General features: G+C 39.4%; 1 protein-coding gene and 1 long non-coding RNA gene across 4 annotated transcripts; both read left to right on the top strand.

The window, feature by feature from the left end:
- Positions 1 to 29617: 29617 nt before the first annotated feature.
- On the top strand, positions 29618 to 32639 carry LOC115434433 (uncharacterized). Its single transcript, XR_003937529.1, has 3 exons — positions 29618 to 29674; positions 30358 to 30450; positions 32401 to 32639. It is a non-coding gene; the product is annotated as an uncharacterized LOC115434433 (long non-coding RNA).
- Positions 32640 to 49817: 17178 nt separating this feature from the next.
- Positions 49818 to 95012, top strand: LOC115434684 (NACHT, LRR and PYD domains-containing protein 3-like). 3 transcript variants are annotated; one of them, XM_030156762.1, is made up of 18 exons: positions 49818 to 49849; positions 49942 to 50158; positions 53952 to 54056; positions 54297 to 54401; positions 54642 to 54746; positions 54983 to 55087; positions 55315 to 55419; positions 55660 to 55764; positions 56004 to 56108; positions 59091 to 59314; positions 59749 to 60002; positions 76551 to 78166; positions 78246 to 78422; positions 83257 to 83430; positions 85251 to 85433; positions 89752 to 89928; positions 90515 to 90691; positions 91086 to 91575. In XM_030156762.1, the coding sequence occupies exons 2-18, from the start codon at positions 50052 to 50054 to the stop codon at positions 91273 to 91275; spliced, it is 4014 nt and encodes a 1337-aa protein (XP_030012622.1). In that variant the 5' UTR covers positions 49818 to 49849; positions 49942 to 50051; the 3' UTR covers positions 91276 to 91575. The 3 variants fall into 3 exon arrangements, with proteins under 3 accessions (XP_030012622.1, XP_030012623.1, XP_030012624.1); XM_030156763.1 differs by lacking the exon at positions 49818 to 49849 and adding an exon at positions 94962 to 95012 and having other exon boundaries at positions 49878 to 50158; positions 91086 to 91259; XM_030156764.1 differs by lacking the exons at positions 49818 to 49849; positions 49942 to 50158 and adding an exon at positions 50938 to 50969.
- The last annotated feature ends 49167 nt before the right edge of the window (positions 95013 to 144179 follow it).

Raw genomic sequence — 144179 nt, 5'->3', positions numbered from 1 at the left:
GAGACGTTAATAAGACGGACATTGTTTGGCCCCTAGGAACTACGGTAGTTCTAAAACACTTACACTAGCTCTGTCTGTCTGTCTGTCTGTCTATCACGCACGCTGTATAATAGAGGAATAAATAGAATGTTGAAAGTATGTAAAGTTTCACGACAGCGTTCGTTATGTTAGTTATGGACCGCACCCCCAGGTATAGATCTGCAAGCCCCCCCAACCCCCCAACTCCAAAAAAAAAAAAAATCCCCCGTGCACACAGGCACACACAAATACACAGTGTCCTAAACAGTTTGTTCCCTGTCCTAAAATAAATAATTTGGTTCATAGTGTTGTCAGTGTTTCTCTTCAGTTTGTTTCAACAGAATACCAGTTTACCCTCTTGTTAATGTTGCACTTCATGTGGAATTTTTTTGTTATTTTTATGCAGAATGTGAACTGACAGAACTGTGATTAGATTTTTCTTGTTTGTTCAAAACTACCTTTCAGGGAAAAGTGCAATACTAATGTTTAAAATATATTTAGCAATATTAATAATTTATTTTATTTTCTATTTGATTTGTGGCAGCAGAATTATATTATTCCTGTTTTTCTATATTCTATTGTCTCTAAAAATTGGGGGAAAAATGTTTAAAAAATTCATAAATGCATTAATAGACATTTTGAGAGGTTTTCTTTCTTCCCGTACCGAACCAAAAAAAAAAAAAACGAACCGTGGCTTTGAAAACCGAAAACGTACCGAACCAAAAATTTTGTGTACCGTTACAGGCCTAATCAACAGGTATTAAACATTTTAGATCAATAAATGCTTTTGGTTGCTGGTGGATGTTTGGGTCTTCATGGGTTAAACTACAGTTTGAATCACAGTAAATAGACAATATGTGAACATGGGCTAAAATTCTAATTTAACAGTAGAACAGCTTGAATTATAGCTAATAGAATATATAAAAAATATAATATGAAATGATCAATACGTTTCATCAAACTATGTGGTAAAAGAAGAGAAAGCAAGGTAATGTCGCGAGAGGATTTTATAGTTTTGCTGATATGCAGGGGCTCTAAGTGCTGTCTTCAACATCACCTATAGTACGTCAGGACCAGTAAACAGTAACCTGACACAACCTCCCACTTGCTTCACTTTCAATTCCTGCTGTAACCTGCCTCAAATTAACCTTTTACATTACATGTCAAACAAAGGGGTGACTAACAACGACGTTATTATTTACACCACTGTTATATCACTAATGCATTATTTCAGTATGTAAAACACCAGGGCCCAGTTACATGTTAACTTTCACTGACATTTTCGCTTTTAATGTTTGACAAATTAAAATGTCAACCACATGACAAGTTTATTACTACAAATATCCCACTCAGACTGTACAAATAGCAATGTTTGTCATCAGTAAGTTTGAGTCAACACTGCCTGACCTGCATCTGTAACCATGTAAACATTCAACATGTTTACAGCTGGCATTAACATACTTTTATAGGTGATTCAATTACACAAATACCGTATGTTAACCCTATAACACCAAACGTATCATATTTGATACATGAGTTTTGAAGCCCTCTATATGATCAGTGTGATATTGTTTTCTTGCAAAAAATTATGTATACAATTAGATACATGCAATACATGGATAATCCACCAGGGGGGAGGAATTCATTCACCAGAGGCGTTTCCAGTGACACTACAAGACTGTCATTAATGAGGAAGGAGACAGAAATTTGCCAATTATGAAAAGGACTTATCAATTTGTAAGACATGTTTGTGTTATATTATGCTTTTGTTTGTTCAAAACTAAAAATATTTGAGCAGTGAGACCCGATGTATCAAATATGATACAAAATTGAAACTCATACATGGAAATTGATATTTGAAAAAAAAAAAAAAAAGTTTTGGTTGTTCAGAAGGACCAATAAAAGCACCAGTTTCAAAGAAATTGAATTTTCTGTCAATGATTTAATGGTTCAGGCTTTACAGGGTTAATGCAACCAGATCGAAATGCACCCAAGACACATTGAGGACACTGTGAAATCTGATATTTCAGACACCACTAAAAATGTTATTCCACCACTATGGGCCTGGCATGCACACTATGGCATTTTCAGTCCTTTGAGCATTCCATAGTAAACAGGGATCATTTCCATTGTGTTGTTGCGTAAACCCAACAAAGCAAAGGAAAAACTTTTATGTTTTGAGATGTGAAACATGGTGAAACTTTGTCATGTAAATGTGGCCTCGGACCACATTCAGAAATAGTCTTAAACACATTCTATTGGTGTAATGACGAATGTATCACACTGAAGACTGACATCCTCAACTTCACTGGAAGTTGATGAATTGTGTACTTAAATTATATCACTGTTCAAACACTAATAAGTACATCCAAGATAAAATATATGAACATTTGTCGAACCCAGTGGATTGTAGACTCACCAATTGACTTGAGAAGACTCCCACCAGCTTTAACTCTCATTAAGAACATAAATTCTGTGATGTGTCCGTGTTCTACTTGACATTAATCAGCTTTGCAAAAGAAAAACTTCACCGGCTCAGCTTATTTCACAGCTGTGAGGGGTTTTGAAAGAAGTTGGCCAACTGGAATACAAATTTCCACATGGTTATTTGTAGATGGGCGGGAGTGCATGACTTCACATAAAAACTGGCACATCAATATCAAGTCTAAACTCGGCTGGATCTCACATAAGTGAGAAATGTTTTCGGGATCATTGGCATGCTTAGACACACTTCACAAACATGGGACTTGTGAAGAAAACCTTAAATGATTATTCACGGGTAAATCAGGGGACATTCATCTCCTCTGATTAAGTTGACTCAAGGAAAAAACAAAAAAAACAACACTACTTCATACTGTGTTCCATCTTCCTGAGTGACTTGTTTTGGTCCTGCTTCATTATCAGACAACAGACTTGTCAAGCACACTACATATACAATGTACCCACAATCCTTTAGCTCAGGGGTGTCTCATTTTAGTTCAGGGGCCATATTCAGCTAAATTTGGGCCGGACCAGAAAGATAACATAATAAGGTATAAATAATGACAACTCCAAATTTTTGTCTTTGTTTTAGTGTAAAAAAAAACAAAACAAAAAAAAAACATTAAATTATGAAAATACTTACATTTATAAACCATCCAAAAAAAAAAAAAATCTGAAAAAACTGAAATTTAAATTAAAAATACGTAAGAAAATGTAGTGCAATTTAACAATATTATTCCTCAACTTATCATTTCTACATGTGCATTATGGATCAGATCTACAAAGACACTAAACACTGAGGAACAGGCAGAAAAATAGTTCAAATTGTGCTTAATTTTCTGCAGACATTTCAGGTTGTTCATATTTGTTCAGGTTATTCACATTTTATTGATTTTTTTTTTGCTTAATTCAAGATTTTTTGCTAAATTTGAGATTTTTTTTGGCTTGACTGAAGTTTTTTTTTTTTACTTAACTGAAGATTTTTTTTTGGCTTCATTCTAGATATTTTCCTTAATTCAAGCTATTTTTTTTTTTTTTTTTTGCTTAATTCAGTTCAAAAGTGTGGAATTTTTGCACTTTGTAAATTCATCCCAGGGGCCAGATTGGAACCTTTGGCCCCTGGGCCGCATGTTTGACACCCCTGCTTTAGCTTTTCTACGTTGTCTATAGAAGCCACATAGATTGTAGAGTGATCACTGGGCATGGAAGCCAAAATATTTTAAGAAAAATAAAGATGCAACATTTCACTGTTAACTGTTTATAAAAAAGTAATGGCTAACCTGCAGCTAATTAATTACCTCCCACCATAGTGATGTGTATGACCACAAACCACCGGTATCAGGTCCCATATGTTCTTCTGATATTTACAACTGTCTTGTCGTTCAAAAAAGCAGGTTTCTTAAAGCGATCTTGAAGTGACGTATGGTTTTTTAAAAAATTAAGAAAGAAACACAATGTCATGTGTGTGGTCAGTGGTTTGGCTTCATGACAGTCTGTAGAGCGGCTGTAACTGGGCCTCACCTGTCGCAACACATCAAACTTGTCTCAATTTTTTTTTTCCAATTTATCATAATTCACAAGCCCATGGCCCAATCCCAATTCACCCTTTGGCCCTATCCCTTACCCCTACCCCTCCATTTTCCACGTTCACTTGAAGGGGTAGGGGTGTCCCGATTCTCAATGAATTGGACGGGGAGAACTGTTTGGCCCTTGAAATGGCGATTTATCAGGACCACACAACAAAAGGAGGGGTATTAGAAATATTTCTGTTCAAATCATTGGCAGGATGGAGGTAAACACAGCAACAAAGTGCAGCAGTGTGATGAACAAAAAACACAAATGTACATATTTTCTTTGGAAATAACTTAATCATTTGATCGACCGTTTAATGCTGTTCCGATGTGTTATAGATCGCATTTCTGTGGTTTGCGGTTGATAGCCGCAACAAGATGCCCAAAGCCCATGCAACAGAGACGGTTACAGCTGTTGACAGCATGGACAATTCTTTCGGAAACAAAGTTGTCACATCTGTTTATAGCGGCATAGATGACTGCTGATGACGTAACAGGTCTCGAAGGGTTATCTCATTTCATACGGGAATGTTTGCAACTCAGTTTCAAGGGGTAGTGCCGAGTGCAAGGGCCAAGGGTAAGGGGTGGGGGGATTGGGATTAGGCCTATACTTCCCATATTAATAATAATAATAATAACTTTATTTGTATAGCACCTTTAAAAACAAAGTTTACAAAGTGCTTTGACAGAGGGCACAACAGCAGGATACACGAAGCAAGTAAAAACACTAAAACAGAAGCAACACAATTAGAGAGATGTATGAACAAGTTAATAATCAAACAGGATCAAATTTAAAAATTAAAATTAAAAATTAAGGTTAAAAAGGGGACAGACATCACATAAAAGCAAGTCTATAAAAATGTGTTTTAAGAAGTGATTTAAAAGATGTTACTGATTCCGCAAGCCTTATCTCCTTGGGCAGGCCGTTCCAAAGTCGAGGGGCCCTGATGGAAAATGCCCGGTCCCCTTTTGATTTAAGCCTCGACTTTGGAACAGCAAGGAGCCCTCTGCCCGAGGATCTAAGGCTGCGTGCTGGCTCGTAGTCAACTAGCATTTCTTCTATATAACTTGGGACCAGGCCCATTCGAGCTTTAAAAGTGATCAGTAAAATCTTAAAATCAATTCTAAAACACACAGGGAGCCAGTGGAGGGATGCAAGGATAGGATTGATATGATGTTGTCTGCTAAAACCAGTGAGAAGCCTAGCTGCTGCGTTCTGGACCAGTTGGAGGCGAGACAGGGATTTTTGGCTGATGCCGGACAGAAGTGAATTACAGTAGCCAAGTCGGGTGAATATGAATGAGTGGATGATTGTTTCCAGGTCGTGGTGTGGGACTATTGGTTTGATTTTGGAAATAGTTCGTAGCTGGAGAAAACAGGATTGGATAACTTTATTTATGTGTACTTGGAAGGAGAGGTCTGAGTCAAATATTACCCCGAGATTTCTTGCGGTGGGAGTAATGTTTGAGGAGAGGGGACCAAGGCTATTTTTTATTGCAATGGTGGAATTTAGTGGACCGAACAGTATGACTTCTGATTTGGAGCTGTTTAGTTGAAGGAAGTTGTGGGCCATCCAACGGCTTACATCATTGAGGCAGAGAGACACAGCAGCTAGGCTTCTCGGGTCATCCGGTCTCGGGTCTACATTGTGTCCATCTGTCATGTGACACTAACTAATTTAACCTCCTAAGACCCAGCTATGGGTTTTCTGTCCACATTTGTGGGCAAGAGTTTCACAACTTTATACAAAAAAAAAAAGAAAAAGAAAACTGTCCACCACAAAGAACATTCCATATAAGTTTTAAAAACTGCATCTGAAAAAACTGTTGCATCATGATGTTTCCAATATAGGCACGTATTTAATAAAAAACAAAAAAAGACTGTACTTTGCTGACATTTCCTGGGTCTTAGGAGGTTAATTTAAAATTAAATTAGCTAAACTTTTTTAAATGATTTATTATTAGACTGAAGTTTTCATTTGAGCTGCATTGGCAATAAAACAACTTAGCTACTTAACTAAATTTCTTATTGATCTGACTTGAAATAACCAAAATAACAGATTTTGAAACGGAGAGTTGGATGAACAGACTGAACAACTGACCGGCTGACTGACCTACAGACATACCTCAGCATTCATGAAGATGTGCGGTTACATCTTAAAACATTGCATTTGGTCTTCAGCTAGAAATTCTGTGCATGTTTACTTGCATATAGAGTAGGGAAGTGAGAACTGGTCATAAGTGGGTTCTCCAAAGGCATTAAACTCATTCTAACACCAGGTGTGAACCAATGCACTTAGGTCTCCCCACTTACAACAGGATTACCTAATCAATCAATCAATCAAATGTTATTTATATGGTGTCACATCATAACAAAAGTTATCTCATGACACTTACAAGTAGAGCTGGTCTAAACCAGACTCTTAAGCCAATTTACAGAAACCCAACAGAATCCTCCAGGAGCAAACACTTGGTGACAGAGGTGAGGAATAACATCCTTTTAACAGGCAGCAACCTGGAGCAGACCCCGACTCCTGGAGGATGGTCGTCTGCCTTTACCTTCTCTCTTTAACCCTAACTGGTCAAGGCTCTCACAGAGTTGGGCGTGCTGTTTGCGTACTGTGAGCGGCATGGACTTTGCATGCACTGTCCGCAGATGTTTGAGGTTTCATAGTCGATTGTACAGTCAAGTCGTATCAGCTTGGTGTCGCATTTAAAACAGGTCAATGTGAAGACTTCCCACAGAGCAGTCTGTTGTGTGATACTGAGTACGCGTACGTGGAGTCTGTGCCATCGTAAAAATTGAGCTTTGCGCAGACATCCGCTTTGGGTCTGCATTGAGTCCGCCTTGAGTCCGCGGAGTCAAGTGTGTTATACCCCTGAAACAGGGGAGAAATAATCACACAGTGATTCAACAGTGTTTCCTCTTCAAGGGATTTTACTTGAATCAAGTGCACACTCAGAACATGTTTCATTTCAAACATCACATTAGCCTCAAAACTCACTTTCCCCTAATATTGAACATTCAATTAACACACACTATTAACATATGTGAAATCAGTTGTGAAATGGCTATGCTAGGGCAAGTGTAAAAGTTTGATTAAACTGATTGAAATATATTTCAAACATCACTTTTACCTCAAAACTTGTTTTTACCTCGTATTGAACATTCAGTTAACACACTAAATTAGCATACATGAAGTCACTTATGAAACGACTATGCTAGGGCAAGCGTAAAAGCTTGGTTACCGACTTAAATAGGACACCTTAACATGACACTTACTTATCATTTACACTGACTGTTACAATAAATATAACAATTCAGCAACAGTGTTAGATAGGAATGCTTCAGAAACGTATTCATACACATAAGCACTCACAAAATAGCCATACCCGCGTGAACTAAGCTGCGCAGCCCAACGTAACATTTCTAACGTTTCCTCTCGAACACAAGGTAGATCGCAAAACATACTCATGAAGTTACATACAAAGTGATCTGCAACACAGACTTACTCGTTACACTTGGCACATTCTATTGATAACTATTAGTGGCAAAGATGCACAGTATTTACCTGAAATGGGAGAAATAATCACAAAGTGATTCAACAGTGTTTCCTCTTAAAGGGATTTTACTTGAATGAGGAAAATGCTCGATCTCCCCTGAGTTAGTGGGCGGAGACTAACGCAATCACTCTTGACCTCACAGATCAAAAGTTTTCAAAGCGAATCAAATAAATCAATAATAACCTTATCAAAAATACATTATGAACTGAAACATTTTTATTTATAAGGCACCTTAATCACAAGTCATTTTAACATCAAAATGTATATCTTTTTATACAAATTTTTAAACATATCTAAAATCTTTCTGTGAACTTCTAGCTCTATGTATTTGTATCTTGTAACAAATGCACCTGACTCTGTGGGGGCCTTAAAGGAAGAGGAGAGAGAGAGAGAGAAGTGTTAATGCCAGATGTGAACAGAGCCGTAGACATACATTTATCTGGTAAATATCTGTGATTTAAACATTCATGGACACTGTTTGGATTAATAATATACAGTACATTCAACATCCTGTTTTTGTAGGCATTAGCAGTCCTTTAAACCGCAGCAGAATCAGCTGTACCCCATGCTGATCCGATCCTCGCTCTGCTCTTCAGCACCTGGGCTTGACTTGACTGCGGCAGCGCTGTGCAAAGACAGAGATGAAAGCATACGCCTGCACACCTGCCACATTTCCATTGTAAGAGGGTGGTAAATCAATGCAAGCAGACGGAGCTTATTGAATTTACATAGTGAGGTTGAACACAGAATATGGTTTGACTTGCAGAAAAATCTTTGTATGCGAGCGCGTACACGTGTTTGGGAGTATGATCTAACTGGGGAATACTGGCAGTTTGTATCGCGCTCATATCTTTCAGTCATTCCTTTATGAAGCAAAACTGATGCAACGATATACCGCCCTACAGCCGGGTATTGTTACCCCTGATCAAAAGCCTGCCTCTCTCTTTCTCTTAACTAGCTCTTTCTTTTTCCCTCCTTCTCATCTTCCTCTGTCTCTCTCCATTCACTTCCTCTCTTTCTGTTTCTCTCACATTGATTCAATTTATCCCTTTAACTTTTCGCTTTCCCACCCTCTCTTTTCTCAAACCCTCCCAGGCCACCCCCACCTCCCTCAGCGATGGTAATCTCCTGGCAGTATAGTATTGTCAGACTTTGATCAAAAGCCATCCTCTTTCATTCACTCTGCCTCTCTCAGACCTCTCCCCGCTTTTACTAATACTCTGTAGACCTAATGAGTACTAGGAGTCCTGTTTGATAGACTGCTGCACAGACACTTTACAGACATATACTACGCTCAAGAATTAATAAGCAACATGAGTCATCTGAGAGCCCCGAGTGTGCATGGACAGAGTGATGCAAGTTAAAATGCTGACTTTACGTTCAAAAGGAATGAGGCAACAATTAGGATACACTTGCAGTGATAATGAGAGGCGATGAACCAAGCATTGCCGCAGCCTCCTGTCCTCAAGAAACCTCATATACTTACAATGCTGTTTTAAGGTCTTAGGGGATATCTATCCTCAATTTTGAAAAAAAAAAAAAAAAAAAAATCAGGAGCCACTTTACTTGTTATAGAGAGTATCCACATATGTCACTTCCCCCCCAGGCCATGCCCCTGTATGTCAGACTGAGTGGCAAAAACCAACCTGCTCAACATGATGGAGTATAACAGTAAACACAGCGAGACTTGGAAAATGTGGAATATGAAATTAAATTAAGGACAGTTGGACTCGACATGGATCTGTACGAACAACCAAAAAAAAAGTGGTCCACCAACATTGACATGTGAACAGAAATCGCATATCCTGACATCCATTGTGTAGGAGATCATCGCTATTTTTACCTGAAAGAAATATACATGGTTTTATTATTACTGACAACCAGGGGCTAAAACTAGGAAGAGAACCAGCTGATCCAAAGTGCATTTACAGTAGACCATGTACTGAGCCCAGTGAATATATGCAGGATCTCCTGGTACTGAGGAGATTAGTTCAGATCAAGTACTTTATACAACACAGATACTACTGCTGTGGACCAGCAGGGGACGACTGTATTCTGGTAAATTATGATATTTTTCCCACCTGTTTTTAAATTATGATATTTTTCTTGAATATTATGGCTTCATTGTCGTAATATGACGACTTTAACCCTTTCATGCACGAATTATATGAGAACCTTAATCAAATTTTTTTTTCCTGAGTGTTTTTATTCCTCTTTACATATGAAAAAAACAATGAGATTGAAAATTTTTTTCTGAAAATAAATAAAAATAATAAAAATAAAATAAAAAATAATTCAAAAAAATTCAAAAATACATTAAAAAAAAACAATTATGAAAAACAAAAATTCTTATGAACCTATTTTTCATTAAGCTGCAAAAATGTCCACTCAGCTGGATACCACACGTTTAATTTTTAACGCACAGAAACATGAATTTAGTGATAAATTGTGTGAAAACTATGGGGAGGGCTTGTGATTCTGGCAGTTTATACTCAGGAGAGATCTACAAATTGTTACCAATTCATGTCAGAAAAGACATGTAGTGTCTTAAAACTTTAATAAAGATATGTGTAAAAAAAATAAATAAATAAATAAAAAAAAATAAAAAAAACAACGAAAAGAACAACAAAATCCATGAATATACAAGAGAACAGCTAAAGAATAACTGTCCACTGTAGTGACCAGTATGCATGAAAGGGTTAATCTCATAAACGACATTTTTCTGAGTTTTTTTTATAACTACGACTTTATTCTCATAACATTGTGATTCTTTTTGTATTCGATTTTATTGTCATAAAATTAGGACGACACGATGGTGCAGTGGTTAGCACTCGTGCCTTACAGCAAGAAGGTCCTGGGTTCGATTCCAACACCAGTCGACAGGGGGTGGGACCTTTCTGTGTGGAGTTTGCATGTTCTCCCCGTGTCTGCGTGGGTTCTCTCCGGGTACTCCGACTTCCTCCCACCATCCAAAGACATGCACTGATAGGTTAATTAGTTAATCTAAATTACCCATAGGTGTGAATGTGAGAGTGATTGTTTGTCTATATGTTCAGCCCTGCGATGAACTGGCGACTTGTCCAGGGTGTACCCCGCCTTCGCCCCTGTGTAGCTGGGATAGGCTCCAAGCGACCCCTGTGACCCTAGTGAGGATAAAGCGGGTTCAGAAAATGAATGAATGAATGAATGTCATAAAATTACGGGTTTTATATTGACATTTTATGACTTTATACTCGTAGTGACAAGTGTTTTTATTTTCTCATGTGGTCCTAATACTCCGTCGTAGCTTCATTCTCCAGTTCCCTGTATTTGAAAAACTGGGTTAGCCTCAGTTTAAGTTAGTTTACTAATCATGTAGGAGCACAAGGTTCAGAATCACAAAATGAAGACAAAAACCATGAAAGATCTGATCATGAAACCAAGAGCTTTACTAAGAAGTAACGTTAGCCAAAACAATACATAATTTAAGGTATGATTTTATCCATAAATACAGCATAAATTAATGTTAGCTGACACTAAACAGGATCCACAAATCTAGGTTTGGTTTCCTGGATTTGTGGATCCATCTACTTCTCTTTTCTTTGTCTTTCGGTGTCTGTAAAACGATAGCTCCGACTGCTTTTCAAACCTGTTCATACAATCAATCGCACAACAGCTCTTCCTCATTTTTATTAAATACTGTTCTTAAGTTTAGACGCTATTGAAGCCAACGCTGTCACTCATCTCCCTCTTTCTGCCACTCAGTGGACGTAACCGCAGTGACTTCCGCTAGCGGTGACGTCACATGCATACCCTCTAGTACTAGGTTATCATGTAATGGTACCTAAAATTTATCCGATCATAGATTCAGCAAGTGAAACACGAGAAATTACTAGTTGAGAGCCACTTTGCTAGCTCAGCTTATTCCACAGGTTTCCAAAGGTTTTAAAGAAACTGGTGCATTGCTATTTGTGCATATGTGGGACTGTATGAATTTGCATCCCAACTGGCATGTCAGTATCAAATACAAAACCTCATATATCACAAATAAATGTGAAATGTTTCAGGGATCGTTGGCATGCTCAAGTGCATTTCACAAACAGGAGACTTCTGACAAAAACATGAAATGATTACCCACAAGTAAATCAGGCGACATTCATCCTTTCTAATTAACTTCACTCTGATTGGAGGAAAAAATTAACTATATTCCTTGTCATGTTCTGCGGCGTCAGCCCAGTTTTCTTTGTTGCATTCTTCTTAGACGAAACTAAACTTCTTCTTATTCTTTTTGCGTCTTCTTCAAATTAGCATTCCTGAACCAATGTCTGCGAGACTCCAGATCAGTATTATACCTTAATCTGTCTTTCCTGAGTCTGTTGAAGCTTTAGTATCACTGGACTAAATAATATATTTATAAAGAATAAGTTTGATTCTCCAGGGGACCTTCAGATGAATCAGATAAATTATCTTTTCAGTCAGAAGAAAGAATATGTAGAAATTAAATGTAAGTGGATCTGCCAGTCTTGACTTGAAGGCTTTTCGTGATAAAAGCAGCAAATCCAGTTTTAAATGATTAATACAAGTAGGTATTCCTGCCTTTGAAGCGCAGAATGATAGAACTTCCAAGCCTTCAGTGTCAGTTAGTTGTAAACCACTGACAAATCTACTGGAACTATACATTTATTTGTTTTTCATAGTGTTCAACATTAAATCGTACGGTTCAAATTTTACCAATGAGCTTGTATCTGAATAGTATGAAACACAACTAAAAGTTTAGGTTATTTCTGCAACCCTGAACTGTATCGGATATTTACAAACCCATCCCAGGGGATGGGGGGTGGGGGTATGCGCCAAGGGTGCCAGTAGGTAAAAATCAGATATTGATATAAATCAGCCACTGGGACAATGTTCAGAGTGCAGAATTTGGAGCACAGCACTCAATACACCAATACACAACTGACACGGAACTGAAAAGTCACATGGCACACTGCCACGTCTAACATATAGCTCCGCCCACCTTCTCCAGCCTCAATCTAACTGACTGCACAGACCAAAGAACACCATAAAACAACAGCATATACAGCACAGGTGTCAAACATGCAGCCCAGGGGCCAAATCTGTCCCGCCAAAGGGTCCAGTCTGGCCCTTTGGATGAATTTGAGAAATGCAAAAATTACACTAAGATATTAACAATTATTGTAATTCAGGTTCCACATTCAGACCAATTCAATCTCAAGTGGGTCATAATAACCAATAAATACTCACAACTCCAAATGCTTCTCTTTGTAAATGTAAATATTTTCATGTATTTGCACTAAAACAAATTATAATATTGCAAAAATATCTGAATAACCTGAACAAATATGAACAATCTGAAATGTCTTAAGAGAAGTATGTGCAATTTTAATAATATTCCAGCTGTTACTAAATGTTTTGTGTATTTGCAGATCCACTGTGATCTGTAAGTTATAATGTACATGTGTAAATGAAAAACTGAAGCATAATATTCTTAAAATTACACTTTTTTTTTTTCAGTTTCTTCATATTATTCACATTGTTTGAAAGGATTGTTTGTAGATGCAGACATTTTCACAATGTAATTTTACTTTTTTCCATCTAAAACTTAGAGAAAAGTTTGGAGTTGACATTCTTTATATATTATTATATTATAATTTTACTGGTTCGGCCCACTTCAGATCAAATTTATCTGGATGTGGCCCCTGAACTAAAATGAGTTTGACACCCCTGATATACAGCATTTACAGCAATAATTTCAATTCTACACCATATACTATCACTAATTTGTCATTTCCTCTATTAATTACCACAGTACTGTAGCAAAATGGACAAAAGAATGCACTGAAGAGTACGCCATATATCACCACAGTACTGTGGAAGTAGCCATTACCAAAAAATAAATAGATCATATATAACATTTTTCAAACTAAAGTATTACAAACTAAAACAAACCAGTCCCTCTAGCATGAACTGTACTGGACATGTTCAGCAGTTCTTTTTCAGGAACACCAACATATCTACTTTTTCTGGCAAGGCCGAGCCCGCTCCACACTGACTTTTTTCTTTCTTTTCTTTTTTTTTTTTTTTTTATGCCACTTCTACGCCGATGTTGGCTGTAGGTGAGGAGCTGCTAGCTGCTGCAGGTGCAGTGACGGTGCCTGGTGTGGGAGTCATGGCCTGCGCTCATTTGGGGCTTTCGAATATTGTGCATTCCTCAGCCGTCAGGTGTATATTATGTTTGACTAAGTGTTTCCTCAGGTTTGAGGTGTTGCCGTAGCTGGTTTTACATTTAGCATTACAGATATTGCAGTGAACCTAGTCTGCATCAAGTTTAGCAAAGCGGAGCCACACCCTCCAATGCTTTCCATTTGCTACACTAGCTGTTATCATCAAGCGCCACTGACGTAATCACGCTCTTGTGCGTCTAATGCCGTCGTCACATCAGGCAGGCACTCCTCCACTCTCTCCCTGACGTACGCAACATAAGGATGCGTTCAAGTGCCGAAATATGGTACTGTTTGACTTTACGTGAGTCAATGCTCGGTAGTATTGATGGAATTTGGTCAGTACCAATAAAAGTACTGAATTCGGTACCCATCCCTAGCCTAAGTACACAGGCAAAGGTTCATGTCCTCTCAGACTATTTCAATTACGATAAAATGAAATGGAATTATGGATTTTTTTTATTTTTTTTTGCACAGGGACACTAGTATTTATTACATTGTTAAACAATAAATAACCATGATTAGATCTGTTAACCTAGCAAAATATACAAGGTGTTAAAAAAAATGTATACGCACTTTAAATAATTGTAAAGTAGGTGTTTATTAAAATTCATTTAATTTTCAAAATATAATAGAATTTACAAACATCATTTTATTATTTTGTCACCGCCTGTTCTCAAACTGACGTCCGTTCTGGTCCAGACACTGCTGACATCACACACATCACCATACAATTCCCTTGGTATTTGCGTGCATTCACGTTCAATGGCTGCTCTCAGTTCAGCGACTGTTGCAGGTCTCATAGTGTAGACTTTGTCTTTTAGGTATCCCCATAAAAAAAAGTCTAGTGGTGTGAGGTCTGGTGAACTTAGCAAACACGTGGGTTGGATGGAGGGGTTTCGTTGACTGCCCTCCATGTTCACTAGACCTCACACCACTAGCCTTTTTTTTTTTTTTTTGTTATGGGGATACCTAAAAGACAAAGTCTACGCTATGAGACCTGCAACAGTCAGTGAATTGAGAGCAGCCATTGAACGTGAAGTCCCGTAAATACCAAGGGAACTGTTTGGTGATGTGTGCGATTCCATTGCTTGGCGTTGTCAGCAGTGTCTGGACCAGAACAGACGTCAGTTTGAGAACAGGCGGTGACAAAACAAAATTATGTTTGTAAATTCTATTACATTTTGAAAATTAAATGAATTTTAATAAACACCTACTTTACAGTTATTTAAAGTGTGTATACATTGTTTTGGGACACCCTGTATATTTTGCCAGTTCAACAGATCTAATCGTGTTAATTCTGACCATACACTCTTTCCACACATCTTTCAGACTGAATTAAAAAAAAAAAAAAAAAAAAAAACTAAAATCTGGCCTTCCTCTTCAGTGTGAGAGGGTAATCAGGTATAATTAGCATGTGTTTGCAGGTCAAATCACTCCACAGTATTTATCAGCTTCTGCTCTGATCAGCAGGGATGGAAACACAACATCTGTGTGAACCTAGTATTTTCACTTCTCCCACCATGCAATGAGGCATGACGTTCAGGATATTGATACATAAATATTATGGCAAGGACATTATGTAGAGTTTTTTTTTTATAGTTGAGAACAGTGTGGTCTCTGTATTTCTCCACCCTGATCTACTGGAATGACCTTTAGGGAGACTTCCTACTGATGTGTCACTGTGGAATGGATAATTGTCTCACACTGAGACACTGCTACAGAGTAGTGGCGATTTCTCATAGACTGCAAGGGAGGTCCGGCTTCCCCTAAAATTACGAAAATGAAATGGTTAAATATATACGGTTGTGCTGACATTTTATTGACTACAAATGTGTTAGAACACGTTCATCTTAAAGATGAGTTCGTTCAAATCAGCTTTATCACAAATCAATGGACGCGATGTTGTTCACTTCTCATACATTCCCGTTGCACTGTTTTCTCATTCGATCTCTGCTCAGTGCATTTGTCCGTAGACTGCGGGCGTCTATGGGCTTCAATGGGACTGAGTGGAATAGTTTTTTTTCATTGCCTCAAAACTGGACGGTAATTGGATAAATGCCATGATGTTGTCCCGCCCCCGGACGCCGGGCGTCTCTGGGGGTGAATGGAGCTGTGGGCGGAGCTCGGCCGGGCTGGACGCCAGAATCCCACGTGCTGATTGGAGGATCAGTCGAAAGGCTGAATCCCATTTGATTGACAGCTAGTTTGAGCTCTGCTCCTTCACTGACACAGTTCAGTTTAATACCACCGCGCATTCTGCTGTGAAATCGAGAGAGAAACCACTACGAAATTACTCGTTCATTTCTTGCACTGTAAATAAAACACACTCATTGTACTTCCTTGTTTCAATTTAACATAATTTCACTGTTTTCTTGTTTCAGTTACATAATTTAATCATTTCTTGTTCGAGTTTAATATTGTTTTGTAGATAGTTAAATCAATCAAACTGTCGGCTAGGTCGGAGTGAAAGGAGCATCTCTGGTTTAAAAAGGCTGAAGTCTTACACCCACAACACAATGGGCCAAAGCAATCTAAGCAGAGAGGACACTGGTCCAGTCCCTGGAAAAGACGCCTACTTGGTACGATAAGGTCACTGAGCATTTTCTTAAAAAGGAACAGAGGGCTGAATGTATGTTTAAATAACTTGACTTTTTTTTTTTTGTTTTTGTTTTGATGTAAGCCGACAATGAGCTTCCCCTGTCTGAAAGGTGAGCAGCTGCCACTGCTACAGAGTAAACTCCTTTATCCCTCGAGGACCCCTAACGGTGGTCCACCCTACCTGGTGCTCGGGTAACTTCAGTGCAGTCTTGGGCACGTACTTTCCTGTCCAGTAAATTCACACTCCCTGCTTTGGTCATCTTGCCTTGGTTTTTACCCAAAACTATTATTTTCCATTAATCCATTGCCATTGTGTATTGATTTGACCCTTTGAGCTCATTGTGAGACTCACTCCCATAATATACTCCATTTCCAGCTGTGAATGGCACAGGAGCGGAGACCACCAACCCTCTTTTTCCTTTCAGGCTTCTCTAATAAATTGAGTTTCTTTCTTTCTTTGTTTCCTCCCTCATTTTCCCTTATTCCTCTATTTTTTTGTGTCTCTTTACAGAAAGAGAAGTCAATTGCAGCTGACACACAGAGAATCACAATCCTGAACTTATGTTTGCTTTCTCTAGTTGGGTTCCACCTTTCTCGTGGGGTTTATTTTTGCACCACTCTTTTAGCGGCCGCAGAGATGCTCTCCACTATCTGCCCCCTAGAGAATGACTCACATTATCAGGCAGGTGTGTGTGGTTAATGTGTGTCAGCGCCAGGGGGCATAAAGTGTGTTTGGCATAGAAATGACACCAACGGCTGCAAATTATATTAACCATTCTCTCTTTTTCTTTTCCATCGCCTTTCATCAAAAGAAAATCATCCAAAAAGAAGTAAAGTGGCTCAATAAAATATTCCACGCTTTTATCTTACCTCTTGCTATGAAAAGACTCACACCATCTCAAACCACAGAGCCAAATAACAAACCTCTTTTTGACAGTTCAAGTGTATTTAAAAATGTGGTTGTAATTTACTCCAAGCATCAGTTCGACTTTATCTGTGTGCGCATGCATTATCAGTTTCCTTCACACACATCTTAATGTCATCCCCCAGATAGCTGCACTGCAGCACCAGCAAACAAGGTTGTTTCTTTAACAACCGCATGAATCAGGTCAGTATTTCACCCAAAATATTGGCTTTTCAGACAGAATGACATGCTCTTGCATTACTTGAAGTTTGCGAATGAAGTTCAGCATCGGCTCAAAATAAGGTGCATAGGGATGCGTAAGCAAGATGCGTTTAAACACTTTTATTGCTGCTGTCTGCCTTTTTAATGAAATGCAGACTCATTCGGTCTTTCATAATGTAGTGCCATAAACCAACATCAACATCAAGTATTTTCAGGCCATGTCATAAAAGAAAAAAATTACAGAAAAGAAAATACTTACGGGTTTCAAACTAACTGATGTAAATCACACTTACTTATTTTGCAAATGAAAAAAAAAAATCTTCAAAAACACTCTTTGGTGCTACTGCTTGATCTATTTATTTCTTTTTTTTACTCAGCTAACCTTAAACCATCCCAGTGCTTAGTTCAAACCAAACATTAATGATATAAGTTGTTATACTTGGTTTTCTGCCTCATCCTGAAAACCTACTAGTTCACATCAAAGTGAGAAGACCAGAGTTCAGAAAGGAGTCCAGTATGAAGAGTAAAAGAGAGGCGAAGTCCTGCTTCTTCAATAAAATATATACAGGGGTCAGTAATTACAGTTGGGAGTTTGGGAAGAACTACTGTCCTCTGCAGTGCTAGTCCTCAGATTCTGATTCGTCCTTTCAGCTGTGATTGGGCTGAAATGCCTTAAATAACTCTGAGCCCATCAGTGTGTGATTCAGAATGATCCGGATCGCTAAAATCATCTGAGTTCTTCATCACTATTCTGAACGGATTGTTGGAGAGAGACCATTATGATTTCACTTTCAGTTGTCTAGTCTTTCTGATGATGTATTTTTAGAGTCTGATATTTCAACAGTTTTATAAAAACCTGTGACTTTCTTGATTTATAGAGGCCCTCTTGAAGCTGGAGCAAAATTAACATTACAAATGCTTCAAATCACTTAAACTGTAATTTTTAAAATTATCATACACTAATAAAATTAATTCACTTCCACCTCACTAATGTGACCACTTTTGGAACCAAAACAAAGAATTTGCTTTAATAAGGTTGGCCTCAGTTCCAATGTATTCCAAATAATTTAAAATTAGGAACAACAGGATACAGTAGAGGTAATGCATTACCATGTATAATAACTACAATTATTATAATATAATATGTATTTCTTATCATTAAAAATATTTAATAACACACTTTTACACACTTTTGAACATTACCATTGCCATTTAACAAATACTAAGGATATTTTATGTTATACAGTGTATTTGTTTTTATCTGCCACTACGTATGTCTGATTTTAAAGAGAAAACAATATTACATTTTATTGTGTTTCTGTTTTCACTGGTACCTCCATGTCCTCGGTTTGTATGCCATTAGCCAGTAGCCTTGGCTTATTTAAGTACTGAACTGACGTCTTGCCATTTCCTTCTGTGTGTTGATGAAGTTGAAACAAAACAGCTGTAGCATGTACTATAACACTGAACTAGATATGTTCACTGGCAAATTCACTCTTTTTGGAGACTATTCATTAACCTACAACTAAAACAAATAACTATCCCTGAGGTTTAAATCTAGCAGTAGCAGAAGTGTTTTCTACTTCATACTACATGTATGTACTACATACAGGAAAATGTGTGTGTGCATGTAGAGTACTTGATGATCTGTCAAGCAAAACACTGTAACAATTCACAAGATGCTGACACAGGTCCAGCAGTCAGAAAATGCAGTTAAATGTATCCACACACACCAGTTACATATAGGTGTTTTAACAACTTTGTGTGATTCATTCAATCACTGGCTGAGTTCTGCAGCCACTCAAAGATATTTCATATTCAGTCAGTTGTGAAGTTCTATAGTTCCAACTGTATACGAATACATTCAATACTTTCTGTGGCTGCCCATTTGGTTTTCCTCAGTGATGTGACGTTCACAAACGAATCAAATCTTTTGAACAGCTCTTTGAAATGAACGATGGGAACCGAGTCATTCTTTTTTTTTTTTTTTTTTTTTTTTTAAAGGTACCATATTATGCAAATCTCACTTTGTGAAAGTTTTCTTATAGTAGTGTGTGTTGCAGTAGCCTCATTATGAGGTTGGAATTTGAAAACTGTCTGTTTCCTCCCTGCCTTGCTACACCACATTTAGTGAAAATGCCTGCTCAAACGGCCGAGTTTGAGTTGGGTCCGCTTATGACGACATAAGCGGATTTAACTCCTCCCCCTGACTGTGCCCCCACCCTGGCAAAGTGAGCCCCGCCCTGGCAAAGTACCTCTTGGACAACAAACATGGCGAAGGCGAGACGCGCAAGTTGTGGTGTTGTTGGCTGCACACACCAACACGATAGTTTATTTTTGCTCCCCACTTCCGAGCCTCTCCGAAAAAAGTGGCTGGATTCTATCTTTGATGGTCATGTACCAAACAACATTCCCAAATGCTTGTATGTGTGTGCCTGGCATTTCACGGACGAGTGTTTTTCGAACATGGGCCCATACAGCTGCGGCTTAGCACAAAGACTCCGAATCAAGAAGGACGCAGTACCAACGCTTCATGACCCAAGTACAAGTGTGGGAGATGTAAGTTCTTCTCATTTTTTTGCATCTTTACTGCATAACCCTACATTACGGATAAGCTGGTGGTTGTTGATGTGTATGTCTAACGTTAGCATGGCAGCTAACAGCTCGGTTACTGCTGCTAACGTTTGCGTCCCCGTTAACATGCAAGAGCTGATAATATCGAGAGACATTCAACATAACTACTTTGAACACGGGCCTTTTGTGGTTGGCATCAGCATAGTTAGCATCAGGCTTGTTAGTAGCTGCCTGCATTAGTGGCGGCAGGCGTCTTTCCGTGTCAGGTCCACGAACCCGACACAACACCGCCGTTTTCCGTCGGGGCTCAATCACGCCTCAAGGCAAAGAAAGCCAGTGTTTGGAAAGACGTTCTGTCTGAGACATGTGTATTGTAGACGAGAGAGCCATGGCTTCACAGTCAACATTAGCACGTAGTACCGCTAGCGGAAGCCGCGTCCTCTCCCAGAGAGGGGAGGGGGAGTGGGCGTGGACAGATGCGTTCATTCGCATACCCGGAAGCAGGCCCAGAAACAGCCTGTTCTGAGGAGGGCTGGTGAGAGTGACTTTTTCGACCGCTGAAACTCCGAAAAAAGGATCATTTTGGGGCGAACAAACTTAAATACTATGTTTTTGGGCTTCTGAGACCTATATGACGTGACTGAAAAATAGCATAATATGGGACCTTTAAGGAAAGAGTGTCCAATTGCCTGTCAATTTAGTGTCACTGGGGAGGCATTGGGCAGGAGGAGAATGTTCGAGCAGAAAAAAAAGAGTGCTCGTGCACTGCGTGTGTCTCATGGCAAGAAATTAGCAAAAAACAACAGTTTGAAGTGTGAGGTGAGCATACTGGAGGAGGCGGAGCTGGAAGACTGGCCGAAACCGTAGAAAAGTTTAAGAGTCAGTGAGTGACCACCTGTGAGTAATGAGCCAAAGAAAAATGTTATTTCATAAGAAAATGTTTTATTTTCTTCTTCATTTTTAGGCTACAGACTAGTCCACATAATGTACCGTGATGGTTTTTGTCAAATTCCAGCATTTGCCTAATGTCACCTCTCATGTCATGTATTTAGCCCACACATTTTAACTAACCATTCTTTTTTACAGTAAGATATTTACTGCAGCGCCAATTAAAGACCTTTAAAATGTAATGTCAATCATCACATGTAGCCTATTTAGTCATTAAAACACTGGTGTTTCAAAATAATGCAAAAAACATAACAGAGCCAGTCTGTTGAACGGCTCTTTTCAGTGAACGGCTCCTGATTGAACGGCTCCCTTCAAAGAGCCAAAAGTCCCATCACTAGTTTTTTCCTGCATGCAGACCCAAATGCTGCTGGAATAGACAGTTGTCTCTTCATGATTAGACTTTAGTCTAGTTTAGATTTAACGTTAACGTTAGTGAATAACAGTATTAATATCAAGACATTTGGAAGTTAGAACTGGGAAATAGAACTTCCGATTGGCTAAAAGTGTATGTTGCTCCAATGTGGTTATCAAACAAATGTTGCTTAACAGTGTATAACAGTAGATAATGACTGGGTAACCTGGGTAGGTAACCAGTCTTCCGGTTAAGGTCATGGTCCTTGCAGTGTTGGGGGAGGGCACAAAAGCCTTATAAAAATAGAAGTGAGAAGTACTGAGGACATATACATACATATGCAAATCTAAATAGTGTAGCGACCCTGCAGTAATGTGTGGTGGTGTTGCTGTTTCAGTGCTCTGTAATTGCCGACTGTCTGTGGTGCACTGAGTGTGTGTGAGTGACAGGTGATTGGATGACAGGGGTATGAGGGCGGGGCCAGTGAACCGGTGTGTGTGCGTGGTGAAGTATGAGGAGAAAAAGAGAGAGCAGATGAGTGAACTGAGCCGACAGTTAAGTTTTTACATTCATTCTGTTGTTCACGTGGTTACAGCCGACAGGAACCATTTTGTTTTCTATTATTAAAATGACCAGTGCAGAATAACTCACATCCATCCTTTAGACCAGTGGTATCAACTGGTCTGGCTTCCAGACCCACTATCGCCCCTCAATGACAAGGCACGACCCATACTGATAATACTTAAACTTCTGAAATGTAATTAATAAAAAGTTGGTGTGTTTTGAACCTGATATAATATAGAATATGACAGTATGAAAACACCGAAGACAAGTTTAATGATAAACCAAACTGACCAGCAGGTGGTGATGATAAATATTAGGGATGCACCGATTCTGATACGAGTATCAGGTATCGGCTCCGATACTCAGTGTGTGTACTCGTATTCGTACTTGTAAAAGTAATCCGATACAAATGCACTGATACCACTTACGGCCATTTGACATCCCCAGTTCAGTGCAGCAGGTACGTGGCAATGGAATTATGTGTGTGGAGTGTGAAGAGTGTGGAGATTTTTCAAAATAAATGACGGTGATAAAAGTAACGCTGACTGCAAGTAACGTTAAAGACACAGACAGATACGGATGCAGCGTTCTGTCAGTTCTCTGCGTACATTCCATCTGTTTTCCAGGTGCTGGCGAATGCATACACAGACAGAGAGGGGTATGGAGTGGACCGCCGCCAGCGGAAGTGAAAACAAAACTTATCACTCATTTCTCTTTTCTCTACCTGCTGAAGCTTCGCTTTTAAACCTTACCAGTGAAAACGCTGCAATATTAGTGTCACATTAGCGTTGCCTCTGTCATCTCCATGTTTGTTATTACTGACTTTCTTTTTCTTCTCAAAAAACTTTACTCTTCTTCATGGTATTTGTTCAGTATTGTTAATTCTGAACGATGCCCCCTGGTGGATTAATTGAGAAACGCTCATTCCGACACATTAAATGTCAGTAGCAGCACTTTGTTTTCAGTCAGACTAATGACAACGACAATAAAGCACATTTACAAAAGGAACTAAGAACTGGAATGGGATTATTAAGTACTCGTATCAGTACTTGGCATCGGCATCGGCAAGTACTCAAATGTAAGTACTTGTACTCGGTCTGGAAAAAAGTGGTATCCCTAAAAAATATGGAAATATTCCCTTTAACACTAAAGTGGGTACATTTTCACCAAAATGAAAAATGTGCACTCAGTTTAAAATTAAAAGTGCATTGAGTCACTTATTCAAGAATTAAACACACTGAGGTTTTTATCCTCAATGTTGGTAAAACCATGTCTGATGTAGTCGTTGTCATACCTGAGTTTCACCATGATATGGATATGGAGTAGCTGGGTGGGGGTGTATAGGAGGTATGAGCTCAGGAACACTTCTGTCCTCAGGGTTTTTTTTTTATGTTTTTAGGTGATAGGTAGAAAACAAATTTTGTCTTTTAATTCTACTTTCATTTGAATCTAACTTTTTCTTAGCTACTTATACTCTGCATTTATTAATTTATTGATTGTTGATGTGGTATGACTGGTTTTGTGGAGCGGTAACTGCATTTTGTATTTAGAATTTCCCTTTGGTGAATAATAAAGTAAATCTGTCTATCTATCTAATCTATCTATATGAATAAAAACTTCTGGGTCTTCTTTTATGCTGTATAAATGTCTGGTTTTAATCAGTATTACAGTGCATTACTGCCATCTACTGTTGGGGAGTGTGAATGGGCAGCGTTCAGCTCCATAAAAAACACAAGATTAACTTATTTTTTGCCCAGATAAAGGCCCCCAACCCACTGAAAACAGGTTTGTGATCTGCTTTTTAGTTGAGAATCACTGCTTTAGACATCCAGCCGAACACTACAATCTGTAGATTTTCAAACCTGGAGGGTGCCTGTAGGTAAAGCCACCGTTAGTTTACAGTAACTGCTGGACTTACAACCTTTTTTGTAGCTCAGTATCATTTTAAAATATGAGCTGATAGTTATGAGTTACATAGACCTGATAATTCAGAGACAAAAAATAACAGGACAGTACAGACCAACAGAGGTACAGCATAGCATGACTGCCATATTTACCCAAGGTTTAATACGTTATACCACTGTGTGATAGTTTTATTATACAGTATGTGAATGATTTTATCAGGATAAAGTTTGAATGACCGGGGTGAGGGTTCACTCTGTCGCTCTTAACCAAGGACAGTTTGAGAGGACAAACCAAACCCAGTGACAGCATTTTGCGTCTTGTTTGTCATTGTGGAGACACTTCTACGACTCCTTCTCAGGTACAAGATGCTATCTGATAATACTCTGTTATCTACTGTAGCCCACTGAAACTGCAGTCTGGCACAGTTTGATCTGTTTGAGTCATCATCTGACCTCAAAATGAAAATTACCTCAATACACGCAATTCTCTTCAAAAATTTGATTGCACAACACGGTCAGTTTTACTGGAGATAACAGAGATAAAAACAGCTTTATTGTTGGCTGCTGTAGTTGAGAAAATATACAACAGAGAAAGAGGTGAAATGATATTATGTACTGTAGTCAGTTACAAATACTGTTCCTTTTTTTTTTTTTTTTTTTCCATTGCTGGCCTTTTAATTCTGTTTAAAGCAGTAACAAACAGCATTTCCTATCTGACCATGAATGTTAAAACTATATCTGAATAGAGCAGCAGATCTTAGTTGAATGTAAAATCATCGTTACATTAACACAAAATCCTCCTCTACATGTCATTTAATAATACAAATGTTATCTAATATATTTGTCTCTATGTTCATGGGATGGATTCCACAGTGCCTGTGTTACATTTTAACACAGCAGACAGTCGTCAGCCCTTGATAGTGGATGAAGGTTATACAAAAACACTCCCGCCGGACTCTGTTACTTATAACTAGAGTGGGAGGACGGGGAGGTTATGGTGATAGGGGCTATAGAGGAGAAAAGGCATGTGATACTGATGTGACTTTGACAGTGATGGTGAATGACAAGTTTGGAGGACACGTGGCAAACTGAGATGGAGGAGACACCCAGGGATGCAATGACAGCTGCATGACTCAAGATAATCATCTTTCCCGTGTGAAGAAATGTCCTCACTTCTCAGACCGCTGTTCATTTCCTGTTCCATACTGATAGTTGTGCAGTTAGGGATGGTGTTGTGTCTTTTATCATGACTGTTTCATAACCACAACTTTAATAATCTAACGAAGGCCTGCAAATTTTGACTCCGCTTCAACCACAAAGAAGTTTTGTTCGCAAGTACAAAGTTTGCATGTTGGTTATCGCCATCTAGACTTTTTTAACCAAAGCAGGGAAGAACTGGGGTGGATTAAAGAGTAGAACTATCCACGCAAGTGTTAGTGATGTCTTAAGGCGGCCATACACTGTGCGATTATTGCGATCGTTGCACGCAGCTCCATCTCAAACTGTGCGAATCAGTCGTACAGTCAGGCTCACGATTCATGTTCTCACACTGCACGGACCGACGCTCGTATGCGACCTGACTGCTCACACTGTAGGACCATACACCACAGGATGCACGACACGTTTGAGTGTTGTATCCGGAAATACAACGTTAAAATACCAAGGAATCCGTAAAAGTGCATAGACGATTGTGCATTGGCGTGAGTCATGAAATGGTAATGCTAAACAAAAACCAACGAGCTGCTTTGGTAATATGTGCCATTATCTGTGAGGAATCAAAAAAGAAGAAAAGACAACGATGTGTTTGGTGCAGGCATTGGTTGGCCAGACGTGGACAGTATGGGCTGTCATCCTACTGCAGGAACTAGAGGTAAGTTGCAAAAGCTAAACTGCACTAGGACAATAGCCAGCTACTGTTAGCTTGTACGCTACTGTACGTGTCTGTGTTCGCGCATGCACAGTGTGAGAATTTGAGGCACATGGGTTCGTGGCACTGCTTTGACAGTACGATACACTCACGAGGAGCGAGCAGGATTTCAAACAGCTCCGTTTTCCTTGCGAACACACGATTGCTGGTCATGAGGTGGTCGTGAGGTGCTAATCACTTCTCTTTACTCCATGCACACTGCACAAAGCACGACACACGATTAGAGGCACATCTGGCCCGATCCCAGAAAGAGTCGCACGAGTGAGAAATCGTCTCTAAACTCGCACAATGTAAAGCCGCCTTTACTGAAGTGACCTACTAAAACTGTCATGTTAACCATCACATAGTAAACAAGTGGTGCCAGGCACAACAAACCCCGCCCCTTTCACGTATTGTAGCTTGTTTTGGCATCAATCCAGCTGATGTTATCATGTCTGTGCGTGTGCTGATGGAGGCATAGACATGAGCAGCACAGACAAATATGGGTCATTATAAGTAAATCCTACTATATAATACACGTTCTATGTCGGATCGTTCGATGTTGCAGCACAGGAGAGCGTTCGTATGGATTTTCCTCAGCCTTCACAGGCCCGATCGCCACCAATCTTGCCAAATGAATAGAAACATTACCTGACTATCTACTAGGCACAATTTTATGTCCGTATTCAAATGTTGTGAGGTATGCTGGGCGATTTTAGCCTCTCTATACTTTGAATTCTTCATCCCTGCCGCCATAGTCCATTTTCGGAAGTGGTTATGCTGCCGTTCATAAAATTTCTACTGCTAGCAGACGATGCTACAATGAGAAGGCTGCATTTACAATAATGTATAGGCACTTTTCACACACAATGGCACCACGGGTACCATGCCGCTAGTGGGAAAGAAAAAAAGATTTTAAAAATTCATAAAAATTTTGTACTTTGACCTACTTTTCCCAAAATGTCATGACATCTATTCTGGGTCACTGGCAATCTATAAACCCAATATGGTATGAATGTAACTAATAGTTTTGCTTCGAAAATGTAAACAAACAAACAAACAAACCAAACCACTTGCCTTCCCTTTGGGTAATAAGTTAACAGTAATGTGAACTTTATAATGTACATACGCATTAGGCTAGCTGACCAATCACATAGGCTAATCAAGCTCTAATTTAACATTTCTTAATGCAGCGAAGTTAGCAAAATTGCTTTGAAATTCAGTGACCATAAATGATTACTTAATGATTGAAACAATCATGAATAATTTGCTTGACAAAATCTTTTGACAGTCTTCTCATTGTACATTATTATACAAATTCACTATTTCATGTTCAGAATAACTGTCAGATCCCTGGTTTTCTGTGTTATGTTTGTTCTCTCTTTTGCCTCCTCTCTCTCTCTAGCTCTACCTCTGTCTCTCTACAGGAAGGTGATTGGCACACCTATCCATCACCAGTCAGTACCAGTGTAAAACTCCCAGTCATCCTCACCGGAAAGTTGGCTCAACCTCAACTGGTGAAAGTCTACTGGGAGAGCGCCACCTTTGTTGTGGATCGGTCTACTTCACCTCATCCACATCCCGGTCTGTGCTCGAGCTCAGCCGATCCACCCTGGTGTCATGTCTCGGTCAGAGTCATAAGTCTTGTTGTGGTGTTCCTACATTCTTAACCTTTGTCTTGTGTTAGCTTTCTGTTACCATCTCTTATGTTAACAGGTCAGTTTTGACCCATGTCTTAAATCAGCTGTAAAATACACTAAAAACTATTATCTATCATCCAGTTTGTTTCTCATCTCTTGGTTATCTTGTTAGGCTTCCTTATCCATGAAAATATTGGTTTTAATATTTTTGGTATGGGCCTCTGGGCCTTTTTTTTGTCAGTATACCCCTCCATGTGCTCTTTGCAAGTCACCAACTCTAAACTGAATTGACCTCACATGTCTGGACAGGCCTGCCGTAGCTTGTTTTGTTTTTGTGCAGGTATACTGGATAACAAGGCAAAATGAGAATCCCTAAAAATTCACATGATTGGGAGAGGAGCTGGCTGTCAGTGTGTTGGCTGACAGTGCACTTATGATTTCAGTTTTGGCTCTAATTATTGCTTTATAATTTTATTTTTATAACTGGGTCAAAACCGACCCTAACAGCACAAAGGTCATAATTTCAACCAGAGCATTTCATAATTTGGTGAAAAAAAAAAGTTTGTATTATTTTGTTAAAATAGAGGTTCCTGACAAAGTCAAAAAGCCTTGATGCAATAAACAAATTTTATGTGGTTCATTTATGCATTTAAAACCTAAAATGGGTCAGTGGCGACCCTAACACCAGAGGAAGGTTAAATTCACTTCCTGTTTTATTTTGTAGTATTTACCTCATTCCTTGTATGTTTACACTTTTTCCCTTTTTGTTTCTTGCCTCAGTAATTATCTGCCCCGCCCTAATGTGCTTCACCTTTGTTCCAATTATTCTAAACCCCCTTGTGTATTCAGTTGGTCTGCCTCCCTGTCCTTGTGCCACTGAGTCTTGGTTTATCATTCAAGTATTCCATCCTGTTTTTTGCCCGGTGTGTATTTCCAGCTTTGTTATCTTGTAATCTGCCTTCCATGCGTTCCCTCTGGGATAAAGATCTCATCAACATTTGAGAGTGTTTGGAGTCATGCTTTTGAGTCCTGTGCACATTTCTGGTCACCCAGTCTTCAACCCACACAGCTTCCAGCTAACACAATCCTGGTCTGATGTAAATGTATTGTACACTGTAAAAAGCGTATTTAGGCCCCAGTTGAAGCAAGGTACAAATTTACACAAAGGCAAAGTAAATTTCTCATGTTCTGACTGCAAAGGTAATATGTGGTTTCAAACAACTTAAAAATGCTTGACTTAATACCAAAGTGATTTATTACTTTGATCCAAAGTTCAAAATTAAGTTCTTTCCGAGCGTGTGGTGTCACGCAGTCAAATGTGCGCCAAGTGTGTGACGCATTATCTCCGCGCCCTCTGAAACCCTACTTGTGAATATCATCGGTTTTTTACATATTTTGGTAAGTTTTTCCTTTAGCATATCAAAATTCTACATTCTTTTATGTTATAAAAAAACAGAGTTTTGATATCGCATTTATAATTTTAAGAAGTTAGGCATTAATTCAAGGATTCTGCCGTTTAAAACGGCCATGCATTGAGTTGGAAAACTCCAACACCCATAATGCACCGTGTTTTGCCGCCTCTTTCCTCTGTATTCCTTCCCTCTGCAGCCGAAGAGACGCGATTACCGGAGCAGTCAGTTTGGACATAAACAACGTAGGTGAGTTTGTTAAAATAGTATAACTTTTATTCTAGACGACTTGCTGTTTTCTTTGCACTGTGAAAGGTTGTGTGGATAAATGGATATCTTGCTACCGCGTTCTAAATTGGTTTATTTTATGCATTTTATGTCGCTGCGTTAACGATGCTGGCGCTCTCCCCAGACAATAAACCAACCTGATTTAGGTTTCAAATTAGAGCTGCACGATATGTATCTCGTGAAACAAATTTGTGGCACTGCTACCTTTGGTGGCTACGGTTTTGCGGCACTCGGAGCTAATGCTAGTTCGGAGCTATTGCTAGTTCGGAGCTATTGCTAGTTCGGAGCTCTTTTATAACCGCTTAGTTTGGCAGTTGTCAAATTTGTACGTAAACACACCTTTTGCCTCAGGTTAATGAAGAGTTCCACAGGGTTGTGGCCCTCCCTCTCAAGTCCAAGTTTTTTTGAACAACTTGACCACTACTCCAGCAGGCTGTTGGCATTGGCAAGATCCAAGAGAGGAACTGCAGGGGACAAAATCTCTCCCATCCTACACACGTTTGATCGGGTAATTAGCTGCTTTAGTCCTGATTCAGTCCTGATTTAACACTGCAGGCATTAAATCTCCATTTCCTTTGACTTTATTTACAGTATAAATTCTGTGAAAAATATTAAATTTATGATTCAAAACACCTTCAACGGTACTTTTGCAGTTTTTTTTTTTTGTTTGTTTTTTTTGCAAATTTCCATAATTTTATTTACATTTTTGCTCAAAAGTTGCCAGTTGTGTCCAATTTACTTTTCATTATCCAAATAGTCACCATTTAATATGTGTCCTAATTGGTTACAAAACTTTAAATTGGCATTAAAAATATTGAACTTGGACATTAGAGTTGCATTAAAATGCCATTTAAAATTATTTCATGCTTTTCAGCATTTTTTTCCTATATTGCTTGAAAATGGTGCATTGCATAATAATGTGGAACAGCAATTTTCCTTTAATTGGACTTACGTGGCAAACTAATTGCCACAGGAGTCTAGGATGGATATCACTGACCCACAGAGACCTCAGCACAATACCATCCATGAGTTTCACTGGAAAAACTTTTTTTTTTTTAATTTTATTACACTTAAGCACAATTGCATAATGTGAGAAAGAGTTCTTCCCTGTAATCATAATTGACCCCTTGTCCAAGGGTAGTCTTATTGTCAAATTACTGCTTGATATTAATTCTTATATTTATACTTCAGGCCAAAGACATCAATCTGAAGAGAGAATGTCTCCTAAAGGCCCTTATCATTGTTCTTGGGGAGGATACTCGTGATCTTGTCAAGGAGTTTGTGGTATGTAACATTTTTTTCCTCAAAGCCTGCCTCTTGTGTTTTTATGCAACTGTACAGCACTTTGAATTGCCTTATGTATGAATTGTGCTCTATAAATAAATTTGCCTTGCCTTTGCCACAGAATTAGTTCCTATCTGCAATAGTTAAAAGGTATAATTTACTCTTTTTTTTTTTTTTTTCCAAAAACTGGTGGCAGCACTTTTTTCTCACCTAGAAAATTGCATAAGTGATTATTATATTTAAAAAACAAGTTAAAAAATAAAGTTTGTTTCGGAACCCTCCTACCTGCTCTGCTTTTCCGGGTCTGCGTGTGTGCATGGGCCCTGAGGCGCGTGCTCATGCTTTCCTCAGCAAACAGAGCTCCGTTCACCTTCTCTGTTACCGACCTCACTCACTTTTTTTTACAGTATCACCCAACAAGGGACCATAGCGGCGCTCAGGGACCGCACTGGCTGCGCTGGCACCATTTCTGGACCAACGTGTGCGTGCGCAAAATGCCAAACATGACATGAGGACGTACGACGGCAATTTGTAGCAGGTTGACTCAATGATTGACATTTTGGAGAACCAATCACTTGCGTGATCCAGCTGAAACTAACTTTATTTTTTAACTTATTACTTTAATATAATAATCATTTTTGCACTTTTGTGAGAAAAACAAAGTGTTTCCACCAATTATTGAAAGAAAAAAAATCATCAATTATAGCTTCAACAGAGGAAAACCTGCTTTGAACCTAAAGTTCCAATCAGACATTTAAGACCAGTGGAAAAAGGGAAAAAGTTCTTTTTGCATTGATTGATCTTAACAAGGTTTCAAAGTGAAGATTCAATGTGCAACAACAAATGGGGAGGGGATAAAAACAGAAATAGGCCGTTTTGTATGGCGCTTGAATGAGGGTTAAATGTTACAAAGAAATGTATATACGAGCAGTTGAGGTTTTTTCACACACACTTAAACCACACACACACACACGAACAGATTCAATACAAGCTCCAATAGAACAGACGTGCTAGTGTGTCCTTCTGATCTGCGCGCTCATGACTTGTTTTCCACGTGTGTGTGGCCTCTGTGCAGTGCACTTGACAAAACTTTTGACACTGGGGGTTTCTGAAGGTGCCCATAGAAATGTAAAAAACACTAGAAAGGAAATGACGCTTACTGCTGTGGCCTAAGTGGCGGGCAACTTGTCACTGGCCAGTTAAGTTAAATCTTAATATCCACTCATGCAAAAGCTGGAGCAAACATCACATAATGTCAGACAAAGTAATTGTTGGTGATTCCTTGTATTGATGGTAAGTGTTAGTATTTTAGTCAGAATAGTGTTTTTTTTTTTTAAATATCTATTTTGTAGTACTTTAAATTACTGTTTTCATTTTTGTAGTAATAGCATTTCTCCATGTATTCAGTAGGGCTGGGACGATACAGTTTTGTCACGATCTGATTCATATTGCAATGTCCAGGGGCCGATACAGCAAGTTACAATAAAAAGTAATATATGTACCTTAAAATGTGTTAAAAGCAAACAGCTATGTCGAAATTCATAAACCAAATGCCATTTGACATTTATTTAAGTGTTGAGACTGAAAAGTGCATTAACACAAAATGTAACTCAGTGCTGTGGAACTGTTCCTTTAAAAAAAAAAAAACATGAATGCAAAAGTATTGAAAGTATTAATACTTTGAAAAAGCATAAATGTACCCACCTCTGCTTTGTCCCATTTAAAAAAAAAAAAAAAAAAAAAAAAAGAGAGAAACACAGGGACACCTAGTGTCCAGGTGGAGGGTGGGGTTGGGAGCAATGACAGCGTGTAACTTTTTCTTTTCTCCAAAGTGTTATTTTTTTCAAAAGCATTGACCCAATGTAAACTTAGGGGTTAAGTTTAAATTCCAACTGGTAGGATACCAATGCATGTCATAAGACTAACACTATTGTTTTCTGCTCTCTATAGGACAGTCGGGAAGACGACCTTCAGGTTGATTTGGAGCAGGTGACCATGGCGGTATTTTCCATTCGACAAGAAGGATGTGTCGAACTTCCTCCGGAGGACATTGGTATCGTTATCGAAGGCGTAACAGTCTTAAATGGACTCAGCTCTGTCCCATCTGCTTGTGCCCTGCTGCTCGGCTTGATCTACATTCTCAATCTTGCCTACCCTAAAAGCCTCCGTTACACTTTCGAGGTTTTCCAGAAAGTTGTTATGGAGCTAGATTCTCAGAAAATGTCCCCAAAAGTTCATACACTCTTAGGAAAACTGCAAAGTGCAGATTAATGGTCATCTTAAGCCTATGTACATATTTTTGCATTCAGTGTTAAAAAATGTTTTATAAAGTTGACAGTGTTTAAAAAGTTTGAGACTAGAAAAGCACTTGGAGAGCGCAGACCTCCGCCAAGGCTGATCAGTGGCCCCCCCCCCCCCCCCCCCGTGGGCCCCCCCACGCCAAGGAGGTTATGTTTTTGCCAGGGTTTGTTTGTTTGTTTGTCTGTCTGTTTGTCTGTCCGTTAGTGTGCAACATAACTCAAAAAGTTATGGACAGATTTTGATGAAATTTTCTGGTCCGTGGGCCCCCCCACCCCCGATCACCACCAAAATTTAATCATTTCTTCCTTATCCCATTTCCAACAAACCCTGAAAATTTCATCCAAATCTGTCCATAACTTTTTGAGTTATGTTGCACACAGACAGACAGACAGACAGACAGACAGTGGCAAAAACATAACCTCCTTGGCGGAGGTAAAAAGAAGCACTTTATAATCCTTCAGAACATAACAGAATAAAAGTTTCCAGTTTTTGTTTTTTTTTTTGTTTTTTTTTTCTTTTTGCTCCCTGCTGGAACTGTGCTTTCAGTGTTTATGGAGCTAGATTTTTACCTCCGCCAAGGAGGTTATGTTTTTGCCAGGGTTTGTCTGTCTGTTGGTCTGTCCGTTAGTGTGCAACATAACTCAAAAAGTTATGGACAGATTTGGATGAAATTTTCAGGGTTTGTTGGAAATGGGATAAGGAAGAAACGATTAAATTTTGGTGGTGATCGGGGGTGGGGGGGCCCACGGGGGGGGCGCAGACCTCCGCCAAGGCTGATCAGTGACCCCCAATCACCACCAAAATTGAATCATTTCTTCCTTATCCCATTTCCAACAAACCCCGAAAATTTCATCAAAATCTGTCCATAACTTTTTGAGTTATGTTGCACATTAATGGACAGACAAACAGACGGGGGGGGGGGGGGGGGGGGGCGGCACTGATCAGCCTTGGCGGAGGTCTGCGCTCTCCGAGTGCTTCTAGTTATAAAATGCCCTCAAAAGTGCATATCCTCTTTAGAAATTGCTAAATGCAGATTAATGGTTCATCTTAAGCTTGTCTACATCTTGGTGCATTCAGTGTTTTAAAAGTTTGATAAAGCTGAAAGTGTTTAAAAAGTTTGAAAAAAGAAGCACTTTGTAATCCTCCAGAACGTAACAGGACAGAAGTCTCCTGGTTTTTTTTTCTCTTTAGATTGGATCGTTTATTGCTGGCACAGGGCAATCTGAACTGAACTGCAACTCTTGCATGTGATTATAGTCATGGAGGCTGTACAACTGTAATGTTCTGTTGTGAGATAATTTGACGTTACTGTTACAAATAAACAATTTGCAGCAGCTACGACCTTTATCTTACGTCTTCACATGATTAGTACACTTACAAACAAGTTTATACTGTTTAGAACTGTGGTTCTCAAACTCCACACCAAGTACAATCTTTTTTTTGGTGCTAGATCAAAATAAATCAGAATGCCCAAAAATTTCAAAATAATGGTCCAAAATGGAAATGACTCAAAGTACCACCTGAAGAAGCCCAAATACCACTAGTGGCACACGTACCAGAGTTTGAGAACCACTGGTTTAGAGCACTTTTCATGCTTATTTTCTGTAAATACTATTATTTAGTAGGAAATGGTATATAAACTTATCTATTGTATATTTGGCAGATGAATGTTAAAAAACAAGGTGATCTAATGTAAAAGTTTAAATTAGAATGTAGAGTGGGGAAATTGCAAAATATTAAGTTGAACTAAAGTATAAATGCACATTAGAATGTACAATGGTTTTGTTAGAAAAAAGTCCAAAATACTAAGTTGTTTTTGTGTAAAATTTAACTTTAGAATACAGCTGAGTTATAAGTATAACTTTCTGAAAATGTTAATTAGATTTTATATATCTTTTTAAGTTAAAAGACAGTAATACATTAGTAAACATTGAATGAATATTTAGCTTTAATCTGACTAAAAATATAAGTTTGGTTCAACCAAAAAATATAAGTTGAAAATACTTATTTTATTAGTTGTTACCAATTGAAACACTTTTTTAAGTTGGTTCAACTAAACTCTTTTTACAGTGTAAAAAGACACAATGCACGCTTCATTTTCAGATTACGAGAAAAGCTCCTGTTGTCCAGCCGTGACAATAACTATGTTCATTCACTAATCATAAACACTGAAAGAGTAAGCAGGCCCCGCAAAGAAACTTCAGTGTTAACGCATGTGTTACAATTGTAAAACAACAATGCAACATGCAATTATTACTCTTTTTTTATAATACTCTATTTTACAAATGTGTATTTGAGCTGTATGTGCAATAACTGTTTTTTTTGTATGTTTTAGCTGTGTTTATGTTTTGTATCTGTCTGTTTTTGTCATATCTTTACTTTTTTTTCAAGCTGACTCAGGGAAATGCACAAGAATTCCAATGTGCCTATACTGCTATGTATCTGAGCAAATGGCAAATAAAGTCTATTCTATTCTATTCTATTCTATTCTATTCTATTCTATTCTATTCTATTCTATTCTATTCTATTCTATTCTATTCTTCTAAAAGTGGGTTAAGCTTTGATTTTTATGTGAAGTATATGTAAGAGTCTTCTATTCTATTCTGTTCTATTCTATTCTATTCTATTCTATTCTATTCTATTCTATTCTATTCTTCTAAAAGTGGGTTAAGCTTTGATTTTTATGTGAAGTATATGTAAGAGTCTTCTATTCTATTCTATTCTATTCTATTCTATTCTATTCTATTCTTCTAAAAGTGGGTTAAGCTTTGATTTTTATGTGAAGTATATGTAAGAGTCTTCTATTCTATTCTGTTCTATTCTATTCTATTCTATTCTATTCTATTCTTCTAAAAGTGGGTTAAGCTTTGATTTTTATGTGAAGTATATGTAAGAGTCTTCTATTCTATTCTATTCTATTCTATTCTATTCTTCTAAAAGTGGGTTAAGCTTTGATTTTTATGTGAAGTATATGTAAGAGTCTGTTATGGACTAGGACTTTCTTTATGACTTTATTACCCTTTACTAAGTGAACACTGATTTTGGTTTCCTGCATTTAAACACTATACTCATATCTACGCTGCTGCTCTTCAGTTACAACATTGTACAACATTAGCTTCACTTTGCTTAAAATGGAGTCATTTAGTGAAATTAGCTCAATGACTGTCACCAATATATTGATTGATAATATACAAAATACGAAAATACTACATACCAGCTACAATACACTGTAGCAGATGGGCGAGGTCAAGGGCGTCTTTTTGATTCATTACTTTTGAACCAGACAAGTTTAAGACAAATATTACGCATAGTTGGAAAGGTCTAAATGCATTCTTAAACATACTCAAAGAGCAAAATTTAGTTTCAAATATTTTTAAATGAAAAAAATTTGAAAAACTACTGCGTCACACATGGACAAAAAATTAACGTCTATTTTTTGCAAGAATTACAATGGTCTCAAAAGTGAAGTTCCTGTGACATTTTCATCCTAAACTGTATTCAGTGTATACCTTAAACTCTATTTTACAGCCTAATAATTGGTTAGAGGAAAAAAATATTTTATCATACCTAAATAAGGAAGAGTTTGGACAAATGGCAGCGTCACGGATGGAAAAGCCAAAAACATCACGGATGGACAACAAAAGTAAATGTCAAATTAAACATTTTTTATTTCAATCAATATAATATACTTTTTTTTTTTTTTTTTTTTAACAATATTTATAACAAATGTACAAATAATATTAACCTTATATTCAAATGTATGTTTGCTTAGATCTATGCATTTATTAATTTTAAACACTGTGTGTTTAGAATGTGACATAAAAAAATATAATAGTCAAATATTAATGTATTTGGAATTAATTTAGTTTATTTATTAGAGTTTATAAAATGAATACAGAACGATGGCAGGAAACATTGTCACTTTCCAAACATTCACTTAAAAAAACGCCTCAAATTTTATTCCACAAATTTTTCTCGTTTCAAAATACATATTCCTGAAAATATAAGTAATTACCTACCTAAAAATATAAGTTTAGTGTAGGTTATTGTAATTAAATGTTTTTGACCAGATATTAACCTTTCCTTGACTTCAAGCAGATGCAAAACTGTACAACAAAAACTTACAACTTCACACACACGTCCATGCAAATATTACACATTGGACCTTTAAGTACTGACAAACTTCATGAAACAACAGTATATTAAAACACTTTTATAGAGCATTTCTTAACCGCGATTATAAGAAGAGCTATTCCTGAGGAAAACATCAGTGTTAGTCAGTAAACAGAGCCTCTAAAGCTCCAACTCAGAAGGCAAGTAGGTTGTCAATCAAAGCTGTCAATCAACACCCACACTGCATCAAACATGGAAACCTTCTGTGAGCCCTAAGATCGTATTAACAGAGCAATGGATGCGTGGTTGTTGCCCTTCGGTGAGAACCAAACAACCTGTCCACATACATACTTTAAATGGACTTGAAATGTCCCTTTCAGCAGGGATATTGAGCAACATATTCAACACCTATTTGCGTGACATGTTGCCTTTACTTCTTTAACTGAGTGTTAATTTTCAAACACATAGACGCGGCAGGACATCAGCTGCTGCCTGTGGACTGAGTTAAAGAGTGTTGGCATTCAACATATCCTATCTTTTGATATTTAAACACACATACACACAAGCACACACAGAGTTGGCATCTGGTAGGAAGCGATCATGTGATGTGAGGGTCAAGAGTTTAAGCAACAAGTCTTTTGACCTTCTGACACATCGGGGAGGAGACCATATTGATCCAGAAACACACACACATTTAAAGTGACAGATGTAATCACAAAAATGAGCACACACACACACACACACACATTCACACCTTCTGGACTTGGATTCGCTAGAGATCTGCTGGCAGGTTTCAAGAAGAATAAGTAAGATGACTGACGCCTTGGCATCCTAAACAGTCACATACCCATTTAGACACACACACACACACACACACACACACACACACACACACTGTTTTTGTTTGCTTCCCTGTTAAGGTTGGCTCATGCACAATAAAGTCTGTTAGATGTATGTCAGATATACCATATGCATACTCTAACATACATAGAGTGACAGAGATTGATCGGAGGGGTGTGGGAAGGCTGTAAGTGTGTGTGACATTAGAGATCACCTAGGAAATTGAGAAAGTGCACACACACACACACACACACACACACACACACACACAGAAATACACAGATCGACAAGAGCCAAGCAGAGTCACGCCAAGCAAATGAACCCATCTGAAATGCAATCCCCACAGCCTTATAAACACATACACACATACAGACACACACACACCTACACACACACACACACACACACACACACACACACACACACACACACACACACACACAAACAGGCCAGCTGAGAAGTCCCTGCTTTCTCATTACCACAGATGGATGGAAAGATAGATAGAGGTGTTGGTTAGGGTGGTGGTGGGAGGAAGGGTGGGACAGGAATGATAGGAAGAAAGGAAGAAAAAGAGGAAAAATCCAAAGGAGGAAAGGTAGTGAGATGAGAGTGAAAAGGAAGGGGGTGGGGGGGTGGGGTCTGCAGATGATAGAGACAGGGAGGGATGAGACGATGATGTGAGATTGTGTCGAGAGCTGAATTAGACAGAGCAGGGAAGCGAGCTATATGGCAGGGGAAATTGGTGTGTGTGTGTTGATGTGTGTGTCGCTCTGGTGGCGGAAATTGGTGTCGGCGGGACCCCAAATGGCTGTTTTCCTGCCTGACAGAAGAATAGTATACACACACACACACACACACACACACACGCACTGTTACTGCAATTTGAATGCTTTCTTTGGACATCTTTCAACACATAGATTTACTGTTTACCAATTGTTTTAGATGTGCATGCTCATCCAAAAGACATGTTGACATTCATTCATTCATTTTCCATAAATGACCCTCTGGATAGTTATGGGGGTGGGGGGTTGGGGGGATGGGGCTGGAGCCAATCCCAGCTCCATAGAGAGTTTTACAAAACACCTCAAGACACTCCTGTTCAAGCAGGCTTTTTCATTTCCTAACTGACCCAGGGCTGCTACAAACTGATTGTACTTTATGTAATTATCATATTTTAATTGTATTTTATTGTGTTTTTAATTGTATTTTAATTGTATTTTATTTGTACGGTTTATTTGTACTTTACACTGTAAAGCACTTTGTGATTCTGTCTGTGAAAAGTGCTCTATAAATAAAATTCACCTACTTACTTACTTACAATCCCAGTACACACTCAACAGGTCACTAACATGTAAGGCGCTTCTCAGTTCAATATATTCCACCTCCTCGACCCCTCAAAACTCAGTTGTGACCTAAATGTCAATCTGGGACTGAGGATGCTGGCTGGAGGAGTCTGCACAAGTCCTGCGAAGGTGTTTTTGTCAATCAGACCTGTGATGTAAAAGAGGTGTGAAGCATGACTATATCACACAAAATACGGCAGGAAAAGTCTAACAATCAAATGAGCACATGTTAAATGAGAAAAAAAAAAAGAATGACACATCCCCCCATCATTTACTGACACATTATGCCATGTTGTGAAGTTAATCATTAGTTTACATGAACACTCATCTGTCAGAGATCGTAATGTACAGCGGTGCATTGTAACACAATAATAGACAGCTGTTCCTCACATCATGTTTAACCACCATCTGTTTAAAATACAAACTCCACGGTGAAGAATTGTCATGTTAAATGTTGCCTCTGGCTGTCATATCCCAGCTGAGAAGGGCACAGACAAATGAGAAGAGGGGATAAACATGAACAAATATTCATTCTCACACTTACATTCATTTCGTGACCAGTTACCCTATAAAGGTACATCTTTGGGTGGTGGGAAGAGTACAAGGAGGTGACCCATGTGGAGAACCACTGGACCACCATGCTGCTAAACAGCTAGAACATTCTGTAGTTAAAGTGCAGCTACAGTAGTGTTTTTCAACCTTGGAGTTGGGACCCTACATCAGGTCGCCTGGAATTCAAATGGAGTCGCCTGAAATTTCTAGTAATTGATTAAAATAAAATGAAAAACTTACTAATAAAAATATTTAGTACTCTTATTATTATTACTCTTTTTATAATACTCTATTTTACAAATGTGTATTTATGCTTGTATGTGCAATAACTGTTTTTTAACGCTTTTTTTATATGTATTTTTTATGTTTATGTTTTGTATCTGTCTTTTTTGTCATATCTTTACCTTTTTCTAACTCTTTTTCCGACTCAGGGAAATGCACAAGAATTCCAATGTACCTATACTGCTATGTATCTGTGCAAATGGCAAATAAAGTCTATTCTATTCTATTTGGTGAGTTGAGACAATCACAACACATAAAAGACATGACAAACTGAAGCTGAAACTGAAGCACTGTGGTACTGTTTATCTGTCAAATGTTCATTGTGGTCGGTTTCAGATGCTGCAGCTCTTTCATAATTCATAGTTTGAGTTCTTGTTTGTTCAGTATTAATTGTCAGCCTTGTAAATCCAAGCTGGACTGACTGTACATATCCTGACTAAGGAAAATAAAATTCTCACCTTGTGCAGTAATCTACACCTGGCTTTTCTGTCTCCGTCCATAATAATATACATTATATAGACTAAATATCGTCAAAAATGAATGTTTAGTTGTAACATAGTATAGCAAACTATTACATGATCAGAAACAAATTAATTCTAGCAAAAAAAAAAAAAAGTCTCTGTTTTGAATGTCTGGGGTCGCCAGAAATTTGTGATGTTAAAATGGGGTCATGAGCCAAAAAAGGTTGGGAACCACTGTTCTACAATAAGTGAAGGCATAAAATACAGGATTAGTTAAGATTTAGAGAAACAGGTTGGAGATGGGTAGAATAACACAGGACACAAACCCTGGTCTAATACCCTGATTTCATCCATTTTCAACATCTAAAGAGTTTCATTGACTTTTATTGAGTACTGCAAGTGCAAGTGAACGCCAGGACCCCGTGACCAAACAGTGAAATGAAATAACCCAGGAGTGACGACAGAACCTTCAACAGAACCAATAGTCTAAACCACGGGTGTCAAATATGCCACGATGCATACCAAAAATGACCCACCAAAGGGTCCGATGCAGCCTGTGAGATGAATTTGCAAAGTTCAAAATTAACAGTCAAGGGTTTCAAACTCATTTTAGTTCAGAGGCCAAATGCTGCCTGATTTGATCTCAAATGGGTCAGACCAATAAAATAAAAGCATAATAACCTGTAAATAATGAGAACTCTGAATTTTGTCCTTGATTTAGTGTAAAAAAAAATAAAAATAAAAATATTATGATAAATGTTTACATATACAACCTATCCTTTCACTATAAATTGTGAATAAACAGAACAACCATGACCAGAAATGTTAAAAAATAAGTACAATTAAAAGTGAACCTTTACTGGTCATTCTTATGACATTATTTGTTATTGTTTTAGATCCACAATACTAACATTTGTGAATAAGAGGATAATTACCAATAGTAAGTATATAAGTTTATTACTAATAAAGTACTGGTACTGACCAGAGCATCATGGGTAATGTCACGTCCGTCCACCAGCAAAAGTTTTCACATACACGTGCTATTCAAAATCCAATATTTCTGAAAATATAGCTTCACTGTAAAATAATATCAGTAGTCTGTGCACAAATGTATTAGCATTATTTCAACACAGTTCTATGCATTTCTTACAACTTTTTTTTGGAAAAAATGGTCACTCATTTGACCCCCTAAGTAAATTTTAGCCGATTAATGTTCATTAAATGATTGATTCATTGTTATTCTTAAATCCTGTTTCAGATCTGTTTTATGATCGAAGTAATAACCAATGTAAAGAACGTGGGGGATAGAGAATTGGAGTCAGATTTGTGAGTCGAATCCCAACACTACCTTGTTGTTAATTGTAACCTTGGTCTGGCCTCACATTCTTGGGGATGGGACGAGTGGGGCACCTTTAAATATGTTGTGTTCAGGTTCTCCCTAGGCTGGGGACATAACACTAGCAATGAAAATTCACTACAGGTCCCCTTTAACAAGTGTTGCAGGGGTAAAGGAAGACTGGAAACACTTAACCCTTTCATGCATAGTGGTCACTGCAGTGGACAGTTATTCTACACCTGTTCTCTTGTATATTCATGGATTTTGTTGTTTTAGTTCCATGTCAGCCAACACAATGGGCGTTCATGCATCATCCCTTACACTGCAATTGATACTATTACTGTAACTTTGCTGTTCTTGATAAAATTGATCTGCAGTAACTTGTTTGAGCGTAAAGTAATTGCTTATTATTTTTTATTACACTGTAATTAACAACAAAAAGGTTTTTTTTTTTTTTCATATTATCTCCATGAAGTGAGTAATGACTAGTATTAGAGTATGTTAAAATGTGACAAAACATCGTATTAGCAGCATGAAAAATGTTTTTATTTCATAGTTTTCACACAGCATATTAGTAAATACATGTTTCTTTGCTTCAAAAATTGAACGCATGGTGTCCAGCTGAGTGGACTTTTTTACAATCCATGAAAAATAGATTCATTAAAAAAAAAAAAAAAATTCAAACATATTGTGTTTTTTTTTTTTAACCCAATCCAGTCCAACTTTATTTGTAAAGCACATTGGATTAAAGTACTGTACAGAAAAATAAGTAAAAACCAAAATAACAGAGTGAAATACAAGAATAGATTAAAAGACTTAGAACAAATGTAAAAAATTAAAAATTTAAAAATAAATAAATAAATAAATAAAATAAAATAGATAAAAATACAGAAGAATAGATAAAACCTAAATAAAAGAATAAAATACAAGAATAGCTTAAAAACATAAAAAAGCTGTACAATTAATGCCAAATTTAAGAAAAACAAAAAATCTTGATTAAGGTTCTCATAATCCATGCATGAAAGGGTTAAAGGAAGGAATCAAATGACTGTTACGACCTCATGTTTACTCCTCCTTTCCTATTACCTTATTATTTTTCTTTCTCTCGGGTTCACTTTCATTTCACATAGAAGAACACGGCAAACTGAAGCGTATCACCAGTCACACCTCCTCCTTTCCATCAGCAGGCCCTGAGCAGGTAAACAGAAACAATAATACAACAAAAGCAGTTAGCACAAAGCAATGCACTCATTAATTTGAATTTAGAGACTACTGTACACTTTCTAATTACATGTGATTACCATACATCTGGGATTCTTCGGATGTGAAAACAGTTAATGGTGATGCACTTACTCTCAATAAGCCTCGACATGTTTGTCTGCAGAGAGATATTTAATTCCACTGCATCAACAACAACCTTTAGAAGTAAATATAGACATGAGTAGCAACAATCAGGAGCATTTATATTCTTTTCTCATGTTTGATTTTTAATTCAATTGTCATTTTTTGTGAACATCAGCTAAAATACAGCCACTGGCAACCAAAACCATCTACTGATCTAAAATGTTTAATACCTGTTGATCTACTAATTCTATCAATCCATGTAAATAATTGGAGTAAAATACAGTTTGTCATCTTTTCACGGTCATCAGATATGACCCATTTGGACGTTCAGAGGCTCCGTAGTGAACGTGGAAACACCGTCATCTTCTACAGCATTGATTTACCAGTAAAACCCATGGAGTTCAATCAGTGACAGTAGATGGAGACACTGTTTTTATATTCAGTTAATAATATATATAGCCTAAATAGTCACGTTTTCCTCAGTTTTCTCTGCTTTCGATAAAATAACCCTCACACTTTAATCTGAGCTTTTATACATAATCAGTGAATTAAATACAGGAAAATACATGATTTACACTGAAAAAAACACAAAATACAGAAGATAAAATTATAATAAATGCTGATCAATCACTTGAGAAAAGCTAAATATGGAGAAAAAAATATTTTGGAACTGCCACAAAAGTAGCACTGGATCTTTATGAGTAAAGACCAGACTAAGTAAAACAGAGGTAGACAACCTTTTGATTCTGAGACAAAGAGTTTAATGCTGAGATATTTCAGCAGTTGATATACCGTACATGATGGATAGAATTTTCATTCCACTCTCTCCAGATCTTATCGTTCATGCTGTACATTTACACTGAACAAAAATATAAACGCACCACTTTTGTTTTTGCTCCCATTTTTCATGAGCTGAACTCAAAGATCTAAAACTTTTTCTATGTACACAAAAGGCCTATTTCTCTCAAATATTGTTCATAAATTTGTCTAAATCTGTGTTAGTGAGCACTTCTCCTTTGTCCTTTGCTGAGATAATCCATCCACCTCACAGGTGTGGCAGATCAAGATGCTGATTAGACAGCAGGATTATTGCACAGGTGTGACTTAGGCTGGCCACAATAAAAGGCCACTCTAAAATGTGCACTTTTACTGTATTGGGTGGTCCAGCGGGGTCAGAAAACCAGTCAGTATTTGGTGTGACCACCATTTTCCTCGCACAGTCTTCTTCATGAATTCTCTGAAACAGCTTTGGAGATGGTTTATGGTAGAGAAATGAACATTCAGTTCACAGGCAAAAGCTGGAGATTCCTGAAGTCAGCATGGCAATTGCATATTCCCTCAAAACTTGTGACATCTGTGGTATTGTGCTGTGTGATAAAACTGCACATTTTGGAGTGGCCTTTTATTGTGGCCAGCCTAAGGCACACCTGTGCAAAAATCATGCTGTTTAATCAGCATCTTGATATGCCACACCTGTGAGGTGGATGGATGATCTCAGCAAAGGAGAAGTGTTCACTAACACAAATTTAGACAGATTTGTGAACAATATTTGAGAGAAATAAACCTTGTGTGTACACAGAAAAAGTTTTAGATCTTTGAGTTCAGCTCATGAAAAATGGGAGCAAAAACAAAAGTGGTGCGTTTATATTTTTGTTCAGTGTAGTTTCAGCAGAGAAAATACAAACAAGCTATGAGGAACTAGTGACACAGCCGGGATAAGCTATTGCAGCGACTCTCATGAGGAGTAAGTGATAGAGAAAATGAATGAATACAAAGTCTCTATAGACATTGTTTGACTTGCTGTGACTTTTGTAAGCACTTAAAGGGGTCATATTTTGTCAAACCCACTTTTATTCGTCTTTGGTTCATTTATTTGTGTATTTGGACCCTAATAGTTCATAAAGTTTGAATTTGAACCCTCCAGGTGCTGCAAATCTTTATATTTATTTTGGCAAAAATCAAGATTTCTACCACCCATTTTAATTCCTGCTTAATTTGTTACATCTATAGCTAGTTACGTCACGACATTTGCAGATACAAGGTCAAGACTTCTGACGAACACTTCTCTGAGTACGACTTAATTGTTTGTTAGCAGCAGCGGTGTCCAATATATGTCCAAACTTCGAGATGATTACCTAAAATGTTCAGTTGTTGGTTGAACAGGAAAGAGCAGCACAGTCAACAACCTGGAGTGGGTGGGGCCTGAAGTTGCTCATGTACATTTAAAGGGCCAGCGCTCAAAAAGAGCTCTCTGGTGTCATTACTCAGAAATAGGGTTAAAGATGGTTCTGTGGAGATGTATTAATGAAGAATTCAGACCCAAACATAGCATTTAGACTTTATATAGACCACAGGGAAACGTTTTCAAATGCATAGTTCCATTTAAAAAAAAGACAGAAAAAAAACTTCTGTAAGCCAAATCCATCAACATCGTGCACTATAATCTTCATAACCTTTTAACAATTAGCACAAACCTCTGAGGGTTTACTCAGGTGTATAAAAGCTACATGTGTCTGTGCACATTGTACACAGCTTCTCTCCAGCACATAGAATGAAGGGAGAGAGAAAGTGGTCTGCAACAGTGGTCATGGGTCAGACCCAGTCCCAAGATGCTTTGTGGCACAAGCCACAAGGAGAGCTGCCCTGTGTTTTTCTCTTTGTCAGCCTCTCTCTCGCTTCAGTCTCACCTTACAAGTTGACCTTTGTCTGAGCACGGGGAAGAAACACACACACACAAACCGAACATCTAATGAAAGGTGCATAGAGATCAGCTTCGCACACAGAATGAAATGCACTGCTGTGCATCTGATGTGATTGCAATCACACTACTGTCCTCTTCTCTATGACTTTATATGCTGTTATTCTGTACATTTTTGTTGTTTAACTACTTAAGTGTGCAGCGTTTCTCTTCAGAACATTGTCGTAGGGTTTTACCATGATGTGGGTGAGTGTATTTTAGCACCAAATCAGGAAGGTCTCTGTGAAAACAATCATTAAACAAGTGGTGCCAGGCACAACAAACCACCCCTTGCACGTATTGTAGCCTATTTTGGCATTGATCCAGCTGATGTCATCATGTCTATGCATGTGGTGATGTCAGAATATTAATCCTCTATATATGTGCCAAGTTTGAAGTAAATTGAAACACAATTGATGTTTTTATAGACATTTGACATTTTGCCCATTATAAGTAAATGGGAGAAAAAAGATTTTAAAAATTTGTAAAAACTTTCAACTTTGACCTACTTTTCCCAGAATGTAACTGCATCTATTCTGGGTCACTAGCAATCTATAAACCCAATTTGGTAGGAATTCAAGCTGTAGTTTGGCTGCTACAGACATGTGAAATGTCATCCTTTATAAGTAAATGGAAAAAAGCAAAAAAAAAAATTAAAAAGTTCTTAAAAAATTAAAACTTTGCCCTACATTTCCCAAAATGTAACCACATCTATTCTGGGTCACTGGCAATCTAGAAACCCAATTTGGTATGAATTCAACCAACAGTTTTGCGTCTACAAACATTTGAAATTTTACCCATTATAAGTAAATGGGGGTAAAATATCTTAAAAATTCATATAAAATTTGAACTGTGACCTACTGTTCCCAAAATGTACTCAGATCTGTTCTGGGTCAACCAAACCAAAAATAATTCACCTTGCCTTCCCTTTGGGGGCAGGGTAACACAATATTTTTGTGTTTCACTGTTGTTTTTTCCCCCTAGCTAGTCAGTTGTTAATCCACATTCAACTCGGTTAGTGTTGACATCACTGGTTTTTTTGTCATATAGTTGTAATGTTGTGTTTGATGTGACCGTGTTCAGTAGCCGGGGGGCGGGGGGGGGGGGAGTTAGCAGTAGTTTGCTAACCTATATGTTGCAAAGGCAGCTCTAAAAATGCATAGCTTGATGGGTGGGCACAAAGTAAGTAAACCATATAAGTACAACACAGTCCAAGAAAACTTCATTGTATGGCATTTCAATTCAAGTCAATGCAATTTGATTGACATATAAATGCCTTTTATAATACATTATATACATCCAATTGATAATTGAAGTCATTGCCTTAAACGTCCTATGTGAACAGGAATCCCAACAAATCCTTCAGGAGCAAGCCCAGCGCGACAGTGGGAAGGAAAAAGTTACTTTACAGAAGGAAAAACCTCTGACAGAACTGGATGGGGTCACACATGTACGTCACAACACAATTACAATCCTGTAGCCCTATAGAAGAACAGGCATATACATAAAAACACAATACACAATGTCTTAAAAGCATAAAAGCAGCATACAGGGTATTTGGCTGTGGTGAAGCCATACAAATAAACATGAAAAAAAAAAAAGGATATCACTTAATGCAATCTGGGCAGAAAAAAGTGATAGTCTATGTGCAAAAGTGCATAAAAAGCCACAAACATGATGAAAACAGGTTGCAGTTTTTATAATTCTGGTTGTTTTTTGCAAATATGACCTTTTCATGGCTTGAAAAATTAAACAAAACCGATCATTATTATTATTATTTTTTTTAATTCAACAGTTTCAACAGTCCAACTACACTCCAGAGATTACATTAGAAAGAATTACTTGAAGTCAAAAAAGCAAAGAAAATTTCAATTACTGTAAGTACAATACAATGTTCCAACTGCATTTTTGTGCCTTTTTTGTTTCTTACGATGCTCAGTTACGTTATCCAAATTGATTTAGTCCCAGCTACCATTCCACACCTCTGTTGAAGGCAATGCAGCTCCCTTTAAAAGCAGGTGCCAATATGTAACAGCTAAAAGGCTGGGGGAAAATGAACAGGAAAAATTGGCGCTTTCCTTCTCTTTCAGCAGTGGGTAGATCGCCCTTCACAGTCTAATGAGTTCTGAAGGAGCTGAGCATAGAAATGGAGGGAGAGACATTCACAGGCCAGCAGGCTGACTCATAAATAACACACCTGAGAGCAGACGAGGAAGGAGGAGGAGGAGGAGGAGGAGGAGGAGGAGAGATGGAGGAAGGGGAAGATAGGGAACTGTTAAAAGGAGTGAAACATATACATCAACACACACAAAAGCAAAGGCCTGCTGCAGAGTGCAAAGGGAGAAACATACTCTTAACAAATGCACAGAAAGAGAGAAAGAGCTTTAGAAAATGTATGTCGCTTTTTCAGAAAATCACAGACATACAAACACCAGCAGGATTTAATGGAGGCAAAGCCAAGACAGAAAGGAAGGAAAGTTTCAGAACATTAAATCTACTGCATAGGTGGACACCAAAAATTTGCTTTTAAGATTATTATTATTTTTTTTTTTTACATATTCAGTTGAAATTGCATTGATTTTAAAGGCTGGATTTAAGAGGTGCAGTACAATGTCCACTTTGTGAGATTTCAGGAGATTTGGGAGAATAGCTACTGTGGGCCAGAGGGGAAACAGCCTGACAACAGCCTTAAAATTATACACTATAAGAAAAAAAAGAGAGAGATTGTGATTTATTTAAAAAGAAGTATCTGAAAAATAAATGTACCTCTTAAAAAAAATAAACTTGTATGAAAAAAATACAATCTCCTAAAAAAACAACATTTAATAAAAATAAATTGGTACAAAGAAACTTGTATGATTTTTTTTCTTAAATAATCTCCTCAAATTAAACAGACTTCTATTTTTTATTTTTTTTAATTGTCTTAAAGTAAAATAGAGCAACATAAAACATTTTATTCAATGTTAGGTTTCAAAATATGTTGCCCCAAAATAAATATCATCCAAATAAAAAAGAAAAGAATTTCTCATTAAAAAAATATATTTATCAAACAAGAGTGTTTGAAAATATAAAACTTCATATGCCTAAAAAGAAACCCCCTTCACTTTTTAAATAAGGTTCATCAAAAAAAGAAAAAACAACAATCCACCTTTTAACAATTAAAGGAGCTGTCGGACTTGCCAAGTGTAAAGTTTGGTGGAGGGGGGATTATGGTGTGGGGTTGTTTTTCAGGAGCTGGGCTTGGCCCCTTAGTTCCAGTGAAAGGAACTGTGAATGCTTCAGCATACCAAGACATTTTGGACAATTCCATGCTCCCAACTTTGTGGGAACAGTTTGGTGCTCTTCCAACAAGACTGTGCACCAGTGCACAAAGCAAGGTCCATAAAGACATGGATGACAGAGTCTGGTGTGGATGAACTGGACTGGCCTGCACACAGTCCTGACCTCAACCCCATAGAACACCTTTGGGATGAATTAGAGCAGAGACTGAGAGCCAGGCCTTCTGTCCAACATCAGTGTGTGACCTCACAAATGCGCTTCTGGAAGAATGGTCAAAAATTCCCATGAACACACTCCTAAACCTTGTGGACAGCCTTCCCAGAAGAGTTGAAGCTGTTATAGCTGCAAAGGGTGGACCCATGTCATATTGAACCCCATAGACTAGGAATGGGATGTCACTGAAATTCATATGTGAGTCAAGGCAGGTGAGCAAATACTTTTGGCAATATAGTGTATATACATACATATATACACATCCCTGCACATACAGTGTTGTGCTAGTCTAACATTAGGTAGTGTCATCACATTATTAAAAAAAACTGTCACGTTTTATGAAGTTTACCACGGTATGACCGGTGATCAGGATGTCATGATATTTTCAAGACATCTTGAAACATTTTTATTATATGTATTACACCACAACAAATATGTTTGCAAAAAAGTTTTCACATGGTGGCAGATGGGTGGGGGTTCATCCCAACAGCAAACACAGATGTACCACGAGAGCTACAGGAAATGCAGAGGGAGGGGCCTGAGATGAGTGGGAGTGAAGGGAGACTCCAAGTTGTAAACAAATGTCGTCTGTTTGAGGGTGAGTCTAACTTTCCAATTACTTTATATACAGAGTCTCAGTGACTTTTCTTGGTGTCGACTGTAACAGAAAACATAATATATGACCTTCAGGTGGAGTGTGGACCAGGTTTACTGGACTCTGTGTTCACTGTGTGACTTCCTGTTGTGAACACAGTGTTTTTGTGATGTGAGCTCACAGTAGTTTGGCTGAAGTTCACAATATGGATGAAGAGGACGTTCGAGCAGAGTTATCCCATGGTGGAAACAAGGATTTGTCCATAAAAGGTCCTCCAGGAAGCAGTGATGAACCAGGACCCTTGAACCCACAGTGAGTTGACTGAAACCCACTTTTACTGTTTGAACTGCTGTGGTGCAGGACAGTAGACAGATAACAGAAAGTTCACTTTAACCCTTTCATGCATAGTGGTCACTACAGTGCACAGCTATTCAAAGCTGGTCTCTTGTATATTCATGGATTTTGTTGTTTTACTTGCATATCAACCAACAGTGGACGCTTATGCAACAGCCCATACATTACAATTCATACCATGTTCCTGTTCTTGCTAAACCTGATCTGCAGTAACATACAGGGTGGGGAAGCAAAATTTACAATATTTTGAGGTAGGGATTGAAAGACAGTGTATGACCAATTAGTTTATTGAAAGTCATGAGAATTTATTTGCCACAAGAAAATTGACATAATAGAAAATGTTTTTATTCTATGTGTCCTCCTTCTTTCTCAATAACTGCCTTCACACGCTTCCTGAAACTTGCGCAAGTGTTCCTTAAATATTTGGGTGACAACTTCTCCCATTCTTCTTTAATAGTATCTTTAAGAAAGTCGACATTGCTGTGGGATGTTCTATTGGTTCCATGTTCTAAAATGCCCCAAATAGCATAATCCAGAGGGTTTAGATCTGGGCTAGAAGGTGGCCATAAACATGATTCCCAAAAATTGCTAAAGCTGGATTTGCAGAAATCTTGTATTTTTCTAGTTGTGTGGGCTGGAGCACCATCCTGTGTCCATACATAATTTCCATCTGGGTAGTTTGCTTTAAGCCATGGCAATACCTGGTATCTGGATGGATTTGGTCGGATCCTTTAGGATTTTGGATTTGAGAGCTTTAATAAAAGCTTTGGTACGTTTTTTGTTGCTTCCTCCACTTTCAGACTTTCTCGTAATAGTTTTGCTCATAGTCATTCTCTTCTTTACATTATAAACAGTCTTTATGGACACTCCAAATATTTTTGAAATCTTCTTTGGTGTGACGAGTGCATTCAGCAAATCACACACTCTTTGACGTTTGCTTTCCTGATTACTCATATGGGCAAAAGTTTCTGAAAAGGTATGGATAATAGTGTTAGGTATGATTATGACATCAGTATATGTTTGGTTTCAAAACAATTGACGTAGTGCCTGCTGAGAAAAAACAACTAAATGTTCATTGTAAATTGTGCTTCCCCACCCTGTATTTGAGTGTAAATCAATTGCTAATTGTTATTAGACTGTAATTTAAATTTCTTTTAAAACAAAAAGTTTTTTTTTTTCTTTTTTTGTGGCATATTATCCGAGTGAGTAATAACTACTATTTTAGTATGTTAAAATGTGAGGAAACATCAGATTCACAGCATTAAAAATGATTTTATTTCATACTTTTCACACAGTATGTCGGTAAATGCATGTTTCTTTGCTTCAAAAATGAAATGCATGGTGTCCAAATGACTGGACATTTTTGCATCTCCATGAAATATAGATTCATAAAAAATTTCAGTCACATTGTTTTTTTCATGCCTAAAGAGGAATAAAAACATTCAGGAAAAAAAAATCTTGATTTAGGTAATCATAATTCATGCATGAAAGGGTTAAAAAATGACTGCTTCAGACTGAATCCAAATCCATGACAGTGATGGACAGTAGAAGAGAATATGAAGTCCAGAACAGACTGTACCATCAACCTGCTGACCTGTTGGACTGACATGATTCAATGTGTTTGTTGTTTCCAGAGATCAGTCTGACAGACTCAGATCAAATTTTCCAGAGACCAGCTTTCAGTCTATGAATAGAAACCGGTCTAAAGATAGACCTCCAGACTCTAGTTCTGAACCTGAACCTTTGGACACAATGTTGTAGGAATCAAAAAAGCAGTGGGTCTGGACACAAGTGTCACTACAAGCTAAAGTGTGTCTGCCTGTGATTTTTGCAGCATTGAATTTCAGGTCTCCAGTAGACAGTCTGTTGTATGAGCAGATATCTAGAATGCTAACTACTGTGTGTGTGTGTGTGTGTGTGTGTGTGTGTGTGTGTGTGTGCGTGCGTGTGTGTGTGTGTGTGTGTGTGTGTGTGTGTGTGTGTGTGTGTCTGTGTGTCTGTGTGTGTGTGTGTGTGTGTGTGTGTCTGTGTCTGTGTGTGTGTGTATGTGTGTGTGGCCGGCAGCAAATACATCATGGCAGCAAAGAGAAAATATTCAGACATCTGAACATTTTTTAGTGTCCCAAAACACAAAGTAAGAGCCCCATGGCCTATTACTTTAATAGATAGTCAACTAAAAAATGTTAACAAGAAATATGTGGAATATGCTGTAATATGGAAATGTTGTATATGTAATTAGATAGCAGAGAGGGCAAGAGGCAGTGGAACAGCAACAAAGCAAGAGACAGACAGACAGACAGACAGACAGACAGACAGACAGACAGGGAGAGTGAGATAAGTTTGAATTTGTGTCTAGTAACATTCTCAAGGGTTCTCAGCTCTCTTTCTCAAAGTAAAATAATTTGATTAAGGCAGTGGTTCCCAAACTGGTGTACTGGTACATCTTGGATACTGGTACTCCATGGGGTACTTGGAGGTATAACAGGGGACACAGTAATTGCGTGGGGGGGCATTGAAAAAAAAATGAAAGAAGAAATCATCACTGGAAGTAATGTTATGGCCAACAGTGTTAAATCAATCTGCTTGGGAGGCACTAATTACAGCTTTTTTGCTCCTTTGATTACACATAATTCTGTTATATTCCTTGAAATATTATAGGATGCAATGATAATTGTATCGTCATCCAAGGTGGTAGTAACAAGTTACATTTAGTCTGTTACATTTACTTCAGTAACTTTTTGGATAAATGTACTCTTAAGAGTAGTTTTATTGCAAAATACTTTTTACTTCTACTTGAGTAATAAAGTTCTGAAGTAACAATACTCTTACTTGATCTGACTGGGGCCAACCTCTGAGGGAAATTACAAAATGTACCCATATTTTGACTCCTGCTATAACTAGATGAAAGTATCAAACCATGTGTTAAAATACACCAGAATAAAGGAAACTGTATCTTCTCATTACAAAAATTATGGGGGAGGACCCCCAGACCCTTCCTTTAAATTGCCCCACCCACATTTTTTTGGCGTCCGGTGCTCATGATATTAACACAAACAAAATAAAAGGACACAATCAACTGACAAATTCATACATCAGATCTATTAAAAAAAAAAAAAGACAAGAACAAAAGACAAAAAATAAATAAATAAATAAATGAACAACACTTGGGTCTGCTACACATTAAAGTTAAAATCATGAAGTAAGTTAATTGTTTTGATTAATTTATTGTTTTCTTTTCCAAAATTTCAATGCTGTTCCAATAAGTTTAAGATCCATTATTCTGAAGTTGTAAAAGGAGGGTATGTTTTTTTTTTGCCCAATAATTTTGTATAGATAATATTTAGCTAAAATAATGATGACATTAATTATAAATTTGTCATGGGCTGGTAAATTTGGATTAATGACTATATGAAGTATGTCAAATTTGTTCGGTAAGACTTTTTGTTTTTAATCTTTTGGGAAGAATATCTGTGTAAGTGGAACCAAAAGGAAGTTACATGAAAACAATCAACAAACACATGCTAGATGGTTTGTCCCTCAGAGGAAGTGGATAATTATCTGTGTCAAATACACAAGTACAGAGTGGACACATTACACTTTTCCTGAAACAGGAAGGGGAGGGGCTGCTTATGTATGCAGGTTCAGGATCATGTTCTGTTTCCATGTGTTCTACTCAGACATTTGTTTAATCCACAGACTAATACACACGTTCTCTTATAGACATGAACACATTCATGTGTTTTCTCTTTAGTTTCAGATCAGTGTCTCCAGAGTCCATCTGTCTGTCCATGAAGAGTGACCAGTCTAAAGACCTTCCTCTGGTCTTTAAACATGGACCTGAACCTTCAGACCCACAGTAAGGCATTGTTTATGCATTAGAATGATCTGCAGAACATTATTTAACATCAAATCTGAGGAACTATGAGACAGTTTGTATGTTTAGTTTTATTCCTTTTTTGTTTTGTTTCCTTTCATGAGTTTGTGGCTGATTGTTGTCATCAGATCTTTAGTTTTTTTCTCCAGTTTATCAGATTCAGTTTAATGGTTGAATATTTTCTCTTGTAGACATGAACACTTTCATGTGTTTTCTTTGCAGTTTCAGATCAGTGTCTCCAAAGTCCATCTGTCTGTCCATGAAGAGTGACCAGTCTAAAGACCTTCCTCTGGTCTTTAAACATGGACCTGAACCTTCAGACCCACAGTAAGACACTGCTCATGCATTAAAATGATCTACAGAACATTATTTAACATCAAATCTGAGGAACTATGAGACAGTTTGTACGTTCAGTTGTTTTATTCCTTTTCTGTTTTGATTCCTTTCATGAGTTTGTGGCTGATTATTGTCAGATGTTTAGTTTTTTTCTCCAGTTTATCAGATTCAGTTTAATGGTTGAATATTTTCTCTTGTAGACATGAACACATCCATGTGTTTTCTCTGTAGATTCAGATCAGTGTCTCCAGAGTCCATCTGTCTGTCCATAAAGAGTGACCAGTCTAAAGACCTTCCTCTGGTCTTTAAACATGGACCTGAACCTTCAGACCCACAGTAAGGCATTGTTTAGACTCTAAAATGATCTGCAGAACATTATGTAACATCAAATCTGAGGAACTATGAGACAGTTTGTATGTTTAGTTTTATTCCTTTTTTGTTTTGTTTCCTTTCATGAGTTTGTGGCTGATTATTGTCAGATCTTTAGTTTTTTCTCCAGTTTATCAGATTCAGTTTAATGGTTGAATATTTTCTCTTGTAGACATGAACACTTTCATGAGTTTTCTTTGCAGTTTCAGATCAGTGTCTCCAGGGTCCATCTGTCTGTCCATGAAGAGTGACCAGTCTAAAGACCTTCCTCTGGTCTTTAAACATGGACCTGAACCTTCAGACCCACAGTAAGACACTGCTCATGCATTAAAATGATCTGCAGGACATTATTTAACATCAAATCTGAGGAACTATGAGACAGTTTGCATGTTTAGTTTTATTCCTTTTCTGTTTTGTTTCCTTTCATGAGTTTGTGGCTGATTGTTGTCCTCAGATGTTTAGTTTTTTATCCAGTTTATCAGATTCAGTTTAATGGTCTTGTAGACATGAACACATTCATGTGTTTTCTCTTTAGTTTCAGATCAGTGTCTCCAGGGTCCATCTGTCTGTCCATGAAGAGTGACCAGTCTAAAGACCTTCCTCTGGTCTTTAAACATGGACCTGAACCTTCAGACCCAAAGTAAGGCATTGTTTATGCATTAGAATGATCTGCAGGACATTATTTAACATCAAATCTGAGGAACTATGAGACAGTTTGTACGTTTAGTTGTTTTATTCCTTTTCTGTTTTGATTCCTTTTATGAGTTTGTGGCTGATTATTGTCAGATGTTTAGTTTTTTTCTCTAGTTTATCAGATTCAGTTTAATGGTTGAATATTTTCTCTTGTAGACATGAACACATTCATGTGTTTTCTCTGTAGTTTCAGATCAGTGTCTCCAGAGTCCATCTGTCTGTCCATGAAGAGTGACCAGTCTAAAGACCTTCCTCTGGTCTTTAAACATGGACCTGAACCTTCAAACCCACGGTAAGACACTGTTTAGACTCTAAAATGATCTGCAGAGCATTATTTAACATCAAGTCTGAGGAACTGTGAGACAGTTTGTACATTTAGTTTTATTAATTTTCTGTTTTGTTTCCTTTCATGAGTTTGTGGCTGGTTGTTGTCATCAGATGTTTAGTTTTTTCTCCAGTTTTTCAGATTCAGTTTAATGGTTGAATATTTTCTCTTGTAGACATGAACACATTCATGTGTTTTCTCTGTAGTTTCAGATCAGTGTCTCCAGAGTCCATCTGTCTGTCCATGAAGAGTGACCAGTCTAAAGACCTTCCTCTGGTCTTTAAACATGGACTTGAATCTTCAGACCCACAGTAAGACACTGTTCAGACTCTAAAATGATCTGCAGAACATTAGCATCAGTTGATTGTGAGGGAGAAACTGTGGATTCTGGATAATGTGGATTTGGTTCCAATGAGGAGGATATCTGTTTTGTCGCTGTTTCATTTTAGGAATTTTGAAATGAACCAGGATTTTATTTCAGATAAACAGGGGATGAGGAAGGAGGAGTTCAGTTTACTGGAAAGATTGAACTAGGTGTCATTCACAAAGCAGTGAAAATGGATATTGAAATTATGGAAAACAAATGTTTCCCTTAAAGGGGAGGAGGTAGGTGATGAAGAGAAGGGGTCCCAGGACAGAGGCATGGGGTACACCTTCGGTGACTGGGGAGGGATCGGCTCTTAAAGATTTGAACTGTATGAACTGAGTGTGGCCTGTTTTTATTTGTGTTTATTAATGGAGTTCTGCAGTACCACCATGTATGCACTAGGGATGTGAGTCCCCAGGACTGAGGCCGATTTGATATGCAACTCGCTACCCTGCCAGCGATACAGTACATTAACGATACAGTGAAGCCCCCTGCCGATACGATGCCATATGATTCACCCCATTCACGATGCGATGTGATTCGTTGATGATTTGACAATAATTTGACATTATACAGTGTGATTCGGTTCGATATGATTCATGATGCAATTCAAAACGATTCAATACAGAGAATTTAAAAGCCCACATCTGGTTTCAAAGCAACATCACAATTCTTTTGTCCTCTCTCTTTCCCTGTGAAGGATGTATTTGAAACTAGTTTTCTATAAAGCAAACCAATGAAACCAACTGAAAAAGAAGATGCAATTCAATCTGGTACAGACAGAGGATTGTTTTATTCCGTATAAACATTAAATCATAAACAAAAAATGTATTTTCCATTACATTTGTTTATTATCTCATTCTCTACTTATACAATACATTTATTTAGGCAATTTCTTTTCGGCCTCTTAATGAAAAAAATAAACAAACAAACAATGGGCCATTCACAACCAGTCCTTTTCTCAGGTCCTTTTACTAATAGTGTTCTTTGTCTGTAACTTTACATTGTTTTAAAAAACACTTATTAAACTTAACTATTAAGCGTTTCCCAGCATCAACAAGCAACAGCACTGAAAGATCCACCTGTTTTTTCCACCACTGCAACACATCACCATTCAGAGCTAAACAATGCCTCCCCGTGTATTTTACAAATCACTGAACATTTGACTTGTGTGCCTTCAGAGGTACGCTGAGAAGTGATGCACAGATCAGCCGGTTACCCATGCATCACTAACGCTGAATATCTCCTCTTCACCTGTTGTCTGGCTTCCCTCCATGTTTGCTATTTACTAACTGCGGCCGCGCCACCCAAGTGATGGTGCATTCAAGACCTCCCTGCCTCTGTCCAGGAGGCAGACACCCTCTCTATATTTAAAGCTGCAGTGTGTAGGATTGTGGCCAAAACTGGTACTGCAATCACATTCAAAATACTGTAGAACGTGGTATCCTCTCCTCCTCCCCCCAGGCTAGGGGTTGCCAGATCCCGCATGAGCATCTACTACTAGCGTTTCCTCTAATCCTTGCCACCACACCATAAATTTCATACAAAAAAATCATCACCAGACTTATTCTACATAAGTCTTATATATAACAGGCCAGGACAAACGTCCTGCACACTCAAATGAAAGTTTGCGAAGATTCAGGAGATAGGGAAAAGGGAAATGAGCATTAGGTTTCACTTTTACTACCCGCCGCAGGATCGCTCTAACCCCCCACCACCACCACCGAACCACGGACGCCGAACTACCGACCCGCGCCCCCCCCCCCCCCACCGAACCATGTACACTGGACTACCGACCCCCCCACCGAACCACGGACACCGGACTACGGAACCCCCCCCTTCCGGACTACCGACCCCCCCCCCCCCCCCCCACCCGCGAACCACAGACGCCGAACTACCAACCGACACCACCACCACCCCACCCCCCCAACCACAGACATCGGACTACCGACGCTCCCCCCCCGACCGAATCACGGACGCCGAGCTACCGAACCCCCCCTTCGGATAACACACCGCTAAATGAACAGGTCACTTCCACAGAAAACACTGAACTACAAGGAGCTACCATGGCAAGAGACAAGTCCTACAGCAGTACCCGGTCTGTTCACCAGTCCCGGACCGGCAGTCTCTTCACCAGGGCCAGGAGAAGAGACTGCTGCCCGGCCCCGGGACAAGGGACCAGGTGAAGAGGCTGCGACCCCGGCTCTCAGTGGCTCTTACCGGTGGTCAGACTGAGGCAGGGCCGGCGTCAGTCTTCAAATCCTTCTCCTCTTTCAGTCGTCTCCATGTTTCTGAATCATCTTCTATACATCTCCTTGTTTATTTCTCACTTTGTCACGATGTATTTGGGAATAACAAGAGTCCTTTTAGGTTTAATAACGTCAGACATTTGTGATCAGAAATGTTCCAGCTGCAGCCCACGGGGATCTGGCAACCTGGATGCTGAAAGGCTTCTGACTCTGTGATTAGCAGACAGGTGATGGGCGGAGCCTCAGATCAAAACACACAATGTCAACATAAACATCATTTCAGGGCTGACACTGAGCTTTTCAACTGCAAATATTCTGGCTGGACTACTACTGTCAGTGATATCAGTATTTGAAATGGACATGATTCTTTCATGTCTGGTGACAGTCAAGGCAAATTTACAATTACTTAGAACATAATTCCTACATACTGCAGCTTTAAGAGTCTGCTAAAAACTTTCCTTTTTGATGAATCCGACTTTCAGGTCATCATCATACACTGTTTCTGCTATAAGTGTCATATCTCACATGTTGAGATATGATCCATATGTATGAGGTGATCTCAGGGTGATGGTGACGGAAGAACATAGAGAAGGATTTAAAGATCTGCATGTGTCTGATGACCTGCTGTTCAGTCACTGCTGATGTTGTGTTGTTAAAGAATGTGTTGACATCCACAGAGACAGGAAGAGGACTCCTGATCCTGAAGTGGACCCAGCATCCTGTTCTTTGTGTCAGGAGGTCCTGGGTGGTCCAGTCTGTAGCAGCTGTGGACACTGGTTCTGTAGACAGTGCATCACTTCATACTGGGACCAGTTTAGTTCATCAGGAGACTCGTCCTGTCCCCAGTGTCAAGAAACATCCAGAACCAGAACTGGACCACAGATAGACAACACTGTACAAAGTAAGACTGGACATGTATTTGGACACAATATCATATCTGAAAACATAACCTGTGTCCAACACTCACTAATTCTACGTCATAACCGGTCACATGTCACTTGACATGTTCTTATACAATGAAGTTCTTATTTTAGTCGAGGCCCAGAAAAGTGACTCTGATTCTGTGTAAATTCAAGATGTTAGATCAGGTCAGAAGTATTTGAACAGTGAAACACATTGAACATCTCAATGGATTTTAAATGAACATTCAACATGTGTTTAGAGGGCAGTCTGTCAGCTTTAATGAAGAGTTTTAGCAAAAAAAAATGGACTGAAATTACTACTGTTTGTGTCCGTTGTCCTGCTCAGATGTTCTATGTCCAAGTATGTGTTCTCCAACCTTTTGTCTAGTCACTTTGTGTCACTGTATATAAAATGTTTTGTTGTTCATTTCAGATAAACATAAGCTCAGTCTGAAGAGCAGATGTGAATGTGTGACTGAAGGAACTGATGAAGCAGGAAGTAGAATCCGTCTAAACCGGATCTACACTGAGCTCTACATCACAGAGGGACAGAGTGAAGACGTTAATACCCAACATGAGGTGAGGACGCTGGAGACAGTGTACAAGAAGAAGAAGATCATCTACGACAAACCAATCAGGTGTCAGGACATCTTCAAAGCCCTACGTGACCAACAGAAGCCCATCAGAGTGTGTCAAGTTAGGTAGAGGAGTAGGGCTCCTCGGGTTGACATGGGCATAAAGTGGGAACGTACGATCCAGGGTAAAGACAGTGATTAAATATAACATAATATTGACATGATGATTTGAGTTGATTTATTAAGTTGAATTTAAACTGATATAAGTATTGTAATCAATAAGTGTGATTAAGATGGAATAATGTTGATTCATTGAATGCAAAAGGGATGTGTTGAGACATGTTAGAGCAGAGCAGGGGCATGTCAGGACATGTTTTCATGAACACAGTAAGTGTTGCGCAATCAGAGAAGTGAGAGAAACAATCGGCTATCTGTCGCACCCAAAACTGGTCAAAACTGGAAAGAAAGGGAAGTTCCAACGGAGACATCTGGATATGACTCATCTGTCGATGAAGTCATCTGGGTGTAGCCGGGGGAAGTCTAAAGTTCTGTTAAAATCTAAAGTGCTATTATAGCATTTTCAGAAGTACGAGACGCTCCGAAGGAGAGGGTGTCCTACGTGTTCCACGTAGAGATTAGACTTAGAGCTATGCTCTTTTAGGACCAGAAAAGAGTGTGGCAGATTGGCTTCTAAGTTGTTAATCTTACTTCTCAAATAATGCTGGAGGTTTCACCAGATAGAGTAACTTTGCATCGATGAGTCGAGATTTGAAGACAAAGACCTATCTCATCTGTGAGACAACGGATCAAAGACTTTAAAGACAAGAATTGTCTTTTAAGAGACTTTTACCATCTTCACGGGGACATTGTCAACAAGGAAGCTGTTCACCGGAGTTTATTCGGTTTTTCCCTGTTTGGTCCGGACTGGAAAAGAAGAGGATTTTTATATTTCTAAATTCTTTTCCTTTTACCCAGCATTGGATTCATCAGTTTTGGCCAAACTGATGAGTTCTTCATCTAAATTGAATTAATTTTTTATTTTTTAGTGAAATTTGAACTTTCTCAAATTTTCCTTAAATTCGGAAACAGAGGTCTTTCCTTTTTCTTCCCTTGAAGACCTCAAGCAAGGCAACCATTTGGGACAATTTGGCAAGGACTCAAAGAACTGAACTGTGGGTTTAAAGATTACAACGTGGTCAGGGTCGAAGTAAGGAAAGTAGAAATCAGTTAAGGTTAATGATCCAGTTGATGATTTATAACTTAGAAGTTCAGTGGAGGATTATGTTATTGATTAATTGATTGATGATTTATGTGTATGCTTTGCTTTGCTAAATTTGCCTACAATAAATATATAAAAAGTATATTCTAAATTCTCCTTGATTTATTCCCGATGTGGTACATTATGTTGGTGAATGTAAAAGGTTAGGTTCATTGTGTGCATGACAACAAAGGTCCTGAAAATTTCTTAGCCTTAATCCACCTACCATTATTATGTCCCGAAAGCCTATTTTTCCTGGCTTTTAAATTATTACCTGTCATGTAACAAGTGCACTAATCCATGTGGAACAGCTACCAAAAACCAACTGGACTGGTATTATTACTGACCACAGAGTGGGTTTCTCCTGGCAGTTCTGGTATCAGAGTTAGCGGGGCAGAGGTTGGAATTAAAGGTAGTTAGAAGACAGGCGAGTGTTCCAAATTAAGTTCAGCTTAAGTAGTAATCTCAACGACTAGCGTTCTAGGGTAAGACCCTTGCCTAAGTAACGTGAGATCAGGACCCTATTTAAACGGAGAGCTGAGTCACGGTAGTACCGGAGGATTAACACGTGGCACCCCAGATGGGACTAGTTCCGAACGAAGAAAGGATTCGGGGTCCCGACAAAGAATAAACCGGTGGTCAGGAGACTACTGGTCGTGTGAGATCCCCGAAGGACTTCTGGGCGCGGCCTGGCGAAAGGCATTGTGATCCTGATGACACCAGGACCCAGAAGGGCGGGGCAGTTGAGAGGAGCATAACTGCCCCTTCCACGTACCAAGTCTGCGGAGAAGAGGCAGCAACGGGCGTGGCAGCAGCAGTCGCTGAGATCTTCGAGACTAGGGAGAAGCAGTCGACTCTGCGGAGAAACCCAACCAGCTGACACCTCTCCTCTCTTGCCCCGAGGTACTAAGGGGGTTAGGAGTGGTGCAGCCCGGCAATCGACAACGCAGAGATGGCAGAGGGGGGAGATCCTCGCCCCCCAAACACAGATCATCCACCAGAGAGAACCCCAGCGATGGAGGGACCGGGACCAGGGACGTCGGACCAGCAGAGCGGGGGACCCTCATCACCGGCAGCAGAACAGGGACATCCATCTGCATCGAGGACTGAGGAGCAACCGCCGCCGCAGCCGACACCTGACCCCACGCCATCGACGGGAGGAGGGGGCTCCAGAGAAGGTGCAGCGTCTACGCAGAGGGTCGAGGGGCAACCACCGCCACGGACGACATCCGAGCTTCACCCACTGCCGCCGGACGAAGGAGACCTGGGGGACCCTGCGGCGACATCGGATGAAGAGGACGACGCGGGATCCCAGAAGGAGAGCATCGGAGTCTACTTCCACATCATTCCGTGGGGACAAGGATGGAGGTTCTGGGACGACACCATCCGGGTCCATGTCTACGAGCGAAGTGGCCGTAGCTCGGTAGAAGACTGTATGACCAAGGTGTGTGATGATATTTCTCAGCGTGGAGAATACACCACACCTAAATTACGAGACAACATTGCTGTGAAGGTGGTGAGATCACCTGATACGGCCAGTACCAAGAAAGACATTAGAGACTGGATAGAATGGGCTATACGGGTTCTGCTTCCCGAGTCAGGTCCGTTTGAGGGAGCAGCAACCTTGATAAGTCCACAAAAGAATTTTGATTCAATTATAAAGATGCTTGCCAAAGAAGCCGGGCTCCAGAGGGTGACCATAAAGCAGAAGGTGAAAGCAGCCAATCGTTACCGAGACCACTACCAGTTGCTGGAGAAGCTGGCCCAATATCAAGACCATGTAATACAGCTAGACAACGACGGAGAAAGCTTGAGAAGCTATGCCACCGAGCTGAGGGATGGTGACTCTGAAGTCTCGTTCGAGTCGGCATCGGCAGAATGGGACGACATCTCTGAGCGCACGAGACTACCGCTAGAGCTGAATATGGAAACACCAAATTTGGCAAAGAAGGTACTCAACCAGTATAAACGGGGTGAAGGACTGTTTGAGGGGCAATCGGCACTACCCAAGCCAAGCTTCGGGAGCACGGGAATGCGGATGCCCCTCCATACCAGTGCCTTGCTTCAGCTGCCCAAGCAGGAGCACGAGCGCGGCCTGAAGGCTGTTTTTCCACCCAGCGGACGGGAGCCAATGCTGCCAGTCTTTGGAGGAACAGCGGAGGAGACGCGACGGTGTGTCGAATGGCTGCCCACTTTGCCACCCATGGACAGCGGGGTACCCAAGATAAGAAGCCCAGCAGGTTTGTTCCTGTATAATTATACAGGACAACCATGGGATCTGCAAGCCCATGGACTGGTTTTCATTGTAGGTGAAAACTATAAACCACGAGATAAGAAGTTTCGACATAATCTGCTAGAGAATGCTGGAAAAGACTACAGTGAAGAGTTAAAAGAAGTAAGAAAGACAAGTAAACCAACAAGAGATGGGACTTCCATTATGAGATTAACCAGCGGGGGGTCTACCGGCTATTACGGATTCATCCACGTCCCGTTGGAGCAGTGCAGCATCAACGATCGGCCGCAAAGATATAAAGAAATATTGGTCGACGCCCTAGGCCAGGCCCTGCAGTTTGCTAGTGAACAGCAATTCAGGAGAGTGGTGCTGCCGGTCGAGGGGCTACAGTCCGGAACATTCCCCTGGATGGAGGCTGAGGACGCGGCACTGAAAGCAGGGCAGATCCATCTCATGGGCCGGAACCTATGGTCCAACTTGAGAGAGGTGGTGATTGTCACTTCAGAGAAGCAGAGGCAGAAGTGGCAAACCATGGCCACCCAGAAGGTGATGGGGGCCGGGGATATGGAGGAAGCACCCCCAGAGCCAAAACCCACCCCGGGGCTATCAGTAACCATCTCAAAGCCCATGAGGGAAAGGAAGACTTCCACGCCGACATCCACGAGGGCGAGTGGGAGGACTGAACAGCCAGCTGAGGTAACCTTCGGGCACCCTGATCCATCGACAATCAGGGACCACCACCTGTCAACGATACCGCCGACAGGATCGGCAAAACCCACGTTTGGTACTCCATGGACGCCCCTACCAACGGGAATCACGGAGTTCCTGGACGCACCGACGGCCCCAGTACAACGAGGAGACCAACGAACACCCAGAAAATCGATTCAGCTGGAACAACCCCCGGCGGCCCCACCATCATCGCCAGCCAACTCAGCAGCACCGGAGGGAGCGGCACAGTCGGAGGAAGATGGGGAACTCTCGGGTGAAGACCCATCATCCGATCCCGAGAGTGAGACCTATGCCTCAGCCGCAGTGGATAATCCCACTCAGCTCAGGGACGTGAGGTATGGAAAAAGAAAGGGAAATAAAAAGAAGGTTCCCCTGCTCAATGTGTTCACAGCATCAGAAAGGCTGGCTAAGGACCCAACCATGGGGTTCTTAGAAACAAAAGATGGTAGAAAAGCATACGTCCCTGAGGCAGGCCAAACTGACCATGAAATCCCGCATGCATGGAGGGATTCATTGGAAGAAAAGTGGACACTGTCAGTTACAGCGAAGGGCAAGGAGTGGGCCAATTTTCTGATGGCTCCCTCCTACCCTTCCTTGAGAAACTGTACTGATCTGACTGACCCCTTCAGAGTGGGGTTCACGACAGTGGGGTACGATGTGATGCTTCGGTGCCTCAAGACAGCGGCAAAGAAACATGCTAAAATTACATTGGAAAAAGAGAGAACAGTGGTGTCCGGGAGCGATGATGAAGAGGAAGAGACGTTACAAGATCGACAAGGGGGTCTAGGAGCACAGCAGCCCGACCGACGGCTGGCGCCAGTCAGGTATGAGGAACCCCCATTGGGGAGAGTCCTGGAGCAGTCAACCATCGCAACAGGTCCAGCCATAGGGGAGCTGAAGAAGCTCAAGATGACAGTTCCCCCAAAGGAGCCAGGACAGTCTCTGCGAGAGTACCTGAAACAGACCTGGCTACTAGTGAGAGCTAATACTACAAACGAAGAAGCAAGGCGGTCGTGGCTGTCCAGCGTCACCCGAGAACCGCTCGAGCCCGACAGCACGGCGGAACAACATTACAAACGATTGGTCCTCGAAGAAGCGAATGACGAAGATGTACAAATTGAACGGGCCCGCGCTAAGTTGAACGAGGGACACACTCTCACCCAGGTTTGGCATAACCTGAGCAGAGCCCTGCCCAGTGAATGCAAGCTGCGGGTCCTGAAAAGACTCACGAAAGGGCTGAAGAATGAGATGGACTTCTACCTCCTAGATGCTGACACAATATCGGAGGGGCAAATCGGCGAAGTCGTGAAGAGATGGGATCTCAGAAGACGCTTCGAGGAGGAAAGACGAGCGGAGAGCCACCAACGCAGTCAACGTGGACCAGGAGAGCAGCCGACACCAAGACTGCCTCAACAGCCGCAGAGCAGAGCATCGAGACCACCACAGCAGTTTCAGCAGCAGCAGCGGATGCCGCCAAGGGGGCCACCAGGCAACCCTCCGCAAGGGAGCATTAGACCGCCGGGCCCACCAGCGGAACGACCCCAAAAAAGTAAAACTCCTTACATCCCTTATGAAGAATATCAGAAACTGACGCCTGAGCAGAGACGAGCCCTTCGAGAGTCCCGGGATGCCGGGGCTACCGGAGGGCAGCAGAAGTAATGGCAGACGGTCGGCGGGTCATTATGGAGCACGGTTACCAGGTCGGAGATGAGATCTACTCCAATGTGGATGGAGTACCCTATCTGGTAGATACCGGGGCACAGGTGTCGATGACCCGCAGAAACCTGACACCTAAAGGACACCTGAAAGTACAGTTGGCTGATGGGACTATCACCAGTATTCCTTATGGAATCTGGAAAGGGATTGTTTGGGCATTGGGAAAGTATGACCTGCTTTCCCTACATGACATGAAACTTTTATATGACAAGACTTTTCAACCTGAGAAGATCCAGTGTCGATTGCAGATTTTGAGTGCGAAGTTAATCCAATTGCATCGCGGAATAAGTGAACCGGCTGCAAGGACGTGGTACAAGCCAGTAAATGTCCCTGAGGTAACAGAGCAAAAGGTTGCCGAGTCTGACTTTTCTGAAACAGGAAAAGCCAGATTAAGAGACATCATTAACAGTGCCAAGGTAGCCCATTTCAAAAATGACTGTGGGGACTTAGGGGAGAAGTACGTACACGTAATAGAGGGTGGCGTGCACCCCCCAGTGCGACAGTACCCACTGAACCCTGAGGCGCTGAAAGAAATGGATTTGATAGTGAATGAACTGAGTTTTCTGGGGGTTATACGTGAAGAGCCTAACCCCATCACCAACAGCCCAATCCAAGCTGTTAAGAAACCAGAGTCGGCCGGAGGAGGATGGAGACCAGTCATCAACTTCAAAGCACTCAACCGGAGGACTGTGGCTAATAGAGCAAGCCTCATCAACCCACAAGGGACACTGAAAACCTTGAAATTGAAGCCCTTCAAATCCTGCATTGACTTGGCAAACGGGTTTTTCTCCTTGAGACTTGCCAAGGCTTCGCAGGCCAAAACCGCTTTTACCCATAAAGGACGAGCATACGTATGGACAAGACTGCCACAAGGGTTTAAGAATTCGCCTAATGTGTTCCAGTCAGCAGTAATGGACATCCTGGAAGGATTGGATGCCACGGTGTATATCGACGACGTGTTCATTGCCGATGACACCGAGGGAGAGCACCTGGAGAGACTGCGGAAGGTAGTAGAAAAACTACAGGCTGCAGGCTTGAAACTCAACTTAAAGAAATGTCAATTTGGAAAGCATCAAGTGAACTACTTGGGGTTTGAAATCTCCGACGACCTAGGTCTATCAGCAGACTACAGAAAGAAGATTGAGCAGGTTGAGCCGCCAGGTTCCCTGAATGAACTGCAAAGGATAATGGGACTTTTCAATTATGTAAGAGACCATGTTCCAGGCTACCAAAAGTATGCTAAACCCCTGTACGCCAAGCTCAGGAAAGTAGACGATCCACAAGGCCTGACGTGGATATGGACTGCTACAGACCAACAAAACCTGGAAGACCTGAGAAAAGCTATCCAGGGAGCTTCCAAGCTTGAGCCAAGAAGCCATACAGTGAGGTTAATAGCAGAAATCGCCTGTGAAGATGACAACACCATGGTGAGAGTCAGCAACGAGGGCGGTGGACTAGTGGCTCTTTGGAGCTATACTCTTACCCCGACGGAAACTAAATTTCCTCCGGAGGAGAGAGAGTTAGCTGTCCTGGCCCGCTATTGGAGCGCCTTGAAGGACTTGGCACAGGGACAGGATATTAGAGTCATCACCCAGAGTCAAGTTCATCGGTTCCTTCGGAAAGCTACTCTTGAAAGCACGAAAGCGACCAACGCCCGGTGGGGACGTTGGGAGGACATTTTACTGGACCCAGACTTAGAGATCGGCCCGGAGCGACCCGGACCATCGAAAGCTGCACCAGTACCGGGCAAGCCGGAGGAGCCAATAGAGTGGACACTCTATACAGATGGGTCCAAGAAGGGACCCGACCACGCAGCTTATTGGGGCTACATCCTCAAGCAAGGGGATAAAGAACGTGCCAGACAAAAGGAAAGGCGTCTGGTAGCGCCCAAGCAGGAGAAGTGACAGCCGTGTTAGAAGGGCTACTAGAGCTTGAGCGCCGAAAGATCAAACGGGCCAAGCTCATTTCTGACAGCCATTATTGTGTTCAAGCCTTATTGGAAGACCTCGCCATCTGGGAGGAGAATGGCTTTGAGACAGCAAAAGGAAAGAAAGTTGCGCATGATGATCTGTGGAAAAAGATTGCAGAACTGAGACTGAATATTGACCTTGTGGCGGTGCACCAAAGGGCACACACCAGAGAAGGTCCTCACTGGCAAGGGAACGACGAGGTGGATCGTTTCGTCCAGTTGAGAAAAGTTGTCGTTGTCGGTAAGGAAAAATGGGAGACTACACCCAGGGGGAAAGTCGTCCCGAGAGACTGCGTGGAGGGGGTGACGATGGCAGTGCATGAGGCACTAGGCCATGCGGGCGCTGACCCAACGCGCAGGGAACTGGAAGATCAGCAGCTCTGGATTCCGGGAGGTGAGGTGCGCCGAGTCCTGAGGAACTGTGAGTTGTGCTGTAGATACAACGCAGGACGGAGAGGACAGCGGAGCGGCGGTCTCACTATTAAAAGCACCATACCATGGGGATCAATCTGCATGGATGTGGCAGGACCCATGGGAGTGACAGGGGCGAAAGGTGAAAAGTACCTGCTGGTGCTGGTGGACTCTATGTCAGGCTTCGTGGTCACGAAGCCACTGAGACAAGCTAATGGAAATAGCGTGGTCGGCATGTTAGAAGCAACGTGTGCTTGCTTGGGAGTGCCAAAGGAGCTTAGGACGGACAATGGGACACATTTCAGAAATGCCACAGTAGACCGATGGTGTCGAGAAAAGGGGGTAATAAGGACGTATTCACCGCCCTACACACCGCAGGCGAACGGCGTGGCAGAAAGGACCATTGGGCTGGTGAAAAATTGGATTGGGAAGAATGCCAATGGAAAGGATTGGAGTACAAGGACCTGTGAGCTGGCGGAGACCCTGAACAACCGACGTCGGAAGGGAAGGCCCTCCCCCTCAGAGGAACTAAACCAACGCCCCTTCAGAGCAGAGAAAACTGGGAGGGACAATGAGCCAAGCCACCAGGAGTCAAACCCAAGTAACAGATTCAGTGTGGGACAACAAGTATGGCTTAAAGCTCAGTATCACCCAGCAGGGGCAGCGGTGAAAGCCAAGTACGATAGAAATGACATAGTAGTCAAGATATTAGATAGAAACACTGTACAGTTAAAGAAGTCCGGAATCCAAGGAATAGAGCAGCTGAAGCCAGTTTCTGGCTAAACGGATATTGGGGACTGGAAACCATGGCCAATAGCACACAAGGCCTACCACCCTTCGTTAGATTGGCCACTATTAAAGGGGTGGTTGTCACTAAACGCAGTACCAAAGGACTCTATGTAGGCAGAGCCCTAGAAACTTTGAAACAAGCAAGAAGATCAACACTTTTACAAGAACCTGAGCACATACAATGGACTAAGTTGATAAATAGTTGTGTGGTGTGCTTGAGACCCACCACATTAACAGTGCTATGGACTGGCCCGGGAAGACACAAGCCGGTGCGGTTCCAAGAGGATGCCAGAGAGCTTAAAGAACAGCACCCTAAACCAGTGAAAGTTTTGGATGCACATGTATGCGGAAAATGTCGGATGACAATGTTGCCACGGATCAGATTCATCGCCGTGTGGGTGGTGAATGAGATTGCGGGGGAGGATAACCACTGCCATTGCCGATGGGATGGAGAAAGGTTGCTGGACTGTAATGACTGCAGACTCCTGAAGCGAGCAGGACGCATGGTCCAAGCAGCGGAAGCTGACGGATGGCAAGTGCGGCGTTTCTTGGACCCCATCGAGTCCCTGCAGCCACCAAAAGAACCTCCCGAGTCATCCGGAGCCGAAAGCAGCCGAATGGAAGGACAGAGAAAAAGATGGAGAGGGGTCGTGCGCAGTAACTGGATTCCTGGTTGGGGCATACCTGGGGAATCACCTGAGCCAGGGGCTTTTCCAGTCTACCCGGCTTTTAGGGTACTCGTGGATGGACCGTTAACCAGAAATGAGGCCCAACTAATCCTGAGTGATGCACCAGATCCAGGAGCATCAGGGGGTGGAACGGGAGATAGGAACACTGATTCACAGTGGGAGCTCACAACGTGGAGTCACCTCATAGAAGGAATCTATGAGGATAAAGACGTTCCACTACAGGACTCGGGGGAAGTCCCAGGGGAAGATGGCCTGAGGCGGACCGGACTGCATTGCTGGGCCACAGCACTGGACCAGTACGGGAATTCCCTAGCCAAAATCAAGACGAAAACTCGAAAATTCCTGGTTTCACCAGAAGATTTTCGAGGAGGGGGAGTCCCACCAGGCCCAGGCGAAGTGACATCCAGAGTGGCCACGCCTCCTCATCCAGAGCAGACGATTGCAGTAGAGCTGACGGTACAAGCAGTGGTGGTTCCACTGAAGGGGGTATATTCGGTGGGAGCTGACATACGGTTGGCAGCGGAGGACCCAGGGAATCCGAGAGAGCAGAGAAAGATAAAGAAGAAGAGCTTTTGGCATAAGTTAGGGGGTATAGCCTTGAGGAAACAATCAACCCTCAAGGGAGAAAAAGAGTAAGTCATCACAGCAGTAAGAAAAGAACTGTAAATATTGTAAATAATTATGGAGATAATGAAGCTGAGAAGACAATGTTCGCAAGAACTAGCATTCCCCCTAAGAAAAGAATTTATTATCCCTGACTTGGGATATCTCAAGACTCTGTCCAAAAAGAAAAGAAGACACGAACAAGAAAAATGGTGACGAGGAACCTGAACCAACAGAGGAGCAGCGCACCCTACCAGACCAGCTGAGGAACCTGTCTATGGTCCTGGAGCAACGGATCAAGACCTGCATCGAGACCAAGGCAAGGCAGCTGGACCCGTGTTTATGGAACATGGGCCCCATCACCTGCGATGGAGAATCTTACCTGGTCGTGAGTCAAGTATATGAATCAACTCCTGGCTATGAGATGACTCCCCCGGATGCGGAGAGCATCTACATCGAGGACTGGCTGAACAAGACTCTGCCGTGGGTATGGGAAAGAAGGGTGACCCACTTCAGGCTCGCAGGGGTCACACAGACATATCCAGGTTGGGTGGCGGGCCCCTATCACACGCAGATGTATATTCAAAGGTTACCCAAGCCCGAGGACTTGTGGTCCGTCCCTAAAGGAGATTTTGCTAAAATCGACCGATGTGCGGTGAGGAGGATGTATGACGGACTACATGGTCGAGACTATGAGTTTGAGCCCACCAAGTCCTACGGTTGGGCTTCGCCAAGATGTGATATTTGGCAAGTGGATGCCTGGAGTTCGGGTGGTTGGACCTACAACTGCACGAGACATCTGCAGAAAGGGACCCTCAAAGGAATCCTGGAGCAGTGGCCATTGGTGTGGATACAGCCAGATACTTCACGCCCATGGTGGGGGTTACAAGAAGCAGAGCTGAGGGCCTGGGTACTGCCGTGCCTGGGATTGACAAAGAATTATTGGGTGAAGTATCAGTATGTGGCAACTGTCTACTCAGCGGCAGATGGAATCGCCGACTGGTTCGACTGGACGGGGCTGAGGCCAGCAGTGACCCTGTCGCCACGTCCTTGGAAGATGAGATGTGACCGGACCAATACAACCTGTCACATAGAGCTGGCGCGAAGACCATGTGGCCAGCTCACAAAGTGGAAAGAATCCTGTGATGGATGGTACCGTGGTGCACCGGAGTCATTCCAACAAGGGACAAATTGGACCCTGACAGACATACACCTGACAGACGACCTGACCAAGGTCCGGCTGAAGCAAAGGAGATGGATCCGGAAGTCGCTCCGCTGGTTACAAAGCTGTAAAAGAGCCTTGAAGGGAATTATGGTAACAAGAACCAACCCAACTGGAAGTGTGATTCCCCCAGTTAATCAAGCTGAGATGACCAGGCTGGAGGGACATGCTTTCAGACAAGGTCTGTGTGAAGGAAAAGAAGTAGAAGGCTTTGAATGGGTTGGGCCCAACAAGATGTACAATAAGGGGACGTGTGAAGAACCACAAGAACACTGGCAGCAGTGTAATGGACATGATTGTTCAATAGCAGAGCTGTATGGGAAGGCCCTAGCTGATGGAGTTATGGAAGTCCCCAAAGAGGTCCTTGGCGTGGTCGAGTCGGTGGTGGAGACGCTGTCGGACGAAGTGATTTGGATGTTGAAGAAGATAATACCATATCTTCTAATAGGACTGGGAGCTGTCATCCTGATCTCAGTCCTACCGGGGCTGATTAGACTGGTGGCGGGACAATGGCGTAGGAGGAGGTGCGACGCTGGATCCCTACCTTCACCATCTTTAGACACCGAGCTCCACCCCCTCACCAGGAAATCAGACCCCTCATACAGGCCTAACTGGTATTAAAACAAGGCCTGAGACTCTGACTCTTTGAGAAGGCAAAAGTCTGGCTGAGTGAAGTAGAAGAGAAGATGGAAAAGGAAATTATTATGAGCAACCTGACCCAGAACACGAGTAGACCTACTCCAGGAAAAGAACCCTGCAGTGGACTGTTCGAGTTCGTTGCCTTACAGTTCATCTGGGCCCTGTATTGCTGCACTGGGCGCTGGAACATCAACCAAGGCCTAAGGGTCTTGAGCTTCCTGGAGGGCGTCATCCATGTGTTGGTCGACAACCTATGGAGAGGTAGACTGGTGTACACCACTTCATGGTTTGCCACTTTCTGGGTTGGAAGATTAAGGATTAAGAGCAGCCCAGTGGGGATAGCAAGACTGGTCATCTTCTTGACTTGGTTGCTGACGGACTCTATCGCCATTTGGGTCCCAGCCGTTTATTGGTGGAACGTGGTAATGGAGTGCCTGGTGATGGTAGGATTGATATCATACCAGTTCACCCAGATCAACAGAAGACGAAGAAGGCAAGAGGCCGGATGGGGGACACAGTTGGCGTGGCTGTGTGTTTGGGGACCTGGATGGGTCATCCTTGATGGACTTTGTCTTTTAGAATTTATCTCCAACCTACCCCTTATAGTTTGGTATGTCTTCTATGGGCAACTCTTCCCTGCCAAGCCACAGAGAAAGGCCAGAAGTCAAGCGAGAGGGATTTACCTTGGTCAAAATCCCCCATTAGAATTACGGGAAACCTACCACCATTATGAGAATATGAGGGTTCTTTAAGAAGATTGAAAGCCAGCCAGAACCAGCCTTCGACAAGATGAAGAGAATGCTATGCTAAGCAAACGCCATATATTCAAGAAAGTGCAGAATATCTAAAGAATAACAGAGGAAATAATCAAAAAACCAGTTAAAAATTAAAGTGAAAAGCAGGGCAAAAGAGGAAGTAAGAAGCCACCGCCCCAGGAAGAGAGGGCGGGGCTAGAGCAGTATAAAACGGCAGCGCCGAGTTAGGGCGCGGCATTTCGACCCGTGACCACCGTGAGTAGAGGCAAATATGGCGGAAGGCAATACAACTTGGGTTTCCTTTACCCCTGTGGGCGATGGAAACGTAAGTACAGACCTTGTTACCCCTCATAATGGGACCAGAGAGCAGGAGGCTCCTGCCATCGGGCTGACTAAGCTGGATCTCTGGATCCTTGAGGGAATTTGGCTTCTGTACTGCTGCCTTGGGAACTGGTCGCTGCGACAACCGCTACGAATCTTGGCCGTAGTTTTGGGGGCTGTGAAGTGCATTGCTACCAACCTTTTCCAAAAGCAATTGGACATAACCCTGTCATGGTTCGTAACTTACTTACTAGGAAGGGTGAGATTGTCCAGTGGGAAGTTTGACCAAATTGCTGCCGTAGCCCTGGTGATCTGGATGATCACGGATACGGTAGCAATATTTCTTAGAGCAGCAAGATGGATCGACCTCGCATTAGAGGCCATTGCTGTTATCACCCTGTTAGCTTACCACTTCGTGCTGGCCATGGCCTTGCAGCCAAAAGGAAGGGCTATTTGGTTGCGTAGGATTTGTGCCGTGGTAGTATGGGGGGTAGGTTGGGGGATTCTTGCAATCCTGCACTGGTTGGTAGATGGGGGCACTGTCCTCATTATGGCCTGGTTCATGTTGTATGCTTCCTTGTTCCCCAGGGAGCGCGTGACAAATTGTGGAGCGACACCTCCACCCAAGTTGAGATCGCCGATAATGAGTCTTCTAGCTCAGAGACGCGTAATGAGAGAATAGCCTCGAAACAGGAGAGAGATAGTTGTGTTGCGACAAGCCTGCATTAAAAATAGAGAAAAATAGAAAAATCTTGTAACCATAATCATCATTATGTTTTAATAGGGAGATCTCAAATGTGGCAAGTGCCGAAAATCCCTTGCTCAGGCAAAGTGGCTGTGGGATACGAACGAGGGGCGGCAATGTGCTACCTGCTACTCCCGAGACCCACATGCCTGTTCGGCACGAGGCCTCATATCTGATGTAAATCATGCTGGATTTTTCCCCACGGTGCCGTCTACCATCATAGCCTTGATGGAGGTGACCGGGCGTGCCACCTGGTGTTCCCTTCAGCTGAGAGATATGCTGACGGGTACCCGAGTGATCTGGGACGTGGACTACACCCCAGTCTACGTCAAGAGATGGCAGTTCCCGGGAGGATCGACCTACACGACCCACGCCCCAGATGGACGATGGCTGCTGGTCGGAGGATTCATCCCAGATCCGGTTTCAAGGGAACCACCGCCACCTCCACCGGCCACACCAACCCAAGATGAACGTCGTGAAGCATCAGAGACCATGGATCCGGCAGATGAACCGCCAACGTTGCAGATAGAGCCGATCCTGTTGGAAACATCAGCGGAGGAGCAGGAGGAAATGAACAGGGTGCTCGAGGTGGCAGAGCAACGTCTCCATGAGCGGGAAGCTGAGTTGGAGCGGATAACACAGCGAGCTGCACAGCAGGAACAACCGGGGCTTCCAGAACTGGAGCGACAGTTGGAGGAGCTTCAGGCGGCCCAGGAGGTGCCACCATCCGATCATCCCGACCTGTTGCAGCTGTTGGCTCCGCCGGATTCCGTCAGGTCTGACACAACCCAGCTGATGTGGTCCCCGATCGCACCGGATACCCCGGAGTGATAAGTATAACCCGGGAGCCCTAGACCTCTAGGAGGGGGTGTCAAGTTAGGTAGAGGAGTAGGGCTCCTCGGGTTGACATGGGCATAAAGTGGGAACGTACGATCCAGGGTAAAGACAGTGATTAAATATAACATAATATTGACATGATGATTTGAGTTGATTTATTAAGTTGAATTTAAACTGATATAAGTATTGTAATCAATAAGTGTGATTAAGATGGAATAATGTTGATTCATTGAATGCAAAAGGGATGTGTTGAGACATGTTAGAGCAGAGCAGGGGCATGTCAGGACATGTTTTCATGAACACAGTAAGTGTTGCGCAATCAGAGAAGTGAGAGAAACAATCGGCTATCTGTCGCACCCAAAACTGGTCAAAACTGGAAAGAAAGGGAAGTTCCAACGGAGACATCTGGATATGACTCATCTGTCGATGAAGTCATCTGGGTGTAGCCGGGGGAAGTCTAAAGTTCTGTTAAAATCTAAAGTGCTATTATAGCATTTTCAGAAGTACGAGACGCTCCGAAGGAGAGGGTGTCCTACGTGTTCCACGTAGAGATTAGACTTAGAGCTATGCTCTTTTAGGACCAGAAAAGAGTGTGGCAGATTGGCTTCTAAGTTGTTAATCTTACTTCTCAAATAATGCTGGAGGTTTCACCAGATAGAGTAACTTTGCATCGATGAGTCGAGATTTGAAGACAAAGACCTATCTCATCTGTGAGACAACGGATCAAAGACTTTAAAGACAAGAATTGTCTTTTAAGAGACTTTTACCATCTTCACGGGGACATTGTCAACAAGGAAGCTGTTCACCGGAGTTTATTCGGTTTTTCCCTGTTTGGTCCGGACTGGAAAAGAAGAGGATTTTTATATTTCTAAATTCTTTTTCCTTTTACCCAGCATTGGATTCATCAGTTTTGGCCAAACTGATGAGTTCTTCATCTAAATTGAATTAATTTTTTATTTTTTAGTGAAATTTGAACTTTCTCAAATTTTCCTTAAATTCGGAAACAGAGGTCTTTCCTTTTTCTTCCCTTGAAGACCTCAAGCAAGGCAACCATTTGGGACAATTTGGCAAGGACTCAAAGAACTGAACTGTGGGTTTAAAGATTACAACGTGGTCAGGGTCGAAGTAAGGAAAGTAGAAATCAGTTAAGGTTAATGATCCAGTTGATGATTTATAACTTAGAAGTTCAGTGGAGGATTATGTTATTGATTAATTGATTGATGATTTATGTGTATGCTTTGCTTTGCTAAATTTGCCTACAATAAATATATAAAAAGTATATTCTAAATTCTCCTTGATTTATTCCCGATGTGGTACATTATGTTGGTGAATGTAAAAGGTTAGGTTCATTGTGTGCATGACAACAAAGGTCCTGAAAATTTCTTAGCCTTAATCCACCTACCATTATTATGTCCCGAAAGCCTATTTTTCCTGGCTTTTAAATTATTACCTGTCATGTAACAAGTGCACTAATCCATGTGGAACAGCTACCAAAAACCAACTGGACTGGTATTATTACTGACCACAGAGTGGGTTTCTCCTGGCAGTTCTGGTATCAGAGTTAGCGGGGCAGAGGTTGGAATTAAAGGTAGTTAGAAGACAGGCGAGTGTTCCAAATTAAGTTCAGCTTAAGTAGTAATCTCAACGACTAGCGTTCTAGGGTAAGACCCTTGCCTAAGTAACGTGAGATCAGGACCCTATTTAAACGGAGAGCTGAGTCACGGTAGTACCGGAGGATTAACAAGTGGTTCTGACCAGCGGCGTCGCTGGAGTTGGAAAAACCTTCTCGGTGCTGAAGTTCACTCTGGACTGGGCAGAGGGTTTAGCAAACCAGGACATCAGTCTAGTGGTTCTGCTTTCATTCAGAGAGCTGAACCTGATCAGAGATGAGCAGTACAGTCTGCAGGCGCTGCTCCATCTTTTCCATCCAACATTACAGAAGCTCACAGCAGAGCAGATCAGTGTCTGCAAACTTCTGTTCATCTTCGACGGCCTGGATGAAAGCAGACTTTCACTGGATTTCCACAACTGTGAGGTTGTTTCAGACATCACACAGAAGAAACCAGTTAATGTACTGTTGACCAACGTCATCAAGGGGAACCTGCTTCCATCAGCTCTCATCTGGATAACTTCCAGACCTGCAGCAGCCAATCAGATCCCTCCTTCACTTATTGACAGGGTAACAGAAGTTCAAGGATTCACCACTGATGACCAGAAGGAAAAGTACTTTAGGAGGAGATCCAGTGATAAAGATCTGTCCAACACAATCATCTCACACATCAAGAAATCCATCAGCCTTCACATCATGTGTCAAATCCCAGTCTTCTGCTGGATCAGTTATACAGTTCTGGAGCACATGTTGACTTCAGACCAGAGTGGAGAGTTACCCAAGACCCTGACAGACCTGTACTCACACTTCATCATGGTCCAGACAAAGAGGAAGAAGAAGTACCAAGAAGGACATGAGATCAGTCCAGAGAAGCTGAAGGAGGTCGACAGTGAAGTTCTTCTGAAGTTGGGTAGATTGGCATTTGAACAGCTGATACAGGGAAACATTATATTTTACAAAGAAGACCTGAAGCAGTGTGGTCTGGATGTCACAGAGGCCTTGGTTTACTCAGGAGTTTGTACAGAGATCTTCAAAACAGAGAGCGTTATCTTCAAGAAGACAGTCTACAGCTTTGTTCATCTGAGCATTCAGGAGTTTCTGGCTGCAGTCTACATCTACCACTGTTACACCAGCAACAACACAGAAATATTAATGGAGTTTCTGGGAAATGAGGAGAAGAAGAAGACGAAGGAGGAAGAAGAAGAAAGAGAAGAAGAAGAAGAAAAAGAAGAACAAAAAGAAGAAGAAGAGGAGGAGGGGGAAGAAGAGGAAGACGATGAAGAATCACCACTAAGTATTTTCCTGAGAAAAGCCATGGAAAAATCCCTCAAAAGTGAAAATGGTCACCTGGACCTGTTCATTCGTTTCCTTCATGGCCTCTGTCTAGAGTCCAACCAAAGAGTTTTAGGAGATCTACTGGGTCGAACAGAGATCAGTCCAGAAACAATAGACACAGTCACTGACAACCTGAAGGAGATGAACACTAAGGATGTCTCTCCTGACAGAAGCATCAACATCTTCCACTGTCTGATAGAGATGAACGACCGAACAGTCCAACAGGAGATCCAAGAGTTCCTGAAGTCAGACAACAGATCAGAGAAAGAACTCTCTGAGATCCAGTCTTCAGCTCTGGCCGACATGCTGCAGATGTCTGAGGAGGTTCTGGATGAGTTGGACCTGAAGAAGTACAACACATCAGATGAGGGACGACTGAGACTGATTCCAGCTGTGAGGAAAGGCAGAAAGGCTACGTAAGAACTGATGAGGATATTAATATTATTCATCTGTGAGATTTTGTCACTTCTTAAACATCTTTTTTTTTTTTTGTAGGCTTTCTAAATGTGAATTATTAGAGACTCACTGTGAAATCGTGGCCTCAGCTCTGAAGTCCAATCCTTCCCATCTGACATACCTGGATCTCAGGATGAAGGATGACCTGCATGATTCAGGAGTGAAGATACTTTGTGCTGGGCTTCAGAGTCCAAACTGCAAACTGGAGACTCTAAGGTCAGTTCACTGTCTACAGATATTTAAGGTCTTTGGTTTTTCAGTTTCCTGTGTTTTCTTTGCCACTGTAAACAGTGAAGATACAGTGGGGCAAAAAAGTATTTAGTCAGCCACTGATTTTGCAAGTTCTCCTACTTAGAAAGATGAGAGAGGTCTGTAATTTTCATCAGAGGTGCACTTCAACTATGAGAGACAAAATGAGAAAAAAAAATTCAGGAAATCACATTGTAGGATTTTAAGAATTTATTTGTAAATTATGGTGGAAAATTGTAGCATAGCCACAGAATGTGGGTACAGGATGTTTTGTTTTATTTACCTGTATTCCTGGTATCTCTGTATGACCCTAATAAGGGGTATGTCTGAGTGCACGTGGAACAGAATGCTCATTAGGGGGGTGGTGCAGGTGTGTCGGGGGGAAAGAAAAAAGGAGACCGACGGAACAGGCTCGAGGTGTCTACGAGAGACTCGGGCTATCGGGTCCCCGTTTCTGTTAAAAAGAAAAAAGAAAACTCTAGGACCACCGGGAAGAAGTCCACGGTGAGATCTTTTAATAGACTACGTACTTTAACTGCCTAATGAAAGGAGCAGTGACGTCCAGCTGTGTCTGGGAAACTTTTCATTTGGATTACAGACTATTTCCCTTTAGGTTATTTTCGTTGCCTTTGGATTACGTGACTGTGAACTATTTCTCAGTGCATTACCCCTTTTCCTTTGGATTGTACGGTGCGACAACAAGGATAAAGAACTGTGTACACCGTGAGCAGCAACAGGTTTGAACTGAGACTAATGGGGGGGTTTGAGCTGTAATCAGCGTGGGGGTTTATGGTTTGCGTTTGATCCTGTTTTTCGTTGACTGACAAATCTTTAACAGTAAATGGCATGAGGCCGCACTGCATATTGGTTTGGATTTGGATTAACTGTTTTATTACAAACAACTGAAAGCATATTCTCTTTATTACCTTTACTCTTAACACCCTCTTGTCGTAGATTAGTAACCGGGGCTCTTAGGGGTCGAGTGTTACAAAATAAGTATTTGGTCAATAACAAAAGTTCAACTCAATACTTTGTAACATAACTTTTGTTGGCAATGACAGAGGTCAAACGCTTCCTGTAAGTCTTTACCAGGTTTGCACACACTGTAGCTGGTATTTTGGCCCATTCCTCCATGCAGATCTCCTCTAGAGCAGTAATGTTTTGGGGCTGTCGCTGGGCAACACGGACTTTCAACTCCCTCCACAAATTCTCTATGGGGTTGAGGTCTGGAGTCTGGCTAGGCCACTCCAGGACCTTGAAATGCTTTTTACGAAGCCAGTCCTTCGTTGCCCAAGTGGTGTGTTTGGGATCATTGTCATGATGGAAGACCCAGCCACGTTCCATCTTCAATGCTCTCACTGATGAAAGGAGGTTTTGGCTTAAAATCTCACGATAACGTGGCCCCATTCATTCTTCCTTTAACACGGATCAGTCATCCTGTCCCCTTTGCAGAAAAACAGCCCTAAAGCATGAGGTTTCCACCCCCCATGCTTCACAGAAGGTATGGTGTTCTTGGGATGCAACTCAGCATTCTTCTTCCTCCAAACACGACGAGTTGAGTTTTTACCTGAAAGTTCTATTTTGGTGTCATCTGACCACATGATATTTTCCCAATCATCTTCTGGATCATCTATATGCTCTCTGGCAAACGGGCCTGGACATGTACTGGCTTAAGCAGGGGGACACGCCTGCCGCTGCAGGTTTTGGTCCCTCTGGGCATAGTGTGTTACTGATGGTAGCCTTTGTTACTTTTGTCCCAGCTTTCTGCAGGTCATTCATCAGGGGCCTCATGTATAAAGACTTCATGTATAAAGATTTCATACTGAAACCTGGCGTACGCCCAAATCCAGAAAAGTCCGAACGCACAAAAAAATCCAGATGTATAAAACTGAGCGTATGCCCGAATCCAAGTACATTTCCTTTATACATCTCAATCAGCGTGGATTTGAGCGCATATGTTGGAGTACCTGACTCCTCCCTCTCCATGCCCACATTTAAATATACAAATTAGTATAAACGGGGTCTGCAGGTGGGATTCCCTCTGGGATTCCCCTGTCTGCATGATCAGATGACATCAAGGTGGACGCGAAGCGGAGGTCAAAACAGGCGGAAGAAGAAAAGAGACGAACTGAGACTGTTTGAGCAGAAAGTTGACAATATTTTGGGTGACACTGTTCTCACAGGGCTGACGCGGATCACCCCCAAGGTAAATATGTATTTAGTATTAGTGTTACTCACACATTAGTTCATTCTACGGGTCATACACAGTCTGATCACAGCCAAACAAGATAAAGGTTCATGCATAATCATGCCAGGATATCAAAGAGGAAATCAAAGACTTTGAATCATGTTTAATCACTCAAATTATTATTTTCCAACAATGAGACAGAAGACGGTCAGACGCAGTATCATCCTCCTGTCACAGAGGCTTCTGTTGACTCCTCGGCGTTAGCCGGTCCTCCGGTCCGCCACAGCCCACTGCTGATGCCCGTCCGACGGGTGTCCAGAACACCAGCATGGGTCCATGCTGACCCGAGTCACATTAGGACATAGTGAGGACAATCGGCGGAGTCAATGAGCAACTGGACCGACTAATAAATGTTCTCACAGACATGAACACTACATTAAATGCATTTATCAACCAGTGAATTTTGGGTCCTTGTCTCTTTATATGGTTGTTGCTTAATGTCCTCCCGGGCAGGATTGGCATTGATGGATCCAGGGTCTGGTTGGTTCTGGGTCTGGTGGTGGATGTGCTGCTCTGGCAGTAGGATGACGTGCCGGTGTGTTCATTGTTCATCTGTGTATCTCCGATGTGCCCATCAGTCGGAGGAATGACCTTTTTCACATTATTAACAGTTTCCCAGTGTCACCTCTAAGTGTCGCCAAAGGTTCCAAAGCCCTAGAAACGTGCGTATGCCAGCTATGGAGTTGGCGTGAAGGACCGCACATTTCCACGGTCATTTCACTCTTTATACATCTGAACGTGAGTGTGGAAAAAGGCGTACGCCAGGTTTGTGTGCGTACGCATGCTTTATACGTGAGGCCCCAGGTCCCTCCATGTAATTCTGGGATTTTTGCTCACCGTTCTCATGATCATTTTGACCCCACTGGATGAGATCTTGCGTGGGGTCCCAGATCAAAGGAGATTATCAATGGTCTTGTATGTCTTCCATTTTCTTACAGTTGCTCCCACAGTTGATTTATTCACACCAGCCTACTTGCCTATTGTAGATTCACTCTTCCCAGCCTGGTGCAGGTCTACAATTTTCTTCCTGGTGTCCTTGGACAGCTCTTTGGTCTTGGCCATGGTTGAGTTTGGAGTCTGACTGTTTGAGGCTGTGGACAGGTGTCTTTTATACAGATAACCAGTTCAAACAGGTGCCATTAATACAGGTAACGAGTGGAGGACAGAAGAGCTTCTTAAAAAAGAAGTTACAGGTCTGTGAGAGCCAGAAATCTTGCTTGTTTGTGGGTGACCAAATACTTATTTTCCACCATAATTTACAAATAAATTCTTTAAAAATCCTACAGTGTGATTTCCTGGATTTTTTTTTTCTCATTTTGTCTCTCAATGTTGAAGTTTACCTCTGATGAAAATTACAGACCTCTCTCATCTTTCTAAGTAGGAGAACTTGCAAAATCAGTGGCTGACTAAATACTTTTTTGCCCCACTGTAAGTGCCAATCCACAAGAATGTGTTTGAGTAAATTCCAGCATCGGAAGTGCTGTGATCAGAACAGGTCGATAAACCACCTGTGTTCTGGATTTGACTGTTTTAGTTGTGTTGCTTTTAGCTGGATATCTGCAAACCCATGAGTGGAAGGAAACAGTGTTCTGGGACATGATGAACGTGGAATATGGAAATGGAACTCTGCTGGTTTTACATGAAAAATCTATAATTGTTCTATCTTAGATGGAATTCTACAGACATCTAAATGTAGATACACAACTCAGAGTGGTTGTAGTTACTGTTACCATTATAATTATCACCATGATTGTTACTGTTTGTATTGTTACTTCCTTGTGAGGGTCTTCACCACCTTCTTCTTTCTTGCCCCCCCCCCCAAAGTCAGGTCCAGCATCGAAATGTGGTTCAACAAAACTCATAATAAGGACAGTGGAATATCAAGGGGAGCATCATATACTTTATGAAGTTACCCTTGGCAAAGCAAATTTGTTCAGCACCAAACGGCAGCCAGACTACCATTCTGCTGTTAGGATGGGTTAACCCTTTATAGTTCACTCATTAAAATACTCTGGAATTCGAAATTTCAACCTTAGTGTGTTATTGGAGGACAAAACAAGACTTTGTTACTTTTTTGAAATTAATCTTTCCAAATTTTTTATTGTTATGCTGAAAATCAAGATCAATGAAGTTACCACATCTGGTTCCTTGCCCATAAGTGGCAAAAAGAAAATCCAAGAAGTATTTATAAAAAACATGAGAAAAACACATGTAATGTGAAAGGAACATGTGTTTTAGAAACATAGGCCAACATAAGTGCTGATCCAGACACCTGTCCACATCCACATTATTCCTTTGAACATCATTCCTTACATTAGTACCATTACTTCATGGTACCTAACAAAGCAGGTACACTTACTGTTCATGCAGAGGTGGACCTTACAGACCCTGTAGACCACATTGGACCTGAGATTGTTGGCTCATTGTCCTCGCTGGAACTGATGCTGTCACTTTAATGTAATGTGTGCGGAAATGACCAAAAATAGTGCACAATAAAGGGTTAAACCTAAACCTGATCACATCTGTACTAAACTACATCTATTCTTTACTCAGGTTTGATTCTGGCAGTTTGTCAGAGATCGGTTGTTCTTCTCTGGCCTCGGTTCTGAAGTCCAATCCCAACCATCTCCGAAAACTGGATCTGAGCTGGAACGTCCTGAAGGATGAAGGAGTGAAGAAACTTTGTGCTGGATTTCAGAGTTCAAACTGCCGACTGGAGACTCTGAGGTCAGTTCACTGTCTCATTTTACCAGAAAACAGTCACAAATTCCATCTGGTTTGGACCGCAAATAATAAACAACTGAAAAGAAGAAAAACACTTGTTACACATATGTCATCTCCACTATTTCACAGAAATTCACAGAAATGAAATGACCACCATCCCCACAATATAATCACTGCTATGGTAACAGCTGGAATAAAACAGTAACACAGAAACTCATTCACTCAGTAATCCAAGGGCAAGGGGTTTTGTTTTTGGTTTGGTTTGTTTGTTTCTTTCTTTGTTTGTTAACACTTTGGCAGCAAAACTATTGGTTGCATTAATAACAAATGGGGTTTATAGATTGCCAGTGATCCAGAATAGATCTGATTAGATTTTGGGAACAGTAGGTCAAAGTTAAAAAATTTTTATGCATTTTTGAAATCTTTTTTTCCCCCCTTTTACTTAAAATGGGCAAAACTTGAAATGTCTGTAGCAGTAGGTTGATTTTATATCAAATTGGATTTATAGATTGCCGGTGGCCCAGAATAGATGTGGTTACATTTTGGGAAAAGTAGGTCAAAGTTAATGTCTAATGAATTTTTAAAATCTTTTTGTTCCTCCCATTTACTTATAATGGGCAGAATTTCAAATGTCTGTAAAAAACATCAATTTAGTTTCAATTCACTTCAAACTTGGCACGTATATGTAGGTAATTGATATGATGACATCAGCACATGCATAGACATGATGGCAGCTGGATCGATGCCAGAATATGCAACAATATGCGTGAGGTGGTGTTTGTTGTGCCTGGCACCACTTGTTATTACAATACTATGATTATCAGTTTTTATTTATTATATTACAGTTTGTATGCAGGAGGATGACAATGCAGGGATTTTATATATTATAACCAAATATTTTTGATGTTTAATTGTATGTTCATCACTTTGTCCGTATCATATACACTCAACAAAAATATAAACGCACCACTTTTGTTTTTGCTCCCATTTGTCATGAGCTGAACTCAAAGATCTAAAACTTTTTCTGTGAACACACAAGGTTTATTTCTCTCAAATGTTGTTCACAAATCTGTCTAAATTTGTGTTAGTGAACACTTCTTCTTTGCTGAGATCATCCATCCACCTCACAGGTGTGGCATATCAAGATGCTGATTAAACAGCATGATTTTTGCACAGGTGTGCCTTAGGCTGGCCACAATAAAAGGCCACTCCAAAATGTGCAGTTTTATCACACAGCACAATACCACAGATGTCACAAGTTTTGAGGGAATATGCAATTGGCATGCTGACTTCAGGAATCTCCAGCAGAGCTTTTGCCTGTGAATTGAATGGTCATTTCTCTACCATAAGCCATCTTCAAAGCTGTTTCAGAGAATTCATGAAGAAGACTGTGTGAGGAAAATGGTGGTCACACCAGATACTGACTGGTTTTCTGACCCCCCTGGACCACCCAATACAGTAAAAGTGCACATTTTAGAGTGGCCTTTTATTGTGGCCAGCCTAAGTCACACCTGTGCAATAATCCTGCTGTCTAATCAGCATCTTGATATGCCACACCTGTGAGGTGGATGGATTATCTCAGCAAAGGACAAAGGAGAAGTGCTCACTAACACAGATTTAGACAAATTTATGAACAATATTTGAGAGAAATAGGCCTTTTGTGTACATAGAAAAAGTTTTAGATCTTTGAGTTCAGCTCATGAAAAATGGGAGCAAAAACAAAAGTGGTGCGTTTATATTTTTGTTGAGTGTAAAACAAAAACCTGATCATTTCTGACTGCATCACTAACGACTTTAATCTTTATCTTTTATTCTTTATTCAGTTTAAGCGGCTGCGATTTGACAGAGATCAGCTGTTCTTATCTGGTCTCAGTCATGGAGTCCAGTCCCGACCATCAACACTGGACAAAACTGGACTTGAGTTATAATCCAGACATACTTGATTCAGGAGTCCAGCTGTTTTGTGCTGGACTTCAGAGGTCAAACTACAGACTGAAATCTCTGAGGTCAGTTCGCTAAGTATGAATGTTTTGTACCTTTTGTCTTTGTCCAAGGTTAAAATATATTAAAAACCCAATAAAAAGAAGTTAAAAACACAATAAAAAAGAAGTTAAAAACCCCCCCAAAAATTATTTTTACCCAGAGAGACCCAAACATCAATCAATCAAATCACTATCAATCAAAACCATCTACTGATGTTAACTGTTTAATACTAATCCTATCAAACCATGTAAATAACTGGTCTGAAATACAGTTTATCATCTTTTCATGGTCATCAGATATGACCTGTTTGGATGTTCAGAGGCTCCATACTGAATGTGGAAACACTGTCATCTTCTACAACATTGATTCACCAGTAAAACCCAAGGAGTCTGATAAATGAAAATGGATGGAGCCACTGGATTTATGTTCAGTTAATTATAGATTTTACCAGAAAGTCACTTTTTCTTGAGTTGTTTCTGTGTCTGATATAATACCCCTGAACTTTAATCTGAGGTTTTACATGATTAGAGAATTAAATATAGGAAAATACTAATTTAGACTGGAAAAAAATGCAAAATACAGAAGATAATATTATAATAAATGGTGATAAATCACATTAAAGAAAGTTAAATATAGAGGAAAAAAACTATTTTGGAGCTGTCACAAAAGTAGCACTGGGTGTTTATGGGTTAAAACCCAATAAAAAATAATTTAATAAACCAATAAATAGAGGCTTAAAACCCAAAAAAAAAAGAATTTGAAAACCAAATAAAAAGAATTTAATAGATCAATAAAAAGAAGTTAAAAACCCAATAAAATTAATTTCAAAAAAGGATAAAAATAAGCTTAAAACCCAATAAAAAGACATTAAAAAAACAACAAAATGAATTTAAAAACCCAATAAAAATAATTTTACAAAATAATAAAAGAAACTTAAAACCCAATAAAAACACATTAGAAACCCAAAAAACGACCCCCCCAATAAAAACAAGTTCAAAACCCAATAAATAAATAAATTATGTATACTATATTACTACAGCTTGTTTAACTCTGTCACAACGGCAGGAACAAAGCTGTGTTTGTACTGTGAAAACTCCATAAATGAAGGCCTGACGTATGTCCCACTAAAATCTAGATGTTTAAAAAGCATGTTAATGAGAGTGATGGTGGCATCCTCTACTCACAAATGCCACCTGGTTCAGATCATATTTAAGAAACAAACTGAAACACTTTTCTGAAGCTGTCATCTTAAAGCTCTTCCACTGTCCCCACATACATTTACATATGTTTTATTCATTTATTTATTGGCTTCAGAGTCTGGTTTCAACCAGCTTTATATAAAGTGTCATGAGTTAATTTTTGCTATGATTTGGAGCTATATAAGTAAAAACTGATTTGATTTGATACATGAACACTGTTATCATAGCATTTATATTAAACCTAATAAAGACCAAACTCACTTTTCCAGGTACTTCTAAATCCATCAGTACATTACCACAAAAAATAAACTAAATTATAATTATGTCATATTTAATAAAATTAACCAGACTTTTCTACAGGGTGGGGAAGCAAAATTTACAATATTTTGAGGCAGGGATTGAAAGACAGTGTATGACCAATTAGTTTATTGAAAGTCATGAGAATGTATTTGCCACAAGAAAACTGACATAATAGAAAATGTTTTTATTCTATGTGTCCTCCTTCTTTCTCAATAACTGCCTTCACACGCTTCCTGAAACTTGCGCAAGTGTTCCTCAAATATTCGGGTGACAACTTCTCCCATTCTTCTTTAATAGTATCTTCCAGACTTTCTCGTAATAGTTTTGCTCATAGTCATTCTCTTCTTTCCATTATAAACAGTCTTTATGGACACTCCAGCGATTTTTGAAATCTCCTTTGGTGTGACGAGTGCATTCAGCAAATCACACACTCTTTGACGTTTGCTTTCCTGATTACTCATATGGGCAAAAGTTTCTGAAAAGGTATGGATAATAGTGTTAGGTATGATTATGACATCAGTATATGTTTGGTTTCAAAACAACTGACGTAGTGCCTGCTGAGAAAAAACAACTAAATGTTCATTGTAAATTTTGCTTCCCCACCCTGTAATTAGAACTGTGTGTAAGTTTGGAAGTTTTACCTGGAAGTATCAGGGAAAATATTTAGTATGTGTATTATTTCATGAAGTTCAGTAACTTCTGGTAAATTGTGTGGGTGTGTGTGTCCTGTTTTCTGAAAGGGCTACCAGTAGGTCACAGCAACCTGGCAAATTGACAGAACTTTGGAAACCTTAGTGGTGAGAGTCGAGAAGACCGGAAGCTCTCACAGGCACATTTCCAAAGCATTCTAAGAGTTTCATTAATAACATAACATCATGTACATCTGCACCATTTGGCAAAGGAGTTTATCACGTATGCATCAGATCACTCCTGTATAAAACCCCTGTTGAATAAAGAATGAGAGAGATTCCCTGAGACCATGCCGAAGTCATGGTTTCTTCATTATTTTAGCCACAACAGAAGGAACAAAGTACAGATACTTCAATACTTTACTTTGGTGTAGCTTTTCGCTATCTGTACATTACTTTAGTATTTATTTTTCTGATGACTTGTTACTTTAACTCTACATTTTAATATCATTCAAATATCCACATTCTACACCTTACATTTTCAGACTCAGAACTTTATTTTTAATTCATTTGAGATGAGATGAATTATTATTTTTATTTGGCATCATTGTGCATCTCCACAATATTATAAATGATTTCAACATATAGATAGAACAGATGATCCCTTAGTTAACAACACGCACACACACACACACACACACACACACACACACACACACACCTATATAGGTGTGTGTGTGTGTGTGTGTGTGTGTGTGTGTAACCTCCTGAGACCCAGGAAAGTGAAAATTTTAGCTTTTTTTTCACATTAAACAATTGTCTTGATTGGAAACTGCATAATGTAACAGTTTTTCCAGATACATTTTTACATTATTTTAAAATTTTGAATGGAATGTCCTTTGTGATGGACAGCATTTTTTAAGTAAAACTGTCAAACTTTTGTCTAGCCTGGACAGCCATCCAGCTTTCTCAGTGAGAAATCCATCTGGAATCGTGGGGCTTGAATCCAAATGTTAAGGCGGGACCAACAAGTGCTGAGTAAACCGACAGATAAGATGGATGTGACATAATTATGCGACGAGCGGATCCCTAATATCAACAAACCTCAGCATGTTTCCATCATGGCTTGTAGTGGTGGTGGTGGAGTAGAAACTTTGGTGAATGATTACTGTCGCTTTTGTCAGAGAAACTTGAGAATACAAAGGGTGTAATCTGTAATTCAGTCCTTATTTTTGATTCAAGTAAACAACTGGCAACTGTTGTAAAGAGATTTGCGGACTTGGAACTGACTTTGACTTGCAACAAAAAGAAGTCAGTGTGTATGGCAGATTGCAAAACACCAGCCCCCCAGACTTGTGATTGGTCGGTATAGAATGGGTCTTGCATATTTCACATTTGCACAATTCCATCTGGTTTTCTCAGTATTGAATAAACTGAGAAAACCAGATGGCTGGACATGATAACTTTTGTCCCCTACAAAAGACAAAAATGCATAGTGTGTGTGTGTGTGTGTGTGTGTATATATACAGGGTGGGGAAGCAAAATTTACAATGAACATTTAGTTGTTTTTTCTCAGCAGGCACTATGTCAGTTTTGAAAGCAAACATATACTGATGTCATAATCATACCTAACACTATTATCCATACCTTTTCAGAAACTTTTGCCCATATGAGTAATCAGGAAAGCAAACGTCAGAGTGTGTGATTTGCTGAATGCACTCGTCACACCAAAGGAGATTTCAAAAATCGCTGGAGTGTCCATAAAGACTGTTTATAATGGAAAGAAGAGAATGACTATGAGCAAAACTATTACAAGAAAGTCTGGAAGATACTATTAAAGAAGAATGGGAGAAGTTGTCACCCGAATATTTGAGGAACACTTGCGCAAGTTTCAGGAAGCGTGTGAAGGCAGTTATTGAGAAAGAAGGAGGACACATAGAATAAAAACATTTTCTATTATGCAAATTTTCTAGTGGCAAATAAATTCTCATGACTTTCAATAAATTAATTGGTCATACACTGTCTTTCAATCCCTTTCAATCAAAATATTGTAAAGTTTGCTTCCCCACCCTGTGTGTGTGTGTGTGTATATATATATATATATATATATATATATATATATATATACATTTCCATCCACCCATGTCTTTCTTGTCCTCATCTATAAACATGATCATGTCTCACTGAATTTACATCATTTATTCTTTATTCAGCTTGGTGAGGTGTATGTTGACAAAGACCAGCTGTCCTTCTCTGGCCTCAGCTCTGAAGTCCAATCCTTCCCATCTAACAGAACTGGACCTAAGTGAAAACCCAGATCTGAAGGATTCAGCAGTGAAGATACTTTGTTCTGGTCTTCAGAGTCCAAACTGTAGACTGGAGACCCTGAGGTTAGTTCACTCTTCACACATTTTTTGTCCATAACCTCATGTATGGTGCAAATTGATGTAATCACCAATCATCAGGGTCATGGAAAATATCCACTGAAAGTTATTCATTGTATAATATAAAGTCTTTTCTTTTAAGAGAAGTAGGGGTATGATCCTTTATATGGATTAAACAAGAGAGACAAACAAACCAAACAGTGTTTTGAAGGATTATTTTTCCTCAGAAACCAGTTGAACAAAGAATGACTCCTATCTCTGTTTTAAAATAATCAAGTCTCAAAGGTGCATGATGGTCTATATCTACTTCAAATATTTCCAACCTGGGCGGTTCATGTTTGTTTGTTTTTTTTGCTTTTAACTGTTCTCAATAAACCATAACAAAAACAAGTATAAAAACAAATTTAACAGTCAATGATTGTTGTATGAATATGGTACACATATACCATATTATGATATAAAGCAAAAATAAGAAATGTAAATAATAAAAAGCTTTAATATGTATTACTCTGATAGTTCCGATATTGAGCTGCGCTTTTAAAAACCAAAATATTAATGAATGTAATCTGCATCATGTCTTCTTCTTACTCAGATTGAGGGAGAGCAGCTTGTCACAGATCAGCTGTTCTTCTCTGGCCTCAGCGCTGAAGTCCAATCCCTCCCATCTCAAAGAATTGGATCTAAGTAACTGCAAAATGTTCAAGGCTTCAGGGGTGAAGCCGCTGCGGGATTTACTACGGAGTCCACATTGTCAACTTCAGATTCTGAGGTCAGTTCACCGCCTGCTTCCTTTTGTGCACCTTAAACAATAACTTAAACCAGTACATTTCCAAAACCGAGTCTGTTTTTGGGTGTCACAATGTTATATAAATGCTGAAGTTAAATTGATTGTGTTCAGTTCATTCATGTGACATTTAAAGTTTACAGAATGAAAATAATACAGATTATATAGTGAATTGTAAAGGAAAAACTGTTGCATCATGATAAAACAGACTAATAACACTGATCAACCCATGAACCAGCAGAGGTTTCATAGAGGCTAAAGTTGGATCTGATGTGTAGCATGTCTAAAAGGAAATCATGAGCATAACAGAACAGAAAAAAACAGAGGAAACAAGGAAGACATGCACAGAAACATGACAGTTTGTATATTTCATCCTTAGTTTCACTAAAGTTAAAGACAAAACAGTCACAGTAACTGGAATCCCAATGAGTGATGTTCAGAAGACAGAGGACACGTCAGAGTCTATAGAGTCCAGCGGTGGGTCTATGATGAGTGACCGGTCCAAAGATCCTCCTCTACACTCTGATCAGGAACCTGGACCCTCAGAGAAAAGGTACCATCACTACTAAGAGCTTTACAAACCACTTCGGATCTTTAATTCATAGCGGACAGAAAATAATGGAGAATCCCCCTCACTGAGGTCTTCAGTAGGAGCTGATGTGACTGATGTTACGTCATTCATGTTTCATTCTCATATTTGATTCTTTAATTCCACCACTAATTGTTACTACTTCCTGTTTCATGTCAGTTTATTCACACTGTAAAAAATGACTGTAGAATTAACACCAAAAAGCTGTAAAATTGCAACATGAAAAACTGTAAGTGACAATACAATGCAAAGTTGTTTATTTGAAAAGATTTTTGTGTTAACGATTGAATCAAATATAGCTGTACTTTTTACAGGAAGAGTATGGGAACAAAACCAGATTTGTATGTAGAAATTATGTATTTCTATTGTTTTAGAAAATAAAACTGTAAATTGAAAAAGAATGTGATGCCGTTTAAATTGCAAGACCATAATGTTGAAATAATGGCCTATTTGCTTTTTTTTTTTTTTTTTTTTTTAAATAAAAAAGTAAACATTTAACAATGTAACATTTTAAATTTGTAAAGTAATGGGTTGGTAGAGTTGGTAGAGCAGCTCGTCCAGTAACCAAAGGGTTGGTGGTTCAAATCCTGGCTCAGACTATCCATAAGTCAAAGTGCCCATGGCAGACACTGAACCCTAAATTGACCTGGTGGCTTTGGATACCATGAAGTATATTTACAGTTGGATGTGTTTTTTACAGTATTGTTCTGGAAACCACAGCTGCCAGTTTTTTTTCCCATAAAAACAACAGGATATTTTTTACAGTGCATATCTGAACTCAAAAGTCCACTTTAGCCACAGATGTCTTAGGCCAGGGGTGTCCAAACTTTTTTTAAAGAGGGCCAGATCTGATAATGTGGAGATTGCCAGGGGCCAGTGGTCCCTTCAGACGTTTTTTAAACAGTAAAAATTACATATAAAAGCGATAATTTTAAAAACAACTTTATTTTCATTGTCAAAATATCATTTTTTTAAAATGCCAATGTAACCAAATCTAAGCCACTCAGGTGTGAACAAATTAAAAAAAACCAAAACATTTCTGCCTTCCTTTCACATCTGGAGTCAGATAACATAGAACAAACCATGTGGAGTATCTTAAACGTCCAAGAAGTTGATAAAAATCTTAACCCCACATTCATTTTAAACATGACTTGTATGAGTAATCATTACTCATATATTACTCAGTAATGTAAAGTCTGTTAGCGTTTAAGATGAAAACATATGACTCTTACTCTTGTCTTTCACAAAATCATTCAGAAAGTAATATTTTGTGTCACATCTACAAGTACATAACACCAGCAGTTAGAGGCAACTAACCTGGCAACTTGGTAGCCTTCCTTGGTGGTGAATTCATTGAACTCCCAGGTTCACATGAAGAGTCACTGTTGTGAGTTTAAAGCAGCTTGAATTTGCTTCACTTTTTCGGAACGCTCACTCCCTGCTAGCTTGTCGTATGTGTTAGCATGTTTTGTCTGCTAGTGTGTCTTTACATTGAATTCCTTAAACAAGGCAACAGTCTCTTGACAAATTAGGCAAACACAATCACCTCGATTTTCAGTGAAAAAAATTTGTAATTCCCATCTCTCCTGGAAGCGGCGGCCCTCACTGTCAACTTTCGTTTTTTATTTACAGGCACCATGGTTAGAAATTAGCGAAAAGGGTTCACGGCAAGGTCACAGAGCCAGATAGAGTTAGAGTGGTGCTGCCACCATGAGGTGAAAGGAGAAACTGCATTTTGAACCTTTTATGATTCATGTACTCGGTTCAACAGTCCAAGTGGGCCATAAATAATATAATATAAAACTGAAGCTGTGGGCCGTATAAAATCTGACCGCGGGCCGTGATTGGCCCCCGGGCCGGACTTTGGACATGCCTGTCTTAGGCCCTATCCCAATTCACCCCTTACCCCTTCCCCTCCATTTTGCACGTTCATGTGAAGGGGTAGGGATGTCCCGATTCTCAATGAGTCGGAGGAAAAGGGCTAAGGGGAGCGTTGTTTGGCCCTCGAAACTGAGATTTTTCAGGACCACACTATAAACGGAGGGGTATGAGAAATCATTGGCAAAAAACTGCAGCAGTGTGATGAAAGAAACACAAATGTATGTATTTTCTTCATAAAGTTAAACTTAATCATTTGATCGACTGTTTAATGCCGTTTCAATGTGTTACAGATTGCATTTCTGCGGTTTGCGTTTGATAGCTGCAAAAAGATGCCCAAAGCCCATGCAACAGAGGCGGTTACAGCTGCTGATGGCATGGTGCAGTCTTTTGGAAACAAAGTTGTCACATCTGTTTATAGTGGCATTGATGACTGCTGATGATGCAACAGGTCTCGAAGGGTTGTCTTACTTCATGGGGGAATGTTTCAGCCCCTGCCCATTGGAACTCCGTTTCAAAGGGTATAGGCCAGGAGCCAGGTCCAGCCCTCAGGATGTTTTTTGGTACCTTTTTTTCACTATTATTTCCTGTTATCCCATACATCACCAGTTGATAACCTCCACCCCCAACTCCAGGCCGTTTGGCCTCAGGGGCCAAAAAAAAAAACTTTTTGGGAAAAGCTTCAGGCAAAATGATGTAATTGCATATATTAGGGAACTGCAACCGCACAAACGGTCAGATGTCTAAAATTTTGCATGGTGTATCCTGACAGGGGAAACTATCAGAATAATCTTCTGGGGCTTACTGCCTTTCTATTTCCAAATATCACCCTCAGAGTACCCCACAAGACAAAAAAATGTCTGTCTGCCTGACAAATTGTCATCAAAGGTAATCATTTTCAAGCATTTTATTATACATATCACTGCCTTATTTGTAGGCTTCAATTTAAGTCCAAGATGACCTTTCTATCTAGAAGATTACACCTGCTATGACCAAAGTTCTCCTGTGTACCTCAAATCTGAGAAAACAGAACATTCTACCCTTCCAAATGGAATTAAGCATGTTTTCTTGCGTCTGAACAATATCTTAAAGAAGGGTTGAGACTTGGGTTATACTACTATACTATCTGAAGGTAATTACATGAAAAGTGAATGTTACACTCCCTGGTGGGCCAGGGTATCAGGGTGCAACATACAACAACAGAATAAGCAAAAGAGGGTTCAGTCACACAAACCTGGTACCCAAATAAGAGATTTATTGAAGAACAAAGTCCAGGCAACACAATGAATAACAATGACTCAAGTGTGCAGTCTGTTATCAAGAAGCCAACCATCAACAGAGACGACATTACTGACAATGATACTATGGATGGGAAGATTATCCAATACGTATCGATACACCGACACACGCGTGCACGATCCGAGTGCACCGGTCGAGAAGCTGCGAGTAAATGAAAAGTTTGGAATGATATCGCAATGTATCGGTTACTGAATGTTTGTATCGATAAAATTTGATCAATCAATAGATAGATAGAGAGAGAGAGAGCGAGAAAAGTATATCAGTCATATCACTCTAAACACTTGCTGAAATTAAAAATAATAATAGTCGACTGACTTCGACATTAAGCATGAAATGTATCTATTAAACAAATTATTAAATAAACATTATACTTAGTAGCATATACTCTGGACCTGTTGATGTCCATGGTACAAAATGAATAAATGTTTTGCCAGTGTTTTTATATTCAATTTATTTTTATGAAACATTTCCATTACACCCTTTTTCCAGATAAATAGCTCTGACCCAAGGCCTAGACCCCACCAGACCTCTGAAGGTGTGCTGTGGTATCTGGACCACAGCAGATCCCTGAAGTCCTGGAAGTAGAAGTGGACCTCCATGGATCAGATTTATTTGTTCAACACCTCCCACAGATGATCAATGGTGCTGAGGTTGGGATGTCCTTCCTTAGTCCATTTTTGGTCAGTACTAACCACTGCAGACCAGGAACACCCAACAAGACCTGCAGTTGTGGAGATGCTCTGACCCAGTCATCACCGTTACAATATGAACCAGTGAAATTATGACCCAGGGTCATAACAATAGATAAAACAAATAATTAGTGATTATGTAATAATTTTTCACCTCATTATGTAATAACACTGCATTTTGTAATAACTTATTACATATTGCAACAGTTATTACAAAATTCGGGTGTAGCACTTTTTTTTTTTTAGAAAATGTTATAATCTGGTGCATTATGTAATAAACTATCGAAAAACCAATGAAATTGATGCCTTAATTGGAAAAACCATCATACCAGCAGAACAACATTAAGCATTCCAGCTTAATTAGAATTCATTCTTTAAAACTAGTAGGATGTTTCAGTGGTCAAACCTAAATCAAATATAACCGTATTCATTATAATGAAGAATGTGTTTGCAAGCTAGAGACAAAAGCTGCACTAATTAAGTATTACTATCAAAATGTGGAAAAGTTTATTACAAAATGCGAGAATTTTGTTTCAAAATGCGAGAATTTTGTTTCAAAATGCGGCATGTTATTACAAAATGTGGCGTTATTTCATAATGAGGTGAAAAATTATGACATTTACATAATGTGGCACTAGAGAGCTGATTAGTGTGTATCTGCTGAATGTAAATGTTCTGTAAATGCTGTCAGTTAATTTGGTTAATCTGTTGTAAACATTACATTTTCTTCTACATTAAATGGTAACTTATGCCATGTTTTCATCAAAGTGGATCTATTCTTACAGAGACATGTTTTTTGTTTTTTTTTTACCTACTGAACGCCGGTTTGCCAGTGAAAACAAACTTAACAGACTGACACACTATCGAGTCTAGCTTATGTGCACTTGGTTGACTGAATGAAATCAGGGGATGTTCCTCCTGGAACGCTTGCAGCCATCCTCCATCCTCCTGGCAGGATTTGCAGGAGAGGATTTCCTTCTTATCTCATTGTGCGTAGACTTAGTAGTCGCTCCTTTGGTTTCCATTTCCATTTGTAACGTTCAGGGTCGGGGGTTTATCCTTTTACCACCCTATGACATAATATGAAGGGGCTTTTTAAAATGGGATTGAACTGGTGCCATGCATGTAGCCTTATACTTATCCTGATCATTCATCCGATGCCATTCAAGTCCCCCGCGATCAGTACAATCTGGATAATTAGGAAACCCTATTTTCCACGGTTCAGCTTTCCCACAAAGGAGCACCCTGTCAGTTCAGGGGCTGCTGCTTTCATCTGGGTTGGTTTACACAAAACTGAAGGACACTAAGGATGGTACTGAATCATCCCTGGCTGGCACTTAACCCCATGATGACCCCCGCGCTACCTGAAGCACAAAGCGAACAGGACTAGTGTTTTAACATCATATGGAGTGAAACAAAGTGTGCGCATTTCAACTGAACAAAAAGAAGAATCCATTGTGAACAGTGTCGGCCATTTCCTCAAGGCCCTTCAAACAGATTAGTTATGTTTAGCCTTGAAAATCACTGCATCAAATGTTGTTGCTTGTGTTACCATTTGCAGGATTTCACTTCAAAATTGATTTGATGTGCAACACTACCAGTCTTCTCCTTCACCAGCTCCTGGGAGAACCATCTCTGCATCTGCTAAAGGTTTCACTGTCCTCATAGGCTGGTTTCTAATTTTATTTGACATTTTTCTACATTTATATATTTTGGGGGGCAGCTTTATTATGTATCATCATAAAGATTTATCCTTTTTATCAGACCCTTCAAGTTTTATTTGAGAGTTTTTCATGAACTGACAATGTGGGCAGGGAGTGCATGAGAGCAAAGAAAGTTTTTTTGTTTGTTTTCCAACAAGTTGATAGTTTAGACATAGAAGAATCTTTTATGGCAAGCACTGCTATTCAGGTAGGTGTAATAATGTGCAGAAGGCAGCAAAAATGAAAGGATGTTTATTGATCTCAGTAGAGAAATTTAGCATTTTCTATTTGGGTGTGCACACATTCAGTGAAATAGACGGACCTCTGCATACGGAGTGAACGGCGAGGAGAATGACTGACGGGGGAGCAGCGGTATCTCTGCGAGTGGTTTGTCTACATGGATGCATACAAATGCAAGATCTTACGTATGAACACAGAAGGGGAGACGCAGATAGACAGACAGACAGAGGTACAGCATGGTAGTGGTCCTGCATACTGAGTGTAATTTACATACAGCCAGAAGGACTGAGAGTCACTGAGGCAAAGAGCAGCGGACAGCGGGACAGACGGAGAGGTAGCATGATGCTGCATACAAACACTCAGCAAAAACCCAGAACAATACCAGGAAGACTGTCTGAACAAGAAGAGCGAGAAAATTAAATACCCTAAGAGCAACCACAGCAGCAGAGGTCCCATGTCAAAGCTGTTGTATGGTGCATGCTTATCACAGTAATAAACATTTATCGGCTAAAATTTCCTTAAAGTAAAAAATGAGAAAAAAAAAAAAAAAGTTGTAAGAAATGCATAGAACTGTGTTGAAATAATGCTAATACATTTGTGCACAGACTACTGATATTATTTGACAGCTGAAGCTATATTTTCAGAAATATTGGATTTTGAATAGCACGTGTATGTGAAAACTTTTGCTGGTGGACGGACGTGACATTACCCATGATGCTCTGGTCAGTACCAGTACTTTATTAGTAATAAACTTATATACTTACTATTGCTAATTCTCCTCTTATTCATAAATGTTAGTATTGTGGATCTAAAACAATAACAGCTGACACAAAAACACAAAATGTGGCAGTGGACGGATGTGACATGGTTGTTCCGGATCCCATCATACTGATGCTCGGCAGCCATGTCACCATTTACACTAATGATCCCTGTGCAAAAACTAGGATCAGAATTATTTATTGTATAGTTTATCATCATACTAAAGAGTAAATAACAATATAGAATTGTTATTTCTTTATAAAAATGTTTATTATTAGAAAACTGTTGATTTAAAAAGTGACGTGTGACATTCTTAATGTATGTATTTGTGTAACATAAGCAGGATGGATCAGCACCATACTCCATACTGAACCTGTAAAAATAAAACGTGATATGTAGTATATAATCTTGTAAGAAAAAATGTGGAATCTAAAAGAATAGAATATTTGTTTTTCAGGTAAATTCAGTTAAAATATAACTTGGCCATTTGTGACATGAAAATATAGCATTAATTGTGATGAAATTGGACATTTTTGAGCTGAAAACATAGTTCATATGACCATCAACATGTTGCAACAGAACTGAAATCCTGTAAATTCACATAACTTGCATTTACCAACACAAAGTTCCTTTGGGGATTCACTTATATTGATTTCTTATGCACAAAGACAGAAATAAGACCTCTAAGCAAATTTTAGCCAGTATATAAACACAGACTATCCTGTCAGAGTGAATATACATTTGTTTTCATCTGCACTGTGTACATGGTGAGTGAAAAGTAACTAGGCATTAAAAATTGATAATAAAATCCATATTCCGATTACAAATGTATTGAAACAAATGATACATGTTCTTTTTTACATGGGAAAATGAAAGTATCTTCATATTTCAATGTAAGCACTGGTGCCATCAACCAGTGTCCTCTAACGGCCAGGGACGGAATGAACAACTTTTCCATTGATCCTCAAATTGCACGAATATAACTTGTGCATAAAAATGTTTCTAATGGAAAAACGATAATTTTGCCAAAACTCTTGTTTTTTCGATTAAAGTTTATGCGCTGGCAAGAGGTGGTGTTTCAGGTGTAGTGCTAATTGTGTATCATGCAAAACTGCATTGGAAAGACCTTTTTCCGCAACTAGAGTCACATGAATAAAAAAAAACGGATGTTGACGGACAATGCAACAAGCGAAGAAGAAGAGTTTTAAAAGAAACCAGGAAACCCAATCATTTTTTAATTTAGTACAGGATAAAGGGGTAATATACAGTATACTAATAATGAATATATTTGTAAATCAACACGATATTTACATTTGTCGCCTTGTTTATGGAATGACTTCTCATGTCATCTCGCGATAAGTAAACAAATCATCGCATTTGTGATGTAATAGAAAAACCGACATTACACAATTCTGTTTTTTCGACATTTAGTAAATATGGGTAAAGTTTTGCTCATATGTCCAGTAGAAAAGCAGCTATCGGCTAGCTTCCTCAGGGGGGTCCTCCACACTGGGAGCTGTGTCTGGTCTGCTAGTGGGGGTACTGTCCTTGGGTCCCTTTGGCCCGGCTGGCTGGGGGTCCTCCCTTCGATGTGGGGGTCCACCTGTCTGTCGGAGTCGGGGGGCCTGGGTGCTGGTCCCCCCGATGGCACGGCCTGCGGCTCCTCCCAGTGTGGACGGCCCCAGAGGTGGCATTTCCTTGATCCTCAGTGCCATGCCATGTCTCCCTGTTGTGTGCGTGTGTAGGTGTGTTGGCGTGTGTGTGTGTGTGTGTGTGTGCGTGTCTAGTATGGAGGGTGGGAGGGAGGGGTTTTCTTTGTAAATGTTTTTCTGTTTTTATTGTGTAATTGTTTTTAATTCTGTAAAGCACTTTGTGTTGCATCTGTGCATGAAAAGCGCTTTATAAATAAAGGTTGATTGATTGATTGATTGATTGATATCGAGAACCTCCTGAATCCGTGTCTCCATGTCCTCCAGTGTACAAGGTTTTGTCTTATACACAGGGGCGTCGCTACCAATTGTGGGCCCCATGAAAGGTAAATGTTGTCGACCCTTTCATAAAGTTCAGTATCTTGTTGATCTGTCGGAGCAGGGGGTGCGGTCCATAAATAATGTCACCTACGCTAGCGTTAAAATGAAACTGAAACTTAACATGCTTTCAACGTCCCCCTCTTGATTTCTATGCCTCTCTACAGCGGATCTTGCACGAAATTTTCACAACTTCTAGTCTGTATCCACCGGACCCCCTCCACTGCTCTATGGACCCCCACAAATGCTGGGCCCCATGAATTTGTCATGTTCACCCCACCCACCCACCCACCCACCCACTTTATCAGCGCCCCAGCTTGCTCATCTCTTCTTTTGTGTAACCCCACAGATAAAAATCACATGGAGTGAGATCTGGACTTCTTGGAAGCCATTCATGAGGTCCGCATCGTTCCATCCAACGTCCTGGAAAATGTTGGTTTTAACCACGCATGCACAGTCAGAGCAAAAATTTCAGGGGTGGTGCACCATCCTGCATGAATATCAGGTCACCCATGTTATCCCTTCCAGACACTGTCCACACTTCATAGCGTACTGCTATCTTAGCTCACTCCTGAACAGTCGAGTGACCGGCTTTCTGAAAAATAAGAAATATGACAATAACAAGAAATCCCCATTAGTGTTGTCTTTTTAAAAATGTTTTCGTTATGGCTTCGGTGATACTAAAAATTCTGTAAGCGATTACTAATGCCTTGTTACTTTTCACCCACCCTGTATATTAATTTGAATAAACACTTGTGGTGAAGTGCTGTGCTGAAAAAGAAATTATCTGCCAATCAAATGAGCATTACATTATCTGTGTTTGGTCCATTTTTCATGTGTGTGTTATGAAATGTGTGGTACTACTTCTAATGTCTGATTTAAAAGTAATTTAGCCAGATGTGAGAGGTGTGGAAAACATATTTCCTGTCTTTCTTATTTTATTCAGGAGAAATGCAGAAAGTGAAATACAAATTAAAGTGGTGATTCGGCCAGGATGAATTACACTTTTCTTTTTTTTTTTGCCTTCTATCTTTATGAGAAAAACACATTTGCTCCACATCTATTGTGATTTTAATAAAGACATCTGAGGGACAGCGTGATGACCAATGAGGATAATTTACATGAAAGGCAGGAAGACGGACACTTTCATATGCAAATATTCAGCTTCCTGTAGAAACTGCAATACGTCTATTTTAAAAAGCCCAGATATCAAAATTCTAATGAATTCAAGTCCAGGAAAACTAAGACTGAACTTTACAGCTTTTATTCAGTGTTTCCGAGCTATTTTAAATACTTCACAGGTTTGTTTTATACTGCACATTAAATAAAACTGATACGGATTTTAAACATTCAATTAATGGAGTGATTTCAGTGAAATTTCATCCCTTTTTTTTTTTTTTTTTTTAGTTTTAAACAGTTGAATATTGACTGGTTATCCAAAAAATGTGAAAACATAACAGCTTTGACTTTTTGTCACACTGTGAATACATGTTGAGCAATTGAATTGGTGGTAAATTTGGTTAAATTTGTGGATACCCCTGATGTAGGCTGTGGCTTTTATCAGGTGTTTCACATTTTCATGCTACTATGGTTGAGTAGTCAGCCCTTTTACTGGGCCACCAGTCTCTCAAATGAGGGAGAGAATTAACTCTTATCTACTGAATTAACTATTAAGACCAATGTGTCCCATCAGGCATTAGACATGAAAAGTCATGCGCTGCAGTGAATGGTGTTTGGAGCATTAATGGTATTTAAAGGCGTTTTCAGACTGGGTATCCAGATCTGTGCTGTACCTGGATACGCTCCCACTTTTCCCACAGATGTTGTGTTCACAAGCACATACTGCGGCCTGTGCCCAAGAATGAGTGGGTGTTAAAGGGCCGAAGCAGTAGGCGGCGGTGTGGAAGGAATTCTGTAGCTACCCAACAAATGCGAAAGTGACAAACCCTTATGTCATCGACCGAGTGACTGTTCTGCTCACAGGCTACTTTTCTATCTGTTAGCCTGTTTGAGGCAAAGAGAAGAAGAGCGACCTTCGTTGTCCCTGATATATCACTGAGTGGTTCTGTCGATGAGGCGAGCCTGTGCCACGCAGATCCAAGGCTTTTTCAGGAGACAACAGGAGCGTGTCTATGGTCTTGTGGTGATCAGGTCACTTCTGGTGTCAGGTACAGATCACCTTCACATGGCGATGTTCCATACTGGAATCCACTCAGACCGTACCCAGGACTACCTTTTTTTTTTTTTTTTTTTTTAACCCTAACCCCAACAGAGGTGGGAGAAAAGGGGAGAAGAGAGTGGCAAAGACCCCCACAGGAGAACACCAACAGGACCACTAAACCCAGGACTACCTTCTAAGCAGGACTCGGGTACAGTACTCATGCATGGAACGTTTGCATTCACATTAACCCTTTCATGTATGAATTATGAGAACCTTAATCAAGATTTTTTTTCCGGAGTGTTTTTATTCCTCTTTAGGCATGAAAAAAACAATGTGATTTTTTTGTTGTTTTTTATGTTATGAACTTCTTTTCCATGGTGCTACAAAAATGTCCACTCAGCTGAACACCGTTCATTTAATTTTTTAAGCAAAGTAACATGCATTTACTGACATACTGTGTGAAAACTATGAAATAAAAGCATTTTTGACCTCCTGAGACCCAGCAATGCATTTTTGTCCTCTGTAGGGGACAAAAGTTTGACAGTTTTACTAAAAAAAATGCTGTCTATTGTAAAGGACATTACACTATTTATTTTTTTTTTTTTTTTAATTATTAAAAAAAAAGTCTCGGAAAAAAAAACTAACAAAAAAAAAAAAAAAACCTGTTGCATTATGTAGTTTCCAATCAAGATAATTGTTGGAAATTAATTAATGGAAAATAGCTAAAATTGTCACTTTCCTGGGTCTCAGGAGGTTAAAGGCGGCCATGCACTGTGCGATTATTTTGATCGTTGCACGCAGCTCCATCTCAAACTGTGCGAATCAGTCGTACGGTCAGGCTCACGATTCCTGTTCTCACACTGTACGGACCGACGCTCGTATGCGACCTGACTGCTCACACTGTAGGACCATACACCACAGGACGCACGACACGTTTGAGTGTTGGATCCGGAAATACAACGTTAAAATACCAAGGATTCCGTAAAAGTGCATAGACGATTGTGCATTGGCGTGAGTCATGAAATGATAGTGCTAAACAAAAACGAACAAGCTGCTTTTGTAATATGTGCCATTATCTGCGGGGAATCAAAAAAGAAGAAAAGACAACGATGTGTTTGGTGTAGGCATTGGTTGGCCAGACTTGGACAGTATGGGCTGTCATTCTACAGCAAAGAGAACAAGAGGTAAGCTGCAACAGCCAAACTGCACTAGGACAATAGCCAGCTACTGTTAGCTTGTACACTACTGTACGCATCTGTGTTTGCACATGCACAGTGTGAGAATTTGAGGCACATCGGTTCGTTCACTGCTTTGACAGTACGATACACTCACGAGGAGCGAGCAGGATTTCAAACAGCTCCGTTTTCCTTGCGAACACACGATTGCTGGTCGTGAGGTGGTCGTTAGGTGCTAATCGCTTCTCTTTACCCCATGTACACTGTACGAAGCACGACACACGATTAGAGGCACATCGGGCCCGATCCCAGAAATAGTCGCACAGTGAGAAATCGTCTCTAAACTCGCACAGTGTAAGGCCGCCTTAACGCTGCTAATCTGATGTTTTCTCACATTTTAACACACTATAATACTAGTTATTACTCACTCAGATAATATGAAAAAAAAACTGTTAATTACAGTCTAATAACAATTAACAATTGATTTAGATAAAAGAACAGCAAAGTTACAGTAATGGTCTGAATGTCAGTGTATGATGTATAAGTATCCACTGTGTTGGCTGATCTGGAACTAAAACAACAAAACCCATGAATATATAAGAGAACAGCTGGAGAATAACTGTCCACTGTAGTGACCACTATGCATGAAAGGGTTAATAAAATGAAGTGGACTTTAGGGTCCAATGTACTCGGATACAGACTGGGATACCCAGTGTGAAAACGCCCTAAGAAGCTTAAAAAAGGCCAAACTATAATCATTGTACATTGTAATGAGAATGTTTTTATTGCTTACCTCTGTTCAGTTTCTGTTACATTCTTTTGCTAATTCGACCTGTAGTAAAGCACAATCTGCGCTAATCCCATTTGAACTAAATGAGCTGATCCCCCTCTGAACCCAAATCAGAACCTGACCAGTGTTGTACAAGTTACTTACAAACTGTAATACCTTACAAATTACTTGCTACTGTTATTTAAAAGTAATTCCTTACTTTACACTATTACTTGTCTCAGAATTGTAATGCATTACATGACTCATGTATTACTTTTGAGTTACATATAGACCCTCGTCATAAATGGTGCATGTGCAGTAGAATCCAACGCTTGCATTTTTAGAAATATTCTACATGTTCAAACAGGCAGTGTGGTGCCGAGGACGCCGGTAGATAAATCTGCAATTGATAAAGAATTCTAACTAGTCCTTGAAACATTAGCTTACGATGTCGTTGCTGATCACAGGGATCATGCTAATGCTAACTAGCTTCTGTAAAGCAGGGTTAGGGTTAATAATGAGCATACGTCCATGTGGACAATGGACTGTCTTCTGCCGTCTGCACCCACTGGCTGAACACCAACAGGAAATAGAACTTTCTTGCCACATTTCTGATTCCTTAAGGTCTCACGGTCTTGCTGTTTTCTTTTTATTTATTTTTTTCATTTGAGCAATTAACCCATAAAGACCCAAACATCCACTGTTGACCAAAAGCATCTACAGATCTAAACTGTTGATTCACTTATCAATATAAATAATTGGGGTAAAATGCAGTTTGTCGTCTTTTCATGGTCATCAGATATGATCCATTTGGACGTTCAGAGGCTCCGTAGTGAACATTCAAACACATCTTCTATGAGATTGATTCACCAGTAAAACCCATGGAATTTGGTCAGTGACAGTGGATGGACACACTTGGTTTATGTCCAGTTAATGCTATACTTTACTGAAAAAGTCACCTTTTCTTCAGTTTTTTCCTGTTTTGATACAATAACCTTTGACTTTACTCTGAGCCTTTATGAACATCTTCATAATCACTCAATTAAACATAGAAAAACAGATGATTTTCAATGGAAAAAAATGCAAAATTCAGAGGATAATATTATAATCAATTGTGATAAATCACTTAAGAAAGGTTAAATAGAGAAGAAAATTCATTTGGGAACTGCCACAAAAGTCACACTGGGTCCCTATGGGTTAAATTATGGGCGAAAAGTGTGTTGTAACCCAAGCACTATTGAACATGTACCAAGTAAAATATTACTGAAAACTATCTGCATTACAGCAAAAAGTAATATGTTACTGTAATGTATTACTTTTGTAAGGTGTTACTCCCAACACTGTACCTGACTAAAGGAAAAGCTATTAAAGTTTACAGGCTCCATTACTGACTGACAAAATTTTCTTTCATTCTTTTTTTTTTTTTTTTTAATTAATTAATTTATTATTTATTTATTTTTCCAACATTGAAGATGCAGATTTTAGTTTCTGAATATCTAACCAAATTGCACATGATAAAGCAACAACTCGTTTCTTTCAAGACCATTTCCTCTACCTGTAGACATTTTCACTCCTTATCCTGCTTCATCTGACTTCAAGGTTTTTGGCCAAAATGCTTTTCTGCTAGAAGACCCTGAAGGCTACCTTTCCCACTATCCCAGAGACCACATTAAGAGCTTATTGATTGAAGCAAAATGACAGTGAACATTGACATTACTTCGATTCACTTGAGGCAGCTCGTGGCAAGTAAAGGGATGAAGTTTTAGGAGATGAACTTGGTGTGATTCTTCTAGACTGGGATGTTATTTCACTGAGGCACATGCTTGGGAAATACTTAAATATCACAGCTGTGATTTGAGATGATTGTTTTTGTTTTCTCTGTTACAGTTACACTGTAAAAAAAAAAAAAAAATCCTGTTGTTTTTACGGAAGAAAAACTGGCAGCTGTGGTTTTCAGAACAACACTGTAAAAAAACACATCCAACTGTAAACATATTTACGGAGTAACATGTAGATTTAACATTTTAAACATGTAGATTGAACATTTTAAACATGTAGATTTAACTGGTAAATGGACTGCACTTATTTAGCACATTTTCTCCACCTTCATGGTGTCCAAAGCACTTTCCAAAGCCACCAGGTCTGACTGGGAGCAATTTAGGGTTCAGTGTCTTCCATGGACACTTTAACCCTTTCATGCATAGGTCACTACAGTGGACAGTTATTCTCCAGCTGTTCTCTTGTATATTCATGGGTTTTGTTGTTTTAGTTCCATATCAGCCAACACAGTGAACACTTGTGCACCATCCCATACACTGACATTCATACCATTACTGTAACTTTGCTGTTCTTGATAAACCTGATCTGCAGTGACATGTTTGAGTGTAAATCAATTGTTGTTTGTTAGACAAAAAGGTTTTTTTTTTTTTTGCATATTATCTCCATGAAGTGAGTAATTACTAGCATTAGAATATGTTAAAATGTGAGAAGACATCAGATTAGCAGCATTAAAAATGTTTCTATTTCATTGTTTTCATCTCACTTTCTGATATTGGGTTTTAAACACGTTTCTTTACTTCAAAAATTAAATGCATGGATATTTTTGTGACTCTATAGAAAAAAAAAAAACTCGATCGCATTGTTTTTTTCATGCCTAAGGAGGAATAAAAACACTGAAGAAAAAAATCTTGACTAAGGTTCTCACAATTCATGCATGAAAGGGTTAACATATGGACAGTCTGAGCCAGGATTCAAACCACCAACCCTTTGGTTATTGGACGAGCTTCGCTACCAACTCTACCAACCCATTAATGTACAAGTTTAAAATGTTAAATTGTTAAATGTTTACTTTTTTTTATAACTTTTTAATTATTAAAAAAAAAAAAAAAAAATATGCTGTTATTTCAACAGTATGGTCTTGCAATTTAAACAGCACCACATACATTGTTTTTGGTATTTACAGTTTTATTTTCTAAAAACAATAGAAATACATCATTTCTACATACAAATCTGGTTTTGTTCACGTACTCTTCCTGTAAAAACTACAGCTATATTTGATTTAATCATTAACACAAAAATCTTTCCAAATAAACAACTTTGCATTGTATTGTCACTTACAGTTTTCTTATGCTGCAATTTTACAACTTTCTGGTGTTAATTGCACAGTCATTTTTTACAGTGTAGTTCTGCATATAAAAAGACACAATAAAACCATGCCAGGTCAGACTACAGAGTCTAAATATGATCCATTATGCCTCATTATTGTGAGTTTGAAAGTATAATACACTGAACAAAAACATAAACGCACCACTTTTTTTTTGCTCCCATTTTTCATGAGCTGAACTCAAAGATCTAAAACTTTTTCTGTGTACACACAAGGTTTATTTCTCTCAAATATTGTTCACAAATCTGTCTAAATTTATGTTAGTGAACACTTCTCCTTTGCTGAGATCATCCATCCACCTCACAGGTGTGGCATATCAAGATACTGATTAGACAGCATGATTTTTGCACAGGTGTGCCTTAGGCTGGCCACAATAAAAGGCCACTCCAAAATGTGCAGTTTTATCACACAGCACAATACCACAGATGTCACAAGTTTTGAGGGAATATGCAATCAGCATGCTGACTTCAGGAATCTCCACCAGAGCTTTTGCCTGTGAATTGAATGTTCATTTCTCTACCATAAACCATCTCCAAAGCTGTTTCAGAGAATTCATGAAGAAGACTGTGCGAGGAAAATGGTGGTCACACCAAATACTGACTGGTTTTCTGACCCCCCTGGACCACCCAATACAGTAAAAGTGCACATTTTAGAGTGGCCTTTTATTGTGGCCAGCCTAAGTCACACCTGTGCAATAATCCTGCTGTCTAATCAGCATCTTGATATGCCACACCTGTGAGGTGGATGGATTATCTCAGCAAAGGACAAAGGAGAAGTGCTCACTAACACAGATTTAGACAAATTTATGAACAGTATTTGAGAGAAATAGGCCTTTTGTGTACATAGAAAAAATTTTAGATCTTTGAGTTCAGCTCATGAAAAATGGAGCAAAAACAAAAGTGGTGCGTTTATATTTTTGTTCAGTGTAATTGCTTGATATTACAGACAGTGGTTGCAAAGTTCTTTTCTGGTCAAATGTTTTCCTTTTTGTCTTGATAGCTAGAGTTAAGTTTTGAAATTTAAGCTTACAAATTTTGCCTTTAATGCTTTATTTCTCCCCAAATACATAGTGTAACTTAAAGCTCTCTAAATGACCTGAGTTCATCTAACTGAATACAATCAATGTGTACGTTTCAGGTTTAATAGTGAAAACAAATGGATGCAGGGATACAATATAAGAGACTTCCATCCACATGTTCCTGCTATATGACCTTATTTCTATAAATAGACTTTTTTTTTTTTATATTTCTCTATGACTGTGCCAGTAAATGAAGTAAAAGATCCACCAGCCCTCATAATCATTCCTTCTTTTCATTCCTCTTCAGCTAAAGAAAGTAGTTAATGACCTCTCCCACTCTTCTCCATCTTTTGCTTTTTCTCTTTCATGGGCATTGCACAAAAGGCCTGACAGAAGGAAAGAATCCGCTCTCAAATACTCTTCTATTTTCCTCTCACCACATCGGCACAAAGGTGCTGTACACCATGAATGGAAGCTTGAACTGAGTGGAAAAGGTTGAAATGGTTTTGAAGGAAAACGGAGAAATTTGAGCTGAGCAACTGACAGGCAGTGAAAGAGACAGCTATGGCTCTCAGAAACAGGACAGTGGGGGCTTTAGCACGGGACTTCTTACAGTTCATTACATGAAAAGGCTGCAGTATGTTCTAGAAAAACTTGGTTAAATTGTATTTTGTGCTTTGGTAGAAACATTTCTTCTACTTTTAGAAAAGGAGGAGTAAACTGTGATTGTCCACACTAGAAAAAAATGACAGCTTTGAAAAATACTACTAGTACTATGAGTGGTATTACACACACACAAGGATTAGGGTCCTCACTGAAGGAAAATATATTTCAATAATGAAGTCGTAATATTAATAGAATAATGCTGACATTTTTAACCCTTTCATGCATGAATTGTGAGAACCTGAGTCAAGATTTATTTTTTGAGTGTTTTTATATCTCCTTAGCCATGAAAAAAACAGTGTGATCAAGTTTTTTTTTTTTCTGTGGAGTTACAAAAATATCCATGCATTTAATTTTTGAAGTAAAGAAACATGTTTAAAACCAAATATCAGAAAGTGATATGAAAACAATGAAATAAAAACATTTTTAATGCTGCTAATCTGATGTCTTCTCATATTTTAACATATTCTAATGCTAGTAATTACTCACTTCATGGAGATAATATGCAAAAAAAAAAACTTTTTGTCTAACAAACAATTGATTTACACTCAAACATGTCACTGCAGATCAGGTTTATCAAGAACAGCAAAGTTACAGTAATGGTATGAATGTCAGTGTATGGGATGGTGCACAAGTGTCCACTGTGTTGGCTGATATGGAACTAAAACAACAAAACCCATGAATATACAAGAGAACAGCTGGAGAATAACTGTCCACTGTAGTGACCTATGCATGAAAGGGTTAAATGCAAAAAAAGTCCAGTTAGAGAAAAGAGTGACGGAAGAAAATCATTACTAGAATAGATAGATATTTGAAGAAAAAAACTGGAATTTTATAACAATAAAGGAGAGTCTCTTCTGGTAAATGACGTACTCAGGGCATACCCATAAATTACAATTTAACCCTTTCATACATAGTGGTCATTCCAGTGGACAGATATTCCACAGCTGTTCTCTTGTATATTCATGGGTTTTGTTGTTTTACTTGCATATCAGCCGACACAGTGGACGCTTATGCATCCTCCCAAACACAGTTCATACAATTATTGTAACTTTGCTGCTCATGATAAACCTGATCTGCAGTAACATGTTTTAGTTTAAATCAGTTGCTAATTGTTATTAGACTGTAATTAACAGTTTTCTGAAACAAAAAGTTTTTTTGTTTTTTTTGTTTGTTTTTTTTGGCATATCCTCCTGAGACCCAGCAATGCATTTTGTCCTCTGTAGGGGGCAAAAGTTTGACAGTTTAACTTAAAAAAAAATGCTGTGCATTACAAAGGACATTCACTAAAAAATCAATCAATAAATAAAAATTATTTTTAAAATGTATCTGAAAAAACTGTTCCATAATGCAGTTTCCAATCAAGACAATTTTTTAATGTAAAAAAGCTAAAACTGTCAAATTCCTGGGTCTCAGGAGGATATTATCTCCATGAAATGAGTAATAACTAATATTAGAGTATGATAAAATATGAGAAAACATTAGAGATTTAGCAATCAGCGGCATTAATTTTTTTTTTTTTTTTTTTCATAGTTTTCACACAGTAGATCACTTTCTGATGATGAATTTTAAATACATGTTTCTTTGCTTCAAAAATTAAATGCATGGTGTCCAGGTGAGTGGACATTTTTGTGATTCCACAAAAAATAGGTTCATTAAAAAAAAAACAAAAAAAAAACATTCATTTGCATTGTTTTTTTCAAGCCTAAAGAGGAATAAAAATACTCAAGAAAAAATATTGACAAAGGTTCTCATAATTCATGCATGAAAGGGTTAATATAGACTTGTAACAAAAATAATGAAATACTCAGTGTTTTGGAATGTGGTAAAATTGAAAGATATTCATGAATTGGAATTTCAGATGGTACATTTAACTGTTGAATTATTTTCTTCTTAAGCAAGCAGCGTTTTACTTGTACAATAATGACTTTATTCTCATAATATCTGGAGTTCCAATAAAAAAAAAAAAAAAGTCATTTTATGAGAATAAAGTCATTATATTTCAACAAAAAGGCAATAATATCACTTATTATGGGAAAAACATTTGATCAAGGTAGCAGGCCCGTCGCAGGGAGTTTCAAACAGGTGTTGTTTTAATTTCTTCTTGATGTCATTTGAACACCATGGACTCAGTAGCACTGTGAAAAGTACACAGCAAACACAGGGAAAACAAACACAGTGTGTAGTCTCACAAACAATTCACACTTCATATTTCACAGTAGTACACATATTCAGTCATAACCGTACCTCACTCCGTTCTCCAAGGGCGCTATTTAACGTCTCGGACAAAGCCCCCCTTGCTAACTTACTCTTTAGCTCCGTCTACATATCATAGTATTTTAAACAGGACAAATATAGAGGTACACGGATAATGAGGTAAATAAAAGGTATATAAAATGTTTCTGACAGGTATAAATAACCAATTTAATTTTTACATTTTTCCGCACCTCCGAATCTGTGGGTTTACAGCACGAGGGAAAAGCAGGAAGTTTGACTTAATAAAAAGACACAAAGAAGAAAACGTGAGACCTTCAAAAAAAATCACATGCCAAAGAAGGTGCTGTAGGACCACAAATCCAATTACTGTACATTAATATGAATGAGTCAGTGTAAAAGCCATTTACAATCAAGTTTTCATCCTTCATAATTATGAGATGAGCTGGTATGGAGCAGTTGGATATTTCAGTTCATACCTTAGTTTCTTGCAATGTTGTAATAGTAATAATTTCCAAAGTTTAGGGCTTGTCTCCACAGAAATGAAAATCTTTCTTTTTCATTTTAAAAAAGGTTTCTGTAAACACTGCATCGTCTCCAATGTGTGTGTCCATTCAAGACCACTGAGAACACTGTAGTATAAATGACAGGCCTGGAACTGGCATTGTAACACTGCCACAGACATGGACTATGAACACAGAAGAAGACATGAAGTGTGCACATAAATCTTAGAATGTAAACAAAATCAAGAAGAAGATATGAATATGAAGTGGGGATTCAGTGTCATTGTGTGAGAAAAAATGTATGGGCTGTAAATGTGGAAATGCAAGGTTGGCATTTTGAGATTTGTGAACATGGGGAACCAGCTTCAACAATTACTGTGGATGAAACACACGTACGATTTTTTTTGTTGTTTTTTTGCAGATACTCTGTGTGGATGGCCCCTTCCCCAGTTATGCTGAATTGTTGTATCCAATCACCTCAATTTTCTTCAAATTTCCACTAGTTTTCACCAGTTAGGCTATTTATCACCAAACTCACTTTCTTGGTTGCTAAGACACTAAAATCCAGGTATTTGTCACTTTTTAACAGGTACGAAAAAGAACAGCATGTATTTTTCTCACTTGAAAACTTGTTTTTATTTTTCTGGCATTTTCACTTAACCTCACAGTAACACTAAAAAAACATAACATTCCTTATCATTCCTTTCACAACAAGCCCACAAAATCACAGAAGTACTTCATGTATTAAAATAGAAATAACTCAGGGTTCCCACTGGGTCTTAAAAACTCTTAAAAGTCTTGAATTTACAAATGTGCATTTAATACCTCAAAAAAGTCTTTAAAAGGCATTAACCCTGTAAGGCCTGAACCATTAAATCATTGACAGAAAATTCCAGTTCTTTGAAACTGAAGCCTTTATTGGTCCTTCTGAAAGCCAAAAAAAAAAAAAAAAATGCTTTTCAAATATCAGTTTCAATGTATAAGTTTCAATTTTGTATCATATTTGATACATCAGGTCTCAATGCTGAAATATTATTATTTTTGAGCAAACAAAAACTAGTACACAAACATGTCTAACAAATTGGTAATTCCTTTTCAAAATTGCCAAAGTTCTGCCTCCTTCCTCAAAAATGACAATCATGTAGTGTCACTGGAAAGGCCTCTGGTGAACGAATTCCTCCCCCCAGGGGATTATCCATGTATTGCATGTATCTAATTGTATACATCAGGTTTTTTACGAAAAAAAATCACACTGATCATGTAGAGGGCTTCAAAACTCATGTATCAAATATGATACGTTTGGCATTATAAGGTTAAATTTGATATAAGTCTTAAGTTATGTTGCCATAAACTTGTTGGCTGTATCGTGTTTTAATGTGTCTAGGAAGTGTCCAAGCAGCAAAGAAAGTAATTTAAGTCGACTCAGTTCCATCCGCTCCAACCTGTGAATTTATTAGGAACCAGTTATCGATAACTCTGCTGCCCCCGGTGAGAAATTATCTCAGAACATTCAGCTCAATGCACATGCAGCCGTTAGTCACCTGAGAAAGCTGACTTTGTGAACTTTAAGGGATGACTTGCAAGTGAAAAGTAAGCATGGGGTAGGTACAAATTTAATAATGCCCATTTGGAGAAAACATCATTCTCCACCAGGCTGTGAAATGGGCATTAGATCCTGATCTTAGTCATCTTAAAAAGGTCTTAAAAACACTTAAATTTAATTTGTAGAAACCTGGAAGAACCCTGTAATTACATATAGTGCCTTTAAATAGTTTGCATGGATGATTTTTTTTTTTTTTAATTATTCACTTTATAATCTACTAATGTCAAACACTGACTATTATATTATCAGTGCTTTTGAAAACAAATCCAAACTGATGAATTATTTTTGTCAAACCACACGGTGACTCGCCTCAACCTCCAAAGTGACATTTCAACAGACTGGAGAAAAATAACCAGAATGTACTGTTAACACAACGAGTCGGTCATGTAGGTCAACACAGAAGTAGGTCAACGTAGAAAAGCCATGTGTGAACCAGGAGGTGATAGGAGTGATGTGGACGGAGGTGGTGGGGGGTGGGGGTGTAATGGACTGACAGGTGGAGGTTTTTATAGGGAGAAAAGAAAGGTTGATAGAACAGGACTTGAGGGTGGAAGGCAGTAGAAGGGGAGGTGGGGGGGGGGCAGAGAAGTGACAGGAGTACTTGGGGGTGACAAGAGAGGTTGAGGGAGGGGGGAAATGACAGAAGGGGGCTACAGGGGGTGTCACTGCAAGACGAGAGGAGACAGAGGACGAGGCTAAAGGGAAGGAGATCCAGAGGAGTAGCAGGTGGGAGGATTACAGGAGGTCATGAATAAAGGTTACAGGAAAAGGTCAAGGATGGAGGGAAGAAGAGTGGGGAGGAAGACACTGCGACGCCCCCCTGCGATCTCGGTGTCCCCCCTCAGCTCCAAGGTAAAGTGTTTGTGTTTTTATTTGAAAGGTTTTTTGTGTTTTTTTCCTGTACTTACGTTTGTCGGGAAGTGCAGATGAAGCACCAGCGAAGAGCGGAGACCTCCCAGGACGCGTGGCCTATTGCAGCGCTGGTGGTTTCCAGGCAAAGAGAAGAGCTCCGAGGCCTCTCCCAGAGCGACGGGCCTCCAAAGCAACCTTTCCACCGACTGCCTGTCAGTCAGCGTTATCTCTTCCAAGTCACGCCAAGAGGAAGACTCAGAGAAACAGCTCCTTCTAAGATGAAAATACACAGAGCCTTTTCGGGTTCAGCTGAGAAAAACAAAACATTCAGACATCTGTGCTCTCAGTTTACAAACCGATCTGTCAGATTCAGAATCCAAACCAGTACTTTTGCACATGTATCTTCCATTTAGCCACAAAAGTCCCACTGAGATAGGAGGACTTCCACAGAGCTGGCAATCAGCAGCTTCTCATCAAAAACAATTTCACACATAAAACTCATAATTTGTAAAAGCAACATAAGAGAAATGGTAAAAGAAGAGGCAAAACAATTAACCCTATAATGCCAAATGTATCATATTTGATACATGAGTTTTGAAGCCCTCTACATGATCAGTGTGATATTTTTTTTTTCCTTGAAAAACCTGATATATACAATTAGATACATGCAATACACAGATAATCCACCAGGGGGGAGGAATTCATTCACCAGAGGCCTTTCCAGTGACACTACAAGACTGTCATTAATGAGGAAGAACTTTGCTAATTTTGAAAAGTTACCAATTTGTTTAACATGTTTGTGTTATATTATGTTTTTGTTTGTTCAAAAATATTAATATTATTATAACAGACCAGGATCTAATGCCCATTTCAAAGCCTGGTGGAAAAGGATCTTTTCTCTAACTATGCCTTATTAAATTTGTACTTACCCCATGCTTACGTTTCACTTGCGAGTCATCCCTTAAAGTTTGTAAAATCAGTGTTATGGAAATGTTCAACTGATAACCCACACACAAAGAGGAGGAGAGAAAGTTAGAGTTAAAATAAATAAATGCATTTATTGAGAAGTCAATCACAGAGAAACTCTGTAAGTGAAGTCTGATTAAACAAGAGAAAACTAAAGATTATATAGAACCAAATCCAACCCCCTCAAACTATGATGTCATTCCTTACGTACATCGTACCACCCCATACTACTCCTTCTCTGCTCCGTGAAGAGGTCATGATGACCTCTTCACTCTAACCGTGCTTGGATCCTATCTGGAGTGCAGGCGCCATCCTCTATCTACACATTCAGACATTTAGGTGTTTGGGTTTTAACTCAAGGCAAGAACTCCGTTCCTGGGTTGGGGGTGTTACAGAGTGGTAAACATCACACATAATGAATAATGACTCAGCATTAAAAGAAGATGTAATAACAGTATAAAATATAAAGAGTATAAAATATAAAAAGTAAATTTTTCCACCACATCAGCTTTCTCAGGCAACTTAAGTCTACATGTGCATTGAACTGAATGTTCTGTGATCATTTCTGACCAGGGGCTGCAAAGTTAACAATAATTGTTTCCTACTAAATTGCCAGGCTGGAACAGATGGAACTGAGTTGACTAACATTACATTTTTTGCTGCTTGGGCATTTCCTAGACACATTTAAACACAATACAGCCAACAAGTTTATGGCAACATAACGTAAGACTTATATCAAATTTAACCCTATAATGCCAAACGTATCATATTTGATAGAACTTTGCCAAATTTGAAAAGGAATTACCAGTTAGAAACGTTTGTGTTATATTATGTTTTTGTTTGTTCAAAAATAAGAATATTTGAGCACTGAGACCCGATGTATCAAATACAATACAAAATTGAAACTCATACATGGAAATTAATATTTGAAAAAACATTTTTTTGGTCATTCAGAGGGACCAATAAAGGCTTCAGTTTCAAAGAACTGGAATTTTCTGTCAGTGATTTGATAGTTCAGGTTTTACAGGGTTAAAGAAAGACAAAAAGAGGCACATATGTCATAACAGTGGTCTCATACCCCTTAGTAGAGATTATAGAAAGGAACATGTTTCTGCTATGACTGTTCAATACTTTTTAACCCATAAAGACTCAGTGCTACATTTGTGTCAGTTCCCAAATGATCTTTTCTCTCCATTTAACCTTTAAGTGATTGATCACCATTTATTATAATATTATCCTCTGTATGTTGCTTGTTTTAAGTGTATATTGGGTACTTTCCTGTAATTAATTCACTGATCATCTAAATGTTGATTAAAACTGAGATTAAAGTTGAAGGTTATTATATCAGAAACAGAAAACTGAGGAAAAAGTGACTTTTTCAGCAAAGATATCAATAACTGAATGTAAAAACAAGCATTTCCATCTGCTGTCATCGATTAAACTCCATGGGTTTTACTGGTGAATTAATGTTGCAGAAGATGTTCACTACGGAGCCTCTGAACGTCCAAATGGGTCATATCTGATGACTATGAAAAGATGACAAACTGCATTTTACACCAATTATTTACATGGATTGATAGAATTAATTGAACCACAGTTATTAAACATTCTAAATCAGTAGATGGTTTTGGTCACCAGTGGCTGTTTGAGTCTTTATGGGTTAAAAGAGAAGAAGTGTTTCCAGAGAAATGGTGTTTTTGCAGCACATTACATCCCCATGGTGCATAAAAGTTACACCCAGTTTTATCACATATAAAAGTAACGTAGAGGTCAACATTCACTCATTCTCATTTCAAAAACTAAAGTAACATGAAACCAAAAAACTGTAAATTGTTTTTCTATAATGAGGTGGAAATGATCAACAACCTGTTTTATGACGCTGATAAGGTCTCTACCTGGGAACACTGTTTTTTGACTTAACCCATAAAGACCCAAACATCCATCACCAACCAAAATTATCTACTGATCTAAAATGTTTCATACCTGTTGATCCACTAATCCTATCAATACATGTAAAGAATTGGTATGAAATGCAGTTTTTCATCTTTTCAAGGTCATCAGATATGATCCATTTGGACGTTCAGAGGCTCTGTAGTGAACATGGAAAGACTGTCATCCTCTGCAACATTGATTCACCAGTAAAACCCATGGAGTTGATAAAGGGCAGGGGATGAAAACACTTGTTTTATGTTCAGTTAATGATATATTTTACTGAAAAAAAGTCACTTTTTCTGCAGTTTTGTCTATTTCTGATATAATAACCCTCAACTTTAATCTGAGCTTTTATGAACATCTACATGATCAGTGAATTAAATATAGGAAAATACCTGATTTATACTGATAAAATACTAAATATAGAAGATAATATCAATAAACAGTGATAAATCACTTAAGAAAGGTTAGATATAGAGAAAATTTCATTTGGGAACTGACATAAAAGTAGCACTGGGTCTTTATGGGTTAAGATACAAATCCATGGGCAAAACTCAGGTGCAGTTTTAAATTAGAAAAAAATAAATAAATAACAGCAAATTAACAAATTAAATAAACAGCCTGTACAAAAAAATTTAACTGCCTGGATTTAACTAAGCAAATCGTTCAGGTCCTTCCATGGGTAAGTACTGCAGTGGTTAATAATGTTTCAGCTGTAACAGGTTAGGATGCAGTAAGTGTCCTCTCATGTCTTTAATGTCAAAAAAGATTGGACAATGCAAGGACTGATCAGGATCATCTGTTTTGTGACAGAATGGTGCAGGGCAGTGTACAAAACCTTGAGTGAACACTAAGGATGGGAATTGAGAACCGGTTCTTTTTGAGAACTGGTTCCCAGTAGCTTGATTCCTTGGAATTGTTTGCCTGCCTACTTAACGATTCTGCTTATCGATTCCGCCTTCGTTGTGCATGCGCGATGACGTCAGATGTATGCTGCATTGTTTTGGTCAGAATGTAGCCAACGTGGTGTTGGGGCTGAAACGGTCTAAAAAGACGACACCAGGTCCACTTACTTGGAACACTGGCAAAGCTTCCATGTCTTCAAAAGGGTGGAATCCCTCCAATATCCTCAAACACTTGTCCACAGCATGTGAATCACTGACAGGAATGTCACCTATTTGATACTCTACTTAGCAGCGCACTTGTGAATGTAGCGGCAGAGTGAACGCTGGGCCGGTTCCGGTGTGGGCAACAAACATCATAACTCCTCAAATACAAGTTTCTGAAGGTAAGAAGGGAAAGGAAATGAGGTGCACAACAATAGGAGACAAGCCGAGCCCAGTCGAACCGGTTCCATGTAGTAGAAATGCGACAATAGAGGAATTAGTTAAGCGTCTTTAGTTTCACTGTACCTCCCCCCCGAACCGGGACCTGCATCATCTGTTATTATTGTTTGTACATACTATATATTTTATATTTTCTGTGCAGAGATGGAAATATAAAACACAGTTAATGCAAACACACCCGTTTGTACTCTTTTATTCCCTCACCCAATGACAATCGATAAGAGAATCAATAAGGAATCGGATCAATAAGCAATATCGATAATGGAATCGGAATCGTTAAATTCTTAACGATTCCCATCCCTAGTGAACACAGTAACTTTGACTTCATTTTCCGTCAGGTTTGCTCTCCCACCTCTTTGCACTTTGGAGTGTCTATTGCAGTGTCGCTCCTGCATCATAATGTGGTGATTTTTAGTATGACTGCAATAATAATATGATGACTTATAAGAATGAGCAGTTTCTTCAAATGAAAATTATTACCAAACATGTGCAGTTATGTTAACATTGCATAGCGTCATTCTAAAACAAGTGGTGCCAGCCACAACAAACCCCGCCCCTTGCACGTATTATAGCTTATTTTGGCATCAATCCAGCTGATGTCATCATGTCTATGTGTGTGGTGATGTCAGCATATCGGTTGCCTCTATATATGTGCCAAGTTTGAAGTAAATTGAAACAAAATTGATGTTTTTAGAGACATGTCAAATTTTGCCTCATCATAAGTGAATGGGGGGGGGGGGATTTAAAAATTCATTAAAAATTGAAACTTTGGCCTATTTTACCCAAAATGTAATCACTTCTATTCTGGGTCACTGGCAATCTATAAACCCAATTCAGTATGAATTCAAACAACAGTTTTGTTGCTAGAGTGTTAACAAACAAACAAACAAACAAGGAAACAAACCAAAAACAATACCCCTTGCCTCTCCTTCAGGTGGTGGGGAAATAAATAAATGCACAAATGACTAGGTAACAGAATTGATGTTTTAATAGACATTTGAAACTTTGCCCATTAAAGCAAATAGGAGAACAAAAAAGAATTTAAAAATTCATTAAAAATTTTAACTTTGACCTACTTTTCCCAAAATGTAATGACGTCTATTCTGGGTCACTGGCAATCTATGAACCAAATTTGTTATGAATTCAACCAATAGTTTTGCTGCTACAGACATGTGAAATTTCGCCCATTATAAGTAAATGGGAAAAAAGATTTTTTTTAAATTCATAAAAAATGTTAAATTTGACCTACTTTTCCCAAAATGTAATCAGATCTATTCTGGGTCACTGGCAATCTATAAACCAAATTTGTTATGAATTCAACCAATAGTTTTGCTGCTAGAGTGTTAACAAAGAAACAAACAAACTGAACCGAACGGGGGAATGGGGAACTTACCATTTACAGGGGCTGGACAAAATAATGGAAACACCTTAAAAAAAATCAACAAAATATAATTCAATATGGTGTAGGTCCGCCTTTTGCGGCAATTACAGCCTCAATTCTCCGAGGTATTGATTCATACATCTTGTGAATTGTTTCCAAAGGAATTTTAAGCCATTCTTCAGTTAGAATACCCTCCAACTCTTTTAGAGACGATGGCGGTGGAAATCGACGTCTTACTTGAATCTCTAAAACTGACCATAAATGCTCAATAATGTTGAGGTCTGGGGACTGTGCCGGCCATACGAGATGCTCAACTTCATTAGAATGTTCCTCATGCCATTCTTTAACAATTCTAGCTGTATGGATTGGGGCATTATCATCTTGAGGTGAAGGTGTTTCCATTATTTTTTCCAACCCCTGTAGCTTAAAACCCCGGAATAAATACAGTACAGAATAAAACTGTGCAGAATGACAGCATATCAACTGATCTGAATGTTAATTGAGAAAAAGCTGCAACAAACCATGTTCCTCTGTTTTATTTTTTTACCTTCATTTTGTAGTGATACTGAATAAAATCTGTACATATAAATGACTGTTGACAGCAAGAATATTTATTTTTACTCACTCTGAATTCATCAAAAGATGCGTTCCTCATATTTAATAGTGCTGCAGTTTCTGTTGTTTTCTTTGCTGGTGACCTCGTGAATTCAATCAAGTCGTGACCTCTGGTACAAAAAGATCCACTCTGAATTAAAATGATGTCTGTTTGCCAAACAAATCTTACCAGTGCTGTATTCTTCCTATGCATTCATACATATACATTAGGTGATCTGGGCTGAATTCTCCCTTGTGCTGTAGTCTGTGTTTTCTTTTTTCTATAGCTACGTTTCATATAAGCACAAAAACATCTCTGTACCTGCTTGTGTCCCATTGTACTGTTATACTGTTACTTCTGCACTTTGACCCGTCTCTTCTTCCTCCATCTCTGCTGAACTTTGCTCATCCTCATTTCTTTCAGTTTGGTCTTTTTTAAACTCACACTTCTCCTTCCACTAACGTGTGGGTGTGTGTACGCTTATATAACGCTACATTCTGATTGATGCGCTTACGTGGCTGATGAAGATCTCGGTGTTGCTGTAGGTAAAACACCCACCTGTATGCCGTATGTGGGCATATATAGGTGTCATACATACATATATGATGTGAGCTTTTGGATATCTGTATGTGTTGCAGGTTCAGATGTGTGCGTTTGTGTGTGTGCGAAGGGGGTTTTGTTTGTGACCTATTGTATCCACGGCTGTCTCTTTGAGCAGTGAGCTGACTGCAGCATACAAATGATGTCAAAGGGCAGAGAACATGCCAAGCAACGTTGATTAAAGCTGACATTACAAAGATAAGCTTGATTAATTCTGCCACTTACTACAGGTTGACAGCCGAACAAATACTGCTGGTTCATTATGAAGCGCTGCCAAGAGGGAGCGCGTTTGATTAATTCTGCTCAGAAAACCAGGTTCTTAATTTTGTACCATGTTTGCTTTGCCGGAGTAGATTTCTGATAAAACAGCTCAAAAAACATCACCGTCATCATTTGAAGTAAAGCTTAAAAAATAGTGGTTTAAACTCATAAGACATTTTCCACTGGCTGTAAGAGGTGGAGGAGGAGTAAGAGAGGTGAAAAAGTTAAGGAATATATCTCACAGAAGCAGCTGCAAACACAATAAAATCTGATTTGACCTCATTTGAAATGTAATAAAATTCAAAAATATGACTAATAATTCAAAAAATCTTCCTGACTGATATAGTAATAATATTTTTGCAGATAATGTAAGATAGTGGTTCCCAACCTTTTTTGTCTCATGACCCCATTTTGACATCACACATTTCTGGTGACCCCAGACATTCAAAATGGAGACTTGTTTTTTTTTTTTGTTTTTTTTTTTTGCTAAAATTAATTTGTTTTTGATCATGTAATAGTTTGCTATACTATGTAGCAAATAAACGTTAATTTTAGGTGATATTTAGTCTATATAATGTATATTATTATGGATGGAGGCAGAAAAGCCAGGTGTAGATTACTGCACAAAGTGAGAATTTTATTTTCCTTGGTCAGGATATGTACAGTCAGTCCAGCTTGGATTTACAAGGCTGATAATTAATACTGAACAAACAAGAACTCAAACTATGAATTATGGAAGAGCTGCAGCATCTGAAACCAACCACAATGAACATTTGAAAGATCAACAGTACCACAGTGCTTCAGTTTCAGCTTCAGTTTGTCATGTCTTATATATATTGTGATTGTCTCTCTCAACTCACCATATATTTTTTATTAGAAAGTTTTTATTTTTAGCAATTACTACAAATTTCAGGCGACCCTATTTGAATTCCAGGTGACACCACATGGGGTCCCGACCCCAAGGTTGAAAAACACTGATGTAAGAGCTTGGGGCAGGTCTTTTTTTCAGAGCTATTACTGTATAAAACGTAACCACATCATGACTTTTAACCAGTTTTTTGTTTTGTTTTGTTTACTATTTGGACTATGTTTTGGTCACAATAAAGTTGGCTTTTTGGAACCTGTAGTAACTGCAAGATGGAACTTGTGAAGAGTTGAGCTAAACTTACAAGTTATTACAACTAGGGATGTAATGATTACCGGTATAACGATAAGCCGCAGTAAAATTGCAGATGGTTAGTATTGCGGTTTAAATTCTAATTATCAGGATAACCGTGTTTGATTACCACACTTTTAGGGGGAAAAAAAAACATATGTAAAGATATGCTTTTTGTGAAGTCCGCCACCAGACATTAGTCTGTTTTCATGTTTGTCTGTCATTTCCTGTTTTATTTTGTTAATTTTCCCTCATGTGTCGTGTCTGTTGTCTTTACTTCCCTTCCTGGTTCGTGTTCACCTTTTCCCTGATTACCTGACTCCGCCCTGATGTGTGCCACCTGTGTCTCATTGTCTTCCCTCCCTTTTGTGTATTTAAACCCTGTCCTTTCCCCTGGTCAGATGCCAGTTCGTAATCTCTAGTAGTTTACTTACCAGCGTTTTGATCCTGTCTGTTCGTTTGCCTACCTGTTCTTTGACCCGTTTTGTCATCCCGTTTTTGTCTGTTTTTGCCTGTTCCCTGTCGGTTTTGTCTGCCTCCATCTGCCTTCCTGGTTTTTGACTTCTTCGCCTGGTTTTTTGGTACGTGAGTTTGTCTTACCCTAATGTCCTGTTGCCTGACTGATTGCTTTCCCGTGCATGACCTGTTTTCGTCCCTGACCTCCCTCTGCTTTCCCCTAGTCGGGGTGCCGACTCAAAATCCGGAGCCGAACCGTGGGTTCGCGTCCGTAGACCGGAGGACGAATCCTATGAGGACTTCCTTGGCCGCTATCCTCAAGATCCTGTTCATTATCATTATCTATCTATCTGTACTACCTGTACACAATAAACTCTGTAAACTTTTACATCCGCTTCCGAGTTCTGCATTTGGGTTCTGGGTCCGTACTAACAGCATCACACTTTTATGTCAAATATTTGAGCGTAGTTTTTATTTATTACAAATTTGATTTTCTATACCTAATATTTGGAACCAATATTCACTTTTAAAGTCTTTGAAAAGGTTCGTTAAGCATCTGTGTGTTATTTACGCAATAAATTATATACATTTTTCAAATCGGATTTTATATTTTTTTGTGTCTTCTGGCCTGTTATGTTGATATAGAAGGTTAAAGTGAAAAAAATAATAGATGATATAATGAAGTTGTGCTGAAAAAAACAGATACCAAACATGGGTATAGTAAACATTTGTTTATATAGTATATAAAGGCAAAATCAAAAGGACTGAAAAATGGCTTTGTTAAATTATTTCAGTGTGTATAAGTACTTTTTGAACATTTTGAGCACAATTTCAACAATACCGCAATAATAATAACTATGATAATTTTGGTCACAATAACCGTGATATGAAATTTTCATTTTGTCACATCCCTAATTACAACTGATAATTTACAGTGATGAACTTCATCAATCTGGTGCACAGATGCTCTTTAACTTATTAACCACAACCACAGATGTGGTGAAGGAGCTGTCAATCACACCTACAGCTGAGCAATGTGGCCAAAAATATTAAATATTGTCTGAATCCATGAACTGAAGACAAAGGTTGATTAGAATTCTTTTCGATTCTTTGAGGAATTAGTAAAGCGTCTTATGTTTCGCTTTCACTTTTACGGTCATATGGTCTGCATGTACTCATTGTGAGGTACGGCACAGACACCCCCCCATCCCCACCCTCCCATCTTACGATTCATTCACCACTACCACCTGGAGTGACCAGGTGCTTTTGAGCCACATGTGGGACAAGGAGTGTGTTTGTGTGGGACACGTAACCATAATGCTGGAATAAAGTCTAGATTTTTAAACAATGTGCATCTTATTGTCGAGCTTATAAATATGAAAAACAACTATTTGATTTGGTTGCACACAGTATGCATATTTTTGCACTGGGTATTTATTTATTTATTTATTTATTTATTTGCACAGGTTTCAGCAACTTTTTTGCTTGTAAAAACTCAAAAAAGAAACCTGATGTTTCAAATATTGTAATGAAATACTTTTAGAAAATTAGCTTTTGTTTTTTTATTTGAGTGTATGTTCTCAACCCTCAAAGGTAAATTAATCCATGTGCAATAAAACAAAAAGGCATAACTGACAAGATTATAAGAGCTGTTTCCACTTCCAGCCAACCTAAAATTACTTGGACCAAAAACCTTTGTGCATCCATACACAGAACAGTCAAACATTTAGCATTCTAACACAGTAATAAAGTAAATATCCTGGGGAATTTTGTCAAAAAATGAATATCCACATACTTAACAAAAGTATATTTTGTCGCCTCGAGTCTCTCAGTTCAAACTCCAAACTTAAAAATAGGTAAAAGGGAACAAGGATCAAATCTAACCAAACATCACATACAGTGTGTTGCATCAAGTCATTGTGGCCTCCATGCGTGATGGAGAAATAAATTTGACATAGTTCGCAGAATACCTTCTGTGAATCACCCTCCACCGCTTTCACCCATGTATAAACATTTTTCCATTTGTTTGTTTGTTTGTCTTTATTTATTTCGAACATGCAAAAAAAATAAAAACAAAATAAAACATTCAAATGGACAGAATCTATCTCCAAGCACATATAAGTCTGAATTTTGCATGGTCGAAAAGGAGTAGGAAGAAGTATAAACTTATTTAATCCTACCCCTCAGTGCTTTTACACCGTTATCACATTCTTTTCTGTAGTTGCATCTTCTTTTTTTTGTGCAGAGTTTCCATGATTTCCATCAATATTTGCATGCCGATGTCTGAGGCTTTTTGCTTTGTTTTTTGTGCGTCAGTGGGCGGAGTCAGGAGGACACCGGTGACAGGTTGATGGACTCCTGACCCCACGTGTATGTTGGTTGATTGACAGCGGACACAGCCAATGGTGAATAGTGCAGTCACCGCTACAAAATGAAAGTCATGTTTAGAGAAATAATAATAATAATAATAATAAACTTTATTTGTATAGCACCTTTCATACAGAAATTGTAGCCCAAAGTGCTTCACATTGATTGAAAAAATACAATATTAAAATACATTAAGATTTGATTAGAAATACAATAAAATAAAAATAAATATAAAAACAGCGCACATTAAAATATTTGATTATGCATAGAATTTTTGAAGTGCAAGAAATAAGATGAAATTTGAGAGAAATACAATAAAATAAAAATAAAAGCAGCGCACATTAAAATATTTGATTATGCATAGAATTTTTGAAGTGCAAGAAATAAGATGAAATTTGAAATACAATAAAATAAAAAATAAAAACAGAAATACAATAAAATAAAATAAAAATAAAAACAGCGCACATTCCTGGTTCCTGAATTGTGACCCCATTTTTATCTCCTTTCAAAGGCTAATGAGAATAAAAATGTTTTTAATTTGGTTTTAAATATATTCAGTGAACTGGCTTCTCTAATGTCTTTTGGAATTGTATTCCATAACTTTGGTGCATAGTTAGTAAAGGCTGCGTCCCCCATTTTCTTTGTAATATTTCTGGGAGTCGCTAGTAACCCTGCGTTTGATGACCTCAGTGTTCTAGTTTGTACATAATTGATCAGTGAGTTTGCAATGTAACTTGGTCCGGTTCCATTTAGAGCTTTATACGTGAGGAGTAGTATCTTAAAATCAATTCTGTAGGTTACCGGTAGCCAGTGCAGGGAAACCAATACTGGAGTAATGTGCTCTCTCCTCTTGGTTTTGGTTAATAACCTAGCTGCAGAGTTCTGAATCAGCTGAAGTCTGTCTGTGGTGCTTTTTGGGAGACCTGTAAGGAGTGCATTACAGAAAGGAATTACTGCCCTGGACTTTGAAGAGACAGAGCCAATCAAATGCGGGACATCGTCTCAATTTGCGGGACGTGGAAAAAAATGGTCATAATGCTGTGCAGTCCCACACAAAACGGGACACCTGGTCACCCTACCACCACCCCCTCCATGCAATCTGTGTGTACCTCAGACTTAGGGTTAGAGCCTAGTTGACATCACACATCTTAGACTTATGACACTGAGTAGAGTTTTGCAAGCAATAGAAGTGATGACTAAAATTCATAAAATAATATCCAAGCTGTATTAAACTGGAATTGTCCTTTAATAACTTGGAGAAGAACTAATAAAAAAGGCTTCAAGTGCCACAGGCAGCAAAGACCCTCAGGTAAACAGATCCCACAACTTATCTTTTTTTTTCTTTCTTTCTGCAGTGGAATAAAATGCAGTATCTGAATGCTGTATGCAGCATCACCTGAAGCAAATCCCATACTGCATGGTGTGGGTTTTTAATAAACCGGTGTTATCGCACTACAGATACCCAAAGCCCACAGGTACACACCCACTCGGAGGACTCAAACCCATAGTGCACCCCTAACCCACTGAGCAGTGGGTGTTCATCACTAGGATTATAAATAAAGCATCCGCGAACCGCTGCAGGTACCACAGGCCCAGAGGTGTGCACCCACTCCAAGGACTCGAACCTACGGCCAGATGCACAGAGTGAACCTTAACCCGCTGAGCCACTGTGCTCCTCTACGGTTCAATGTGGGCTTTTTTGTAATAAAGCAGCCTTATAACACCACAGGTACCAGAGGCCCTCAGGTAAACAGCTAATGAAATCCCTCTCTCCCCCTTGGACTAAATCATCCAAATAGCAACCGGCACCTCAGGCGCAGAGGCAGACGGATGGCAGAGAACCAGGGTGTGGGGTGGGGGTGGGGGGGCATGTGAAATGAAAAGGGGGGAGCAGTGGAGGGGTTGGAGCGAGGGAAACAGACATTAGGAAGAGGTGACAGTAAAGACAGGGAGAGAAAAGTGTGCTCATGTGCCTTTACGGGGTTTTGTTAGACACCGTGGAACAGTTGCATTATATGTGTACACCTTAAACAGCTGAAGTGCTATAAATCATTACATTAACCAGCCTTTCTCTTGACAAAAGCAGCAGGCGTCTGGCTGCTGTTATGAATCATGCCTTTAAGGTGAAATAGATTTTCCTTCATCATTTTTCCTCCACTTGATGCTGTTACTTAACTCAAGTCACCAATTGTATGTTTCATTCTGTGTGGTCATTTCACAAAGGAAAACCTTATTTCGTTCAGGTTACTATTGATGGTCAAGTATTTTGTTAAATGGACTTCTATAGTGGAAAAAAAAAAAAAAAAACTCGTCAAAGAACGGTAATATTCCAGCAGCAGGGTGCCAAAAAAAATACTGTTAAATAAAGATAACCATCTCATAAAAATACGGTAATTTTCCATAATTAAAATATAGTTAATTGCCCTAATTTTACATGAGATTTTGCTTTTTTTTTTTTTTTTTGACTTTTTAATGTTTAATAAAGAATATTTACATGTATTAAAACAATCAAATTACCTAAATCATTTTCAGTGAGACTAAGTTGTACAATCCACTGATAAAAACTGTATTTAGACAGTTTATCAGTGTTAATACATGTTATACATTCACAAAAATACTTTAATTCAGCATTTTTGGTGTGAAACCTCCCGTAATTACACAAGATATTTGTCAATTAGCAAACAAGTCTTGTTAAACTTACAGAACAAATACTTCTTTTACAGTTAATTGTCAGTAATTTTTTCTCATTTTATTATTTTTTTTTTTTTTACAATATTAAACTTTAAATTACCAGTTTAATCTCATAAATAGAAAATAAATATTTGTGAAATTATGATACATTTGCAAATGTATTTTAACTGTATTTTTCTGTGAAAAAAAGAAAAAAAATTCTTCAAAATAATTTACATTTTCTGGTTATTCACCGTTACAGTTTTTTCATGTTATTTTACATTTGACATGTAAAATCAGTCTTTTTTTTGTCATTTCATTGATATTTTCCTGTATCTTAAAAATACAGGTAAAGTCTGTAAAATAAAAAGTGAAAATTCTGTTAAAGGACAGATTTTTTTTTTTTTTTTTTGAAAGTGTTAAGCATGAGAATAGGATATTTAATGAAAAAAAAAAAAAAGGGAAAAATTATTAATTATTTTAGGATATCTTTAGCTTTTTGTTTAATTAACAAATGACCAAAGTTTTGCCAAGCTCAACAACAAAATCATTTCTGAATCACCTACAGCAGGGTGGCCCGGTTGTCATGAGGTTAACGGTGCCAACCATTAACCGCAATGTCCCCGCTCTGACTCCCAGTCCAGGTGAACTTTGTGGCATGTCATTCCCATCTCTGTCTGCCTCTGCTAAGGGCACAGAAATGTCCAAAAACTATGAGGGTGGCAGACGGACACCAGAAAACACACATTTCAACACTGTAATAAAAATACACCTTAAATTTAGCTCATGTCAACCTAGTTGCCACAATAACTTCCCATTGCAGATTTAAAGAAAAAAAAGACATATTTAAAGTAAATTGAAGAGAAAAAATGTTTTTAAGCCACTATAGACATGTCTTCAAGTGTATTATTACTGTTTTCTGATAGACGGTTGATCAAAAAAATCCTGGCTCCCACAGATTTATATTGCTGTTATCTCTACAACTACATCTACATCAGTCAGAGTATCCTGAGAGAACCCACACAAACACAGGGAGAACATGCAAACTCCACACAGAAAGGTCCCACCCCCATCAGCTGGTGTTGGAATCAAACCCAGGACCTTCTTGCTGTGATGCATGAGTATTAAAATTAAGAAATTTATATTTATCTAAAACAGTGCAATGGTGGAAACAAAATGTTTTTTTATGGCTTTTCTAAAAAGTGATTCTATCTTCCTTCCACTTCACAATTATATACAATTTTGTGTTGGTCTATCACAGTGGTTCCCAACCTCTTTTGGCTCATGACCCCATTTTAACATCACAGATTTCTGGTGACCCCAGACATTCAAAACGGAGACTTTTTGTTTTGTTGCTGAGATTAATTTGTTTTTAATCATGTAATAATTTGCTATACTATGTAGCAAATAAACATTAATTTTAGATAACATTTAGTCTATATAATGTATATTATTATGGACAGAGGCAGAAAAGCCAGGTGTAGATTACTGCACAAAGTGAGAATTTTATTTTCCTTGGTCAGGACATGTACAGTCAGTCCAGCTTGAATTTACAAGGCTGACAATTAATACTGAACAAACAAGAACTCAAACTATGAATTATGAAAGAACTGCAGCATCTGAAACCGACCACAATGAACATTTGAAAGATAAACAGAACCACAGTGCTTCAGTTTCAGCTTCAGTTTGTCATGTCTTTTATGTGTTTTTTTTGTTTTGTTTTTTTTTTTAATTTTTATCAATTACTAGACATTTCAGGTGACCCCATTTGAATTCCAGGCAACCCCACGTGGGGTCCTGACCCCAAGGTTGAAAAACACTGATCTATCACATAAAATCCCAATAAAATATATTTATCTTTGTGGTTGAAATGACAAAAGGTGTAAAAGGTCAAGGGGTGTGAATACTTTTACAAGGCACTGTATGTGGTTTGCAGAAATGTTTAAATAACATTTTATTTTGATGATGGGAGGTTATTTTGCTTCATTTACCAATTAATACAAGACAATTAATACTGAACAAACAAGAACTCAAACTATGAATTATGAAAGAGCTGCAGCATCTGAAACTGACCACAATGAACATTTGACAGATAAACAATACCACAGTGCTTCAGTTTCAGCTTCAGTTTGTCATGTCTTTTATGTCTTTTTTTTTTTTTTTTATCAATTACTAGACATTTCATAAATAAAAAATAATAAAATATAAATATATTTATCTTTGTGGTTGAAATGACAAAAGGTGTAAAAGGTCAAGGAGTGTGAATACTTTGACAAGGCGCTGTATGTGGTTTGCAGAAATGTTTAAATAACATTTGATTTTGATGATGGGAGGTTATTTTGCTTCATTTACCTTGTGTTTACACCAGTACCAATGCACACATCTGGCTTGTGAAGAAATGTGTGATCAACTGGCCCATGAGTCTGACCATCCAACTCAATCATAGCAGGGTTTTTTTTTTTGTTTGTTTTTTTGCCAGAAGCCAAATGCACCTTGGAAAACAGCTTTGCCAGTCTCTCATATGTTGAGTGAGCCATCGCTAAACCAGTAAATGGGCTTCATGAATACATCTCCAGAATATATTTGAATATCAGCGGAGATATGATACAAGAGGAGACTGTACAAGTGGAAAACTGCAGGAATCTGGCAGCGCAACATAAAGTGATGTTTCCATGCTGGATGCCAGATGCAGCTACTAGGACGGATTAACAGCACTTCAACTGCAGTTTGGGGGTCATTTGGGTTTTAATTCCATAATTCTGTCTCTCTCTTTTGGTAAGAGCCAGAGAGCACTAATAAACTCCCTGTTTGGGTCTGGACTGGTGTTTGTTTTGCTGTGGATATAAAACATTTTCATTTGGTTATCCAATTCCCTTGCTGTGGTTTCCCACCGCTGCAGAATGAATACAGTTAAAATCCCATCAGCACAACACAGTTCAACACTTAAAAGTTCAATCAAGGAGAACAAAAAGCTGGCAGGACCTCAAGCTCTGGGAGCAGAAAGCTGGAAAGAAACCAGAAACCAGCCGTTTATGTGATGGGGCTTCATTCCACCTTTTATCACCACTCATGCTTTTCTCACACAGCAGATCCTTATCCACAGTAAGTTGTGATCTGATCTATTTTTTATTTCTCATAGCTGTATTTATTTGTGTCATTAAGGTTGGGACATTTAATGTGTTTGAGAAAAAGGATTTTAGAGACAAAACCAAATTGATATTTATCCCAGAGAGTGTTAGAGAGAGTGCTTTGAGAAAAATGTGTTAAATAGGAAGTTTATTTCCTATCCTCATGTTTACCGTCACCTCCATCTTCACTTATTTTATGTATTCCCAAGAGGTTACAGTTTTACCCATTTGTTTACTAACAACCGTATTTTAGAATAGGACTTGTTAACAGATTTCAATTATATTTGATGAAACAGCCGGCCACGCGCCAAGAAACAAGTGGTTAATTATTTGGTTTGGATCCAGAGTTTCATCACAGTGTGAAACAAGATTTGAAGATTTTTGCTTTAGATTTTTTTTTTTTCTTTTGAACTGATGCACTTCATCAAATCAAAACAAATTATCACTTAATTTTGAATCATTAGTCTGTGGGTTTCTTAGAAATGAAATAAATACCTGATCATTTTCCAAATACTGGCGTCTCCCTTCACTGCCTCCATCAAATAGTTGACAAATTACAGAGATTCATTTAAGATGGAAGTCATATGTATATGATTATATACAGAAATAAGTTTGAAAAGTCTATCTGATTTTAGAATCCCGGTTTTCTAGTTGATTATTGACCGGTCACATAAGTGTTTCCATACATTTTAATCTGTAGAATTAAAGGTGCGGGAGACTTTCGTGACCAGTTTTTCATCAAATCTGTAAAACCTCAGTCATAGCCTAATAGTATCACGAATCTGTAAGTCTTTCTGTGATTACTCATCTGAATCTCTTGCATTACGGTGAACAATTTCGAAGTGCCATCCACTGTAAACAAACCGTGTGTTTACAAACCGACCTGGGAGGTCACTTGGGCATCTTCGGAATTTTGTCACGACATGCATTGTGGGAAACAGAGGTTTGGGCAGTCAGCTGACAGCGGCAGCGCAACCATATGGTATTATATGGCTGAAGCAGAAACGCGGAAACGGCTGGAGGAATATGCATAGAAGGAAAGGAGTTCCTGCCGTTTCCAATCGTGTCTGTTCCAGCTGCTGCTGTGAGGTGGCTGCACGAGCCTTCGCTTCTGTTACCGGCACCAGGTCTAGGGGAATCTGGACCGGCAACAAAGGTTGCACAGGCTACGGTGCACGGTGCAGCCAACAAAATGGAAAAAAAGGTGTGATCTGTGGATCAACGAGAGAGGACAACAAGTCAGTGCTTCGCTTCATTCACCGCGCATTTAATACTGAGCTGTGCATAATTCAGTTACATTTACATAATGTTAGCTATTTAAAAGCTTCTTGATTTAATGTTCATCATCCACATTTATACACAAGTATATTATACAAACAAAATCAATGCAAAAATCCAATTAACAAAAAAAACATATCAAACCCAAAGTAAATTACATGTACATGAACTCAAAATAATTTAAATTATATTCCACATAAACAAGAATTGACTAAATTATAACATGAAACTGTACAGAAACAATACCACTCAAAACGCACATCCACTGAACTCAAATACTCACATTCACTCACACTTCAACAAACACAATACAACAACACTCGTACCACATGGACATGATAATGACAAAATCCCCCCGCAACATCCACCCATGTTACTCCCAGGTAATATCTACAAATTACTGTAACAAAAACACTTTGGCCGACAGCAACCCGCGAAGGCAATCACACAAGATGGCGGTCAAGACCGGGACACATACTGACAAAAACACCCTCTGCACTCAAAATGCATCCCAAAACCCCATCCAGACTCCACCAAACAGGCCATGAAACATCAACACCACATATTCAGTAACACTAATCATAAAAAAAAAAAACAAGTTTAACCATACCTGTGGATCAACGAGAGTGGACAACAAGTCAGTGCTTCGCTTCATTCACCGCGCATTTAATACTGAGCTGCGCATGAGCGGAACACCGACCTGAAGTCTCCCTCGCAAATCCACAGTGGGACTACAGCGCCATCTACTGACGCACTCCAGTACTGACCCAATGTCAAAACTGTAATTCTACCTGGACCATTTTAAATCGTCAACAAAAAAAAAAAAGATTGGGGGGTGTCTGTTTCAGTAACAAAAAACATATATACATGCAACATTGGCCACCTATTACACTTCCCACAATGCACCTCGCAACAAAATTTCGTAGATGCCCAAGTTACCTCTCGGCTCATTTGTAAACACATGGACTGTTTATGGTGGATGGCACTTCGAAATGGTTCACCATAATGCAAGAGATTCAGGTGAGTAATCACAGAAAGACTTACAGATTCATGATACTTAGGCTATGACTGAGGTTTTACAGATTTGATGAAAAATTGGTCACAAAAGTCTCCAGCACCTTTAAACACATTAGTGGCACCGTTGAAATTTTTTAGACATTCTGTCAAAGCTGTTTCTGTGATATGATTAGATCAAGGGCCAGTGACCTCAGCTCTAAAAGTAAACTTAAGTACACTGGAACCTCACAGTACAAGTGCACCATTGTATGAGTAATTTGCTTTTACAAGCCACGGCTCATGAGTATTTTTGTCTTCTGTCATCTGGAAATCCACAGTATGAGTGAGATTCATACTAGCCACCACTAGTCAACAGGAGCAGCCTCCGCACGCCCAAAAAGCCCAAATTAAGTGAAGTGAGAGAGAAAATGCCAGAAACTGTTCTACCTGATGTTTTAATGGAACCAATAATAACCAATAATCCTCCTCCTAGTCCTCTCCACATCTTTCTCGCACACAGATCGTCTCATCTTTAAGGTAAATAAGTCAATAAAACCAGTTTATTTCCTTTGCATTGTCTTTCATTATGTTTTAAGAATTGTGATTTTCTTTCCAAATGCACTTTTTCCTGTTTTAAAAACCTTTTAAAAATATCTTTTGGGTGGTTTTGGGAGCTGAAGCAGATGAATTATATTTCAGTTCTTTTCAATAACTGATACTGTCACAGTAACTGATTTGTAAAATGAATAAATTGCAAAATTAGCTCAGTCACGTAACGAATGAAACTCATACTGCGAGGTTCCACTGTAGAAGTAGGAGGAAGTATCTTGTTGTAATACCACTTATGGTCACTGGGGTTGGCCCCAAATAGCCCTGGCTCCCACTAACTTACACTGGACATCTTCCTAAAAATACCAAGTTATTTGTGCATTTATTTATTACCCCGACCACTGAAGGAGAGGCAAGGGCTATTGGTTTTGGTTCAGTTTGTTTCTTTGTTTGTTTTCTAACACCCCAGCAGCAAAACTATTGGTTGAATTATTAGCATTGGGTTTATACACTGAACAAAAATATAAACGCACCACTTTTGTTTTTGCTCCCATTTTTCATGAGCTGAACTCAAAGATCTAAAACTTTTTCTATGTACACAAAAGGCCTATTTCTCTCAAATATTGTTCATAAATTTGTCTAAATCTGTGTTAGTGAGCACTTCTCCATTGTCCTTTGCTGAGATAATCCATCCACCTCACAGGTGTGGCATATCAAGACGCTGATTAGACAGCATGATCATTGCACAGGTGTGCCTTAGGCTGGCCACAATAAAAGGTCACTCTAAAATGTGCAGTTTTACTGTATTGGGTGGTCCAGGGGGGTCAGAAAACCAGTCAGTATTTGGTGTGACCACCATTTTCCTCGCACAGTCTTCTTCATGAATTCTCTGAAACAGCTTTGGAGATGGCTTATGGTAGAGAAATGAACATTCAATTCACAGGCAAAAGCTCTGTTGGAGATTCCTGAAGTCAGCATGCCAATTGCATATTCCCTCAAAACTTGTGACATCTGTGGTATTGTGCTGTGTGATAAAACTGCACATTTTGGAGTGGCCTTTTATTGTGGCCAGCCTAAGGCACACCTGTGCAAAAATCATGCTGTCTAATCGGGGCGGCCATGGCTCAGTTGGGTCGTCCAATAACCGAAGGGTTGGCGGTTCGAATCCCGCTCTGTCCTAGTCAGTCCGTTGTGTCCTTGGGCAAGACACTTCATCCTCCTCCAGTGCCACCCACACTGGTGTATGAGTGTTTGGTGGTGGTCGGAGGGGCCGTAGGCGCAAAATGGCAGCCACGCTTCTGTCAGTCTGCCCCAGGGCAGCTGTGGCTACAGATGTAGTTTACCACCACCAGAGGGAAAATGTGAGAGCGAATGAATAATGGGTCAATAATGTAAAGCGCTTTGGGTGTCTAGAAAGGTGCTATATAAATCCAATCCATTATTATTATTATTATTATTATTATTATTATTATTATTATTAATCAGCATCTTGATCTGCCACACCTGTGAGGTGGATGGATTATCTCAGCAAAGAAGTGTTCACTAACACAAATTTAGACAGATTTGTGAACAATATTTGAGAGAAATAAACCTTGTGTGTACACAGAAAAAGTTTTAGATCTTTGAGTTCAGCTCATGAAAAATGGGAGCAAAAACAAAAGTGGTGCATTTATATTTTTGTTCAGTATAGATTGCCAGTGACCCAGAGTAGATATCATTACATTTTGGGAAAAGCAGGTCAACGTTTTAATTTTTAATGAATTCTTAAAATATAGACTTTTTCCCATTTACTTATAATGGGCAAAATTTCACATGTCTATATAAACATCAATTTTGTTTCACTTTACTTCAAACTTGGCACATATATAGAGGCAATTGATGCACTGACATCCGCACATACACAGACATGATGACATCAGCTGGATCAATGCCAAAATAAGCTACAGTACGTGCGAGGGGTGGGGTTTGTTGTGCCTGGCACCACTTATTTATTCATTCATCCATTCATTCATTCATACATTCATGTATTATTTTTCCAGGGAACATTCCATTCTTATCCATTTTATTTGGACCATCTCCCAAGTGGTTAGGTTAAATATATTGGTTAAATGTCTGCCTTGGTTGACAGATCTGACATGTATGACAGCTGACTCACCTACCAAACTGGACTTTGGAGTTTCATTCTGGAGTTTATTTAATAAAATACATTTCATTCCTGACAGCTCCTCTGTAGTTATTTACTGTTTTATCAACTCAGTAAGCAGACAGCTCTACCAATTTTGTCCAGATATGGTCACTTCTGGCTCCAAAATGCTAACATAAAAAAAGACAATTTGCAAACTACTAGCGGTTCAGAAAGTAACAAGTAACATCACAGTTCCTCCTTCAACTGATCATATACAGTCTACACATAATGGAAACATAATGTGGATGCATTTAAACAGTACAATATTTTCCCCTGAAATGTAGCAGGGTAGAAATTGCCGCATGTCTTATATCTGATAGTGTTCAGTCAAATTACAGAAGAGAACCCCTCTCTCAGCTGTAACCCAGACCTGTAGTGTCAGCTGCATAGAAGGTTAGCCTTTAGCATTAGCCGTTACAGCTACTAATGTAACAGCCAATCACATCAGGCTGTTTGATGACTCCATTCTAGCACCAGCTCTAGAGAAATGACTGAAAGAACAAAATGAGTTGTGCTCAGACTACTTTTGAAAACAGTTACGAACATTTATTATCACGCAGATTTTGTGGACACTGAATGAGACACTCAAATTTATATCCCACACCGTTACCAAAAGGATTGATAACGGTGTGAGACAGGGCAGTTTGTTATCCCCTGCTCTTTTTAATTTGTATATGAATGGCCTGTCCAAACAGTTGAATATGTGCAGAACTGGTTGTATGGTTGGAGGTGCCATAATCAATCATTTAATGTATGCAGATGACCTGGTGGTGTTTCGCCCTAGTTCAGCTGGTCTCCAGCAGATCTTAAATGTGTGTTCTGTGTGTGGGGAACTGCATGATGTGAAGTACAACTCAAGTGAAAGTGTAATTATGATTGGTCAGACCAAGGAGGACAGATCATTGAAGTTTCCTGACTTTAAAGGGATCATATTTTATTAAACCCACTTTTATTAGTCTTTGGTTCATTTATTTGTGTATATAAAGTTTGAATTTGAACCCTCCAGGGGCTGAAAAGCTATCTTTATATTTATTCCGGCAAAACTCAAGTGGATTTATACAACCTGTTTCAATTCCTTTTTAATTTGTTACGTGTATAACTACATTTGCACACATAAGGTCAAAACTTCTGACAAACATTCCCCTGAGTACGCCATAATTGTTAGTCAGCAGCAGTAGTTGTAGTCCATCCTGAAAATATGTCCAAACTTCAAGACGACTACCTAAAATGTTTAGTGCTTGTATTAACAAACACAAGTGGCTGAATGGGACAGAAAGCACGGTCAACAACCTGAAGGGGGTGGGACATGAAGTGGCTCATTTGCATTTAAAGGGCCAGCGCTCAAAATGACCTTTCTGGTGTCATTACTCAGAAATAGGGTTGAAGATGGACCTGTAGAGTTGAATTAATGAAGAATTCAGACCCAAGGAGAGCATTTACAGTTTATGTAGACCACAGGGAAATGTTTTAAAAAGCATAATTCCATTTAAAAAAGCAAAATGTCACTCCTTTAAGCTATCTGGGAATACCATGAATGTATGTGGTGTTGTCAAGTACCTTGGTAGAGGCAAATCTTAGTGTTGCTTTTGGTTTCTCAATTCTTGTTTTTCATCATCACCACACACCACGGTAAAATGACTGCGTTACTCCAACGTCCATCTTCTTTATTAGCAAAGTCAAAGAGAATGACGGAACAGGTATGCTTCAAATAAATCATGCTAACACAGCAGGACTATGCCCTCTTGTGTCCAAACATATATTAATCCTTATGGTTCCCTAAACAACCATATAATATATTTGCACCTGTTAAGCTAACATACAAACATGAAATAATACAAAATAAACACAATAATGAAGTTATTGTAAGCTTAATAAAATGCCGCTTACAATGAGGACATGTATCGTCAGTGCCAGATGTTGTACGAACAAGCGAACGTAATATCACGGAAATTCTCCTGTTGTTCTGTTGAAGTGAAACTGACTGTTTAGAGCGTACTACACCCCTCTGTACACAGCACATTTGTGGGTGAACTGTAAAAAGGCCAGTTTCCACAGACTGACAGTGGCATACAATGATGCTCTAAGGCTCTTATTAAAAAAAAGCCCAGATGGACTAATGCCAGTGAACTGTTAGTGTGTAATCAAGTAAATTCACTGTGTGCTGTCAAGAGAAATGTGATGTTTAAGTTTACGTGTTGCCTGAATCATTCAGAAAATACTGTAATTTTATTGCTGACTAATCTTGCTTATAGTGCTGTACGTTACACATCTCAGCTCTTGAAACACTGGTATGACTTCCCCTTGAAAGTATAGAGGTTGTACATTGTATTTATCTGTTTGCTTTTTACTGTGGACTGTGAGTCTGTAATAAAGCTTATCTATCTATCTATCTATCTATCTATCTATCTATCTATCTATCTATCTATCTATCTATCTATCTATCTATCTATCTATCTATCTATCTATCTATCTACATTTTACTGTTGTTTGGCTAAATATCAAGGCTTTTCGTGTATTTTATAAGAGAAAAAGTCTGCAACGTCTCCATCCAAAGTCTGTCCCTTTTTCACTCATCTAAATGGAGATCATTTTTCTTAAAACAATGTATTTATATCACTCAGACAGAGGGGAGTTTGATAGAGGCGGAGAGCACATGCAAAATTGCCATCTACTTATTTTACAATCACATCAAAATTCACAACAGCCCTTATTTATTTCAGCTACAGTCCAGATTCTTTTTTTTTTTTTTTTTTTTCAGAAAGCATCATCATATTATTATTATTCTTCCTTCACCAGCTCTCTGCAAATTCATTCATTGATCATCAAAATGTGTTAAATGCTCTCAGATATATTAGAGTTTGACTTACTCCACAAAACTCCGGCCCTGACTCGGGTTTTCATTCAGTGCACGTCTGAGGAAACAGCAGGAGGCTGAGCCATCTCCTGTAGCGACCCCTCCTTCCTGTACCAGCTTTATGCCGATATCTGTCTGAGTCCAGACTGAAGGCCAGTTTGTTCAAGTCAACTTAAATCAAGTCAGTCCCCCAACTTACTGCCCATTACTCTCCCTGCTGTTCTCCAAAATTAGACTGTGACTCAGTGTTGTAGACAGCAAAAAGTACAAAAACAGAACACTGAATTCCTCTACATTTCTTCAGACTTTAACCTAGACAGGACTGAACGAAGCAGAACCCTGACCTGGAACTGGAGAAAATGTAACCAACACCAACCTGTCCGAAATTTACCATAGCTTTTATTAATCTTTACAGGTAAAATATGGACTATTATATAGTATAAAAACCAAGACAGAGAACAGTGGAAATGTTCTGGGGAAGTGGAGTAAATATTACAGAGTGAGCATTATCTCTCGTTCCTTTAAGATCCAGTTATAGCAAAAGTGAAGAAACAGGATCTGTGATTTCATGACATGTTGAATTTGATGCAAGTTATATGTGTTTTATAAAGTGATTTTGCAGGTTGCATCATGGTTTCAGAAGGTGTCAACATGGGCTATGTTACACATGACTGAAATGAGCAAGGGCGGAAGAAGAACGATGTTTATCTGGGAAGATTTTGACACCGTTCGGCTGATCAGTCTGTTGACTTGATCAGGATTCACTAAAAAAAGAAAGATGTTTGTATTTTCTATTAAAGCTATACTGTACGATTTGGCATTTTTATACTTTTCTTTTGTAATCTTAAAATGCTCCTAATAAGCGTGTGGCAAACTAAAATATAGAAGAAATCCATCCATTTTGAAACTAAAAAATTTTTCATTCTCATGTATTTCTGATAAAAGTCAATCATTTATTTGGTCCAAATGAAATGATTGGCCGAGCCTGGCTGAGCCTCCTGTCTGTCATCTGTTGCCGCATCAGTTCCCAGTGCCTCTGGATCTGACTCCATTGACCCGTTTCAATGGCGCTGCTCCTCCTGTCTAGGGTTATGAATGGACAGGACTCAAATGCACGGTGCTGAAGGGAAAAAACGGATTTATTAACAGAAACAATAACCAAGGGGAATAAACAGAAAAAAAGGGGTCAGAGTCTGGTGAATGAAGGATGGTGATAATAGTGATGGGACTTTTGGCTCTTTGAAGGGAGCCGTTCAATCAGGAGCCGTTCACTGAAAAGAGCCGTTCAAAAGACTGGCTCTTTTATGTTTTTTGTATTATTTTGAAACACCAGTGTTTTAATGACTAAATAGGCTACATGTGATGATGGACATTACATGTTAAAGGTGTTTAATCGGCGCGGCAGTAAATATTATCTTACTGTAAAAAACAATAGTGCAGTCGGGTTTTCAAATGGCGGTGCAAATTATTCATTGATCCAGACTTGAAAGATATATATTTTTTTGCAAATATTGCAAGTTGCATGCCCATCTTTTACTTCGGAAGAATACATCCAAATACTACTCTTTTTTCTTTGGCTCATTACTCACAGGTGGTCACTCACTCACTCTCAAGCTTATCTCCAGTTTCGACCAGTCTTCCAGTTCCACCTCCTCCAGTATGTTCACCTCACGCTTCAAACTGTTGTTTTTTTTTGCTAACTTCTTGCCATGAGACATGAGCACTCTTTTTTTTTCTGCTTGAACATTCTCCTCCTGCCCAGTGCCTCCCCAGTGACACTAAATTGACGGGCAATCGGACAATCCCTCCTTAAAAAAAGAAAAAATGAACAGCTCTTTACAAAGACTCAGTTCCCATCGTTCATTTCAATGAGCCGTTCAAAAGATTCGATTCGTTCGTGAACGTCACATCACTAGGTGATAAAGTCTGGGGTAAGGCCTCCACAGAGTTGGGCGTACTTGATTCCGCAGATAGCGCGCAGACTCCGCGTACACATACTCGGTGTCACACAATGTAGGATGATGTAAATATAGGACATTATCACGAGAAATATAGGAAATTAGTATGCTCGACTGTGAAACCTCAAATGTCCGCGGACAGTGCTGCAAGTCCACGCCGCTCACAGTACCCCCGACTGTGGGAGCCTTTATTGTGGGGTGATGAGGTGCAGTGAAGACATAGTCAAGTTACCATGATTTTTCCCCTGCAATGTTAATACCAGTAAACTTTTTTTAATGGAAATGTGTCACATATGGTTAGTAGGGCTAAATTAACTTGGTTGCTAATTGTGCGACCTTGAGCATTTCTCAGAATTCAAGATGGCGTCCTCCGCCATCTTGAATTTTCATCAATTTTCAACTTTTGTTCTCGTTGACAAAGAAAGTCGTGTAATATGTCATTTTGTAGGTTTTCCAGGATGGGGAGTCCATTTCTGAAGTAATTTTTTTGGATCCAGGTCAAATCAGTGGTCAAATCAAATGTGTTGAAAGAAACACAAAGTTGCATGGCCTGTGTATTTATTTTGCATATTTGTACACCTGTTTGTATGTATGCTTGTCTGGTTGTGCTATAACACTAATAACTAATTAGGCATTTGCATTAAGAAAAATAATGTATGGAAGATAATTTTGCTCTACTAACCATATGTAACACATTTCCATTTAAAAAGTTTATTGGTATTAGCATTGCAGGGTCTGTTATGGGAAGTATAAGAGTGGCAACTTGACGAACAATGATCCAGAGCTGCACAGACCAAACCCTTAAATGCGTTCTGCAAACAACAAAGGAGCCCAGCAGGTGGATGATGGTGTGTCTGATTGCTGAGGGAGGGGTCTGTGACCACGCCGGAGCAGACTGTGACACCTCTGCCACTACCTCCACTTCCCACCACATGCGTTTGGTGAGGAGGGGAGTGTTCGAGCTCAGGCAGGGGGAAGTGGGCGGGGCTTTGGAGGGAGGGAGGTTGTTCATGTTCAACTTTTTAGTAAGTGCTGTGCGACATGCCAGATGGGTAGGTATAACTTTAAGCATGTTAGCTCTTTTACTATTGAAGAAAGCTGTTAGCCTGGCCAGCCATCCGGTTTTCTGAGTATTCAGTTCTGAGAAAACAGTATGAAATTGGGCCGGTCACTGTGAAATATGCACCTATACACCTCATATACACTTCTTTTTGTCACAAGTCAAAGTCAGTTCCAGTCCGCAAATTTCTTTACAACTGTTGTCGGTTGTTTACTTAACTCAAAAATAACGATTGAATTACAGATTACACCCTGTATTCTTAAGTTTCTCTGACAAAAGTCCGTATCATCTGTGATTGGTTTATTCAGCGCCTGTTAGTCCCGCCTTCATACTTGGATTCAAGCCCCACGATTCCAGACAGATTTCTCATGAGAAAGACAGATGGCTGGCCAGGCAAGAAAGCTGGACCTCAAGTAGGCCTACAATCTTTTTAAGCAAAAGTTTTTCAAATCCTGTTAGGACCATAAATATTTCTGTTGCAAATCTTTCGAATGTACATAAAATACATTGATGGAAACACACAGTGGCATTTATCAGCCATGTAAGAAGTGTCTTACTTTTGATTGCTGTGAAACAGATTTTTCCTCCTACACTTTCAGGTTTCCTACCATTCCACTTTAAACTGGCATTAAAAATGGAATCCACGGCTAACAAAGCAATCTCTTCTTGCAAAGTCTCAAAGTTCCTAAATCTTCACTCGACATGTCTTGTCATTCCTTACAGCTACACAAGAATAAAACTTGTGATTTAGATAAGAATTATGATTCAGTGCATGCACAGTGTCGTACGTGTGCTATTTTGCAGAAAGGAGAGACGATTTCTCAAATAAAAGGGTAAACAGATTTTTTTTTAGCATCAATAGTTTTAAAACTCAGGGGCTTAATGAGAAACGTAGCCTTTTTTTCTCCAACTCCCAGAGCAATTTGTGAGAAACAATAGTCCCATTCCTGCCATATAGGGACCATTTATTGACCTACAAACCATTTTGTTTACTGACCCATAGTGTAAGAGCCTGTTTAGCAGAAAAGAGAAAAAGTAGACAGGACCTTGACGGCCAACTATTGGCTGCCAACCAGGAATGAAGCCTTCACTCCATGTCACTTTACACTTTTTATTGCTTACTCTGTCTGCTCTGTTCATCAGAGGAGTCTTTCAGCTGTCGACCGAGCCAGCACAAACTTTTATCCATTTGACTCTTATTTAAGTGCAAACAGATAACATCTGCAAATATAAATACACCAGTGAAATGGGGGGGGGGGGGGAAACTCAAGTGGCCTTGCAGGAAGGATGCAGCCAGAGAGTCAGAAACTTGCCTTCAAGTTTTAGTGCATTAAAGAATCCATAATGATTTTGTCTGAGTTCTGACATGTCATTACTCAGAATATATAAAACTGCATAAAAGGTAGGGGGACTTTTTTTCTCTTCCATGAATTATTCATTCCTGTTTCGCTTTGATCGGTGCTTTTCATCCTCTATGCAGTTAAAAGTGAAGTAATTGATTCTAATTCAATGCAGTTTTTGTCACATTCAGCAAGTAACTGTTCTTGGTCAACAACCTGTCCATTTTCTGTGGGCTGTTTTTATAGAGAGAATGTTGCGTCATGGGCCATTGTTACCATCTACCATTGCTAGGTCAGTTTTATTCTTTCTAGTCTGTCAGTACAACAAGTTTTCTGGCAGCTCCCTTTATTCTTCAAGCGTTTGCATGATATATCACAAATTGCAGAATAGTCAACTGGGAGGTAAGCCTGTGTCCCAGGAGACCATGATGGGGACATTAACAAAACTACTGCATACATTTACTGTGTTAGGTTGTACTCAAATCTGTTATTGTGACAGATTTGAAACAATTGGGCCATCTAGCATAAGTTTAACCCTTATGTCCTTAAGGAAATTTATGTTGTTCTGAGGTTCATTTATTGAGATAATTTGGGCTGTGACTGTTCCCTTGCCATGAAAATTGTTATGGAAATGTGTTTTCCCATGAATTTCTGAATTTTTGAGTTTCATCCATATTTTCACTCTGTTCTGACTGTGTGAGACAGAGCTGAGTGCTTTGGGGCCCTAATGCATCCTTATGGATTCAGGGCTGCTGCTGCTCGCCCGTTTGTACCGCTCCAGAGGTGAGAGAATGTGGTCGTTGTGGGATGGGACGAACAACCAGGTTACTCTGTATTTTAAGCATCAATGTCACTAGGGTTGCACCGATACCACTTTTTTCCAGACCGAGTACAAGTACAAGTACTTACATTTGAGCACTTGCCGATACCAAGTACCAATATGAGTACTTAATAATCCCATTCCAGTTGTTAGTTCCTTTTGTAAATGTGCTTTATTGTTGTTGTCATCAGTCTGACTGGAACAAAGTGCTGCTACTGACATTTAATGTGTTGGAATGAGCGTTTCTCAATTAATCCACCAGGGAGCGCC

The sequence above is a fragment of the Sphaeramia orbicularis genome, chromosome 15 (assembly GCF_902148855.1).
Source record: "Sphaeramia orbicularis chromosome 15, fSphaOr1.1, whole genome shotgun sequence".
Taxonomy (NCBI): Eukaryota; Metazoa; Chordata; class Actinopteri; order Kurtiformes; family Apogonidae; genus Sphaeramia; species Sphaeramia orbicularis.
The sequence above is the reverse complement of the archived record's forward strand: the minus strand, read 5'-3'. Positions and strand labels throughout refer to the sequence as shown.

Coding starts and splice junctions, on each gene's coding strand:
- LOC115434684 (XM_030156762.1), top strand. CDS start 50,052: ATGGATGAAGAGGACGTTCGAGCAGAGTTATCCCATGGTGGAAACAAG. Junction 59,315..59,748: donor GATAGACAACACTGTACAAA/GTAAGACTGGAC, acceptor TGTTCATTTCAG/ATAAACATAAGCTCAGTCTG. Junction 60,003..76,550: donor ACCAACAGAAGCCCATCAGA/GTGTGTCAAGTT, acceptor GAGGATTAACAA/GTGGTTCTGACCAGCGGCGT.